The sequence below is a fragment of the Zalophus californianus genome, chromosome 6 (assembly GCF_009762305.2).
Source record: "Zalophus californianus isolate mZalCal1 chromosome 6, mZalCal1.pri.v2, whole genome shotgun sequence".
In the NCBI taxonomy this organism is placed as follows: domain Eukaryota; kingdom Metazoa; phylum Chordata; class Mammalia; order Carnivora; family Otariidae; genus Zalophus; species Zalophus californianus.
This window is the reverse complement of record NC_045600.1, coordinates 86,513,784-86,652,612: the sequence shown is the minus strand read 5'-3', so window position 1 is coordinate 86,652,612 and position 138,829 is coordinate 86,513,784. Positions and strand designations below refer to the sequence as shown.

The 138,829-nt window shown below is 50.0% G+C and overlaps 5 protein-coding genes, 2 long non-coding RNA genes, 4 other non-coding genes and 1 pseudogene across 20 annotated transcripts; 7 read left to right on the top strand and 5 right to left on the bottom strand.

Moving 5' to 3' along the window:
• Positions 1-305: 305 nt before the first annotated feature.
• LOC113909416 lies at positions 306-7,400 on the top strand. Its single transcript, XR_003515727.1, has 3 exons — positions 306-350; positions 2,226-2,327; positions 5,138-7,400. It is a non-coding gene; the product is annotated as an uncharacterized LOC113909416 (long non-coding RNA).
• Positions 7,401-10,419: 3,019 nt separating this feature from the next.
• LOC113909414 lies at positions 10,420-41,673 on the bottom strand. Of its 3 annotated transcripts, none has more exons than XR_003515724.1 (5): positions 41,536-41,673; positions 34,040-35,900; positions 29,516-29,712; positions 14,638-14,717; positions 10,420-11,065 (listed from the first exon to the last, which is right to left on the bottom strand). It is a non-coding gene; the product is annotated as an uncharacterized LOC113909414 (long non-coding RNA). The 3 variants fall into 3 exon arrangements; XR_003515723.1 differs by lacking the exon at positions 41,536-41,673 and adding an exon at positions 36,008-36,086; XR_003515725.1 differs by lacking the exon at positions 41,536-41,673 and adding an exon at positions 35,988-36,017.
• LOC113910635 lies at positions 25,639-25,742 on the bottom strand. Its single transcript, XR_003516145.1, has one exon. It is a non-coding gene; the product is annotated as a U6 spliceosomal RNA (small nuclear RNA).
• TRNAH-GUG lies at positions 33,985-34,056 on the bottom strand. Its single transcript has one exon. It is a non-coding gene; the product is annotated as a tRNA-His (tRNA).
• Positions 34,718-34,789, top strand: TRNAH-GUG. Its single transcript has one exon. It is a non-coding gene; the product is annotated as a tRNA-His (tRNA).
• TRNAH-GUG lies at positions 36,229-36,300 on the top strand. The gene has a single exon. It is a non-coding gene; the product is annotated as a tRNA-His (tRNA).
• Positions 41,674-41,762: 89 nt separating the features above from the next.
• Positions 41,763-61,130, top strand: SHF (Src homology 2 domain containing F). Of its 5 annotated transcripts, XM_027570493.1 has the most exons (7): positions 41,763-42,286; positions 50,981-51,122; positions 53,294-53,500; positions 55,030-55,170; positions 56,398-56,569; positions 56,717-56,836; positions 60,312-61,130. In XM_027570493.1, exons 1-7 carry the CDS (start codon positions 41,786-41,788, stop codon positions 60,496-60,498), a joined length of 1,470 nt encoding a protein of 489 aa, XP_027426294.1. In that variant the 5' UTR covers positions 41,763-41,785; the 3' UTR covers positions 60,499-61,130. The 5 variants fall into 5 exon arrangements, with proteins under 5 accessions (XP_027426294.1, XP_027426295.1, XP_027426298.1 ...); XM_027570494.1 differs by lacking the exon at positions 55,030-55,170; XM_027570497.1 differs by lacking the exons at positions 55,030-55,170; positions 56,398-56,569.
• A 2,137-nt stretch (positions 61,131-63,267) lies between these two features.
• Positions 63,268-92,604, bottom strand: DUOX1 (dual oxidase 1). Its single transcript, XM_035728087.1, has 33 exons — positions 92,494-92,604; positions 91,031-91,114; positions 90,677-90,841; positions 89,203-89,390; positions 88,851-89,052; positions 88,572-88,738; positions 88,097-88,157; positions 87,867-87,963; positions 86,215-86,305; positions 85,095-85,197; positions 84,668-84,840; positions 83,330-83,505; positions 83,000-83,118; positions 82,245-82,382; positions 81,476-81,589; positions 80,539-80,738; positions 79,734-79,919; positions 77,432-77,657; positions 77,068-77,161; positions 76,628-76,803; positions 74,661-74,730; positions 74,142-74,267; positions 73,517-73,695; positions 73,154-73,384; positions 72,516-72,615; positions 72,154-72,203; positions 70,646-70,773; positions 66,741-66,894; positions 66,091-66,323; positions 65,685-65,843; positions 64,464-64,619; positions 64,093-64,221; positions 63,268-63,428 (listed from the first exon to the last, which is right to left on the bottom strand). Exons 1-33 carry the CDS (start codon positions 92,549-92,551, stop codon positions 63,306-63,308), a joined length of 4,656 nt encoding a protein of 1,551 aa, XP_035583980.1. The 5' UTR covers positions 92,552-92,604; the 3' UTR covers positions 63,268-63,305.
• An 8,176-nt stretch (positions 92,605-100,780) lies between these two features.
• On the top strand, positions 100,781-103,662 carry DUOXA1 (dual oxidase maturation factor 1). Of its 2 annotated transcripts, XM_027571116.2 has the most exons (6): positions 100,781-100,927; positions 101,268-101,325; positions 101,666-101,800; positions 102,017-102,230; positions 102,478-102,695; positions 103,406-103,662. In XM_027571116.2, exons 1-6 carry the CDS (start codon positions 100,781-100,783, stop codon positions 103,660-103,662), a joined length of 1,029 nt encoding a protein of 342 aa, XP_027426917.1. The 2 variants fall into 2 exon arrangements, with proteins under 2 accessions (XP_027426917.1, XP_027426918.1); XM_027571117.2 differs by lacking the exon at positions 101,666-101,800.
• DUOXA2 (dual oxidase maturation factor 2) lies at positions 101,529-108,346 on the bottom strand. Of its 3 annotated transcripts, XR_003515784.2 has the most exons (7): positions 107,921-108,346; positions 106,773-106,830; positions 106,356-106,490; positions 105,890-106,103; positions 105,389-105,603; positions 104,663-105,037; positions 101,529-101,818 (listed from the first exon to the last, which is right to left on the bottom strand). XR_003515784.2 is itself a non-coding variant. In XM_027571114.1 (6 exons), the coding sequence occupies exons 1-6, from the start codon at positions 108,065-108,067 to the stop codon at positions 104,844-104,846; spliced, it is 963 nt and encodes a 320-aa protein (XP_027426915.1). In that variant the 5' UTR covers positions 108,068-108,346; the 3' UTR covers positions 104,624-104,843. The 3 variants fall into 3 exon arrangements, 2 of the variants coding, with proteins under 2 accessions (XP_027426915.1, XP_027426916.1); XM_027571114.1 differs by lacking the exon at positions 101,529-101,818 and having other exon boundaries at positions 104,624-105,037; XM_027571115.1 differs by lacking the exons at positions 101,529-101,818; positions 106,356-106,490 and having other exon boundaries at positions 104,624-105,037.
• Positions 108,347-108,538: 192 nt separating this feature from the next.
• DUOX2 (dual oxidase 2) lies at positions 108,539-129,376 on the top strand. The gene is made up of 34 exons (XM_027568721.2): positions 108,539-108,586; positions 109,238-109,321; positions 109,595-109,684; positions 109,947-110,111; positions 110,700-110,887; positions 111,038-111,239; positions 111,359-111,525; positions 111,941-112,001; positions 112,135-112,231; positions 112,659-112,749; positions 113,042-113,144; positions 114,010-114,173; positions 114,728-114,903; positions 115,125-115,243; positions 115,611-115,748; positions 115,971-116,084; positions 116,276-116,478; positions 116,796-116,981; positions 117,960-118,185; positions 118,265-118,358; positions 120,418-120,599; positions 121,129-121,198; positions 121,604-121,687; positions 122,217-122,395; positions 122,540-122,770; positions 122,952-123,051; positions 123,733-123,782; positions 124,051-124,178; positions 124,422-124,575; positions 126,250-126,482; positions 126,706-126,864; positions 127,201-127,356; positions 127,465-127,593; positions 127,899-129,376. The coding sequence occupies exons 2-34, from the start codon at positions 109,252-109,254 to the stop codon at positions 128,019-128,021; spliced, it is 4,632 nt and encodes a 1,543-aa protein (XP_027424522.2). The 5' UTR covers positions 108,539-108,586; positions 109,238-109,251; the 3' UTR covers positions 128,022-129,376.
• Positions 129,377-134,186: 4,810 nt separating this feature from the next.
• Positions 134,187-134,755, top strand: LOC113909611 (annotated as a pseudogene).
• Positions 134,756-138,829: the final 4,074 nt, after the last annotated feature.

Genomic DNA, 138,829 nt, shown 5'->3' with positions numbered 1-138,829 from the left:
CATTTTGTTTTTGCTGTTCTGATTTACAGCTTTTTATACTGTGTATCCATTAACAAATTATTGTAGCTATAGTTATTTTAAATACTTTTGTCTTTTATCCTTTATATTACAGTTATGAGTGATTTACCTGCCATCATTACAATATTAGTCTGAATTTAACTATATATGTACTTTTACCAGTGAGTTTTATACTTATGTGTCATGTTACTAATTAATATCTTTTTATTTCAGCTTAAAGAACTTCCTTTAACATTTCTTTTAAGACCAGTCTAGTGGTGATGAACTCCTTCAGATTTTGCTTGTCTGGGAAACTCCATCTCTCCTTCATTTCTGAAGGAAAACTTTGCCAGGTAAAGTATTCTTGGTTGGCAGTTGTTTCTTTTGAATATATCATCCAACTCTCTTGTGGACTGCAAGGTTTCTGCTGAAAAATCTTTTAGTAGTCTAATGGGGGTTCCCTTGCTTTTCTCTTGCTGTTTTTAAGAATCACTCTTTATATTTAACTTCTTTTTTAAAAAAGATTTTATTTATTCATTTGAGAGAGAGAGAGAGAGCAAGCACACAAGCAGGGGGAGAGGCAGAAAGAGGGAGAAGCAGACTCCCCGCTGAGCAGGGAGCCCAACGTGGGGCTCGATCCCAGGACCTGGAGATCATGACCTGAGCCAAAGACAGAGGCTTGACCGACTGAGCCACCTAGGCACCCCTATATTTAATTTCTGACAGCTTACAGGCTAATTAGAAGTTAGACCCTTAGGTACCAGGTGGGAGAGTATGCAGTTAAACCCCTCTGGGAAATAAGCATTTTTTGCCTGCTCCCTCTATGCTGAGCCTGGCTGGACACCTGTTGGGGGTTGCTTCTGCACCCATTTGAAAACTGTGTCTTTGTTTGCTATAGTCCTGTTGTACTCATGTATGCAAACACCATTTACTATCAGAGCTAGGTGACTTGGGGGCCCATCCCTTGGGTGGCAGCCATAAAAGTTGAGGGGCTAGATATGTATATAAGCTCTTCCAGAGAGATGCTGGCAACTTAAATTTATTGTTGGAGGAAGCCTGAGGGGAAAGTTGAACTCCAGGGGGGATCACAGTCATCCCCTAGATGCATGCTGATTAGAAGCTGGATCCTCAGGCAGTGGCTTGTAAAATATGCAGTCACACCTCTTCCAGTGAAAGACTGGGAGATGGGTGTTTTTGCCTGCTCCCTCTGCACTGAGCCCTGGGGGGATAGCCACAGTGAGTGCTCTTGCACAAGCCCATTAACAGCTTCTTTGTCTGCTTCAGTCCCGTGGGACTCATGAATGCAGCTCCTGTTGGCTATCAGATCCAGGCAATCCGGAAGCTTGTCCCTTGGGTGGCAGCCACAAAAGCTGTGGCACCAGACATGTATACAAGCTCCTTCCAGAGAGATGCCGATGACCTGGTTTTACCATTGGAGTGAGCCTGAGGGGAAGGTGGGGAAGTGCCTATCAGCTTGTTCAGGCTCCAGGAAGATGGTCAGCACTTGGATACATGCTAATTAGAAGCTGGACCCTCAGGCAGCAGCCTGTAAAGTATATAGTCAAACCCCTTCCAGAGAAAGACTAGGAAACGGGCATGTTTGCCAGTTCCTTCTGCACTGAGGCTTGGAGGCACAGCCACAGTGAGTAGTCATGTACTATTAAGAATGGCTTCTTAAAAAAAAAAAAAAAAAAGAATGGCTTCTTCTTTTTTTTTTAATTTTTTTATTGTTATGTTAATCACCATATATTACATAATTTGTTTTAAGAATGGCTTCTTTATTCGCTGTAGTTCTGTGGGACTCAGGAACCCCAGCCCTGTAGGCTTTCACAGCTAGGTGATTTGGGAGCCCATCGCTCAGGGTAGGGAGCCTTAAAAGTTGAGGCACTAGATGCTCAGTTCAAACTCTTTCCTTCTCAGGGAGAAGATGGGAGTTAGGAGTTCCCTTGGATTGTATGGTCCTGTATCAGGGGTATGGTTTATGGGGAGACTGTGTCAGGTTTCCCTACCCAATTAGATGTGTTTTCTCAGTTGCCTGATATGTAGGAGTCACTCAGCCACTAGTTTCTGGATTTCTCTCAGAGGGAATTACTCCATGTGTACCTGTACATTTGGCACATCTATGGGAGAAGGGAAATTCTGCACCCTTTTATGCGTCCGTCTTGGTCTGCAGTCACTCCAGACTTACTTAGTATAAATGAGTTGGACAAAAGCATTATCTCTTTCAGAATCCAAATCCTAATGATGCTCAGTAAGTGACTTTAGGCAAAAAGTCAGTTGCAGCTTTGAAGGCAGAAATGAGCAGGAAGAATATTTTATTAAATTTTAAGGTAAGTTTAGTGATGTAAAGACAACTCGTTAAACAAAAATTAGTAATTTTCACTGTGCCTACAATGACATCCACTGAACTGCCACAAGAACATAGGAATCAAAACTTTTGCCAGACCATGATCTTTCCAATTTATAATTCATCTTTAATAGTACATCAAAAGGATTATTTTCTCAGAGGATGATGGTTGCCCTCTCTGATGATAATCTCCAAACACAAGACGGTAACATCTGTTAATTTGGCATAGTAACCTGTTAAGCAGCTAGCACCTGAACATCTATCTGTATAGTGAATGAATCACTTGCTTAATGATAGATAACTTTCAAATCTATTTCCAGCTCTGATATTTCTCCTGAACCCCAGACCCCAGTTGGCTTGTGAATAGCTTCACATGCTGGTCCCCTAGGTACCTCCAAGTCAACATGTCCAACTGAATTAAGCCATAATCTCTCCTCTTTACTTCTATTCCTAAAACTAGTCCTGTTCTTCAGTGAATGAATGGCACCCCTTAGGCCCACTTGCCCAAACCAGAAAGAAGTCATTTATGAGTCCTTTCCCTTTCTCACCACCCTTCCCTCCTAGCAATGACCAATCCTATTGATTCTCCTTGGTCTAGTGCATCTCCACCCTCACAACCACCTAGTATCAGCTCTCATCATGTCTCACTTGGGCCATTACAGCAATGTGTTTACTGGTCTCCCTGACATCCAAGTGGCTACCAGAATGATTTTGGAAAAAACATCTTAACATGCCAGTGTTCAAAATTCTGACAGTCAAAATCTAAATTCCTAGCATTTCATACAAGGTTTTTAAAGATCTTTCAACCTCATCTCCCAAAACAACTGTCTTCATTTACCCATGTATCACTACTAATACACATATCTTTTGCTTTGGGAGAACCAAACATTCTAGTTCCTCAAATCTTTTTGTGTGTTCTGTAAATAGTTCTTTTAGCTTAATGATTATTTTTTTTCCCTGTTGCCTTCTTTCAGTATTTTGTCTTTTATTTTTGACTTTCTGTGATTTGAAATGATATGTCTAGGTGTAATTCTTGGGGGCATTTATCCTGTTTGGTGTCCTCTGAGCTTCCTGGATCTGTGATTTGGTGTCTGACATTAATTTAGGGAAATTCTCAGCCATTATTGTTTCAAATATTTCTTTTATTCCTTTTTTTCTTTCTGGTATTCCCATAATGTGTATGTTACACCTTTGGTAGTTGTCCCAAAGTCCTTGGATAGTCTATTCTGTTTTTTTTTTTTTCTTGTTTAGTCTTTGTTCCCTTTGCTTTCAGTTTTGAAGGTTTCTATTGATATATCTTCAAGCTCAGAAATTCTTTCCTCTTGTGTCTGTGTTCAGTCTACTAATAAGTTCATCAAAGGCATTCTTCATTTCTGTTATAGTGTTTTTTGATATATAGCATTTCTTTTTGTTTTTTTCTTGGGATTCCTATATCTCTGCTTACATTGCCCTTCTGTTCTTGCATACTATGTACTTTATCCATTAGTCCCCTTTGCATAATAACTGTAGTTGTTTAAAATTCCCAGTGTGATAATTCCAACATCCAGACATGGCAGGATGTCTTCAAGTTATGTTTTTTGACTTTTAGTGTGCCTTGTAATTTCTTCTTGATAGGCAAGAATGATGTACCCATAAAAGAACTGCTATAAATAGATCTTTAGTAATGTGGTAGTAAGGGGTAGGGGGAGAGAAGTGTGCTCTATTCCTATGATTAGGTCTCAGTCTTTTAGTGACCTATGCATCTAGACTGTAAACTTCACAAGTATTTCTTAGTTTTTTTTCTCCCTCCTTAGGTGGGACAGGGTGGCTACTGTAGACTGGAGTTGGGTATTTCCCTTCTCCTGGGTCAGGTAGGTCCTGATAATACCCAGAAGGTTAGGCTCTGGTTAACTAGTTTCCCCTGAGGGAAGTCCTTATTAAAAAGAACAGAGTGCTCTGGTTTCAAAATGGTTCCTTTCCCCTTTCCCTGCCAAAGCATTAGAGGATTTTTGTCCGATATGATTATGAGAACCTAGTCTAGCTACTGGAGGTAAAACTCACAAAAGTATGGGGAAGTCTTCTATGACTGGGTCCCCCCAGAGATCTTGGGGGCAGTGGTTTGCCTTATGTCCTCACCTCTCCTGTAGATCCAAGAAGTGTTGTTGTCTTTTCAGACTGTTCATTTTTTCAGTTGTTGTTAGGATGGAGTAGTGACGTCCAAACTCCTTACATTCTATTATAATAATATCCCAGAATTTGGTAAGCAAGTTCATGTTTGCAGTATCTAAATGCATCATGGTTTTAGCAAGACAACTTTTTTTTAAAGATTTTATTTATTTATTGGAGAGAGATAGACAGAGATAGCGAGGGAGAGCACAAGTGGGGAGGAGAAGGAGAAGCAGGCTCCCCACTGAGCAGGGAGCCAGAATGGGAACTCGATCCCCTGGGATCATGACCTGAGCCAAAGGCAGACGCTTAACCAACTGAGCCACTCAGGTGTACCTTATCAAGACAACTTTATCCTCTCTCAGTCTTCCTCATTTCTGTCAGAAGCAGTCCATAATTTTTTAGTCACTTAGGACCACTGCCAAACCTTTGCCAACAACATATCTATATTCCAATCACAATAAATACAGTACCTTCTTATCATGGGAACCACCCTTCCTTACTTCTTCCTCTACCCCTCCACTTCTCAGGAGCAGATGACCTGGGTGAAGCGAAGCGATATCCCAGGAAAAGGAGGCCAGGAGCCAAGGACTCTCTCTGGAGCCTTGACTCAGTCTCCACCCTTCTCCTATCCATGTTCTCTCTTAGCTCACGGTGGGTCAGGATATGCACAGTTCAAGGACTACTCACGGCACTCTAGAGGGATAGCCCAACCTTCCCTGAAAAGGGGGAATCCTGTATGTCTACCAATTCTTCTAACCAGCAGAGGGCAGCACTGATGAAGGACAACACAGCCAAAAAAGGTGATCAGGATGGCTGCTACATTATCAACAAGGACTACGGTGTCCATGGCTCCATTGCTGGCAGCTTCAAGAGGGTGCAGCTCCCCAGCTCCAGAGTGCCCACCCCAACCCCCAGGACACATCTCTTCAGTGTGAGTGCCCCTCCAGCACCCAGCTCTGCTCTCAGAGCATCCCAGTGTTCACCTCACTCCTTCTGGCACCTGCTCATATCCTGGCTGGCACTGTTCTGTCTGTTTTCACAGGAGTTTGTCTCATCCATTTAAATTTTAAAATGCTATAGAAAGGAAATGGTACATTTCTTTTGTATGTTCTCAGTGTCTGAAGCCATATACTTAATGAATGACCTTATGGAGTACATATTAATTGCTTGAAAAGTACTTATTAAATTAATTGCAAATAGATGATTAAAGCCCAGTGTTTATGACAGAATCAAAAGAAACCATGTTTGTTGTAACATTGAATGTCAACTATACTTCATTTCACAAAATAATGTTTGTGAAAATGTTATGAAATTACGAAGACCCAACTATGTAAACTGTATCTAGTATTGAGCTAAAATAATGTTATTTATCTTTTAATGATAGGGATATTAATATGAATAAGACAACCTTCTGCTGTTAGGAGTCTAGCAGAAGAAACTAAGCTGATAATGCATAATTTCAGCAAAATGTAGAGTGCTACAGTATAAGTGTGCAGAAGTACCCTAAGAATATTTCAGAAACAGTTAATCTGCCCAAGGCCTTGGGAGAGAAAGACCTCAATACTAACTCTGTGTCAATTTGACAAGCCACCGTCCCTATCATTGAGCTCTTCAGTCAATAGCACATATTGAGTACCTACTCCATACAGACAAATGTATCAAACAAGTATTATGAGAGACAGCCTTAGTGTTAGCCCTGATCAAGGCAAGCTGTTGTCTCCTTAGAAACCCTGGAAAACAGGGGTCACAGAGAGAAACCAGAATATAGAGCTAACATCCTGCATAGCCCCCCGAAGAAGGAGAATTTTTGGACCAGGACATTTCCATACATTCCTGTGTAAGAAGTTGGATCAGTGGTTAAGGATATCCAAATTAAGTATGCCCAGATAAGTATTATTAGGCATGAAGTGTGAAAGCAATAAGCAGAGTTTTCTTTGAGCTTCCGAGTTTTCTTTTATCAGTGATTGGCTGTCCATACCGTCCTCATATATTTGACTTATCAGAAAGAAAACATGCTTTCTCAACCTGCTTTCTGCCACACTTTGTGTTCCCCAAAGAAAAGAAGATCAAAAGGCCTAAGAGTGCTTACCAACCCCACAAGGATGCTTCCTGCCACAGCTTAGGGTGTCTGTGGCAGTGGTACCCATGGTGATTTGAAAAACCAGGTTACCTAAAGGGATATAATGACCTAAAGCATTAACATTAGCAGGAATCTTGGAGAGTATCCCACAAAACCCCGCCTCCATTTTACTGGTAAGGAAACGGAGGCCTAGAGAAGTAGAGTGACAAGCCTAAGGCCACAAAGCAAGTTACAAACAGAGCCTGGACCAGAACTCAGGACTCCTGGCTTCCAGAACAAGTAGACTAGAACTCATTTGAAATAGAGTTCAGCCTATTTTCTGTCTCTGCTCTGCCCCTCAGCCTACATAGGGCCTGCACCTGACCATCTGAAATCAGGCATGCTTGAAAGGGTTTGCCTTTTCACATTGGTTTTACTGCTCTACATCCCACACATACGCATTTTCCCAAAATAAGTGTCATTTTCAAGCCTCTTGACAGATCACGAGCTGAAAGCCCACCTCCTGACTGGTACAGGAGAATGACTCACCTTCTGAACCATCCACTGCACAAGGCCCAAGTAGTAGAGCATGGACATGACACATCCAAAGGAAAGGATGATTGGTAAGGTCTGTAGTGCGAATGGCAGGGCAACTGGTGAGATAAATGTGCTCATTTGTGCCATAAGCGAACTGTGTTTCAGGCCTCTGAATTAAGATGTTGGTGAGGCTGCGGAGAAAGGGGAACCCTCCTACACTATTGATGGGAATGCAAATTGGTACAGCCACTCTGGAAAACAGTATGGAGGTTCCTCAAAAAGGTGAAAATAGGGCTACCATATGACCCAGCAATTGCACTACTGGGTATTTACCCCAAAGATACAAATGCAGTGATCGAAGGGGTACGTGCACCCCAATGTTTATAGCAGCAATGTCCACAACAGCCAAACTGTGGAAAGAGCTTAGATGTCCATCAACAGATGAATGGATAAAGAAGATGTGGTGGGTAAACACACACACACACACACACACACACACACACACACACACACACACACACACACACAATGGAATATTATGCAGCCATCAAAAAAAAGAAATCTTGCCATTTGCAATGACGTGGATGGAACCAGAGGGTATTTTGCTAAACGAAAGAAGTCAGTCAGAGAAAGACAAGTATCATATGATCTCACTGATATGAGGAATTTGAAAAACAAGACAGAGGATCATAGGGGAAGGGAGGGAAAAACAAAACAAGAGAAAATCAAAGAGGGATACAAACCATAAGAGACTCTTAATCTCAGGAAACAAACTGAGGGTTGCTGGAGTGGAGGGGGGTGGGGGGGATGGGGTGGCTGGGTGATGGACACTGGGGAGGGTATGTACTATGGTGAGCACTGTGAATTGTTTAAGACTGGAGAGAGCCCTGAAACAAATAATATATTATATGTTAATTAAAAAAAGAAATCTGAATTTAAAAAAGGAAAAAAAATAAAAGAGTCCAATCTGAGGACACAAGTCGTGTGACTTCCTTTTCTTCAAGTTTCCATATCGGTAAGATGTGATATAAAGGTTTATTCTTGGGGTGCCTGGGTGGCTCAGTTGGTTAAGCATCTGCCTTCTTCTTGGATTGTGATCTCGGGGTCCTGGGATAGAGCCCCACATCAGGCTCCCTGCTCAGTGGGGAGCTTGCTTCTCCCTCTCCCTCTCCCTCTGTTCCTCCAACCACTTGTGCTCTCTCTCTTTAATAAATAAAATATTTTTAAAAATTTTTAAAAAAGGTTTATTTTTTAAGACTGTTCTAATGAATAACCAAAGTATTTTAAAAAAGATTTTATTTATCTATTTGACTCATAGAAAGCACAAGCAGGGGGAGCAGAAGAGGAAAAAGGGGCTCAATCCCAGGACCCTGAGATCATGACCTGAGCTGAAGGCAGACGCTTAATTGCTTAATCGACTGGGCCACCCAGGCGCCCGTAACCAAAGTATTTTTAAGAAGGAGGAAAAGTATTCTTGTTCCCCTATGGATCTCTACCCGATATCCAACTACTCCAAGGGCAAAAGTAAAGGCTAAGCCACAAATCAATTACTTATGGTCTTACGGTCCTTTGATGTACCAGACATATTTGATCAATACACAAACTGGTTTCCTCATGTCTGAGTATTGGACAAGGAAAAAAAATTAGAAGAGAGATCTCAAATGAAAAGAAGAGAAAACAAAAAGAACACGTTGTCCATTGAGATGCATCAGGAACACCAACAATGACAAAAGGCTTCACAGGTCAGAGCTGAATTTCAGAGCTGTTCTCATTGTGAACTCATCTCACTTAAAGTGAATAAAATCTGGCTTCCAAAATCCATCCTGTTAATGAGTAATGTCTTTTTAGCTCTATCTTCTCAGTGTCAAATAAATCAAGGATCGAAAATTAAGGTTGTAGTCTGGTGTGTTTCTCCAAATTATCACTGTTGTGAACATTCTTGTGTGTGTGTGCATGTGTGTGTGTGTGAACATTTTCTGTGCATCCACTGGAGAATAGGCAGAAAAGAGGAACTTCATAGAGAGTCTGAAAGTTATTCTCTCACCCCAGGCCTGCGATCAAAGGACACGTGCATGCCATAGTTAGATGAGCTGTGGCTGCTGTAGAATCCTGCTCAGTTTACACTGGACAGTAAATTTGCCCCTTAAACTCTAAGGAATTGTAAAAGATAGCAACGGACTCAAGAAGTCTGGAGGACTCGAGGGAAAAAAAGCATAAAGAGTCTCAGGGAAGTAAGGGAGACACATATGACCACCAAATCAATTCAATAGCTTAATGCAGCTGCAAGCCTCTTTGTTTTACTTCATTGAAAAGGAGCATGTTTTTTCTCATTTTTGACACCAGCCCTGACAATAAACAGACTGAAACTCTTCTCTGAAACAACCCCTCCTGCCCCCTAGCAATGTTGAGACACGAGGCTACAAGAACCCAAAGTCCAGTGCCCGGAGGCCTGTTGCTGTCTGCTCCCTGAGCCTTGGGTTTGTAAGTGTAGGGGAGTGGTTTGAGAGATGGCTCAGGAGCTGTCAACAGAGAAAAAGGGAAGATATTGAAATCTTACTCATCATTTCATCCAGAGCTTCAGGCAGGAGTTTTTAAAGGGCTTTAGACATCTTGTTAGTTTTTTACCAAAGAACCTTTTTCAGAAAGTGGTGAACCAGGACCAAGAGCACCAAACAGGTGAGGACAGACAAGGTCAGTGCCCTCTGGGAATCCACGATGCAGATGCCAGGAAGTAAGCAGCTTAAGCTAAAAAGAGAAGGTACGGAGTGAGGATCAGCAAACAGGGCTCCTTGGGGGCAGATGAAGTTCTGGTCATGAATGTCTGAGACTTAAAGCAAGAATAACCCTCCAGCGACCTTGCTACCCAGTCCTAAGTGCCAGGCTGAGCTGCAGTCCTCAAAGTCAGGATAGATGGCCGTTTTCTTCTTGAGGATTCCCAAGGAGAGTCCAGCTTAGTTTGAATACTACATTTTTTTCATTTATCTCTAATGAAATCTCACTTCTATTTTATCTGATAACCTCTTTCTGTCCCTTGAAGTAGATTTGATCAGCATCTACCATTGGACTCTTCAAAAGTCATCTGTCCTCAAAACCATATAACCTCAGTCATTTTAATCTTCCCTCTGGAGCAAAACCACGTAAGCAAGGCTACTAATAAGAAGTACAGCCATATGGTTCTCACTTCATGGCTCCATGACTCACCTCACAATAAGATTTTTGTTTTGGGGCGCCTGGGTGGCTCAGTCGTTAAGCGTCTGCCTTTGGCTCAGGTCATGATCCCAGGGTCCTGGGATCGAGCCCCGCATCGGGCTCCCTGCTCCACAGGAAGCCTGCTTCTCCCTCTCCCACTCCCCCTGCTTGTGTTCCTGCTCTAGCTATCTCTCTCTCTCTGTCAAATAAATAAATAAAATCTTTAACAAAAAAAGATTTTTGTTTTCACTATCCCACCTCTCTCTCATAATGGGATCAATGTCCCATACATCACTGACAGTATATTTTAAACAGATGTTTTCTCCCTTTTTAAGGTATTTTATATCATTGATCTTAATAATAAAGCTAGAAATAAGTAATACATACTAGGCTTCTCTTGTAAAGGCTACAAGAACCAGGCCCTGCTGTAAATCAAGAGCCAAACCCAGATTCTCTCAAATATTTAAGTCTATCAAATAGTACAGTTTTGAAAAATAGTTTATCCTCAGATTTTACCTATTCCTGGAAGTGCAACTCCAATAAATTATGGTTCACTTACAAGTAATTAAGATCTATACATCAAATAGCCCTTTAGATCAGTTTGTGAAGAGAGTTGCTTTCCATGTAGTAATTGTCTTGACACAAGGTCACATTCCTAAAATAATTGCGTCTCTTGCTTCCGTGAATTCTCAACACCTCACCCAAACAGGCTCAGCAGGATCTTCTTGAACAAGCCAGCATGTGTTTTGTAGGAACTTCTTGCTCTGATGAAAGGTTGTATGTTCCTCCTGATAAGCACCCAAAAACTAAGTTACAAAAATTACTGCATCCCATTTGTATCAATACCCAGAACTTAGATTACCTGGCCTGAGGAAGATTTTTCTATTAATCAATGAGGAAAGTATTCAGCCAGGGGACACTAGATAATGTGGCAACGGCAAAAAGGTCAGATCAAACCTTGCCAAGGAGGAGCAAGTCAGAATAGGCCTACCCAACCTGGACTAGTAATCAGTAATCTCCTACCACGGAAGTGGACACTTGTCACATCAGGAGAGACTCTTGAGACTTACTTCTCCCTTGTTCCTTAGGGACAAAGGATGGTTTAGCTTCCAGATTCAGAAAAGGGCCTATTCTCAGAGGTAGCCTTGACCATTCTTCCCTAAAAGCCACATGAACCCCTACCCCTGAGCAGTAAATCAGATGTGCACTGACAGGCTGGAAGGAAAACACCACCACCCTCAAGAATCCCTGGTGGGCAGGGCCTGAACCAAGAAGCCCAGCAATAGAGCTATTCCAGTTTGATTTAACATTGATATTGTGCTTTCTATGTGCTGGGCTCTTTGTCGGAACTTTACAAGGAGTAACTCACTGACTCCTCAGAATTCTTGAGGTGGTTACTATTCTCTTTTCCATTTTACAGAAAACAGAGAAGTTAAGTAACTTTCCCAAGGTCACAGAAGCTATAAGGAGCATAGACAGAATGCAAACTCAGGCAGCCTGGCTTCAGAATCTGAGCTCTCAACCGTCCTCCTATGCTGCATCTTACCTGGGCCAGGCTCACCCATCTCTGACCTTCCTAAGTATCCTCAGCACATTGAAGTCATAAGAGCAAAGATCTCCAATCTCCAAACTCTTGGAAGGTCCAAAGAAGGCGAGGCCAGCATGAAGGTCCCAGCTGGCCATCACGCTGAGGCAGGACAGGTTGGCCAGAGCTGGGACCAGTCACTAAGTTCAGATACCCAAGGGTCTTGGCTCACAGATTTCCATGACTCTTTCTCCACTGCTATCTCTCCCATCTGAGATGCTCCCTCTTCCTTATACATAGCCTTCCTTTTCACTCTTCCCTCCTCCTCATTTTCCCTTTGCAGGGAGCCCAAGCCTGTGTTAGCTGAGTAGAGTGTATATTACCAGATATAGGGAATCTGAGAAAAGAGAAAATAATCTTTATCACCACCTAACTGAATCAATTCAAGAGGATACTTTAGGATCTCAAGAACTCTGTTGCCTTTCCATGCTTGATAGAGAACGTAGTGAGTAAAAAGGATTGCTTAGAGGTGTCAGTGTGCCCAAGGGACATCATTATCTCTGGAACATCATTTGCAAAGTGTATCAAGGAACTAATTTAGTTTTAATCCTAGACTTCCTGTGTGTGTGTCAGGTACCTTTGGTTTGCCCCTCCAGATCTACTCTCTACCTGGCTCTGGACCCTAGGAGCCTGACCCTGTGGACTATGGGTTCCTATGCCCTCCAGCTCATCTAGTTGGGTTCTACCAGGGGGACCCAGAAAGAGATCAGAGAGTATGAAAAGGTTGAAGTCAGGGTATTGAGGAGGTCTTTATCTGACTCTCCTGGGTTCTCTTACATCTTATCCCTTCAGGCCTGGGAGTAGTAAGGGTTCACTGCTTACTGCCTCAGGTTCTTGCACGATTCTTTCTTGTGGCTCCGCTACATCTGGCACACATCTTTGTAATGGTCTCTTTGTAAACAAACCCTCCTATAATCTGAATTTAAATATTCCATCTGTTTCCTCTTGGGACCCAAACTGATACACTAGGTGAAGCTGATTTAAAATTATACCCAGTCAAATGCCAGTTCAGTAAAGCCACTGCAAAATTAGAGGGGGTGCACTAGTCCAAAAATAAATAAAAATCACATGCCTAGAAAAGATTTCTGTAATCACTTCGTAACCACATTTGCCTATTTCCTGGGAACTAAAGTTCAGTGGGTACCACCAGAAATCAGTTAAGAACAATCACTTCAGCAAAATCTATTAACAGCCTGATCCTAGAATATCAAGTTGAAACTGGACCTCTCTGGTAAAAAATTAAAATAAAAAGAAAGCCGTAAGAGGCATTGCAAAGGAAGAGAGAAAACAAACTCTCAAACCCTTTTAAACCAATTGAGAAGCAGGGCACAGAGGTGTGGGAGTTCATGGCCTTGGTATCCTACTTGGCCTGGGATCTTGTTAATACTACCAAGCTCTTTACTTTACATAACGGTACAATTTGAGGGTTAGTAACTGTGTTCTATCTGGAAGCTGAGTTGAGAAAAAAAATCTGTCTGATAAGTGGTGAAACGTAATACCTTGGCCATAGCTTGCTGTGAAGTATTTACCCACTGATAAATTCTCCAGGTATGTGTATGAGAGGCTTTTCAGATATGGACTAACAATAGCCCTGTCTCGTGCTTACTGCCTGTAGCCTCAACTGACAGAGCAAGAAAGAGTAGGGTAAAGGTGGTGGGTAGTGCTAGCTGAACAGAGCATTAGTGGACACTACAGGTCAGGCTCAGCAGCCAAGGTGTTTGTGCATTTTCTCAATGACCTTATCCACAGGATGCAGAAACTCCCAACTAAGAGGGACAAAGTTATAGAAACTCCTAGGGTCTGGGGTACTAGCACTTAGCAGTTAGAATGGAGAGCTTAGGATGACTTTCAGAAAATCCATCTCCAGTGCTGTTGACATTGTGACCCAGGCTGATTATTGTTGCTTTCGCTTAAAGTAAGAATGACTGAGTCTGAAAAGCAAAAAAGGTTATCAATAGGCCAAAGTGGAAAGCCAAATAGGAGGTGGAAAACCATGGGAGACAAGAGAAAGGTCTATCAGATGGAGGCCAGCAAACTTACAATGGAGGCAGAGACTCTGTGAACCTGGGGATGACCAGTTCTGAGAGCCATCAGCCCAGGCTGAGTGAGAAGGCAACCTAAACTGAACAATTAAGCCAGGTGCTTAATTGCTGAGTTATGATGGATGTATTACCTTAGAAAAGAATGCTTTCTCCACAGAGTACCCAAATCTGTTTCATGTGCCCATTTCAGAAACAGAAAACATCAGATCTTCTTCACACTAAGGGTGGAGATCCAACCCCAAAGGTCCAGGAAGGCAGTAAAGTGAGATATCCAAATGGCCCTTCAACCCACCCTCAACTTCTTCCTTCCAGAACTCTTATCTCTCAGAGTTAGAGATAACACTGGTTCTGACAGGCAGTAAAGTCTTCCCAGATAAGAATCCTTCTCTCATTGGGGAGAATCACGACTCTATCTCCAGTGACCTTTTCAAGCCAAGTCCTAGGTTCTGTTGTTAGCAAAAGTTTCTCCTGGTTTCTAGTATCCAGTTAATGCTGATCAGAGACTTCCTATGCTGATACAATTTGCTCCTATTTATACATTCTTTTAATAATTTCATTAGGAATTTGAGGACACAAAAGCTCTAGCTTCTTCAGCTGCAGATAGCAGATTCAGGCCCTAATGAGAGAAAAAATGTGGAGGATGGGAAGGAGCCCCTACCAAGGACCTGGGAACCTGTACAGCTCATACCCACCCACCTATCTTGCTATGCCCACCAATCCCTGCCAGGCTTACCATCCTCCCAGGAAGTCAGAACAGTTGCTCTGATAGGACAGCCAGAAGAGACAGCAGACTTGGTAGAAGCAGTTGGTGAGCTAGGAGGAAAAGTGAAAAAGAGATATAATCTGTAAGAAGGGGGAGAAATCAATGATTTTCAGTGATGTATAAAATCAGGTAGCATGGCAAATGAGAAGAATATGCTAGATTTGGCAGTGAAAAGGTGACTGGTTCTTATGAGAGAGCTGTTTACAGGACAGCTAAGGACCATACCAAGTACTAACGGGCTTTCAGAGCAACTGGACTTCTCATACATTGATGGTGGGGATGATTTCCACAAGAATATGCAAAAACAAAATACAAAAATCAACTGTGTTTCTGTGTACCAAGAAATGAAGTTTAATGAAAGACACTTTAAGATATAATTTTTAGGGGCACCTGGGTGGCTCAGTCAGTTAAGCGTCTGCCTTTGGCTCAGGTCGTGATCCCAGGGTCCCTCTCCCTCTGCCCCCTATTCGTGCTTGCTCTCTCTTTCTCTCTCAAAAAAATAAATAGAATCTTTTTTAAAAAGGTATAATTTTTAAAATAGTGTATCTTCAAATATTTTTTTCTGTCTCTCCCATCTAACCCCTCTTTCTAGGACTCCAATTATATGTATATTAGGCCACTTGATAATATCCCAGGGATCTCTAATACTGTTCTCTCTCTCTTTCAGTCTTTCCCCCACTGTGTTTTATTTTGGATAGTTTCTATTGCTATGTCTTCAAGTTTACTAATCTTTTCTTCCGCAATGTCTAAGCTGCTATTAATCCCATTCAGTGTACTTTCATTCCAGATGTTGTGTTTTCATTTCTAGAAGTTCAATTTAAAACATTTTGTTTATGGTTGTTTAAACTGTCTGCAGGTTATATGACACACAGAAGGCCTTTCTGCTCCTATCTCACCCCCAGAAAAATTCCATTCTCTTCTGTGATTTCCGCAGCCATCTGTCACACAGACAGAAAGCCTCTCCAGCAGACCAGTAACCCAGTTGAAACAAACACACAAACCAACCAACCAAAACACTCACCACTTACAACTCAAATGCACAGTGCTTCCTAGGCTGTTATGCAGCAGGCACCTGATAGATACTTGTTGGATAGTTACTAATGAAGAACAACTCAACAACCCCCGCCAAAAAAAATCCAAATAAAAAATGGGCAGAGGACCTGAATAGACATTTTTCCAAAGAAGATATACAGATGGCCAACAAACACATGAAAAGATGCACAACATGACTAATCATCAGGGGAATGCAAATCAGAACCACAATGAGATATCACCTCACACATGTCAGAATGGCTAGAATCAAAAAAGACAAGAAAGAACAAGTATTGATGAGGAGATGGAGAAAAAGGAACCCTCACGCATTTCTGGTGGGAATGTAAATTGGTACAGCCACTGTGGAAAATAGTATGGAGTTTCCTCAAAAAATTCAAAATAGAACTACCATATGATCCAGTAACTTCACTACTGAGTATTTACCCAAAGAATACAAAAACACTAATTCAAAGAGATACATGCACCCCTATGTTTACTGCAGTATTATTTACAATAGCCAAGATATGGAAGCAGCCCAAGTGTTCATCCATCGACGAATGGATAAAGATGATGTGTATATACATATACATTCTTCCACATATGCATATATACACATATACATATATACACATATATATGTGTGTATATACCTACAATGGCATATTACTCAGCCATTAAAAAGAATGAGATCTTGCCATTTGTGACAACATGGATGGACCTAAAGTGAAATAAGTCAGAGAAAGACAAATACCATATGATCTCACTTACATGTGGAATATAAAAAACAAAACAAATGAGGAAACGAAGCAGAAACAGACCCATAAATACAGAGAACAAATTGATGGTTCACAGAGGAAGGAGATGGAAGGGATAGGCAAAATGAATGAAGGGGAGTGGGAGGTGCAGGCTTCTCATTATGGAATGAATAAGTCATAGAGGTGAAAGGTACAGCATAGGGAATATTATCTGTTGTATTATAATAGTGTTGTATGGTGACAGATGAGAGCCTCACTTGTGATGAACATAGCATAACATATGGAGTTGCTCAATCACTGTGTTGTACACCTGAAACTAACATTGTGTGTCAACTATACTTCAATTTTTAAAAAAGGGAACATTTTTTTTAAATAATGAAGACAGAAGAAACCATGCTGTAAGGAAAGGAGCTAGATAACTTTGAACACCAGGATCTTTTAGGCACTCCTGAAATCCTCCCCTGTGGGTGATCCCTTCTTGAGCTCTATGGTTGGGTCTACCAGTGTTAACACAATGCTGATGTCATTTAGCCACCTCTGGGGAAAATGCTGAAAATTTGTTTAAAAGTTATATTAAGAGGGAAAGGTCAAGAGACTGAAAATTTCAAGAGACTGAAAATTCCAACTTTCTAATCATTGGCTAAGCTAAGGCTGAGTGGTTATATTATCTTGCTATCAGCTAAGGAAGAGAACAGATCTAGAAATTATCCTGTTTCCAAGAGAATGACTGAAGAAATCAAGTACCAAGGAGGAGTATTTGGATGCCCTCCTGTTCCTCTCTTACTCAATTCCATCTTAAGTCCTTGGCGCCAGCCAGGGTCATAAAATAGCTATTATCTGGGGGCTTAGAGCAGATTATCTTGTAGAGTCATATAGATTTTTAGAGCAAAATAAAGATCTTCCTGCTAACCACAACTGCACTGATTGTAGATAATCCAAATCATCAAGCCATAGGCAGTCACCTGATGGGCATGGCATAAGGACTCTATACTCTGTTGGCTCTGCATTCAGGCCCTCAGTGAACTCAACAGCCTATTACACCTCCCACTTCCTGGAGAGGACATCCAGTTCCTCTCTCTAACCTGACCTTAAGAAGTCTCCTTCCATGCTCCTGTCTTCCCAAAACCCTGAAGGTCATTTCCATCAGACCCACTGATGTCCAGCACCGTTATGTTCTACACAAGAACTTCCTATATCAGGGCACTTGAGTGGCTCAGTTGGTTAAGCATCTGCCTTTGGCTCACATCATGATTCCAGGGTTCTGGGATCGAGTCCCACGTCGGGCTCCATGTCCAGCTTGAGATTCTTTTTCTCCCTCTGCTCCTCCTACTTGGGCTCGTGTGCTCTCTCTCTCAAATAAATAAATAAAAACCTTAAAAAAAAAAAAAAAGAACTTCCTGTACCTTCTCAGATGCCACCTCCTCCCAGTTCCCCTCTGTTACCCCCTGGGTAAAGCACTCCTTATACTTGCTGCTTCCTCCTATACCAGCCCTCCCAACCCCCACCATTGGCACTTTCCCCCACTAGGCCTTGTGTTGGAGCAGAGCTTATGTTAGAGCTAGGGCCTTTATGCCCTCTCACCAGAGGGCAAGTTCCTTGAGTGAAGAGCTTGTGAGGTAGAAAAAGAGATAGGGAGTAGGGTGCAGAGGGAAGCATTTAAAGATATATTTCTTCAACATCACAATTTTGGATAGTGTGGACCCTGAATACCAGGCTATTTGAATTACTGCAGGCAGTTAAAATGGCAGGTTTAAAGGGGAGGTGACAACAAGTGTTTTGCAAGGATCCCGTTATTTTTATAATCCCATTATTTTTGTATCCAGTTATAGTTTATTTTTTGAAATGCTTGCCATTTCTCATGGAATTCTGATGCTTTTTGAATTTTGCTGGCAAGAACGGTAACGTCTTTTTCTCTCTAGCTTTATCCCACACACAGGTTCCTGCGACAGTGAGACACCAGATGTGTGAAGGCTGTGGAAAGAGAGGAAGGACATGATAAATGCCCCTCCATGCTGCAGCGCTGGGCTTGGCCATACCAGATCACCTGCTCTTTCAGGAAAGAGTTTCTAAAAATACCTAACTGAAAGATCAACCACACGTTATCCGACCACAATAGGGAGGTTGGGAATATGGTAAATACTAAGGGCTTATAACCTCTCTGCCCTGGCATTGGGGATTTCTGTCTTCCCTCCCGTCCTCTGCTTCTCCATCCTGTTTGTACTTTCTCTATCTCTCTGACTCTCCTTCCCTCTCTCTCCCTCAAAGCCCCTCCTTCCTTTCTCCTGTCTCTCCAAGCACACTTTGCAGTGCTCTTCCTGAGAATGCTGTGATGGAGACAGCTCTGAGAAAACAGCCTGCGGAATGCCTGTGGGGCCACCGCAGTCCTTGCAGAGTGGAGCTGGTGACCGAGGCAGATGGTGCTGTGTGTGTGCTCTGTGTGTCAGAGAGCAGGTGGGTGAGCAGTCATGGCCTTGTGATGGGGATGGACGAGGCTTGGGGAGAACCCAGGGAGGCCTGTGAGTGTGCTCGTGCTATAGACATTCAGCATCAACAACCTTCTACAATTAGTCTTATAAGGATGTGGATTCAAATCTTTACTTTCTGTTTGCTAAACTTCATGGGAGACTTTTGGTTGGGTTCTGGTTAGAAAATCCTGACCTCCAGTATCTCTTATTGATTTATGATTGGCTAATTATTTCCATGGCTAAATTGTGAGGTGGATAAAGTCTAAAACAGTCGGTGTTGGTCTCCCAACACCAATGCTCTAATGCTGATGAAAGTCTATCCTTGTCTGGAAAATAAGTTAAAAGGAAGTAATCCTTGGCCTATTTGTTATTAAGCATTTCAGGGTTTATCTCTCTTGGGGTTTTTTACTTTTAATGCAGGATTAGAAATATTTGGAGTCAGAGGCTCTATGGGCAAAGTGACCTCATGACCTTGGGGAAAGTACAGTATTTAATTTCCTTGAACCTCAGTTTCCACTTCTGCAAAATGGAAGTGGTGATAAGCATATCTGCCTACAAGATTGGGAATGATTAAATTAGAACCAAAGTGAAAGGGGGAAAAAAGACATTTGTATAAATGGCAAAGTGCTCCAAGAAGTGCAAAGCACTTAGCATAGTGCCTGGTACAAAGTAAATGTTTGCTTGGTGCTAGCAACCATCTAGATAGAGCTACACTCATGCAACAGTCTGTGTCCTCTCTAGCCCCACAGAGGAATTTGTCTGCCCCCCTCAAATCTCACATTTACCACCTAGGGCAAAACCTTTAGATGAGCTATTTGCTATTTAGAAGGCTAATGCCAATGGCATCTTCACAGAACTATGGAATTAAATGAAATAGTTAAAGTCTTTGACATGTTGCCTGGTACATAGAGATGTTCAATAAGTTTTCTCTCCCTTCTCTCTCCTCCCTTCTTTCTCTATCACTAAATTTTTTAAAAAAGATTTTTTATTTATTTATGAGAGGAGGGGCAGAGGGAGAGGAAGCAGGCTCCCCACTGAGCAGGGAGCTCAATGTGGAACTAGAACCCTGTACTGTGGACTTGATCCCAGGACCCTGGGATCATGATCTGAGCTGAAGACAGATGCTTAACTGACTGAGCCACCCACGTGCCCTCTATTGCTAAATTTAGGTTCAATGTTCATTCTACCATGCCCTGTTCCTTATGTTTCATTGTACCTTCAACAGCCCCTGTCACATGACCGATCATCTGACCCTTCACCTGGGGGTAACCCAGCAGGATGGGACCAGGGGCTGGGCTGGGCTGGCTTTGGGCTTGGGCTAGAGAGCCAGAAAGAAAGCCCCAGGCCATGTTTGAGGTACAAGGACAGAGATCCAAAGTGGTAGAGCCACATTTGTTCTCAGGTCCAAGAGGTGACCTCAGAGCCAGATTATGGGATAATTTCAACACAGATACTAGTCCATGTGAAAAGATCTGTCTTTTCACAAAACAGAACCATAGTCTGAAAAGTTTACTAGTGTAAACAGGCAAGCCTGTTTGGGTTGCCATAGCAAAATACCATAGACTATAATAAATTTATTTCTCACAGTTCTGGAGGGTGAAGTCCAACATCAGGGTGCAGCATGGCTGGGTTCTGGTCAGAGTTCTCTTCCTGGCTTGCAGATGGCTGCCTTCTTGCTATGTCCTCACATGGCAGACAGCAAATGAGCTTTCTGGTTTCTCCATGAGGGCCCCACTGTCATAACCTCATCTAACCTAATTACCTCCCAAAGGGCTCAACTCCAAATACCATCATATTGGCAGTTAGGGCTTCAACATTTGGGGAGGACACAAACTTGCAGTCCATAACAGTTGGCAATGACCACAGTACAGCTTTCATTTACTTTAGTCTGTGCAATTTTGACCATTAAAAAAAAAGATCTTTCAGAAACTTGGCTTTGTTTCTAAACAAGCAAAATGTACACTTTTGAAAGCACAAGTTCATTTTTTTACAGACACAAGGCTCAAGGAGACTTCACTCATTAGTTTACAGATTTCCTGTGACTATAAATTGAGTCTGATTTTTAATAAATTTGGAGCAGCAAGTTCTTTGCTGAAACCTTATTTCTTCTTACCAAAAGTCATTGTTTCCTTAAGGCGAGTGAACATTATGTCTGCAACATTGACAGCCTTATGAGGACAGATGTCCTTACAAGAGAAAGGCAGAGGAAGACTGGAGACACAGAAGAGACAAAGCAATATGAGGATTGAGGCAGAAATGGAATTAGGCAAGCCACAGTTCAAGGAATGCCTCGAGTCACCAAAAGCTGAAAGAGGCAAGGAAGGATTTTCCCTTAGAGTCTTTGGAAAGAGTGCAATTCTGAAAACACTTTGATTTAGGGCTTCTGGCCACCAGAACTGTGAGAGAACAAAATTCTGTTTTAAACCACTTGTTTATGGTCATTTGCTACAGCAGCCTAGGAAGCAAATACAGTGCCCAAAGGGCAGAACTAAGCTGGAACCCAAATCTCCGGACTCCCTCAGTCTTACGTTTATTTCCCTGCCACCATTTCACATCCCCTAAGCTCTGATTTTGTCAGAGACATGAAAAAATTCACACTCTTTACCACTGAAAAGATGACTTATGAGATGGGGGCGATGAAGAGCACTGCAGGTGCTGCTTCTTCTAGCAGTTGATGCTTAGTCCATCCAACAACTAAGCTTTTGGGTGTCAAAGTAACATATCTGACTAAGACTGGTATTAGGCATTAGGGAATCATTCTAAGATCTAGAGGAGAGAACTGATAAAATACAGCCAGAAAGGTAAGCCAGTTGACTCCAACAAAATACATAGACAGCAGATAACAATACGTAACTCACAAAGTCTGTATGCAATCAACAGGATTTACTGGGCATACAGTATGTGCCAGGCATTTTTCTAGACTTCTTGATCTCAATGGGAATAATGGGATCTCAGGGTGGCAGGAGCTATACAGCAACATATAAATGCCTGAGACAGTATAGTCATGGTTATGGAAATGGGATGCAGCACGTCTTGTATAGTAATCAGGATGGTTTGAACTATAGGCATCCTTGTCATTTGCTAGTTGTTCATGATCTCCCTAGAAGTAAGACAAGTGTCTACAAAAGCCTTAATTGGTAAAAAAAAAAAAAAAAGTTGGGAGGCCTGGCTGGCTCAGTCGGTAGAGCATGTGACTCTTGATCTTGGGGTCATGAGTTCAAGCCCCATGTTGGGTATAGAGTTTATTTTAAAATAGTAGTAGTAGGGTATTTACCCCAAAGTTACAAATGTAGGGACCCAAAGGGGTACGTGCACCCCAATGTTTATAGCAGCAATGTCCACAATAGCCAAACTGTGGAAAGAGCCAAGATGTCCATCGACAGATGAATGGATAAAGAAGATGTGGTATAGATACACAATGGAATATTATGCAGCCATCAAAAGGAATGAGATCTTGCCATTTGCAACGACGTGGATGGAACTGGAGGGTGTTATGCTGAGTGAAATAAGTCAATCAGAGAAAGACGTGTATCATATGACCTCACTGATATGAGGAATTCTTAATCTCAGGAACAAACTGAGGGTTGCTGGAGTGGTCGGGGGTGGGAGGGATGGGGTGGCCGGGTGATGGACATTGGGGAAGATATGTGCTACGGTGAGCGCTGTGAATTGTGTAAGACTGTTGAATCACAGATCTGTACTTCTGAAACAAATAACGCAACATATTTTAAGAAAAAAGAAAAAGAAGAAGATAGCAGGAGAGGAAGAATGAAGGGGAGTAAGTCAGAGGGGGAGACGAACCAGGAGAGATGATGGACTCTGAAAAACAAACTGAGGGTTCTAGAGGGGAGGGGCTGGGGGGATGGGTTAGCCTGGTGATGGGTATTGAGGAGGGCACATTCTGCATGGAGCACTGGGTGTTATGAACAAACAATGAATCATAGAACAGTACACCAAAACAAATTATGTAATATATGGTGATTAACATAACAATAAAAAATTAAAAAAAAATAAAATAAAATAGTAGTAGTAGTAATAATAATAATAAAAACATGTCCATAAATCCTTTAAAAAAGAAAAGAAAATGTCTAGATCTGGTAAGCAGAGATCTTACTTGAGGCACCACAATGGAGAATACACCATATAGGTTTTGTTTCCTCCTCCAGATTCCCTTTCCATTTTCTCATCCTGCTCTGACTAGTGTGAGCTACATCATCAAGCTGCCTCAGTCTCTGGTTTCTGGTTGGGTTTAGCCATTGGGAACCACTGACAGGAGACTGGATATCTTTCAGTCTACTTCATCAACTACCCTAGTGCTTGTTCAATGGACTCATAAACAAAATGGCCATGGTGGCAGAGATGGAAGTTATGCATAGGCTCTACAACAGGGACTTCTCACCAAGGCAAATCTGGCCTCTCCTGCTGGTGATCCTGCTGGTGATTGCTGAATCTACAAGAACAGAGTCCAGTGCTAACTAAGTCCATAGTACGGCATCATTCTTCAGGGACACTAGCCAGTCACCTGATAACAGGTTGATTATGTTGTCCCATCATGGATCGGGTAGCAATTCCTCAAAGAACTTAACACTTATTCTGGATATGGTGTCCCCTAATACTTTGATGTTGCATAGTAAAAGTTAAGGGAAGACTATAGCAATACCATTCAGTCAGGACCACTAAGAGTTCACACACCTAAGAGTAAAGGTTTGAGTCATCAGATAAAGAACCAACTGATCACCAGTTAAGAAAAAAGATCTCAAGGGAACATGGGTGGCTCAGTTGTTAAGCGTCTGCCTTCGTCTGAGGTCATGATCCCAGGATCCCAGGATCGAGCCCTGCATCAGGCTCCCTGCTCAGAGGGAAGCCTGCTTCTCCCTCTCCCATTCCCCCTGCTTGTGTTCCCTCTCTCGCTGTGTCTCCTTCTGTCAAATAAATAAATAAAATCTTTTTAAAAAGAAAAAAGATCTTAGTAGCTAGGCATATTTTTTCCTTGGTTTATTCAGTATATATGTATACTTGTTAATTTCTTTCTTCTCCTTCTCTTTTCCCTTCCTGTGCTCTTCCATATAGGATGAGTTGATGATAGTTAACCTTATATTTTGTTTTTAGATTACAGGACATCAAGGGGGGGATCGTGACTGAAAAAGAAAAAGGATGACCATCATAAAGACAAGAAAAATGACTGATAAAACTTTGGGTCTCCTCTTTTGAGGGGAGATGGTAAGGCATCTTTGTAAGAGAGGTAGTCACAGAACATTAGGTACAAGCATTATATTGTCATTATCATCGTTTGGAAACTAAATGTGAGTAAAATGGTATGTATGGATCCTGAGTACCTAAAATAATGAACTGCACTGGACTGTCTACTGGCAACTCAGCATCTCACTTCTGTACTCCCCCAAGAGTTAGGCATTCTGGAAAATATTTCTTAGAATCCTTTGACAACTGTTTTCCATGTTAGGTTCCACAAATGAGAGGCACTTGCATGAAACTTAAGAGAACAGAAGAGAGGCAGCTTCTTCAAGACTATTCAGACTTTGGGACAACATCTATTCATGATAAAAACCCACTCCAGAGTAGTCAACATAATAAAGGCCTTATAAGACAAACCCACAGGTAACATCATGCTCAAGGGTGAAAAACTGAGAGCTTTTCCCCTCAGTTCAGGAATAAGACAAGGAATGTCCACTCTCACCATGTTTATTCAACATAGTACTGAAGTCCTAGCCACAGAAATCAGACAACATAAAGAAATAAAATGTATCAAATTGGTAAGGAAGAAGTAAAACTCTATTTACAAATGACTATGTAGCCATAGAAAACCCTAAAGACGCCATCAAAAACCTACCAGAACTGATAAATGAATTCAGTAAGGTCACTGGATACAAAATCAATGTACAGAAATTAGTTGCATTCCTATACACTAATAATGAAGCAGCAGAAAGTGAAATTCAGAAAACAATCCCATTTATAATTGTGCCAAAAACAATAAAATATCTAGGAATAAACTTAACCAAAGAGGTGAAAGATCTGTACTCTAAAAACTATAAAACACTGATGAAAGAAATTCAAGACAATACAAAGAAATGGAAAGACATCCCATGCTCATGGGATGGAAGAACGAATATTGTTAAAATGTCTATACTACCCAAAGCAATCTACAGATTTAATTCAATTCCTATCAAATTACCAACAGCATTCTTCACAGAACTAGAACAAACAATCCTAAAATTTGTATGGAACCACAAGACCTCGAATAGCCAAAGCAATCTTGAAAAAAAAAAACAAAACAAAACTGGAGTTATCACATTTCAGACTTCAAGTTATATTACAAAGTGGTAGTAATTAAAATAGTATGGTGTCAGCATGAAAATAGACACATAGATCAATAGAATAGAATAGAAAACCAGAAATAAACTACAATTATAGGGTCAATTAATCTTCAACAAAGGAGGAAAGAATATACAATGGGAAAAAGACAGTCTCTTCAACAAATAGTGTTGGGAAAACTGGGTGGCTACCTGCAAAAAAAACCCAAAAAAACCCCCAAAAAACAAAAACTGGACTATACCAAAATAAACTCAAAATGGATTAAAGACCTAAATGTGAGATCTGAAATCATAAAAACCCTTGAAGAGAGCACAGGCAGTAATTTCTCTGACATTGGCTGTAGCAACACTTCTCTAGATATGTCTCCTGGGGCAAGAGAAAGCAAAAATAAACTATTGGGACTATACATTAATTTGCGTGTCATTCTTGCACAGGGACCATGCTAATCTCTGCATTGTTCCAATTTTAGTATATGTGCTGCCAAAGTAAGCCCTCTATTGGGACTATATCAAAATAAAGTTTCTTGAACAGTGAAGGAAACAACAAAACTAAAAAGCACCCTAAAGAATAGGAGAAGATATTTGCAAATGACATATCCAAAAAAGGATTAGTATCCAAAATATATAAAGAACTGATACAACATCCAAAAAACAAATAATCTGTTTAAATGGGCAAAACACATGAACAGATATTCTCCAAAGAAGATATCCAGATGGCCAACAGACACATGAAAAGATGCTCAACATCATTCATTAACAGGGAAATGTAAATCAAAAGTACAAAGAGATATCACCTCATACCTGTCAAAATGGCTAAAATCAAAAACACAAGAAACAACAAGTATTGGTGAGGATATGAAGAAGAAGGACCCCTCATGCACTCCTGGTGGGAATGCAAACTGGTACAGCCACTGTGGAAGACAATATGGAGGTTCCTCAAAAAGTTAAAAATAGAACTACCCTATGATCCAGTAATCACACTACTTGGTATTTACCAAAAAAATACAAAAACACTAATTCAAAGAGATACATGCACCCCTATGTTTATTGCAGCATTATTTACAACAGCTAAACTATGGAAGCAGCCCACGTGTCCACTGATAGATGAATGGATAAAGAAGATGTGGTATACATATACAATGGTATATTATTCAGCCATAAAAAAAGAATGAAATCCTGCCATTTGCAACAACATGGATAGAGCTAGAGAGGATAATGCTAAATGAAATAAGTCAGTCAGAGAAAGACAAATACCCTATGATTTCACTCATGTGTGGAATTTAAGAAACAAAACAAATGACCAAAGGAAAAAGAGAGAGATAGAGAAACCAAGAAACAGACCGAAATATAGAGAACAAACTGGTGGTTACCAGAAGGGAGGTGGGTGGGTGGGGGATGGGTGAAATAGGTGATGGGGATTAAAGAGTACACTTAACCATAATGAAAAAAAAAACTATTCAAACTTTCCCTAACACTCTCCTCAAAGTTCTTCTACTGTCTGCCCAGTTCCAAAGCCACTTTCATATTTAGGTGTTTATATTATGGCAGTGCCCCACTTCTAGTAATAAAATCTATATTAATTATCTATTACAGTGTAACAAATTACCTGAAATTTTAGCAGCTTAAACTGATGAACACTGATTATCTCACGGTTTCTAAACTCAGGAATTTGGAAGTGACTTAGCTGAGTGATTTGGGTTCAGAATCTCTCGTGAAATTGCAGTCAAAATATCAGCCAGAGTATAGGCATCCGGAGGTTGACTGAGGCTGGAGGATTTGCTTTCAAGATGGCTCACTCACATAACTACTGGTCAAAGATCTCATTTTCTTGATGACTGTTAGCAGGACCCCTCAGTTCCTCAACTCATGGATATCTCCATGGGTTGCTTGAGTGTCCTCATGACATAGCAGCTAGCTTCTTCTGGAGCTAGTGATCTGTAGGTGCCAAGGGGAGGCGGCCCTAAGATGGGCCACTCTGGCACAAACATCATTTTGAGTTAAAAACAATCAAAACCCAGTAGAATCAGGAAAAGCTCTTTACATCCCCCTCAACGCAGCTTGGCTTGTACTAGGAAGAGAGCTATTAACAGATTCTTCTTTACCTAAGTAAGTAATCTACATAATAGGGCAACCTTTGTTTTCCAGACATCTCCTCTCACCTTCTTGCTACTGGTCTTTCTCCCCCTTGTATCCGCAGGTTCCTATCCCTCCCCTTAGCTCATACAAGCCTCCTGTTGCCTCACTGTCTGGAATTTTCATGTCTGTGTGGATTCTCTGTACAAACACTATTAAATGTGATTTTCTCCTGTTAATCTGTCTCATGTCAATTTAATTCTTAGTCCAAATAGAAGGACGCTGTAGGGTAAATTATTCCTATCTGACAGACCCAAGAGAGAGAGCAAAGAGGAAGCCACAAGGCACTTTATGACCTCATCTCAGAAATGACACACCATCACTTCTACTTTATTCATTTGAAGATGTCACTAAGTCTAGTCCTCAGTCCAGGGAGAGAAATGAATCTCTACTTCTGGAAGGGAGGAGCATCAAAAAATTTGTGAATATATTTTAAAACCACAAGTTCTCTTGAAGCATTTGATCTAAAGAGACTTAGGGAGGAAAGGAGTTCTTAGCAGTTTTGATGATATAGTAAGAAAGAAAGTCATCCAGACTCAGGATGAGGCCAGTGAACCAAAGGGTAGTCATGACACGGAAGTATTTTGACTCTGAAATTTAGGAGAAATTGGGAAAAGAGTCAAGTCACTTTTTTGCAATTTTTACATGTGTCTCTCCCTTTTAACTTAAAATTACACTTGAAAATTGCATATTCTGTCATCATGTCAGATTCTCAATACCACAGGGTAACACAGATACATCTATTTTCATACTATTTTAATTACCATGACTCCAAAAAGTTTTCCATCCTTGATATTAGAGCTTCCTCTCAAACCTCACATCCATTTCCTTCATCCAACATGTCCATCCCCTCTACCTCTAAGCTAAAGAGCCTCTGAACTTACTGCCCTCTGATCACACATCTAGAGTCCCTCCTTCACCCCCAGATTAGTCCCCAAGCCCCAACCTCAACAACCAGAAGCTAAAATTCTCTTCTGTCTCTCCTCTGAATTAAGACTTTGTCAATAATTACCCACTTATACCTCATCTTTCTAAAATACAGATATAATTATGTCCTCTTCTGTTTAAAAATAGAGACTTAAGGGATGCCTGGGTGGCTCAGTTGGTTAAGTGTGTCTGCCTTTGGCTTGGGTCATGATCCCAGGGTCCTGGGATCCAGTCCCGCATCAGGTTCTCTGCTCAGTGGGGAGCCTGCTTGCTCCCCCTGCTTGTGCTCTCTCTCTGGCAAATAAATAAGTAAAATCCTTTAAAAAATGGAGACTTAAATGGTCCCCCAATATCTATAACAAAGTCTATAAATGGCCTTCAGGAAATCTGTGAATTCTTGACATTTTTGTCATAGGTACATCATTTGGGGAACAAGCCAATGGCTTTAAATGGATCCCCCAAACAGTAAGTTACCACAAAATGTCAAGAACCACCAGCTTCCAGGAAAAAGGCCTGACTCAACAAGGGGCAAGAGAATCATCAGAATTTGACTCCACCCTTCCTTTTCCTTCCATATCTTATGTCACAGTTATGACTTGTCTTTCCCTAGTCTACCTGTATGTTCATGCTTCCTTGCCTTTGTTTCTGCCTTTCTCTCTGCCTAGAATACCTTGCCTTCTTTTCTGCTAGGAAAATTAGTATGCATGCCTTGGAACCCAGCTCAAATGTCAGATCCTGGGGGAATGAATGATCTAAGCTTAATGCGTTTTGTATATACTTCTAACATAATTGTAATTGTTTCTTCACTCTTCTGATTAACCCTGGACTGAAATGATCATCTCAGAGTTAAAATGAGTCTTATTCAAATTTATATCTCCAAAGCCCAACATAGATCATACTAGGACCTACTGTTTGTTGGGTGGGTGGATGGGTGTTAGCTTTGACCACTGCCTGACAGAACAGGGATAACCTCCCTATGAGCATTCCCCTGCAGACCCCCTATAAACTGAGGACCATTTCTTCTCCCCCTAGTGCTTTGCTCTGTAGTGAGCTTTGTACTTTTAGATCTTACTGACCAGTAAAATTTCAAAAATAATTTCGGAGATCCACATAGGATCGCCAATTTTTAATTTTCCAAGTAAAGACTTTAGAAGATAGTCCTTTGAATTAAATACATTTAGCCTTTTGAAAAGCTTACCACATTTACCTTATTTTTTCTCATTCCATGATGAAAAATTCCTGTTTATCAGTTCAGAATAATGTTTGGAAACCATTGATTTAGACCTTTGCTTCTGAAAGGTGACTCCTGCATTCTTCCTCAGGAATGAGTTTTTGGCCTCATGACAGGAACAGTCCTGCAGGATCTCCCCATGGGTTTCTTGTTGCAGGAACAGAAAGAAGTACCTGAAAATAAGAGACCAACTAATGCATATTGAGCACTTACCATCACAGTTAAAAGCTCAAGAATGCAAGAAATGCAACTTTATCTCTTTTTCTTACTGAATTTATTTTCTATTTGAATACGTCCCACTGGGTGACAAATATCATCTTAACTCAGGGTCCCTCTCCCTTTCTTTCATCTTTGATCCAGGGGACTGATTTAGTGCACAGGCAGGGCTAGATGAAACCTTGCGAGGTCTTAAGCACTGATGAGATTATGATGTCTCATATGTAATTGAAAAAATTTTACATACGTATAGCTCATTATTTCCCAACAAAGTTCCCTTTTTTTTTTCCTCCCTCTCTCTCTCCTGAAATCATCACTTCAGTGCTTTTTATTCTTTCAAAACCTGTCTTACATTTTGGGGTAGATGCTTTGTTTCCCTGGTGTCCTTGGTAATTTCTAAGCCTACCAGTGGGGTCATCTGGTTCTGCTCATTGGTCCTTAGCATCCACTTGGATATATTTGATTTTTTTGTGGGTCCATACAGATCACCAGAGAGTCATTCTCACACACAAGACTGCCTCAGATCTGAAGGCTCTTTATGCCACATTTGAGCCATTCAGGGTTAGAATTTCTTTCTTCAGTGTAAAACTTTGATCCCTTTTAAAATGCAACCCTTATTATTATATCAGTCATCATACCTTGTACAGACAAAGGAGCTGAGGGAATAGTAGGGTGGACAATAGGCAGAGAACAGGAGGACACTGTATTATATTATTTTCCATTGGCTCAAATTCTCTTATTTTTTTTTTAGCTTTCCTTTCTGATTCCTGCACTAGATTATAGGGCTCCGAGAACACATCTATCTTATTTATGACTATGGCCCCAGAACCTAGAACAGTGCCTGCCACGTAGGAGGCCCTCAATAAATATTGTTGATCTAATGAATGAGAATGATGAGATAAGAACAACACAAAGAGGTAGAAGAGTGTCAGAGGGAGGGGGCTGGAATTGCTAAAAATAAACTTCAATTCTTTTACAGTTCTGGTGGAAGTTTGTATCAGTTTTCTCTTGGAAAGTTTCGTTCCACTGAAGCAAGAAATGCCTCTTCCTTCTACCATTCTGTGTGTGTGTGTGTGTGTGTGTGTGTGTGTGTGTGTGTGTGTGTGTGTGTGTTTAGGGTGGGGAGGGGCAGAAGAAAGAGAGAATGTTAAGCAGCCTCCATGTGGGGGTAGGGGCTCGATCTCAGGACCCTGAGATCATGTCCTGAGCCAAAATGAAGAGTCCAACGCTTAACCAACTGAGTCACCCAGGCTCCCCTCTTGTGTTTGTTTATTTGTTTTTTTTTCTGATTGTTGCCTCTGGGCTGTTTCTCTTAGCTGGAAAACTAAACTATTTTGGGCAAGCAGTATTAGTATATACCTTTGCAGCTCCCCAGGATACAAAGCACTTTGAGAGCTAAAAGATCCTAGTTTATGGAATGAATGAATGAAACTTGAGTCTGAATATCCAGAGAATCTTTGAGGAATGGGCTCCCTCTTGGGGGTTAAGTCCAAAGTGGTATCTCCCAGACTGAGTCTTATCCAGCCTCAGCATTCCACATCCACTTCCTAGGAGGGGCAGCACCTCCTAGTGGAAGTCCAGGGGTGCTGCCTCCTCCTTAGATGCCCCAAATAGGGCCTCTTGGTGACTCCCTCCCAGAGCTCCATCTTGTCATCCTCAAAACCGTAATGTTACTCCTCTAGATGAGGTCCAGTAGACTCTAGCAGGTCCCTTCTAGTAACTCCAAGTACCAACAAGGTGAACAAGGGCTCCATTCCAGCCGAGTGTTCTAAACAGCAGCACTTCTCAAACTTGAATGTGCAGATGAATCACCTGGGAAGATCTTGTTAAAATGAAGATTCTGATCTAGTAGTTCTGGGTTGTGAACCAAGATTCTGAATTTTGAACCACCTTCCAGGAGCTACCAAGGCTGTTGGTCCAGTCTGTACTGCACCTCTGCGGTGACCAGCCCCCAGATGCACCAGGTGTGACCCGGAAGCCATGGGGTTGGCTGTTTATGCAAACACTGAAGCTGATAAATTACAGTTGTCCCCTTCAAGGTCTGCCCCTTAGAAGTCAACACACTGGGGGCACCTGGGTGGCTCAGTCCGTTAAGCCTCTGCCTTTGGCTCAGGTCATGATCCTGGGGTCCTGGGATCCCCTGCTTGGCAAGCTCCTCCCTCTCCCCTCACCCCATGCTCATGCTTTCTCTCTCTCTCTCTCTCTCTCTCAAATAAATAAATAAAATCTTTTTTAAAAAATAGAATGCTGTGTGTTAAGTATACTGGAATTAAAATTAAAAACTTAATAAAAATAATGTTTTAAAAAAAAGTCAACACACTGATACCGAAAAATATTTTGCTGGAATGTTGCCTAAAACATTTTTGGAATGGTCGTTGAAGCCTGTTGCACCTTTAAAACTCAGTTTTTCTTTTTCTTTGAAGGTGGATTTAAAAGCAGTCAAAAAACATTTCAAAATAAAATGTGACTATAAATATTGAGATGGATTTCCTTATATGACTTATAAATTAGGCCTGAAGGTAATCCCCAAACAAGAGTTCCAAAAATATTTGGGGTAGCTGATTGGAGAAAGTGGAATGTCTACTCTGAAACACAACACTCATTTAGCTGCTTAGTACCATTGCGGTCCTTTTTAAGTTGTTGATTTTATTATGTCCTTTTAAAGGAGTTGATTTCATTACTAGTTTATTTAAGCAAAACTTAAATAGGGCTTAGTGAGTAGCAGGCACTGTTGCTTTACAAATATTAACTCATTTAATTTTCATAATAAGCCTGCTTTTATTTCCATTTTACAAATGAGAAAACTGAGGCACAGAGACAATTATGTGGCTTACCTAAAGTTACCCCGCTAATTAAAGCAAGAGTCGGGATTCAAACCCTAGGGAGCCTGCTTCCAGGCGTCACTGGCTTAATTATTAAGCTATGCTAACCTTAATTAGAGTTAGGACCAGCCTAAAGAGTGTCAGCTACTACAGAGTCCATCAGAAGGAAAAGAAAAAAATTAAGTGACTTACAATGGAGACAGGAAGCCTACAAAAAATAACAAATCCAACCCAAACAGAAACAGCTGGAGCTGGAATGTGTGACTAGAGAGGTCTTAAACCTCCCTGTCTCCTTCCTGGTTCTGATACCTAGGAAAGACCTCAAGGTGGAAGGGATGGCAAGTTCTCAGGTCGACCTTCTGCTATTCTATTCTCTCATGCTCTGAGCTGTCTGTTTTGTGGCTTTAAACTCATCAAATTTAGGGAACCTGGATCTGGGAGACCCTAGGAAATTACAGCCCGCAGTAGTGTCTTGCTTTTTACATGCTGTTCAAGTGAGTCCTTGCTGATGGATTGTGGGTAAAAGGGGCACAGCCCCAGCGAAACGTCCATCTCTTCCAGGAATGCGTCCTGACTTGCCCTGCCACCTCCAGGTCCCCTGAGAGGAGCTGGAGAAGCTCATTCCTCACTCAGTCCTACCTCATTCCCTCCCTGACAGTGACACAGCCGCCAGCAGCCACCTGAGAGCCAAATCCAAAACTCACTTCCATTTTGCCTAATGCCATTCGGGTCCACAGACCCGAATCTGTGGAGCTCGGATTTTTTAAGCGCACATAAAACCAACTAACAAATGAAATTTGCTTTTAAAACTGAGGTAGAATGGGAAAAAAAAAATTCTCCAGGAGAAAACAGCCTCTCACCTAGGAGGCTGTGGAAGCGGAGGCCACAAGCCCCTCATTAGCACCCCTCACAGTGGCTATGGGAAACGGTGCCTCTAGTGTGGTCATGTTTTTCACTGGTCACAGGATCTGCACCAGAAATGGTTCACCGTATTGTCTAACCTGCATTCTTAGTCTAACCCTTAAGAAATGTTTGCCCCTTGTTCCTATAACCCCTACACTCAAAAGTATTGAAGTTGTAGCAGGGTGAGGCTTTTCTGAGGATCTGGTGTACGGTTTGACCACGGACAGCGGCCAAATGAGGAAAGGGAAAGTACCACACAGAACGACGTCCTAAAACAATCACACAGCGGGGAGGATGGAGATGGGCCGCTTCACTCGCTCTTAAGAGAACTAGACAGCGGAAGTAAAGTCCCAGGAATCCGCAGAACTTGTCCGTTTTTGCCACATTCCAATTTCGGCCCAAACCTAACCGACTATCAAAGGGGTCAGTCGGGGCACAGCCATGGAAGGCAATGTGGCTTCCCAAATCTAAAAAGGCGCCCTTGCCGTGCCATTGTTCCCACAATGCCGTGACTCGGATTCGAACCGAGGTTGCTGCGGCCACAACGCAGAGTACTAACCACTATACGATCACGGCGAGCTACCGGGACGCCACGAAACGTTCGCCTCCGAGTGTGGGCCTTCAGGTCTGGCCGGCCGCCTCCTTAGCCTTCCAACGTCGCCCGCGGTCTGCCAGGCTTGCCTGGCCCTCTCGCTGACCCCGAAGCGAAGTAGGGGCGCCGTGGTCTCCCCCGCCGGTGTCCGCCGGTCGTGCGCACCGATCGTAAAAGAAAGGACGGGAAAGTGCTTTGCAAACGTAAGGATTCCTAGGAGGCCGGGACGCTCCCGTAGCCTGTAAGGATGTGATGCCCCGGTGTCGCCCGAATGCCCCGGGGTCGTCCCTCTCACACCCACCAGGCCCCGGCGCTCACGCTATGTGAGCGGATTCTGGCTGGGAATGGTCTCTCGAATTCTACAAGAAGGAAAAATCAGTTCCGACCCACCCACACAACTTCCTTCGAGGCGCGGGGTCAAGGGAAAGCTCGAGCGCAGCCTCCAAACTGGTGAAGCGGCGGGATCTGGCCCGCGCCGAGCGCGGATCGAACTCAAGAAAGCAGGAAGACCAGTGCGTCTGCGCTCGCGCGAGGCGAGGCGAAGCCCCAGCTCAGCGGGAACAAATAATGACGTGATGAGGGGGCGGGGCTTTCAACACAGAAGAACTCAGGCGAGGAAACCGAAGGCCGAATCCCCAGTAGCTCGCCGTGATCGTATAGTGGTTAGTACTCTGCGTTGTGGCCGCAGCAACCTCGGTTCGAATCCGAGTCACGGCATTGCGAAAGCAATGGCACGGCAGGGGTTTCGCTTTTTATCGCCGTCCTCCATTTTTATTTCGAATTTGTAACAACATTCTCGAAAATGGATCCCAATCCCCTTGTGACAGTTGGAAACGACGTTTACGTCACGCCGGCTCTGGCTAAATTGGACTTCCAAAGAATATAGGCTTCGGGTTACTCGGCCTACCCGCGGTGCCGTTCAGGGCGGACAAAGCACAGAGCACTCACAAGGCTAATTGTTGTCATAGGCATATGTACGAATTTCTATGGCAGCACTGGAAAAGGACTCCCAATCATAATAGAAAGAGAAGGCTTCGCAGAGGAGGTGACTTTTGAAGTAGCTTTTAAAGGCGGAGAAGGAATTTGCCGAGCAGCCAGGATAATCTTGTGTGCAAAGGTATGAAGGAGGTCTCAAGAAGGAACTATCGGCAATTCTTTATAAATCTTCCCCCTTCCCCTCCTCTAAAGGACCTGTTGAGTGAATGTATGCAAGTTAATTCAGGAATGGGAAACGACACTGAGGCAAGGCCAAGGGCTGGAAAAGGTGGACGAATTTCCTGCAGTCTGTGGGTGGGGGTGAGGGGTGGAGGAGTGAAAGGATTCAATTCGTGTTTAGTAACACCCCTCCGGTGACGCTGCAGGGGGTGGGGGTGATGATTAGAGCAGACAGATGGTCACCGTGGATTCTCTTGTTAGAACCAGTGGCACGTTCTCAGTTTAGCAAAAAGCGTCTGCCTACTGTGGACTCGGCCTGGTTCTAAACGTCGTGGGGGCGGGAGCAGTGATGGACAAGAAGAAAAACCGGACTGGTGCCTGCTGCCGCCCGGGGCACAACCAAGGTGGGCACCGGTTCCTGCGGCGGCAGTACTGTGAGGGAGGAGTCAGGGCCGTCGGGGCAGGAACAGAAGCTGCAAGGAAGTTGGTGGGGAGGGGATCAGCAGGGTGAGATGCATTCATTGAGCCCCTTCTACGTGGCCAACCGGTCCTGCGGGCGTCCACATCCTCCACCGAGGCGATGTTGGGTCACTTCTGGGGAAATCAGCAGGGACGAGAACCCCTTACGAGCGTCCCCTGCAGACCCTCCCAGGCACAGGAGATGGGCATCTTCCTAGGAATGGGAATCACACAACTTGTGAACACTGAGTTCCGGCCAGTCCCGTCCCTGGATGCCCAAGTGCCCCCCCCAAACTCCCACCTTATTCACATAGAACCCACCCTTCCCCACCGCAACGTCGCCGCTTCTATGGCTAAGGGACCAAAACCTGAGAGAACCCGAGCAACTGGCCAGAGCGCAATGCGCCTGCGCATTCTCAGATTCAGCGTTGGGCTGGAACTCCGCCCCATAGGTGGGTCCCTCCGTGACGTGCACACTGCGAAGGCCTATGACTATTGAAGAGAACAATCAGAAGGCCATCCTTACAGGTCCCCGGTAGCTCGCCGTGATCGTATAGTGGTTAGTACTCTGCGTTGTGGCCGCAGCAACCTCGGTTCGAATCCGAGTCACGGCATTGTGGGAACAATGGCACGGCAAGGGGGTTTGTCTTTTTAAATTTTTCTTCTTGCAGTCGATAATGTTTTATAGAGATCACAATTCGCTTTCTTGAAATGAACCACCGCGTCTTTCTACCTTGAAGAGTGAGCCACCCCTAAGATCGCCACCTCCAGTAATTCTCACTTAATGCTGTGAATTCAGTTTCGCAGCAGTTATAATCCCTTCCCTCCCGAAGAAATTGAAAATCGGTGTCTAAGTCATTCCACAGCAGCAAAACAGCGCCCCCGTGACCTTACGATATTTTCCTTTTTATGAATTTTTAAAAATTGAGTTGTTTATGTTTAAATAGAGAATACATGCGCACAAGTCCAAGGAAAAGTAAGTCTCCCTCTCATTCTTCAGGTCATCCACCACTTATTGTAGTTTCCTTCATATCTTTCCATGACAGTCCTTGTATAAACAAACATTTACATAACATATATGTATAAAAATATGTCCCCCCCTTCTTGCATAATACAAATGACTTCTTCCCTTCCTTGCCCTCACCCGCAGAAGTCAGGCAGAACTTGAGGTGATATATTTGCACTAATAGGCAATCTCCCTTTGCAAGGAAGAGTACACATTCCGGGAGGGCATAGCTCCCCACCGATCCTGTCTTTTTTCTCCCTAGGCCCTGGATCCTGGCTGGGGCAGGTGAGGGATGGCTGGGTTGGTGAGATAGAGGAAACAGATTCCTTATTGTGCTGATAAAAACCTTTGGATGGGAGCCTGGGCTCTGTTGAGAAGCAGTCCTATTTTGATTTCACATTGGAAGGGCAGGGTAGCATCCTAGGTTTGGGGTTGGGAAGAGGGACTTGACCTGGTAGTCCATTTGGAGACCCTTCACTTCCATCTCTCTGATAACTTATTATGAGGATCAAACTTAAATTACAGGCCACTAGAGTTAGAAAATTCAAGTTAATCAAAGGCAGAACTGAATCTTCCTATGTATATTTTCCAAGCATACAACCTCTCCATAAATATTTGAAGAGAGGTTTCTTATGGAGTCCATAAATGAGTGAAGTGGGCCAGTTTACTTCATGATTGTACCTTACGTTGTATTCTTTCAAATACATGTTATCTTCATATCAGACAAATAGAAAACTTGGCCCAAATGAAACTCCATCTCTATCTAGAATCTCAAAGAACAGAGAGCATGTGTGAGTGTACTAAGATATGTTTGCCCTCTCAAGTTTGTGAACAGAGATGGGCCTGAGGCAAGGCTGGAGACAGAAGACAAGGACCAGTCTTAGAAGAAGGCAAAACCCAGAAGGGATCAGAACTCAGGAGAGGACTGGGCATCCAAATTTAGACAAACAGAAGTGAGGACACCCCACTTAGTACCCACTAAGAAAAGTAAGGGCTAAGGACTAGGCCTTGGGACAAGCACAAATGTAGGAGGTTAAAGGAGGAAGAGGGTGTGGCCTGAAAGAAAGGAGGAGAATCATAATAGTGTCATTTAAGGAAAGTGTGGGAGAAGGAGGTTTCAGGGATAGAGGTCAGAAGATTCAGGTGCTGCAAAAAAGAAAGAGGAATAAGATAAAATCATTGGGTTTGACACTTAGAAGTCATTGTTCACTTTAAAAACCTTCTATGAGAGCAACTAGACAATGTGTATCAAGAGTCAGAAAAAAAAATGTACACCCTTTGCCCCAGTAATTCCATTTCTGGGGATCTTGCTAAAGGAAATAATCCTAAACTTGGAAAAGGTATCTGCATAAAGATGTTTATTACAGGGTTATTTAGAAGGGAAGAGAGTGCAAATATCCTGAATGCTCAACAAATAAAGTAAGATTGAACCAAAATAAAATATGTTCATTTGATGATATATTGAATAGTTTTTTTTTAAGTATCAAAAGTACATAAATGAAGTATTAAGTCAACTTTTAAATACCTATTTCTAACCAAAAGGAGTAAGGTTCCCTTAAAAAAAAAAAAAAGCCTGATTATAGGTCTATAGCAGGGGAAGCGTAAGTCTGAAATATTTTCTGTAAGAAAGTTAACTGCTCAAAGATTGATGGGACCAAGTCAAAAGGACACAGAAGCCTCTTTAAAGGCCTCCTGTTGGCCAAATTTGGGACAATTTGAGCATCAAAAAATAATGAGTAATAATAGTAACGGATTATATCACACTGAATAGGTAGATAGAGAAATAATTTTTGAGACCATGGAGAGGAGAGAGAGAAACAGAGAGGCAGAGAGAGAAGCAGCAGCAGCTCTTCTTTACAAGAAAATGCCAGATAATAAATGCAAAAGAAATGACAGAATTAGAGTCACCATTTTGCAACCCCCAGCATCATGACCAATAGAAGGAGAGATCATCAATGGAAGCTGAAAACCAGTGGGCAAAACACTGTTGGGAGCAAATAATCAAGGATATCTCAGGATATCCCACCGCAGCTTACTTTAAACTGTAAAGGAAAGATCTGATGGACTCCAAATTAACCAAGTGATCGAGCCCAGCATCACCAATGAAGGGACAAATATGTGCTCCCAGCCTGCCAGTGTAATATAGTGGGAAGTCCACAACATCCTCTATGTAGTGGTCCTTTCCAAAATATCTAATCTGAATCAAATCAGGAGGAGACTGGAAAAACCCAGAATGCGGGACATTCTACATGACAACTGACCTGGACGCTTCATAGTAATCAATGTCATGAAAAACAAATAACGATAAAATGGGGGAACTGGTCAAGATTTCAAAAGACTAAAGAAACTTAACAAACAAATGTAATGGGAGAGCCCTGGTTAAATCCTGAATCAGGACAAAAAAAATATGTATATAAAAGACATTTTGGCAAAATGGAAAAAATTTAATACGGACTGCATAATAAACAACACTATTGTGGACGTGTTCGAATGGCCCTATAGAAGAATTCTTTATTTTTATGAAATGGCTGCTGAATTATTTACAGCAAAAGTGTCATGATATTTGCAACTTGCTTCAAACGGTCAAGGAAAAAAGAGAAAGGGATAGAGTGAATATGGCAAAATGTTAAAAAGTAGTGAATTTAGGTGAAGAGTATACAGATTTCCACTGTACTTTCTTTGAGCTTGTCTGTAGGTTTGACATTTTTTTAAAAAATTGGAAGAAAATAAAGCTTACATAATAAAAATGGGGGGAAACTCTGCGACGTTAAGTGAAAAAAAATAAGGACATAAAATTGTGTATACCACAATTATAGCTATATAAAAATAAGAACAAGAGAAATGATCTTTATTCATTTCAACATTTGTTAAGCTCCTGCCACACGACAGGCTCTACGCTAAGAGATGGGAGGACCCTGCTCCCCTACAGAATCCTGATTTTATGGTGTACTGCTTAAAAGGGATGACTTTGGATCTGGCAAACCTCACCCAAGTCTCAGAGAGCCTTGCTGTGATGACCTCACCTCTAGACCCCGGGTTCCTAGCAAGCTGCTTGGCCCCTCTGAGGTGCTCAACAGCCTGTTTCCAGGAGTGCACACTCTGGTGAGGGAAGAAAGTACATTAACAGATAATTTAAAACAGGAAGTGCAAGGTGTACACAGGGTATTAATTTTAAAATTATCATTTAAATTCTACTTTTATGATATCCACCTCCCTCCTCATCTAACATTTTTTTCTATTCTTTTCTACCAGGTATCCTCCCCTTCTTTATGCTACTTCCTACCTCATTGCCTTGGCTCAGCTCATGCTGACCTCATAGCTTGGAGTGACCTTTTGCTCTTTTGCTTTTTCTGCCCAAATCCTACCCAGCTCAGGTCTACCTGCCCCATGAAGCCTGCCATCTTTTGTGTAGACTTGATTGATTCCGTTCCTCTGAGCTGTCCGCAGCTTAACTCCCTACTTCTTAAGCAAACGTGGCTTCATTTGACACCTACCATTGTAAGCATTTTACAGGTTTCAGAGCCTGTTCATTGTCCATCATCTCCCCTAATCTTCCCACAACAGTTTATTATGCCCTCCGCAGATATCAGGAAAGTGAGGATCGGTTGCACTGAGTACCTTGCCCAGAGATCAGGCTAGAGCCTGCAACTGTTGGACTCCTATGTTTCCTACAACCCTACTACTCCAAGCGTGTGTGTATGTTTGGGGGTGGGAGTGGGGACCAGCAGCGTCTGTATAACCTGTGAGCCTGTTAGAACTACAGTCCGGGACCCCACCCCAGCTAGATGTACAGAATCAGAAACGGCAGTGTAACAAGTTCCCTAGGTGATTGTGTTCACATTAAAGTTTGAGAAGCACTGTCCTATGATGCCAACTAGAAGAGGCACAAAGCAGAAACCCAACAAACATTTGGAGACCGGGGCTCTGGGATTCCTAGGGGATTCACAGTTTTGCCATCACATCTTTCTCTTACTCCCCCCCACCTCTGAGCCCCCTTCCCTTTGGGGCCTAATGTGGCTCTTTGCTCCCTCCCATGGCAGATGTGAGCCCAAGGGTGAGAGAGACTCTGAGGCAGTGCCCAGGGGGATGATGAGGACGTGAAGCTGCTACCTCCCCAGCAGAGCCAAAAGCAAATGTTGGCGTTTGCTTCGGGTCTACACTATTTCTGTGGGGAAACTGGCTTTATTTCTAAGACAAAAATGCCTGTCGCTTGAGCATCCGAGCCTCGAGAGGATAAGGGTTTTGTGATAGACAACATTGGAACTGTTTCTAGACTTGATTTATTGACTTGTCTGTTTCTATTCTGTCACTAACCTGATTGACAATGAAACCTGGGATTTGACTCGAAGGGATTTCTGCGTGTGTGCACGCTGCCGTCAGGGCCGGGTGGGCCTGCTCCTAGCGGCTGCGCCGGTGGGTGCGAGGCGTTCGTGTGAGGGCTGTTTGCATGGAAGGAGGGCGTGTGTGGAAACGATACGGGAGAAGTGGGTATCACTAGAGAGTTGATTATCTGTGATGTGAGACATGCCTGCCTGGACTGGGAAGCAATGCAGTGGGAGCAGTTGGATGGGAGGAGGTAGGTGGGGCTCCCACGGTACACAGAAGAGAGGGGATTGTTACAGACACATCTTATGGAACAGCCCCTTCCCTCGCCCTCCCTAGCTTTTCCTCTTGGGATATTTCCCAGTTAGGAAGCCTTGGGGGAAGGGAGGGGAGGGACGGTAGGCGTCCAAGGACTGGGAAACCAGGATTGTGAGGCGCCGCGCGTGAGCTGGGGAGGGGGAACAGATGGAGACAGGTGCGCCCCCACAGGGGCACGTGTGGGGACACGTGGAGGATTCACCTTCAGTCCAGGATTCGCATCCCCTGCCTTGGGGTCGCCCACTTACTTCTCGTGCGTCCACCCCGGCTGGAAACCAGCACCCCGTCTTCTCTTCCCTGGCAGGGGGAGGTAGACCCCGATAGGGAGCGGAACCCCGCCCCTCCCTTGTTACTGACGAACCCCGCCCCCTCCCGCCGTCCGGCGGAGCTCCGCCCCCGCCCCCGCCCCCCGCCGGGCCACAGAGCTCCCCTCGCTCAGTCTGGCTGGCCCCATGTTACTGAGCGGAGCTCCTCCAGCGGGCTCCGGCCCGGGGCAGCGGGCACAGGGGAGCGCGGGGAGCGGCCCGGGGGGGTCGCGCCGGGGCGCCGGGGGAGCGGGAGCCGGCCCTGGAGGGGGCGGCAGTGGCGGAGTGGCCAAGTGGCTCCGGGAGCACCTGGGCTTCCGCGGGGGGGGCGGCGGCGGAGGTGGGGGCAAGCCGGCGCCCCCGGAGCCGGACTACCGTCCCCCCGCACCCTCCCCGGCCGCGCCCCCTGCGCCACCCCCGGACATCCTGGCCGCCTACCGGCTGCAGAGGGAGCGCGACTTCGAAGACCCCTACTCTGGGGGGCCGTCCAGCTCCGCTGCTGCCCCAGCCACCGCCGCGGTTCCCGGCCCCACACCGCCCCCGCGCCACGGCTCGCCTCCCCACCGCCTTATTCGGGTCGAGACCCCTGGCCCCCCAGCGCCCCCTCCCGAGGAGCGGATCTCTGGACCCCCCGCCAGTAGCGACCGGGTGAGTGCTGCGCCGGGGCGGGGGTGGCCGGGAGGAGAGGTGGTAGGAGGTCTGGGGCTTTCAAGAGGGACAAAGGTGGTCTGGCCGGGGCCCGGCCTGGGCCCCTCAATGTCACGGTTCCTGGCGGACAAGATTTTAATCCTTGACCCGGGGGCTCGGAGCCTTCAACCACCTTTGTTCAAATTCTCGACTAATCTGCGACGTGCGCCCCAAACTCTGCTTCTGTCCCTGTTATCGCCCCGGGACCAGTGGCCCTCTTCCTCACGGGCTCTGCCCTCCCCATCTCAGTCCTCCGCCTCCTCCCGGGGCCTAATCAGCGAGCTTTATTCTAACGGAATTTGAGCACCCCCCCCCCCCATCCTACGCTACGGCAGTTTATGGCCTCCCTGCCCTTTGATCTCTGACCCCTCCCCCCGGGGCAGAGGCAGCACAGAGCTCCATTCCTCCTCCTCAGGGAGCCCAAGCCTCCCTGCAGGTGCTGGAGCCCCAGGAAGGGGGGGGGGGCGCTGGGGTTTCTCCCTGTGGCTACCGCAAGAGCTGGCCTTTGCCTTACCCAGTGTGGTACTGGAGCCAGGTGGACTGTTGTTCTCAGGAAGCCAGAACAAGCGGAATGTAGCTCTTCACCAAGGATACTGACCACTGAGGTCCAGGCAGGCCCACTCCTGCACTCCTTCCCTTGTCCCCCCAGGTGAGGGGGCAGTCAGTGCTTAGAACCTGTTGCCCAGAAGGGGCTGAGCAGCTGAGCCCACTTGTCTCCTCCTGGCCTCCCCTTTCCCGGGCCCATTCTGAGGGAGGCCAGAGCCTTTGGGGTACCTGCAGGCATGGGATGAAGGGAAAGCTGGGCATTCACTGTTCTGGAGAACATCCACGGTGCCTCAGAGGCTCTGGTGGAGAAGCCATCCCTTGCCCAACCCCAATTCAGCCTTCTCCCTCCTTGATAGCTGAAAGCCATCTCCAGGTCCCTCTAGCCCTAAGTTCCACGACAGTGACTCTGTGGGCTGCCCTGGCTCTGTTGTCCCTTCCTCACGCAACCCTGGAAGCTCAGCTCGGGGGCCTAATCCCTTTCTTCAGTGGAGAACACAGTTTTATTTGATTGGAGAGCAAAGTTGCTGTCTGAATCCATTGGCTCCCGTGTTAAGCCTTTGGAGAGAGCGCCGTTCTGCCCGATTTCCTGGATAAGAAAGATGTGTCGGGGTCAGAGCAGAAGCCTCAGGAATGTGAATTATTTTTCCCCTAGTTCCTGCCATGGGGCATGACTGCCCATCCTGGGCCAGGATCCTTAGCCTGCGGAAGGAGGCTGTGCTTTCATCGCGTCCTTCAGCTCCTCTCCTTCCTCATTGTCGCCCACTGTTGGGCGATGTGAGGTGGTGGTGGCAGTGAGGCACAGGGAGCGTTAGGCCTTGTTCTCACTATTGACCAGTTAGTGTCCTTCTCCCTGACCACTGCCCGTTGGCACATGGGCCTGAGCTGTCCCTGGCCTTCCTCTCTGCAGTCTTGGAATAGCCTAACAGGCTGCCCCCCAAGCCATGGGCTCCTCATGTCTGTATCTCCCAAGTGCCTGACATGCTTGGCATAAAAAGGGGTGAATGAAATATGCCCATTGCTAGGGTGACCTGAAGGTCAGAGACTCCCTTAACAACAGCTCCCTTTTGTACATTTCCCCACAGAGACCCGCAAGGAAGGGGCTGCATCCACACAACCGTGGATGATCCATAGCCTCTTCTCACCGAGGGCATCCATTCCTCAACCTGGGTCGGCCCTGTGATCTGTGGGCTGTTCAGACCCTAGGGCCCAAGAGGTGTCTGACTCCTTTGTCAGCTGTAGGGGCAGGAATGAAATCCAGCAGGATCTCCCAGGAGCTACACAATCTGTGGTTTCTTTAGTGGGTGTGATGAGAAGGATCCAGGATGCCATCCAAACTGGCTCAGGGGCAGGGACATTGTCTCTGCGGGCCCTGACCTGGAGCCTCCCACCATTGAGAGAGAGCAGCTCCACTCGTTTAAGAGCAGAGTTGGGGGGATCCCAGAGTTTTCCCTTAGGACGAATACAGGCTAGGTCCCTGGGCCCCTTATCCTAAACCCAGGTTGCTGTCCCTGAACAGTGAGCCGGCCTGTTCATCTGGAGTTTCTGTTCTGTGAGGTGTTTTGTCTTGATTCTCTGTTCCTCTCCTCTCAGCCAGGCAGGTCTTCTTGGCCCTTTGCTTTGGGGTCACTTTCTGAGGCGAGGTAGGGACTGTAGACCAGGATGTGCCATAGGCTGGCCCCCTTTTCTTCTTCTCCTGGAGCCCAGTGGCTGGTGCCGGGAGGACCCGAACCCTGTGAGAGGGCCTGGGTTGTGAGGTTTGACGAAATGGGTGGAAATACTTCCGTGATGAGAAGATTGAGGGGAAACGAGCCCCGTGGAAAGTGAATGTGGGGGGGCAGGAGAGAATGGGGATTTAGGCAGGACCCTGAGAGGCCCAGGGAGCTTAAGACCGTTAGTGTCTCCCCATGCAGGGCTCTGGCTGCTGGCCCTCCCTGAGGCCCACTGCCACATTTGGCAAGGGGGCAAGGGTGCCATCTGGGCAGGCCTGGCAGGGCAGGTGTGGGAGCAGTGGGAGCCGCACCCTGGACCAGGCAGGCAGGGCCTCACCGTCTGGCCATAGGAAGAATTCCCTCATCGTGCTGGGCCCTGTCTGGCCTCCAGGCCACACTTGGGCAGAGGGGTGAGAAAACTGGGCCTTCCTTGCTTTGCTCCCTTTTCTCAGATCTGCAACAGGAAAAACCTGGTCTAATTAGGAAAGGGGGATGGGGATGGGAAAGGGGGCCTAATTGGATGAAGCTTTGAGCTGCCTGTGACCATCTGCACATTGTCCTTTGCCTCCATCCTGCCAAGATGTGTGTGTGTGTGTGTGTGTGTGTGTGTGTGTGTGTGTGTGACAGAGAGACAGTGAAAGAGATGATGTGAACAATAAGACAGGCACCCTGGATGCATTGAAACCAGGGCTCTTGTTCTTAGCTCATGGAGAAGCTTCTGGGGTTCATGAACCTCCAGAAATTGTGTGCAAATATTTGGGTGCATTAGCATTTTTCTGGGAAAAGGCTTACAGCTCCCAGATTCTCACAGGAGTTCATAGGGCCCAAAATATCAAGAACTTTAAAAAATAGATACACCTCATACGTGGTGTCCATGTGGACTTGGATCTTCCAGGCCCAAATTTAGAAACAAGTGAGAAGACAGGTAGAAAGAGGAAAGGGAAGGAGACTTTGAGGGTGTCCGAAGTCAAACAAGACATCCCTGCCCTGGGATCAGGAGGGCGGGTAGGGGCTGCTGCAGGATAGTGCCTTAGCCATTGTTCACTGAGGATTTCTATAGCATTAAGTGACACTGGCCTGGGCGCTGAAGGGACTCACCACCTACAAAACCTGGTCCTTGCCTTTTTTGAGTTTGTTTGGTCTTGCTTTAATTTTCCTTCTTATGACTTCCACAGAGTCTGGAGTTCTGATCTATTTATCTTGCACATGTCCTCCGGTGGAGGCAGGGGGAGGAAAAGAGAAGGGTCCAGGTGAAGGGACCTTTGTGGACTGGTTAGAGCTCTTAACCCTTTGGGGCCTGGGCGGGCCATCTTTGCTGCCACTGGTGCTCAGCTTTACTGCTGAGGCCTTGCTGGCTACTGGCGCATTTTATGGCGGGCCCATCCACTCTTCCCACTGCCGCCTCCTCACGTTGCGGCACTCACTCTTTCGGGAAGGCATCTGCAGCTTGTTGGCTTGGCCAGTGACTCAGTGACACCTCAGTCAGCCCTGGCACTCCACCTGTTGGGAGCTGGGAACAGCCAGGGCGCTGCGGACCAGTGGGACACTATGCGAGAGCAGCAGGGGAGCCCAGTCCCCGCGCGCAGTGAGCCTGCGGTACCTCCAGAGCCTGGGGCGCAGCCACGGGGCTTCACAGCACCTCGAGGTGCCGCACTCTTGGAGCTCCCTTTGTGGCTTTCACTGTGAGCTCCTGGAGGACCCGGAAATTTGGTCTTTTCATCTTTAATCATATAATGGCAGACAGTTACCTAGTTAGTACCTACCGTGTGCCTGGTACCAATTTGAAGCAGCTGATGTGTTTTAGACCAGTTGCTTCTGACAGCGACCCTACGAAGAAGATTCTGTTATTATCCCCAGGTTAAATATAGGGAGACTGAAGCACAGGAGTGTTGAGTCACATTTGCATGGTTTCACAGCTGGTAAGTAGGAGAGCTGAGGTGCACAGCCAGGCAGCCTGACGGCAGGCTGGCTGCCAACACCATACCGTGGGACCGTGGCACCTCTGGGGAGCCCTGCAGACAGGAGACGGGAGGTGTTCACCGAGCATTTGCTGAGGAACAAGGGGAAGGAGACTCAGAGAAGGAATGGAGAGTGCATCCCGTGCTGAGTTCACCATTTCCCGAACCTGAAGGCCAGCACTTGCCACCCAGTCCTCAGGTGGCCCCAGACACACCTTAAAAGGGTTGTCGACATCCATTGTGTGTCTGTGATGTTTGAACGTCTTATAAGCATGACATTTCTTTGTAATTAGAAAAAGATGAGAACAAATTTGTTTCATGCGAAGGAGTTTCCATGGCAGATAAAATTGGGAAAGGCATTCTAATAAGTGGCAAGAGGGTGCAGAAAGTTTGATCTTGGGAAAGGTAAATAGTATACCATTTCCAAAACTGACAGACTTGCAGCGGAAAACGGATTTCACGGTTAAATACTTTGGAGAAATGCCGAGTTAAACAAAATTAGACAGCTCTCTGCTACACGATTTCTCAGAGCCTTTAACGTGCTAAGAGTGTATTTTAAATCTACAAGGAGAGGAGAGAAGATGCTACATTTCTCAAGTTGTCTGGAAAATCTGCAGCAAGGCACTGAGAGTCAGGAGACCTGGGTCCTAGCCTTGTCTCTATGGCCACCATCTGTGTACCCTGTCAGGCACCTAAACTCTGGGCTTTAGTGTCTGAATAGAAGAGATCACAGCAGCAGGGCTAACATCTATTGAGCACCGACTGCATTCCAGCCTCTGAACTAAGGACTTTGACGCTCATTGTCCTCTTGAGGTAGGTACTAATACCATCCCCATTCTACAGGTGAAAAACCAGAGGCTTCCAGACATTAAATGTCAACTGAAGACATGGAGGAAAGGGGCAGGGATAGACTTTGGGGACCTTGCAGAGCCCAAATCCTGTGACTTGTGCCCCCTCCTAGCTCCCCCCTGGACTGGCAAGCCCCATGGGTGGGGTCAGGAACTCCTAGCAGGGCCCAGCTGTAGAGCGGAGGGTCACACCAGATGGTGGGCCTGCCAGCTATCTCAGGAGAGGCGTGGGCAGGAAGGAGACTCAAAGCCGGACAGCTGCTCTGGGAGGGGCACTGCCCAGTAGGAACAGGCACAAGAGCCGGGTCTGGAGCCTGCTGGATGGCAGGAGGGAGCGGATCTGGTTGGCAGGAGGCATGGGGATAAGGGGGCGTCTGAGCAGCAGCTACTTGCCTACTAGTTTGGAATTATTTCAGCCTTTCAGTAGCATTCTGTCTACTAGAGGGTTTGCCTAAATATTAGCCCTGGTTTTAGGTACCTTCCCTGCCAGTTCTTCCCTTCTGCCCTTGAACTTTGATCCCCATTAAATGTTGGTTCTCCAGACAGCCTGCTCCTACAGTGGCTACTGGCCTGTGAGAGTGGTCAGAGTTGGGGTGAATGGGGATCTGAGAGCCTGTGTCGCTCCAGAAGATAGAGTCTGAGAGAGGGAGGCCTTTTGAACATCCAGGAAATGTGCACTGAGCACCTACCTCGTGCCAGGCCCCGTGATGGATGCGGTATACAACAGTGAGTACAGTAGTCAGGTAAAGGTCCCATAAGCAAAATAAATCATGATAGAGCAAAGGTGTCAGAAGCCTGCGGAGGCAGCTCCCTCTCCCCCCCCCACTGAGCAGTTTTGCTTCCTCACATGACCTAGAAACCACTGGGAAGGCAGGCCTGGCCTCTGACAGGGATCCTATGTGCCCAGGGTGGGTGCCCATCTTGCCAACCTTCCCAGCAGGTGTTTCTGCTTCTGCTCCTGACTCCCAGCCCTGTGGGTGGCTTCTCTGGGTGACGTGCCCAGGGCGGGGGGCTAGGGTTTCCTGGAGCAGGGTGTGGAGTTAGGGATGGAACAGAGGAGCCATTGAGCTGCCCACAGAGGTGCCACCTGGGTGCCCGCAGGCATCGTGGGCTGGCCCTCAGGAGGCCCATGCTGGGCCTGGGAGGGGTCACAGCTCAAGTCCAGCCCAGGACTCCAGTGGGAAGGACTGTTGGGGGGAGCTCTGTAGAGTTGGGGGTACTGGAGCTTAGGCCAGGCACTTCTCACTGAGCAGCTCCGGGACTCAGTGCCCCGCCACCTCCCCGCTGGATTCATGATGCCTTTCTCTTCTGAATAAACAAGGAAAAGTGCTTCCTTTGTCCATTCTTCCTGTTTTATGTGAACTAACTTAACAAATATCTACTGAGCACTTTTAGGCACTGGGTATTTAGCAGTAAACATGGTTCCTACCCTCAGGAAGCTCACGGTCTACAGGAAGACAGATGATAAAACAAGTATTTACTACACAGTGTAATAATAGCCTAGCACAGAGGCACCTAACCATACCTGGGGGGAGAATGGAAAGGCTTTCTGAAGAAAGAAAATCATCTAATGCAGGCAGAGGGAAAGCTTTTTTTGGTAAGAAACAAAGCCCAGAACTTTCAGGTAACAGAATGATCCAAGGTGGGTAGGGAGAAACCGAGGAGAAAAGTAGAATCTTTAAATCCCTTTAACTTTGGACTTTTTCTTGTGGGCATTACACTGTTTAAGGATGGCACGTCCAGTGACTCAGTTACTGTTAAGTAGCTGCCACATAGGAGCGTGAGGCTGGGTGCCCGCTGCCAACTCCAGAGCCCCCTTAGTCAGGTGGGTGCGGCTGTGGGTGCTAGTAGGCCTGGGAGGAAGCAGCTTGGGGTGGGAGTGGATTTCTTTTCTCTGCTTCCTGGAGGAAAGAGGACTGGGGGTGGAGAGCGCCAAGGGGAGATAGGCAGTGATCTAGTAGCAACATTTTTCTAGTACCTGCTGTGAGCCAGGTGCTTCTTAGAGCTTGAGACACAGAAACAACAAAGAACTGTAGGCTAGTGGATGAGCTGATGGTGGGGATGGTATGACCTGAGATGGTGGTCTTCTCAGAAGCAGGTAGAGATTTGAGGGAGGTGAAGGAACTGGGGGGCTTGGGTGGAACAAGGTGGAACATGGTAGGGGCTGAAGAACTGAAGGGGGAGATGGTAGGAGTCGTTGGGATGTGCTTCAGAGACCCCTAGAGGGGCTCATGGGGGGGGCCCAAGGAACATGCATGAGAGGTCTGTCAGGGGGGCAATTTCCTTTCTCCATCTCTGCTTTGCTAGGGGTCCCAGATCCACTGACCCTGGGCGGGCAGTCACCCCACAGCCTCCCTGCTCAGCTGGCTCCCGCAATCCTGATCTGGCCCAGACCCAAAGCCTACACCAAGAATGGAGGAGGGGCAGGAGTGGCCCCTCCTCGTGCCGCGGGCCCCAGAGCCACTTCTTGTCAATGCCTGTCAACTCAGTGTGCAGTGCTTCCCCTCAGGTGCTGGCAGCCCTGGGTGGGCTGGGCTCCGTCTCCGCCTCGGCCTCCCCCCTTCAAGGAGCCTGTGCCCAGCTTGGAGAAAGGCTCTATTGTCCTCCACTGCACCCCGCCCTGAGCACCTTGAGCTCTTCCTCAGGGTGTGTGGCTTACAGTTCGCTCTGCCTTGACTGGAGCAGGGACAGAGGGTTGGTCATGAGCCACCTGGGAGGAGAAAGGGGCAGTGTGGGATGTGGAGGGTCAAGGCTATGCCTTTCCTGTTCCTGGCCCCCAGGAACCAGGGGATTTCAGCAGAGTGCAAACCCTGGCTTTCCTCAGTGCTGTCCTTAGGTGGTCTCTCTCCCGGGATGGCCAACATGCCTACTCGTGGCTGGTTGACAGCATAATTTTGCACAAAGGGCACAGTTTCCAATTGGGTTCCTCCACTTAGGCAGGATGGTCTTGGGCATATTGTTCCCTACCTGCCCTGAGCCTCCATTTCCTTAAAATGAGTATAATAATACGCACATGACATGGTGATGAATGTTCTGAGGATAGCCCAGCAGAATTGTGCCATAAAAGGAGTATTTGGCTTTTCTTTTCTTGATGGTCAGCAAATTTTTCTTTGTTCAGCATCTGGGATTGAATTTGTAGGCATCGTGGACCAAGTTAATCTCTGAGTTGCCTGCTATTCCCTACTTGTTCTTTGAACTCCAACCCCTTTGTAACCAGCTCTCTGAATTAATTCCCTCTGTTGAACCATCTGGTTTTGAACACCTCTATCGCCCTGCCTGGACCTGGACTGAGGCAGGCCTTAATGAAGCCTCCCTAGAGCCTCATCCTGGCCATTTAACCTAAGGGATGGCCCAGAGGCACAAAATTAACAGAAAAGAGAGATCTGCCACTCTGCTGGCAATCTAGTAGGGGAACTCTGCAGAGAAAGAGCCAGAGCTTGTGTCCGTTCGAGCTCAGAGCCTGCCCTTGGATACCTTGGGCTCTGGGTCTAAGACATTCTGTTTGGGACTCACTCCCATGGACAGAGCATCTGGGGAGTAGCAGAGCTATCTCTCAGATGTCTGAAGCCTGCTCTCCTCACTGTCTTCCCACAGTTGGCAATCCTTGAAGACTACGCGGACCCGTTTGATGTTCAGGAGACTGGTGAAGGCTCAGCAGGAGCTTTGGGAGCCCCAGAGAAGGTCCTTGAAAATGACGGCTACATGGAGCCCTATGAGGCCCAAAAGATGATGGCTGGTGCGTGATGGAGTCAGGGGTAGGGGAATTGCTCTCTGAAGCCTTGGTATTTGCACAACAGGCTCTGGGACCCACAAGACTAAGGACTGATTCCATGATCCCTTCACTGGGTCCTTGGAGACCATGGGTCCACCATGGACCACCTTGGGTCCTTGGCCACTGCCTTCAAGAGAGACATTTTGGAGAAAGAGCAATGACTTGTGGTACCTGATATGTGAGGTGGTAGAGAAGGCCACACAACCAAAGGTCAGGCAGATAGAGTTAGGATAGTCAGGAGGGCAGGATAGTGGTGTGGGCTGGGGGTCATGGAACCCAAAAAGAGAATCACTAGCTTTAGGGAAGGTGGTGACCTTGAGATGATGTGATGCCAGAGTGAAACATCTTTATGGCAATGTCAAGGAGTGGGGGCAGAGAGCAATGAATAAGACCTGGTCCTGGGGAGCAGAGCAGAGGTCAAGAGAGGATCCAGGGAAAGAGAACAAATGGGGGTGATCTGAGAGGAGGACAGGGGTGAGTCAGTCCAAGCCAAGGCCCCAAGGCAGGATGGAAGGAAGGTTTGCTCAGGGGCAGACAGTTTTAGTGTTGGGCATACCAAGGAGCCCAAATGAGAGAGGCCACGAGGGGCAGTGAAGGGCCTTGAAGGCTGGAATGAGGCATTTGGACTTGCTCTCGAAGAGGAGGGAAACCAATGTAGATTCTTGAGCAAGACAGAAACAGGGCAAATAGGGCATTTTAAGGGGATTACTGAGGCTTCGGTGTACAGAACAGACCAGAAGAACTGGGCATCAGAAAGATGAGTTAGCAGTTGTGGAAATTACTGAGGCTCTAAGGGAGCAATAATTAGCACCGCTTTCTTCCCCTCCTGAGCGTGGAGATCATTGAGAAGTAAGAATAAGGAAACAGACAGATGAAGATAAGATTATGTCAGCTTTATTACTGACAAAGTAGATTGGAGAACATTACTTAGCTATGTCTCCACAATGGGCTGCTTAATACTTCACAGAATTAAACTTGCCCACTCAGGCTTGGGCCATGCAGCACAGCTATAAGCCCCTTCACGGGGGGCAGGAGGAGAAAGAGCCAGAAGGCAGAGCTGAGAAAGAGAGCGAGCATCCGCTGGTGATCAGATAAGCTGCTCTCCCTCCTTCGGAGAGGGGTGAGGGGGCAGAGAGCGGTCAGGAGTGTTCTTCCATGGGGCTCATGGAAACGTGAGCCAGTAGAGTGGAGGAATCTAGATGCGGAGAGACGAGGCTGAGAGTCATCAGGTACTGGTGGTGAATAGATGGGATTTGGAGAATGAAGGAGGGCCAGGACCGAGGAGAGCAGTATAGTGGACAGAAAGGGAGAAGGTGGGAGGGTGACTACCGAATTTAGACCAGAGGGGTGTGTCCCCCTCGGAGGTCCGTAAATGACCTGCAGTTGTATGTGAAAATTGGCACATTTTTTCTGGGGAGTAGCTCCATAGCTTTTATTAGATTTTCACTGGGGTCAACGATCCCAAAAAGAATCACAGAACAGACTAGAAGAACTTCTGGGGAAAGTGGCAAGTTTGAAACGTTCAAGTGAAAGATCTTGATGGCAACTGGAAGTGTATAGGGTGCCATGAGACTGGGCAAGGAGTGAGGGCGAATCAGACCTGGTTCTGGGGAACAGAGACCGAGAGAGGGGCCAGGGAAAGAGTCCAAATAGGGGTGTTCAGAGAGGACGACCATGAACATGACTTGTCAGAGGGGACAGTTTCACGGAGGGAGTGACCAGCAGTATCTGAGCAACAAAGAAGGATTTTCTGTTTGTCAAGTGATATTACTTGAGATGCAAGGAAAAAAATTGGAGCTAAGTAGCCAAGAGGAGGTGGATTAGGAGAGGACCCTGCCTCAGTTTCCAAAATGCGTAAGCCTCATTTCCCAAGTCCTTGCTGGCCATCTAAAGATCTTTTTTCTGTCTTTCGCGCTGGTGCTTTTATGCCCCTGCCTCCATTGGATTCCATTGCTTTTTGGAACCCCAGAGGTGTTTTGAGGGCAAGGGACCCCGGATGTGTGGCCACTGGGCCCCCAAAGCCAGTGGCATCTCCTCTGAAGGAGGCTTGGTGTGTTGCTGAGGGCGCTGCCGGAGGAGCTGAGCTGGGCAGCCAGGGCTGCTCTCACACCTCCCCTCCTGCCTTGCCCTGGCAGAGATCCGGAGTTCCAAGGAGACAGCAGCTCAGCCCCTGCCTCTGTATGACACACCCTATGAACCAGAGGAGGAGGGGGCCACCCCAGAGGGTGAGGGGGCCCCCTGGCCCCGGGAGTCCCGGCTGCCAGAGGATGACGAGAGGCCCCCTGAGGAGTATGACCAGCCCTGGGAGTGGAAGAAGGAGCGGATTTCCAAAGCTTTTGCAGGTAAGCCCTGGGCGGAGAGGGTGGGTCTGCTGGGGCCTCTAAACAGCTCTCCGGGCCCAGGGGAGTGGAAGGAGTGGACCCCAGGGGCTCGGGGAGTCCCCGAAGCTGGGCTCAAGGGAAGCATAGTTGAGTGCATCCCAGAGATTGGTGAATTGGGCAGGGTGGGTGCAGGGTCAGGGAACGGGCACGAGAGGATGAAGGGTCTCCCCTGCATCACCACCTCTCAGAGGCCAAGAGGCTTAGGCCACTTCCGTCTTTTGGGAGACAGGGCATATTTTAAAATAAAGAAATTCCCAAACAAAATGATAAAACTTGCGACATGTTAAATACTTACACTTAACAAAGGAAGGTATTTAAGCCCCCAGACAATGAAAACGGCCGTGTGTAACCTTTAGAGATCCCAGCCCTGAATCAGAGAGCTGTGCACCGCGCCCCGCCCCCCCCAGCAGGCTGTGCCAGACCAGGGGCACCTGTGCCCCAGGGGGATTTCTGACGAGCAGGAACTGGTGGGGGAGAGTGAGGTTGTGAGAAATCCCCTTTGTTGAATGAGGGTTAGGTTTCTCCTGTCCCAGGCCTGGAGTCCAGCCTGGGGAGGTGTGTGTTGGTGGTCTGAGTGGGTGCTGTTCCAGTCTGGAGAGCCTGGAGATTGCTTTAGCCCCGGATTCTTGATACAGTGGAACACAAAGGGTGGAAATGCCATTCAACTTCACCCGGACTCCCATGGCCCCCTCACCCCTCCTGGAGCTGGACTCAGCTCTCTGCCCTGTCCTCCCCACCCTGGCAGCCAGACTGGGAAACCACAGGTTTCTAATTTGTTTCCTGTAAAGCATGCACCATTGAGGATGAACCGTTTATCTCCAGAAGTCTCCTTGGAGAATCAATACTGTTTGGATTGCTTAATGGGAAAATCTATGCTCGTCATTAGGAAACCTCGTTAGCAGTCCTGCAGCCGCCAGCGGCATCCCTGTCTTAATTGTCAAGGCTCAGGATTGAGGGTGTGGGGGGTAAATTTCAATAAAACATCTGCCCCCACATCGGAGTATTCCTGACAGCCTGGAGCTGGGCTGTCAGTCTTGCTGCTCATGACTTCCCAGGCCGTGGGGAAAAGGTGGCAAGTCTGAGGGTGCCAGGAGGCTGTGGGAGCCTGGGTGTGGGTGCTGGGAGGCAAGGGCAGCTTGTTGTCTCTCCCTCCCTCCTCTCCTGGTCCCTTTGGGCCCAGAAGGCTTATGAGGGTTCAAATGAAGGGGGCCCACGTGGCTGGCAGTGCAAGACTGTGCATCCTGCTATTTGCTACCTGTGCCTCCCACCCTTTGACTAAGCCACCCGGGTGTGGGCACTGTGGCTCCATCCAACCCTCTGAGAGTCCTGCTCCCCCCTCAGAAGCCACCCCTGCCTCTGCTCTGACCATCCTCCTTTCTAGGCTGTCCTGTGTCCTGGCTCTGGGTTTTGGTGTCTCAACCTCTCCCTCTCTCTGTCTCTCTGTCTCTGTCCCTGTCTGTGCCTCTTCTCCCTGCTGCTACTGGTTCCAGTTGACATTAAGGTCATCAAAGACCTACCTTGGCCTCCGCCGGTGGGACAGCTGGACAGCAGCCCCTCCCTGCCTGACGGGGACAGGGACATCTCCGGTCCAGCCTCACCCCTCCCCGAGCCCAGCCTGGAGGACGGCAGCGGTGGGTCTTGTGGGAGCTTCTGGCCAGGGTGACATGTCCTCTCACGCCTCAGGCCCTGTCAGCTTGGGTTGGAGGAGCTGAAGTGGGGCAGGGTTTGGAGAACCCAGGAAGAATCCCCCTCGTCCTGGAGGGAAGAGAGAAGGGACAAAGCACACATTCCTCCTTCCTCCCAAAGGTGTGGGGAAGGTGTCTTCTAAAGGAGTCCCTTTCCAAATGTCTTTCCTACCATGCCACAAAAATCCACTATTTTAAATTCACTTCTTTGCATAGGATTTTGCCTGCCCCAGTCCTTTGGCAATGCAGATAACTCTTGAGGTGGGGGTGATGCTAGCATAGGAAGTGTCTGACTCCTTCGAGTAAGGGAAGGGTCTGATCCTTGCATCTGGTGACTGAGAGACAATAAGGTCCTGAAAGTGCTCCAAGGAGAGAAAAAGCCCAGATGAGAAAGGAAGCACTGAACGCTTCATCTCTGTTCAGTTTTGTACAGAATGTTTGTACATTTGGGCCTGAGTGTGAGGGGTATTTTGTAAATACAGGATGAAGGAGGGTCTCCGTCGCCTGCCCGCGTGTGCCTGCGCTCATGTAGACCACTGGCTTCCTCCCTGCCCTGTGCTGGCTCAGTGGTCAGGCCTGCCCTGGTCTGGGAGGGCAGAGCCGCCTCAGCCGGGCTCCTCGGGGTGGGGGCAGGGAGCCTGTGGGCAGCAACCCTGGGGGCGGGGGAGGGGCGGGCCGGCTGGCGGCTTTGGGCAGGATTAGCCTGTCAGGATGGCACCAAGGGGAATCGGATAATTGTTCTCAAATCGATAAGTCATTTCTACAGAATGGCTTGGCAGGGTGATATGGAGAACGGTAATGAACTCTGAGGAGGAGAAAGAAACAATATTATCAGCGCTGAAGCCACCCCGAGGGGGAATGGCATAGGGGAAGGCAGGCCGCTGCTCCAGAGGGAGAAGTTTAAGTGGTTTCTCATGTTGCTCCTCTCCCCTCTCCTCCCACAGCGTGGAGACTGGTAGGCACAGTGTGGCATGGGAGGGCTGAGCCCCACCCCCAACGAGGGAGTGGACCCAGGATTCTGTCCCCTGAGCCAGTCAAGCCCAGGGGCATGTCCCACACTTCCAGAACATTCCTTTGACCCCTTCTGGCAGAAAATGGGGGTGGGGCCCCAGTTATTCTACAGGGCTCTATCTCTAAGGTCCTCAGAGTCTATGACTGGTATATTCCCCACAGCCCAGTTTGAAGGATCTGAGAAGAGCTGCCTGTCACCCGGCCGGGAGGAGAAGGGGCGGCTACCTCCCCGACTCTCTGCAGGGAACCCCAAGTCAGCCAAGCCCCTAAGCATGGAGCCCAGCAGCCCCCTTGGGGAGTGGACAGACCCAGCACTGCCTCTGGAAAACCAGGTGTGAGTGTCTGTGTCCAGCTGGGGACTCTCTCCCCTCCTCCCTTCCCCTCCTGCCACTGGCTTGCCTGCAGGGGACACCCAGAATGGGTGGGCCAGGACGGCGAGGGACCCAGCAGAGATGCCCCCCTTCCTCTCTCTTGTCCTCAGCTGGTACCATGGGGCCATCAGTCGAACAGATGCCGAGAACCTGCTCCGACTGTGCAAAGAGGCCAGCTACCTGGTGCGCAACAGTGAGACCAGCAAGAATGATTTCTCTCTGTCCCTCAAGTGAGTAGGGGTGGGCCAACTACCAGCGTTAGGCAGGATTAGCTTGTCACCATGGCACCAAGGAGAATCCCTGGGAAGACAACCAGCAGGACAGGAGGAGACTCCAACATTCTCCCCGTGCCCAGCCAAGCTGGGGAGAACTCCATCCCCATGAACATTTGCTGACTCTGGGCCAGGCCCTGGGGATTCGGAGCGGTCTGAGGCTCAGCCCTAGATCGCAAGGGGCTCAGAGTCCATTAGAGGAAACAGTCAAGCTACAGTGTCCATCTCAGAAAGTTTCTGTCACTTACTAGCTGTGTGGCCTGGGGCCCCCTTAACCTCTCTGGGCCTCAGTTTTCTTACTTATAAAATGGGGGAATAATAATATCTACCTTATAGGGAAGGATCAAATGAAATAATATATGGGAGGCACTTAACATGGTGCTAAGTGCTAAATAAATTATCGCCATCATCTTTATTAATGGAAGTCCAAATGTTCTTCAAGCACAGGCAAAGAGATGGGAACTTTGCCTGCAGAGGCTGGGTCCTGGGGGGAGGGTGGGGCAGTGGACACGAAGCTGTTGTTCACTCTGAAGAAAGAAGTGGGCAGGAGGTCTGGGTACTAGTGGCTGATAACTGCATTTTAAAGGATCCAGGAAGAGGAGGGGGAGGCAGGACCCTCCCTTCCCTTCAACCTTCCTCCTAGGGAGCAGATATACACAGAACGAGCACTGGCCTCCGAGGCCATCCTGGTAGAATGGCCAGCCCTCCCCTCGGGACCCAGGAGTTCTGCCTGGTAGAGCCTGCACCCCACATGGCAGCCTGTCAGATGGTGTGTCCATTCACATCCCCCCATCACTACTGGGACATCTGTACTACCTCCTACCACATTTCCCAGGGATATTAGAATACAGGTATATCCCCACTTCAAACAAATGCAATATACAGAAATTTGGGACTATTAAACAGATCCATTTGAGGATAATTATTCAACTTCAACTAAAAGATAATGGGAAGATGCCAGTCTATAGTCAAATAACTTGAATTTTATTCTTGGGCTTAATAAAACTAGCTATGTGATCGTAGGCAAATCATGTAACCTCTCTGGCCTTGGTCTCTCCCATTGCAAAATGCATCAATGGGTACCTCTTAGGTTTCTTGCAGCTCTCATACTCTGCAAATTATCATAAAATCAAAGGAGCATTTAGGAAAAGTTCATCTGTCAAAAATCTGATATAACACTAGGATGTGTATTGCTTTAATAGTTAAGAGTCATAGAGCATCTACTATGTGCCAAGCAGCGTATATACCCTCTCCAAACCAACTACCAACCTGCAAGATGAATCTCTTTTTTATAGCCAGAAAGAAATACAAAGAGGTATGTGACTTGCTCAAGGCCACCAGGTAGTAAAGTGCCAAAAGCAGCATTTGGACCCAGCTCAGTTCAGTCTGACTACAAGAACAGCACTATTCCATTGCATAGCTCCACCCGTCCTCAAGTCTGGAACAGTCCAAGGCTGGGTTAGATAGCAAGGGTCTGGCTCCCTAAACCGAGCAGGGCAGGGCTCCGCCTTAGCCTGGGGAGTAAGAGGGGAGGCAGGCCTGGATGCTGCTTCAGCCCTGGCTGATCTGGCCCCACCAGCATCTGTCTGCCAGAGCCTCGTTTGCATATAAATGGATTCTCTGAAATACAATTATGGTTTCTCTGTTCTCTGTAATGGAAGGGCTTTCACTGGTAATTAAACAGCTTCCTCCCAAAGCCATGTCAGCTCTGGCCCTGCGGCCCAGCTAGTCCCACCCAGGCTCCTGAGGGTTGGGCAAGGACTCAGCTTGGGACTTTATCCCGGGAGGTCAGTTATCCAGATGGAGGCTTGTTGCCACTTTATTGCCCTTTTTGGCCAAATCTGTCCCTCAAGGAGAAGATATAATGCAGTTTTGTGGAGAGGTGATCATCCCAAGTGGACTGTGGGTAGGGGTTGTCCCCAAACTGTGAGAGGGTGAGGGAAAGCAAGGGCCAAGCTGCTGCCCACAGCTTTGGGCCTGGGCCATGGCATAGGGCAGACGGGGGGGCGGGGAGACTGCTCACTGCCTCCCTTCTCTCCCGCCCCCAGGGACTGCACATTTTCCTCGGGCCCATAGCTCCCTTCCCCAGGGCCTGTGTCGTCACTGTCAGCCTCAGCTGTTATCTCAGGCCTCCAGAAGAAGGATGCCCGTGCCGCCCCCCCCCCCCCCCCCCCCCGCCCTACACACATACACCCAGCCTGGGGCCCGCAGCAGGCTTTAGGGCACTGGATCCTGGCGCAGGGAGAAGAAATTGGGAGGGTGGGTGATAAAGGACTGTTTTTTCCTGTCATCACTTTCCTCTCTTCAGTCATCCACTCTCCATCTCCACTTGTGGGCCCAGTGAAATGGGTCCAGTCAGAGCCTTCTTTGTACCCAGGCAGGGGAGGGAAATAAGGTTTGCCAGCCTCACCTCTTTTGAGGGCCCCCCCTCACCAGTCCTACCTCCTATACTAGTTTCTGAGCCCTCACTTGTCTCCACGTAGGCTCTGGCCTGGAGAGACAAGTATTCAGGCTTCAGGGCTCCCCCATGCACTGCTTCCTCCTTGCCTGTGGACGGGGCCTGTGGTAGCTTGGGCAGGTGCCGTTCTTGCTCTGGCCCCACCCCCATGCTTTCTCTCTAAGACAGGGTGCCAGGGCAGCTGGGAGCTAGCCAGAGCTCTGAGCAGCAGGGTCCTTGTCTGTGGGCAGGGCCGGGCACTAATGTCAATTTCCTGGATTGTGTCAGGGAGCTGGGAGAGGCAGTGGAGCCTTTCCTCTCCGAGGGAGGGAATGGAGTTATAGCCTCATCGATGATGTCATCCCGGGCTGAAGGGATAGAGGAGCTGGGGGCTTGGCCCAAGGCCCAGTTAGCAGGAGGGTAAAGGGATATCCCCGGGACAAGACAGTGGAGCCTTCCCGATTTGGGAGGGACCTCCAGAGCAGCTAGCTAGCTCGCCCCCTCCCCTGGTTTCTGCAAGAGAGAGCCTCAACCAAGATTCACTTGGTTGTCACATCTGTCCACACACTGTCCTGCCAAGGATGTTTGTGTCTCCACATCAGTCACTAGGAGCCCCCCACAGGTGTCGTCCCCCACAGCTCAGAGATGGGGAGGGTAGACCAGCCTTGGCCATACAGGCTGGAGGGCGCTGGTGCCTGGGTCCGAGAGTTTGGGGCAGGGAGAGTGGTCGCTCCAGTTTCCACCTGCACACGCCCTCTACACTCACTACACACACATTCTTGGCATGCCTAGTGCCCTCACCACAAAGCCAATGCCTACTGTTACCCATTCACAAAATCCCCTCTGCCTCCTCCCTGTTTTCTGGACTGACCTCCACCTTCCCTCCTCACCTCCACAACAGCTGGCTCGGAACAACCACATTTGCTGCAGGGGTGGGGGAGGGGAGGGCGACCGGAGAGGGCCCCTACTCACCAGGGTCTCCTCTCCTCTTCCCAGGAGCAGTCAGGGCTTCATGCACATGAAGCTGTCCCGGACCAAGGAACACAAGTACGTGCTGGGCCAGAACAGCCCACCCTTCAGCAGCGTCCCTGAAATCGTGCACCACTACGCCAGCCGCAAGCTGCCCATTAAGGGGGCCGAGCACATGTCCCTGCTTTACCCCGTGGCCATTCGGACTCTGTAGATGGGTGGCCCGGGCACTGTGACAGATCTGGACCCAGCCCTGTGCCCATCCCCTGGCTGAGGGCTGTGGCCCCTCCCAGGGACCTGTTCTGTCAAACCTTTCTTCCCCTCTCCCTGAGATCGAGTGGAAGCTGGAGATTCCTTAATTTATTCTAAACGGGAAGGCCTACTGGGGCCTCGGAGTAAAAGGAGTAAAAGGTGGTCTGGAGCCGAGGACAGAGGAATCCCTGGGGAGAAAGGATAGCCCCTGGAGGAAGGGGGCTTCAGAGCCGCTGGTCTCCAGAGGAGTTTAAGATCCGCAGCTCCCCGCCTTTTCCGCCCCTAGGGCACAGGTGGCGACCCCCTTCCCCACCGACTCCTTCCCCCTGGGTCAATGCGGGGTGGGGCAGGACGCGGGCCTGCGGGGCGCCCTGGCCGCCTCCACCCCTAAAGCGCCGGCGGGCTCCGTCCAGAGTCCGGTGCGGGGCTTTGGGAAGGCAGACCCCCCAAGGATGGAGCTGGCCGTGGGGGTGGGGAGACGAGGGGAAGGGCTCGGGCCAGAGGGAACTTGCGCAGTCCCCGGGCCGCTCCGGCTCCCGGCCAGATGCAATAAATAAACCCAGTCCTGCCAGGCACAGCCGCGTCCGCGCCTCCAGCGCCGCCCCTCCCCCCCCCCCCCCCGGGCTGTCGGAGGAGGGAGAGGCGAAGCAAGCGCAGATTCTGTTTATAAATCAGTTCTGGAGCAGACACAAGCCGGCTGTGAAAAGCACTTTCGAAGCATCAAGTTCCTTCCCTTGACGAGATGTCAAAACATCCCCTGCCACCCCCGCCCCGGCTGGGGGCACCCGGAGCCGACCGGCCGCGTGGCGCCCCCTCCCCGCCGCGCGGAGGAGCGCGGCTCCCCAAGAGCGCGTCCAATTTCCTGCCAACAGCCGTTCGTCTGGGAGGAGGGGAGCCGCGGAGAGACAAAGAGACAGCGCGCCAGACGAGGTGGAGAGGGCGGCCCTGCCACGCGGAAGCCGCGCACCCGCGGAGGCGGGAAAGCTGGCGCGGCCGACTGCGTCTTCTTTCCGGAGGAAGCGGGGCCTGCCGCGCCTCCCCCGTTCTCCGACCGTGAGTCCGGCCCCTGGAGACTTGCAGCCCGCAGGTCTGGGCTCGGAGCTCCCTTGGGGCTGGGCCTTCGGGCTGGCAGCCGAGCGTGGCGGGGCAGTCCGCGCGTGCCCCCTGCTGGCCGTGCCTCTAACCGCGGGTCGCGGGCGCCGGGCCACACCAGACCCCGGCCCTGGAGACGCCCCAGCCCGCGCCCACAGCTGGACCCGGCCGAGGCCTGTGGGGCCAGCCCCCGGAAATACCCACCGGGCCGCCTGTCGGAGCTGCTGTTGACCCACTCCAGGCCCGCCCTCCTGCTCCCACGGGGCTCCCCGAGGGGCCGAACAAACATCCGCTGGCCTGGGAGCGCAGTCTGAGGGCCTCCTTACAGAACCTAAACCTGCATCACCCAAATGTAGTGTCAATCATGGAATTTTGGATTTTCTAATCCCCTGGCTATTTTATCGAAATCGAGGACATGTGACCTGACAAATGTAAGAATTCTGTGGGGACCATCCAAAGTCTCACTTGAAATTGGGCCCTGCTTTAGAAATTCCCTCAGAGGGTTGCCCTCTATCTTGGAGGGTATTGAGTCACTTTGCAGATGAGGAAACAGGCTCTGAGTGTTTAGGTGATGTGCTCATCCGTCTCCTTGCTTTCATCTCTTTACCTGGAAGACCCATGTAGGCACAGGGGGTCAACTCCTGTTGCCCAGAGGTCCTGGAGCCAGGCCAGGCAATCACTGGCTCCCTGTGGGCTCCTGCTCTGTCCTGCCACACACACCTGCACTTTGCGCCTGGCCCACCTTCTCCAGAACCCCTTTCTCTCTCCCTTCCCTTCCTGATCAGGCTTCAGAAGCCCCACACTAGCCACCCTGAGAGGTCCTCGGTCAGGAAGCGTGCCCCTGAGCTGGGAAAGGGGTCTCCAGCTAAAGCACTCGGCCTTGAGCTGGTTCCTTTATTCAGTAGATGCTGGGAAGTTCAGAGGACTGTCTGCACCAGCCTCGGTGAGCTGGCTGGTTGAGTAGCTTTCTCTGCCAGTGCCTATCCCCATCCCAGGGCAGAATAAAGAAACCCAGAGTGCAGAAAAGTGGTTTATTTGTAAAGAAGACTACTGCAGTAGGAAGAAGAGACAAGGCCTGAGGAGCACTACACAGATATTGGGCCAGATTCTGACTACAGTACATATTTAAAAACTGGGGAGAAAAGATCAGTTGTGCTGTTACACTAGGATGCTTGAGGGGGTTCCTGTAGACTTCTCTCTGAGGGCCCCAGCCTCTACCCCCACCCCAAGGCATTTGCCAGCCCTTTTGACAGTAGGGAGCCTAGAGGAGGGGGAGGTTGTGGGGGGGAAGTTCCAAGATGCCAGCATCTGTGCTCCCACTTTGTCCTTAGGCTCACAGCCCCCTAATGCACATACACACGGCTTTTTAGCTCCAGTCTTTTGAGGCTTTTTCTTAGTTTGGAAGAAGAGGTGTCACTTTGCCCCAAAGTAATAATAGCTCTCCTACCTGCCAACCTCTGTTGCCCAGACAGGGCCTCCCACTTCTCCAGGCTGAGACATTCTGGACTTGGGGGTCTATGAACCCATAGGGGGTGACTGACCATGACCACCTGGGCCAAGGTTGGGGGGTAGGAATGAGGAGGAGGCAGAAGGAGTCAGAAATAGGAAGTACAGAGCGTGGTGGGGGCCCAAACCTCTGCTCAGCTGGGCAGTGGGAAGAGCCCCTGGGCAGGAGGCCTAGAAGTTCTCATAATGGTGGGAGAAGTGAGTCCGATCCTGCTTGTTGATGAGCTGACAGGCCTTTTCCACATTCTTGGTCATGCCAGGCGGGCCACAGCTAAACACCCCAATCTTCCGGACCTGTTGGGGGAGGGAAACGTGAAGGCTACCTCGGTGTTCGTGTCAAAGACAGGCAAGAGTCCTTGGTGAGGACTCCTTCTATGTTTCTGATAAAGGTGTGCTTCACACCATGTGTGGTGAGGTGTGGCTCAGTGTGTTTACATCAGCTCAGTTTTGGTAGACTTGCTCTGTGTGGGTCCAACCTCCACCCCCTCCAAGGCATCTGTCAGCTTCAGGTACATGATCAGTGTTTCTGATAGGGGCTGGGTTAATCAATGTTCCAGTTAAAGGCTAGCTTACTGTCTCTTTGAGGGCCAGGCCATTATTTATGAGAGTAGTGGCTAGCCCAGTGTTCATGGTAAAGATCAGTGTCTAGGGTGAGGACTGGCTCAGTATTCATGGTAAGAGTAGCTCTTGAGTTTATGGTAAGGACGAGCTCAATCACTGAGCTGTTCCTTCTGGACAGGCATCATGGCTTTAGAAGTGGCAAGTCCCTGTGGCTGCTTCCCCCCTTCACTCCTCAGAGTGACCCCTACTGTTTTTCTATTCCATTATCCCCACTTATCTCCTGGGTGATGAGTTCTCCTCAGCAGTCAGTTCCTTCCCTCATGGAGCTGGGTCGGGAGGTTTGCTCAGACCTCAGGTGATAAATGCCAGGAGAACCTTGATGTGGGGTGGGACTGACCTGCGGGTGGACCTCCTGCAGGGACTTGAAGAAGGGCTCGAAGGGGGGGCGGCCAAAGTGGGTGATGGAGCGCAGGCCCGTGAACAGACTCCGGTTCAGCACCTTCTGGAAGTGCCGCTCACAGATGTACTGGGGGCACAGGGGCAGGTCAGGCCAAGGACAGTCAGGGTCCATGCCTAGCCCAAGCTAGCCTGCAGCTCAGGAGACAGAGAACGGGGTGGCGAGGGAGCTGGAGGCTGAGGATCGGGACCGCCATCTCTGTACCTCCTGCCGTCTGGACCTGGCTGTCCACCCACCTGCCCTGGTCATCTGCCTCCCTCCACCAACCCATATCCCCACCTAGCCACCCCGGCCGGCCGGCCCTGACCTACCAGCATGGTGGTCCTGAGGTCAAACTTCTCAGCCAGCTGGGTGATGTAGATGTGCACGGACACCAGGTCCTGGCGGTCATTCTCCTCCACCTCCCGGATGATGTCAGCCAGCCACTCAAACTGCCGCTGGGTGCGCGTCACCCAGATGAAGTAGATCTGGGGACACATGGCGAGAGCTCAGGACCTGGCTCAGCTCGGGCTCCCTGTATCCCAGGGATCTCCACAGGAATAGACCGTGGTCAGCTTGTGCCTCTCCCCAGACACCCTGCGGAGATGGAGTGCTGCGGGGCCCACAGAGCCAGGCTCTGGGGCGGGAGATGGGGGTTACCCCAGGGCATGGAGAGGGAGAAGGGAGTGATAACCTGAGGTGATGAAAAAGGACACTTGTCAAGTGAGCTGAAGGTCTGATGGGGTGGGAAGCAGCTTTTTCACACGGAGCCTGCCCTGCCGCTCCCTCCAATGGGCCCTCCTCAGGCTGCTAGGCTCCCAAGCAACCCTAGCCCAGAGGGATAGGGTTCCACTAAGGGGCAGTCACAGAACAGCCTTAGGGAAGACCCCGCTGGCTGCCTGGAGCAGATGGGAATGGGCTCCAGGGGACGGAAGTTGCCACAGAGGGAGCCACCTCCAACTTCTGAAGAGGATGAAGCAGGGGCCATGTGGGTTAAGAAGCAGAGGCAGAGTTGGCACAGATGGAGGAGCAGGGGAGCTGCCTGGCACCCTCCGAAAGCTGACAGCACATGGGCTGGGCCTCTGCCGCCGCATTCCTGTGCCCCTGACTCAACTGCCGGGCCCAGGGAGACAAGCAGGGGCCTGCTACCAGGTCCACGCTGGGGTGAAGGGACCCGGGATGGAGGGGGCCTGAGGGCCTGGGCTGTGTTCCTGGAACCAGCCCAGCCCACCAGCCCTGACTGGCCACCTCCCCTCTTCTTCCTCTTGAAAGCAGAGCCAGTTTCACTTCTGCCCCACCCCAAGTGTTCCTTTCCTTCTCCCAAGCTGATAATGCTCCCTTCAGGGGCTGGCCTCCTCTGTAAGACAGAGTGGGTTTCTTTACCCCTCTCCAACTCTGTTCTTTAGGGTCTGAGGATATCCTGACCCCTCTGGTGTCAGGCCAACTGGGCCTTGCCCGGATCAGGCCAAGAACAGAGGCAGGAGAGACAGGCAGAGATGGACACAGTGATAGGGAACAGGGACCATGGGTCAGCAGGAGGAGAGGGCACTCACCTTCTTACAGAACACTTGGCAGCTGACTGATGACTTGAAGACCAGGTCTTTGAGGATGGAGGCAAAGGGGGTGACCCCAATGCCCCCTCCCACCAGCACTGACACCTCAAACTTATGCCATTCCTGGTGGCCCTCTCCAAATGGTCCATCAAGGTAGAGCTGCAAGAGGAGGAGTGGGTTTGAGTTAAGCTCCACCACCACAATAGTTCTGAAGCTAGAAATGGGAGGCAGGGAAAGGCAGGTATGTTTATGGGGTGAGGAGAAAGGGGGTACCATGGCATTATTTGGAAAGACCAGTCTCTAAATTGGGAGAGGGGAGGAACAAGTGGGGAGCCTGGGGATGCAGGGCCAAGGCCTGCTAAGGGGATGTGGGGGCGGGTAGCTCATCTGGCCTGGGTCTGGTCACCTTCGGGTATTTAGCACAGCCATCTCCCGTTGGAGGTGAGTAGATCTCCCTGAGCCGAGTGGTCCAGGGGCCTGCTGCCCGGATGTGCAGGCTGAGTGTATCCTCATGGGGTGCAGAAGTCAGTGTGAACGGGTGGTACTCAGTGGTCCCCAGAGCCAAGCAGGCGATCTGCACCCACTGTCCCGACTTGTACTCAAAGCCTTGGGGCCGCTGAAACTGCAGGTGGGTGACTCCTGAGGGAAGGAAGTGGGCAGGAGGCTGCTATCCAGGACCCAGCAGCACTGTGGCCTCCAGAAGGTTCCCCCACCTGCAGCCTCAGCTCTCCTTCTGGAATATGCCAAGGCCTCCACCCATCAGAAGGCATTACTCCCCTTGGGCCATGTCCACCCTGAGGAGGGGCAATGCAGCACTGGTGCTGGTGGTCAGCAGGGAAAGGAGCAGCCTGGCCCAGGCTCCTCCTCTCTGTTGTGAGAGAGGCTCAGGTCCCCTGGCCTTGGCTTCTCTTGCCAGCTCCCTTATCGCTGCCACCTCAAGGCCCCTGCCAACTCCACTGGGCCAGGCCAGGGGACTGCAAGGTCCGGGATCTGGCACTGCCCTGTGGGCTTTCTCAGAACTACCCAGCTGGCCCCCGACAGCCTAGAGGCTGGTACCTGAAGGCAGCAGCTCCGCCTTCACCACGCTGATCTCCACCTTCTTCCGGCTCAGGCTCACCAGCTTGTCCCCCACATAGATTAGTGCCGGGACCAGGAAGAAGATGTGGAAACGGGGCAGCTGGATCAGGCCGAAGCTGCCGTGGATGATGAGCTAGATAGAGTGAAGAATTCGGCTCTGACCAAGCCATACCCACAATAATGTCTGTGGCCGGCTCAGGCCTTAGTCCCTTGCATCCTCCACACACCCCACCCCACCCCACAGGCACCCTCCATCCCCACCTATCCGTGTACCATACTCCCTCCAGGTGCCCAAATCTAACCAGTCCCAACCCCAACCCCATCCTATGGAGCACCCATGACCAGTGAGACTATTTGTGCCTTCCCGGCACCATCTAAACCAGCCACGTTGACTCTCACCTGGTCTCCTGCAGTAGCTTCCTAGCTGGTCTTCTACGGGGTTGCCCACTGTGACCCATTCTTTTCAAGGCAGCCAGTGTGACTTTTTAAAGTTCGTTTTATCATGCCATCCCAGCTTAACACGTCTTAGTGGACTTCCCATTACACCACAAGGTCTTGAGATGCTCTGGCCTCTAACGTGCCAAGTCCTCTCTGCTTTAGGACCTTGGCACCCACTGTTCCCTCTCCCAGGAAAGCCCTCTCCCTGGTTCTTTCCCTGGCTACCTCTGTCTCATTTAAAAAAAAAAAATTGTTTATTTGAGAGAGAGAGCAAGAGCATGAGTGGTGGGGGGGGGAAGGAACAGAGGGAGAGGGAGAAGCAGGCTCCCCGCTGAGCAGGGAGCATGATGAGGGGCTCAATCCCAGGACCCTGAGATCATGACCTGAGCCACCCAGGCGTACCCCTCTATGTCATTTGTCAGGGCTCAGCAGAAACGGCACCTCCTCAGGCCTTCCCTCGGTCCTCTGTTATATCTCCCAGTTAACTCCCGTCAGAGCACTTGTCATCATCCACACTGTTTCATCATTCATTTACATGTTTCTGTTGTTTTCCCCGGTGGAGGGTGGGTGTCCCTTTTTTTTGCTACCATACTCTCAGCTCTTAGCAGTTACTGCCTGGCACCATACCAGGTACTTAAAAACTGTTGAGTTAATAAAAGAAGTTTCCCCAATTATCCGCTCCCTTTGGAGACTAAGAACACCTAACTAGTCCTCCCTTTTCCTTGAAATACCTGACAGGTATTGTCTAGCTCTGGTCATTTCCCCAACAAGCTGGTCTAACATGGTCAAACACGACGTGCCCCCATGCTTCCCATTTGCTTGCTCCTAAGTCTGGTCAGTCTGGCTCCTGTTTCCACCTCTTCTCAGGACCTGCTCGCTGGGGCTCACCTGCCCCACGAGTGTCTAGACCCCAAGATCCCCTTTCATTTGCTCCCACGGCTAGCCCTCTGTGGCACCAGCAACCGCCCACTCCTTGCCACATCTGCTGCTTCTCTGGGGCCACTCACTTTCCATCTCCTCCACTGGCTCCCTGTTCCTTCTCCCAGCCCTGATCCTTCATGTTGCTCAAACCTGATTTTCTCACTCTCTGCTCTCCTCTGTCTATGCTGTCCCATGTGACACGGCCCCTCTGCTGAGCCACAGCCCCTCAGTGGCCACCGCAGCCCACACAGGTCCTGCCACCACCTAATGCCCTGGGGCCATCCACAGCCTGTCCCCTCTGTGCCCTGAATCATTATTTCCACCTCTGTACCAGTGCTCATGCCCTTTCTTCTACCTGGAATGCTTTTCAGATTCCACCCTGCCTTGTCAAATCTTAGCTTACCTCTCCTTAAGGCTTGGCTCAAGTCCCATCTTCTCCCCAAAGTCTTCCCTAACCAGTTTGGCCCAAATGAAACTCCCTTCAGTGAGCTACTATAACTCACTGTTTGGAACACTCAGCTCAGCAGTTAATCCTATATTGTCTGCTCATTCTGATCATTTCAAGTTAATGGCACTTATCTCTGCAGCAAATCCTAAGTTCCTGAGGGCAGAGCTTTGAGTGCCCACCGCCCCGCCCCTCCACTGAACAAGTGCATACTAGACCCTTTGACAGATAACTGTTAAACTGAACTCTGGCTCCTCTTTCAGCTCTCCTTTTCCCCAGCTTAGTGTTCCTTTGCCCACAGGACTAACTTAAACCTCTCTGGGCTCTTCCCTGAACTGGCTCCGGTTTCCCCAAGTTCCTCTTTCATTATGGAGCCCACACCCACCGCCAAGGCTTCCTGAGCATCAAACCAGGCTGAGAACAATGTCGGGGTGACCTCATACTGCTCTGTTTATACATCCCATTTGGTGTTGGCTCTACTTTTAAACCACAAAACTACTGCAGATTCATGGTTGGCTGAGGGCTGGGGAAGCTATCCCTGCCCTCTTCTGCTTGGATCAGGAGCCTGGACATCCTTCTGCAGGGTCGACTCCACACTGGGGTCCTTTACTTGTAGCTTCTCTTTCTGCCCCAAGTCAAGTGGCCACACCAGGGATAAATGGGAAGGAAGTGGGTGTTTCAGCCCGGATATCCCCCCCAGGTGAGACTCTCCTAGCGGCCAGGGCTAGGACTGCCCAGCAGAGGGTCCTGCACCTTTCTGAGCTGCTGACTTCCCTGCTGGCAGGAAGGGTGGCTCTGAACTCCACTGATCCCCAAAACCCAGGAATAAGTCAGAAAGGGGTCTTGGTCTCAGGGAGCCAGTCTGGCCACTCTTCTGGGTCTCCCATCGAGTTAAAAGAAGCTGCTTTTTCACCAGGAACATCATCTCCAGCCCCTAACAGAAACAGTAACCCAGGATGCTAGGGCTCCACCCTAGCAAGGGTGGGTAGGGAGGGATAAATTAGCCACAGCTTCCAAAGAAGGCAGAGATTTCTTTGGAAACAAACATCAGTTCTAGGAAACAACCTAAGCCAAGGCTGGGTAGTCATCTTCAGAACCGTGAAGTGCTGAGCCTCGGGCAATAGGGAAACAGACTCTCTGATCAGTGAGGACAGAACTGCACCTGGGAGGAGGCAGGGCAGCCCCCCGGGTGCCAGCCTGACCCAGGCCATGATGGACTGTCTCCCTCTGTCTCAGGACTCTGTGCAGTTCTGCCTGGAGCCAGGTGACAGATGGCAACCATCTGGGCTCTGCGCTTCTGTATGCTGGCAGCCAAGCTATCATTGGTGGGGATGCTGGGGCCTTGGGACTTAGTTTAGCTTCTCAGCAGGCCCTCAGGTGCTCTTTAGGGAACTGCCTGTGTCCGTGAGGAAGGCAGGCCAAGCAGAGCCAAGACACAGGCACAGATCGGAGTCAGCTCTGGATCTAATTAGCTGACGCAGCTGATGGCAAACTCAGGGAAGGTAAAGGGAAAGGACAAGAGAAGGGAGGGAATGTGAAGGAAGGGAGGCAGGAGCCCGGGTTAAGAGAAGGAAAGGGAACAGGTAGTCTTAAAAATCCATCTTACCAACAGTCCAAGTGAAGACATTTTGAGCAAGCTCGTTAACTCTACAAGTGGCATTTCACTGGGGAGGGTGCTGACACCCCAGAAAACAGGATCAGAACAAAAGTGGCAGAACCAAATTAAGATACGTTTCTCTCAACAAAAGGGTGATGCTCCTGTGAAGGTGGGCAGTCCACCCAGGAGCTCACACCAGCCACCGGAACTGGGGAATGACTGGCTGGGCAGAAACAATGTGGGGGTATCTGCAAGGAATGAGTCCAGCCTGGTAGGGTTGTCACTGCCAGACCCATGCCAGGGCATCCGTCTCCCAGGCACTGCATCCCCGGGTCCGTCTGCTTGACAGCCCCCCACTATACTCTCCAGCTTTGAAGTGAGAAGTGGAGGGGATCCCTGAAATGCCTAAGGGGATGGAGAACTGATGTCTCAGCCCTCATGGCCTCCCTGGGATCATCCTGCCAAGACCCCAGTAGCCCTCACCAGCACATAGAGCAGGATGTAGAGGTGGTGGGTCAGCCAGAAGCCCCGGAAGCTGTGGCGCCGGAAGTGGTGGGAGGCAAAGACATACATGATGGCCAGGACCAGGAGCAGCAGGACCCCTGTGAGGCCTGCAAAATGAACATGGGTTGAAGGGCAGAGGAGCGGGGCTGTTCTGAGGCTGCCATGGGTCAGGGTCCCCGTCCCACTTCATTGCTCCAGGTGGGGGCCGTGGAAGCCCAGGCTCCTCCTCTGTTCTCGCACACCACTGATCATAGGTGCCTTTATTTCAACAGACTCTGCTTACCCCTCCAAGGCCTTGTCCCGATTGTTATTTTTCAAGTACCGGTATCATTTGTTTTGTCTGTCACTTCCCTGACTGTCAGGCCCACAATAACAGGGACCAGGCTGCTGCTGGTTCAGCACAGAATCCTAGCGCCTCCTGGGGGCCTCATATAAACGTGTACTGACTGAATGAACGCACGGGGCATCTACTCTGGGCCCTCTGGGTCAGACTTTGGACATTGCAGGCCCCGCCCCCATGGAGTCAAGACTCAGTCTATGATCCCGTAGCCGCGACGTGGCTACCACAGCATGAGCTGGGGCCATTAGTGAGCAAGCGCGACCACCTGAGCCCCCTGGGTTCAGCCCAGTGTTGGTGGGAGGCCCCTCCTCTCACAGGGGATCCCAGACCCGGGGTACACAAGAGAGCAATACTAGATTCAGGACGGGAGTGTGGGGCCAGAGAACGGCCCCTCAAGCGATCAAGGAGGAGCGAGGCAGAGATTACGAAGATTCGAGCCCTGCAGTATGGAAAAGCAGAGGTGAAGAAGGGATCTAACCAAAGCCGGTAAAGGCCTGAGCAGAGAGGAGGGCATAATGACAGCCTTATCCACACTAAATCCCAGTGTGCAGGTATTAGCAAGCACTCTGAAGTTCAAAGCAGATTGTTTTAGGATTAAAAAAAAAAATGCTGTGTTTCACAGAGAGGAGTGTAGAAAATGTGTTACCCCAAGGAGGAAACAGACTGAAAATATAAATAGGTTCAAGAAGCTTTTGAATAGATTCACAGCTAATAGTTCTAAAATGGGTGATTATGGGGAGTTAGGAATTTGTCCCTAAACAGCTCTTGTCAAGACAGACTACAAGAGGTGGGGGGCTCTGCCTAGTTGGGACAAACCAGGTCCCTCCACCATGCAGCTGGGGCACAGCTATTCCTCAAAGCCACTGTCATGGGAGGTGTGTATGTTCGGGTGGGGGGAGAGGGGGTCCACTCCCATTCCACAGAAGGAGGATGTTCAGAGTTGGGGCAGGAGCCCAACCAAGCTTCCAAGAGAATGACTGGAGAGCTGAAGCTCCTACTGCCCAGGGGAGTCCTCAGGACCAGAGGGCAGAGCCTGGCCCACCATGAGAGCTGAGTGAGTGCTAGTGGGCTTGCCTCATGGCAGATCGAACCCAGAGCCCAGAGCTCAGAGCCAGACCCAGAAATTTAGAGCAGGGAGGGCTCTCACCTGGCACAGTCTGGAAGAACCACCAGTAATACTTCTGGGGAAACTCAGACCTGTGGAGAAGGAAAAGCAAGGAAGGATGCTGAGAAGAGATGTCTGGGACTTCCAGAAAGAATCCTCCAGAGGAAATACCCCAACCCAGCCACCAGTCTCCCTTTCTGCCCAGTTGGGCACAGGGCTCTGGCTGGTCATTGTCTGTCCTATAGCCTGGAAGGTGATTGTCCTCTGAGCCAAGAGAATTTCCCCCACCTTGACACACACACACACACACACACACACACACACACACACACACACACACACACACACACACACACACACACACACACACACACACACACACACACTGTTGCCCACTCACTCACCCGTCGTCATGGAAGAGTCCAGGGAAGAGGCAGGAAAGGACGCTGAGTGGGCTGATGGAGAACAGGTACACATTCACCACATGGCCCGCACTGTGCAAGACTAAGGAAGACCAGACAGGGTGGGAGTGAGCCAGGGGGCAGCCTGGTGGGGGCGTTCAACCCACTTAGCCCAAGTTGGAGGACTCCAGCCACCCAGCCTTGGGGGCCTGAAGGACCCTAGGGGCCTGCACCTCTGATCGCTCATCATCTTCCTGTCCCTCCCCGTCCCCACCGTGCCCCCATATATACCATCGATGAGCACAGTCAGAGGAGTCTGAAATTATACCATTAGAAGTTCATTCTTTGGGTTTCTCTCACAGATAATGTTTTACAACACAAAAGCTGGGAGAGATTGCACATGATGTGCCCTCGTTCTGGGGTGTGGGTAACTTGTCAGCTGGAGGCTGGTGAGGTGGCCCTGAAAGCATGGGAAGGGGCCCGGGGGGGCGGGGGGTTGCTCCTGGGCTCACTCCACACCACTGCAGGGCCAGCTCCATCCTTCTGAGAAGGACATCTAGGGCTTACACGGAAGCACAAAAGAGGAGGGGCAGGCAGCAAGGGAGGATATGGACAGAACCCCTGGGGCTCCGGGGCCTTGCCTGTGAGGACGATGGCCGTGGAGGCAATGAGCCGATGGAAGTCCACGGCGGCGTCGAAGGGCACGTAGCGGTTGAGGAAGGTCTCTCGCAGGAAGGTGATGAGGTTGCGGCACATGGTGAGCAGGATGTAGGAGAACATGAAAGAGATGCTGGCGGCCGTGCCCCGGGACAGGATGATGCCCACATGGGTGGTGTCCGTGATGCCCGTATGGTGAGCCCCAAAGGCGTAGTCTGTTGGGGAGCCCAGGCGGGTAAGAGGGGAGCAGTGTGGAGGAGAGAGTGCTGCTGAGAGGCACCACCCCTCCGTTCAGGCAGGCCCCTTGCACCCACAGGAGCCCCGACCCCAGAGCTGCCCACACTCACAGTAGGCCCGCTCCAGGAAGAGGCCCCCGGTGATGGCGTAGAACACGGCCACGCAGCCGATGTGGCGGCGGTAATTCTCGATGAAGCGCTTGAACTGCTGCAAGGTCTGGTGGCGCCGGCCCCGTTGAAACTTCTCCCGGTGAGCCTCCGTGAACAGCAGGGGCTGGAATGATGTTACCCTGGGGGACGGGAAGTCTTGGCTCTGGCTATGCACCCCTGCATAGGGACAGCCTTGCAAGTGCTCACTTGGTCAGTTCGTCCCAGGGGACGCACTCCCTCTAGCCCAGTTCCCACTCACACTCAGCCAGCCCTCTCCCCTCCCAGTCTGCAGCTCCGTGTTCTTACCCTGCTCCATTCTCACCCTTTACTGGAAGCTCAGAAGACACCCCCTTCCAGGAAGCCTGCCTTGACTTCCCAGGCTGAGGTGAGCACTTCCTTGAGCTCTGAAGCCCTTTGCTCTGAGCACTATTGCAACGTTCATCAGTGGGACACTGTAATTATCAATGTGCCAGACCATCTTGTCAGACTGTGATCTTCCTGGGCATGAACTATACATCCGGCCTGCACCCCGGCATGCTAAAGGGATGGATGAACCGCCTGGGCTTAAGGAGAAGAGCAGGCGTACTTCTTGCCAAACCTCCGTCGAGTCTCCTGGGGAGGGTCTGTGTCCATGGGGCACTGCAGTCTCTGTGCTGCCCACTCCACATCAGCACTGCTGTGGGGACAGCGAGCACTCACGCTGGGGAAGGGACTAACAGGAACGAGAGAGAGAGGATTTTGGCCACCTGAGCCACTCGATCCTCTGCTGCCCCTGGTCTGTCCTCAGACGGATTCTGTCGAGGAAGGGTCAGAGCTCTCAGGCAGGGGACAGCAGGATTCCCACTGAGACCTAGACAGAGAATGAGTTAGATCCTGGGGATACACATACAGCTGAGCCCTTCACAAGGGCATCTGACCCTGGCAGCAGGCTCTCTGCTCTTCCTGGTGCAGGGCTGGGTCTGCCTAGAGCAAGGAGCCCTTTCTTCTAATTTGCATGAAGCCACTACGTAGGCTGGTAGAGCCGCTGATCCCAGGCCTTCTGGGGAGAGAAAAGGCAATGCCCCCACCCGAGCCCTCCCTCCGACATTCCCGGAGGAGGACTCACCAGATCCTTTCCTGGCTGATGTAGGAGGCTCTCCGGCAGAGGTCCTTGATGACTTCCGGCACCTCCACTCCTGTAACACAGAGCAACAGCTCAGGGCCCAGAGCCCAGGAAGACCTGGCACTCACCCCATGCCCATACTGTAGAGGGTCCTTGGCCAGTACCCTTGGCTTTGGGTGTCCCAGCCTCAGCCTGTGCCACCAGTGGGAGCCAGACCCAGCCATGAGCGGGCAGGGAGAGGGCCTGAAACAAAGCTGGCCCGGCAGTGTCCCCTGGATGCGTGTCCACCTTCAGCCCCACTCCCGGGACTGGTATCAGGCTTATGCGGTAGAGTTCAGGAACTGTGTGCAACCTGCCCGCTGAGACCATCCTGCCACAAAAACCCTGCTAAACCCTTCAGCTTAAAACCTCCTGGGAATTAAATGTAGCTCTGGGTGGTGCATATATGGAGATCACCAAAAAATTCTTGCCACCTTCCTGTGTCTAAAAAAATGTTCATAATAAAATGTTGTGGGGAAAATACTCTGCCATGAGCCACCCATTCCTCTCTGTCTGGGTTGAGCACTGAGGGGCAGGGCAGGACTGAGCTGCAAAGCCATGTTCTCACAGGAGGCCTGAGAATCTCCAAGTCACTTCCAAGTGCTAAACCAGTCTTGAAGATTACCCTGGTCTACAGCCCAGAGGGCAAAAGTGATTAAGCTGAATTTCATGAAATCAGAATGTTTACAACAAAGTACAGGTATTTATCCCTCAAATTTTAGCAAACAGCAAGTGTGGCAAAATGGTAACAAAAGGCAAATCTAGGTGAAAAGGGTAAAGGGACGCTCCTTGTGCTATTCTTGTAACTTTTCTGTAGGTATATTTAAAATGTTTCATAGTAAAATCTGAAGGAAACAACAAGGCACAACAACAATTAAAAACAAAACAAAATAGGACTCAATGCTACCCTTCTACATAATCCTCACTCCCCCAGCCTGGTCTTCCACCCCAGGGGCTGGATGGATGTTCCTGGGACTCTGGCCTGGGCTTACCTCCAGGCACCTGCCCCTGCTCTGCCCTCAGGCCCCGGTGCCTACTGCCCTCATTGCCTGGGAAAAGTGAGAGGCTGAATAATCAGGAGTGCTGGGTCTGCACTCCACCAGCTCCCCTCCAGCCCTGGGCTGTGTGAGCTATGTCCTGCCCAGCTCACCCCTCTCCCCCATCTGGGCTGCTCAGCTCCCCTGGGAGGGGCTGGGTTTGGTCTCAACATGCCCCAGTGAGAAACTGTGAAGGTACCATAACAGCTCAGAGTAGGCCACAGAGAGTCCTGCTACCTGCCCCTTCCTCACCCTGGCTCTAGCCCCCACCCACCTGAGTCAGACACAGGTGGGACAGGAAGTAGGGGGATGGACAACAGAAGTGGGTCTCTCCATGCACCCAAGCAAACGTTAACCGAGCACTCAGCCAAGGGATATAAAGGCAAACAAGCCCCCCAGGCCCCCACCCCCTGCCACCAGACACCCTGGCTCAGGCGAATATGGCCTGGTTAGGGCTGTAACAAGGAGACACTGTTTGCCTGGACCTGGGCACCCGGCACAGGGGCCTTTGACAGAGAGCTGGGAGAAGCAGATTTCTATCTGCTGTCCCACACCCCATCCTGACCCTGCCCACCCTGGGAGCAAAGCTGCATTAGGACTTTTGCGGGCCCTAGGCACTGTCACCTTCCTAAACCACTTCCGCCCTTAAAAAAAAAAGTATATACATATATTTATAAAAGATAAATATTTTTTACAACTGTGTCGGTATATTAAAGGATATAATCCAGGCTGGATATATTATCACCTATTCATTATTATTATATTCATTCATTCTTCTGATTTTAAAAGAGATTAAAACATTTCTGTAGGCTCCTAAAAGTAGGTGGGCCCGATGCACTGTGCCTGCTGTGTCTAATGGTTATGTCAGTCAGCCCCAAGGCCAGGCCGCCCCACCTTTGACGCAGAGCTGAGTGAATCGGAGCTCGCTGTCATGGTCCCGCAGCATGAAGTGGAAGTCCTCCCACGTCAGCTCCTCCTTATCCTGGAAGCCAGACTCCCGGAACATGGACTCCACCACCTCTGTTAGCTGGGCCTTGGACAGGCAGTTGTTGGAGATCTCAATGAAGGACCTGGGGTCAGGGGAGGGAAGCCATCAGGCCCTGAAAAGAAGCCTGAAGCCTAGACAGGAGGGCCTACTGGCCATCCCACCAGGCCTTCAGAGTCCACATGGAAGGGCCCCAACTGGTCAAATCCCAAGCCCCCTCCTAGTTATAACAGTCTTCGGCTATATGGCCCCAGCTCTTTACCCTCCTGCTCCCACCTTCATGCCCCTTCTTCTTTCCACCAGCAGTCCCTGTCCTGGCCCACTCTTCTGGCCATGCCACAGGACCAACCTCAGCATCCTGATGAACTCGTCCTTGGAAATGAGACCATTCCCATCAAAGTCATACATGCGGAACATAAGGCGAGACTTCTCCTCAGGAGAGCCTGGGAGGAGGAGGACCCCGTGAGAGCCCCAACCTACCTGCCTAAACCCCAGGCTGGCCAGAAGGGGCCTCACATGAGTGTGACCCACTGCTGAACACAACAAGGGGTCATTGTGCTTCCTGAGCTCTACCTGGGTGCTCCCAAATGTCGGCCGCGGCTGGAGACCTGATCTGGCACCTTCCCATCTCCAATGGGTCAGCTACCCTTCAGCTTCAGTCTCTAGCCCCTTCCATCTTCTCCTACCTGGACAATCACTCCCTTCTCCCCTACCTTTCATGAAGACCACAAGGATGTCCAGAAACTCCCGGAAGGACAGGTAGCCATTGCCATCTTTGTCAGCCAGGGAGAACATGGACTCCACAAACATGTCCTGGGGCTTGAGGCCCAGGGACTCGGCAAACTCAGCTCTGCTCAGCTCGCAAGTCAGGGCCTCCTGTACCTTCTGTGATGAGTCCAGGGGCAGGGTCCCTGCATCTGCCTGGTCGATGTCCAGCACCTGCACTCGGGCAGCAGCAGAGGGAGACAAGGTTTCCTTGATTTGAAGTCTGGCTGAGGCTTGTAGGAGCCACCTTTTCCAGGTTTCTGCCCAGCACCCTGTCTCCTGAGCATCTACCGCGTGCCCAGCAGGTAGTCCCTGGGGCCATTTCTTCTACAGAGCCCTGGCCCTCTGTGTTAGCTCACTGGACCAGACATGCACACTTGACCCAAGCAGACGATCTGGAATTGGGACTAAGAGGTCCCAGGTCTGTCTTGACCTGAGCACAAGAAAACTCAAAAGTGGTGGACCACCATGTTCTTCCAAGTGCTCAGGGACACACACAGAGGGAAGTAAACACACAGAGAAAACGAGGCAGGCCAAGAGAGAGAAGCGAGTGACCTTGTTTGCTGGCAACTCTCCCTTTCCTCGCCCCTTCCAGGCCAGGTCACAGTCCTCCCTTTGGAATTCCTGAGACATCACCATAGCCTCAGAGTCAACTGACCCTTTGTCAGTGCTAGCTTGCTCTTACACCCAAAGGTGTTTTGATTGAGAAAAAGCCTCAGCTGAGTTGAGAAAAAGTTGTGCTTGGGAAAGGGGAATTCTCACGGTAGGCTATCTTCAGCCCACCCAGGGGCTGCCCCAGCATCAGAACAGGCGGTGAGGGAAGCAGGCAGGCCTCAGGCCACAGCACCTATTTCTCCCGCCTGTCAGCCGGGGGCCCCCAGTCCCAACCTGGCTGTGGTTTCACGAGGCAAACCTTGTTGCTTCAAACAAGGAGCTTTAGTGGAAAGAGCCTGGGGCTGGAGGCAAAAGACTGGGCTCCTGTCTCAGCTCTGCCACCCACTTGCTGTGTGACTTCAGGCAAGTCTCTCCAGTTGTCTGGCATTCAATTTTTCTTACATGCCTTACTTATCTCACAGGGCTATTGTGAGAATCAACAAGAGACGTTGTATGGAAAACATCTTGAAACCTGGAAGTACTGTGCAGACAGAGAGGGTTGGCAGCTATCCCCCAGACACAGTAACACACCCTCACACCCCCCGCACAAGGAGTCCCCATAGCCCTGATGGGTCCCGAACTGAGTAGATGTGCCCCAGCCCTACTTGGGCCCTGGCAATGAGTCTCCCCGCCTGGGGGTCCCTCCATTCTAGTGCATACTCAAGTTCAACAGGCTTGGGGAGTAAATGACAAAAGCCATGTGCCTGGCACATCGTAAATGACCATTAAATGGTCGCTTCCCTCACGAATCCTCTCCCAGGCCAGCCAACCCTGCTCCTTCTCCTCAAACATTAATTTTTTTGGCCTTCTACTGGGCACCTCTGCTCAGTACCCCCTGCTCCTTTCCTCTGAGCCAAAAATTTTTCACCTCTTTTTAAGTCCTCGCCAAATCTGACTCGAACCATGAGCGTCCACCACCTTTTCTGAACTCCTGCACTGCTTAGCTCCCGGCTCAGTTTTGTAGCCATTATTCTGAAGTGCTGGTTATCTTCCTTCCTGTGTCTGTTCTTTTTTCCCAGAGGGATGACGAACTCTTTGAGTGGGGCCTAGGCTGGATGGATCTTATCTCTTACCAAGTGTCTCCTCTCCACCCTTTTGGACCCAGGAGGCTTTATTTATGTGCCAGATATGGATGCAAGTTCCTTGCATTTCTCTTCCTGGCTTGTTTCCCCACACCCTCTCAGTAGTTCATGGAAGTCTGCAAGGTGGGCACCAATGCCCCATGGAGGCCTCTGGCAGATGCACTCCACCAAGGATGGGGGACCAAGGGTCCTCACTGCCCCCACACTGACCCTGGGTTTCTGCGGGCTTTTGGCCAGGATGAGTTAAGTGAGGGCAGAAAAGCTGGACAGCCCTGAGGAGCACGCTGAGCGACACAGGCAGATAAGCTCCTGACATGGCCTCCCTGGAGTCCCACAGGTAGGCGCTGTGGAGCATCTCCTTACAGAAAGGCCAGGTGGTTGGGCCCAAAACGCAGCAGACCTGATGAGTAGTGTCAGGGCTCCTGACTTCCCTGGAGTCACCCCGCGGCCACCCTCAGGTAAGGGCACCGCCATAGGCGGACATGCAGGGACAGACCTGAGCCTAGCTACACACCTGGGAGAAAAGGTGCCTGAAAAAGGTCTCCAGGAGGTGGCTCCTCTGCTCTCGCGTCACAGCCGCCCTCATCAGCTCCTGCTCCCGCAGCTCCCACTCCTGGAACCTCAGCCCGCTCTCCTTCAGGGCCCCCCGAAGGTTTTCCACCAGCACCTGCCGTTCTGCCTCCAGGTTAAATAGCAGCACCTACAGAGTGGCAACAGGGAGAGCAATCATTTGTCAGGGCCCCCTGGGGCCAGGGGCTTTGCGTGGGTTTTGTCAGGGGCCACTGGGAAGAGCGCCCTTGTAAAAGGGATTTACTGTTATGTCCTGGGCTCGACGGGGTTCTGGGCTCCATTATAGGCACAGAGACTGCATTCAGAGACACATGTCTGCAGCCATCCTTCCCTCTCTGTTCACACTGGAGAAGAGAAGGGAAGGTGGGGAGGACAGATGACGGAGGGGACTGGGAGCCAGACAGAGCTGAAAATCAGCCTCTGGTTGAGTTCCCCTCCAAAATCTCTTAACAATTCACTAGATCCTAAAATCAGGCGGCAGGAAAGAGGGCCTGGCTTCTTCCAAGGACTCCCAGCTAGGACCCACCGAAGCATCCTTAGATGGGGGGAGGAAGACTAAGCAGGAAGAAGGCACTGTGGAGATCATGTCACCCTACAGGCCCAGAGCAGGATGAATGTGTTCACGTTTCTCTATCAGGTACTACAGCTGGGAACTAGAAGCCAGAAACCCTGCCTGATTCAGTGCTCCTTCCCCTCCACCTGGCTGCCTCCCTGGCTATGGACCAGGAATAGGACCAACTGGGCCATACCAGGTCATACTCCTTGGGGATCTTGAGCAGGAGGGCGCGGCGTCTGCGGTTGCCGGACAGGATGAGGCTGACCTGCTGCAGGGGCCGCAGCTGGATGGTGCGGAGCACAGAGAGCCTGCCGTCCACCACGCAGATCTGCCCGGGCTGCAGGTGCACCAGCACAGGCCGGGAGGGCTCCTTGTGGCCCTGCCATTCCAATGCTGGAGAGACAGGGCTCAGGGTCAGCTGGGGCCAGGACAAAGGAGGCTAGCTTAGGGCTGGAGTTAGGTCAGGGCCTCCGTAGTTCCTGGCCCCTTCTTGAGTACTGAGGGTCGTCCGCTCCCCAGTAGTCCTGCTGTGCCTCTAGCCCACGTGAAGAATAACTACCATTTCCTGAGTGTTTACTGTGTGCCCAATACTGTACCAAGTACTTGGCATGAACTAGTTAATACAATCTTCATAAACTTTCATGAGGTAAGTGCTGTTATTATTCCTGTTTTACAGATTAAAAAATAGGTTTAGAGAGATTAAAAAAATCTGCCTAAGGCCCAAAAGCTCAAGTGGTGGAATCAAGATTCCAATCCTCCACCAGTGTGACTCTGGACCTTCATTAATTACTTCTCTGTTGCCTGAAATTCCAGTGTAAGATGCCACAAAGCATCTGTTGCTGAGGATTCTAGAGAGTCATGGTAAGCCTATGAAATGTAGTCAAGGCCCTGTGACTCCTCCCCATGAGTCTATCACATCCCCTTTATGTGGGACCACGGGGAGGATCTATGGAGGGTGGAGGACTCCAGGTCCAATTTCCACCTGATGCCTCCATGGCTCTTCCCACCTGCCCTGACCTGCTTGGAGGCCTAGAAAAGTGAGGCCTTTTCCTTAGGCTGCTGAGGTGGGAGCGGTCTGCAGCCCTGAGTCATGTCCTCCCCCGCAGCACCCTGGCCAGCTCCAGGCCTACCTTCCATGCCCCCCACGAACTTCTCAGACATGATGCTCTGGCGGTTCTGGCCCTGGAGCCTCTTGAAATTTCTCCTTCGGAGCCGGGCAACAATCCAGGCACTAAGCAGGCTCACTGAGAGGGCAGAGGCAGGAGGATGCTCAGAGGAATGGTAGGAGTCTGAGGAGATCAGTGGCCCCTTTCCTTGGCAAGGCCCCCTGCTCTCCCCACCTCCTAGGTCGGCTCATTCATTGTCTCAAACTGTGAAGCTCCCCGGTGGGGAGTGGGGTAGGGGTGGGGAAGGAGCTTTGGGTAAGATGCCAACACAGCCTCTGCTGCTTCCATCACTCAGTTCCCTTCCCAGCCAGAGACTAAGGCCAGAGTCCTTGTGCCAGAGACTGGACCCACTCTGCCATGCAGCTGGTGGACTCACACATAGCCATGCCGAACTCTAAGTCTCAAGCTAGTTCTCAACTGGCTCTCAAGCAGGGTTTGCCTTGGACAGTTTCCCAGGCCCAGGCTCCTGCAAATAACTGTGAAATACAGATTCCTTGTGACTCCTGACCAACCTAGGCCCTGGAGGGACCCCAGGAGAACAGGAAGGCAAATTTCGCTGGAGCTGACTTATCTGCAGGTCAGACACTTCTCATGTCCCCTCCTGCTCTGATGTTTTCGTCATGTGCCCAAAGAAACAGTACTCCGCATGGTCAGTTGTTAGAGATGAAACCACCCCACTGCCACCCCTTAGCTTATGCATTTCACCCAACACCACCCTGCCCATCACTTTTACCCAGGGGGAAGCAGCAGAGAGTCCCGATTGTGACGCCAAAGCCAAATCCACTGCCTTCAAAATAGTCCCACATGATGGAGGGACCACAGGCTGGCAGGCCCTCAGTGCTGAGTTGTCTTGGCTGCGGGCAGGGGTCTCCTGGGGAGACAGAGGAAGCTAGAGTCCTGGGACGTGCCGGGCCAGAGGCTCCGGCACAGAATCACCGAAGAGGTCAGAGTGGCAGAAAGGGTAGAGTAGGGGGGCCTCTGGGTAGCAGAGGGGTGAGAGCTGCTTACCCCTGTCAGTATACCAAAAATGTGGTGTTTGCCTAGTGGGGTAACATGTGGGGTCAAAAATGAACCTCAGCCCTCTCTCTCCCTCACACGCACATATGTACACACACACACACACACACACACACACACACACAGCCCTTCCCTTGTCACTGCTGTGGGATTAGGCTATCCTCACTGCACTGGACCTTCCTGATACCACACCCACCCCAGGCTCAGCCCAGCTGATGGGAGCCTTCCTCCCTAGGTCTCTCTGAGTCTCAGTCTTGCCCCCACTTGGGTACCCTCTGAAGTTGTGCAGAAGGGGACCTATACAGCCACATGTGGCCACCTTGGTGCCCAGAACCAAAGTTCTCAAGGGCAGAAACATGGCTCACTGCCTCCTTGGAGTCTACTGCCCAACTGCACCTGAACCAGGCCCACGGATGAGGAGGGATGAGACACCAGACCCCAGGCCCCTCCAAGCACCCCCTGGTCACTCACCCATATGCCAGAAGAAGACATTGGGCTGCAGGGCACTGGGGTTCCTGTTGGTGACAGCCACTAGAACATCCCGTAGGGAAGTGTTTCTGATCTCTGCAATTTCTTCCTCAGAGAATAGCCTGGGGGTGGGAGAAGTGGTGAGCTGCTGTATTGGGAGAGAATTGCCTGCTCTGGCCCAGGAACCCAGATGAGGAAAGAAACCCAGAGGGGCCGAGGAGTGTGGGAGGCCGGCTGGGAATCAAGGGCCCATGGGGCTGCTGACATTACTTGCAGAGGGCCTGGGGCCCAGGCCAAGGTGAAGTCTGAGGAAGGGACCCAGGCAGGCCTTACCCATTCCTGGTGTTCTCAAACCAGTAGCGGTCGCCATCCCGCAGCCTCACAAACTGGTTAAGGACGATGGTGCTGAAGAGGGGCCCGGGGTCCCCATGGCTCTCCAGGAGCCCCCCGGGGAGCAGCTCCAGCTGGGACAGGTCCTGGTTGTACAGGGCAGCTGTGGCCTCCAGCAGCTGGGCCAAGAAGGGACATGAGTGAGTGCAAGGACCTGGCACCTACCCTGGGGCAAAGAGGTAGTGCGCAGGGATCAGCCCCTGGGGTGATAATGATAAATGACAGTGACAATCACTCACTTATTATGCCCCAGGCACCGCTCCAAATGCTTTACACAAGTTAACTCATTTATGGGAACTCGCTCACAGATTCAGCTACCTATTTTAGAAAGTTGAACAAAACGGGCAGCCAGTTCCCTATGTGGCTTGTGCTCAAAATGGTATGAAATTTGAGGGTCAAAACCAGTACAAAAGTTGGAAAGGTAGAATGATGTATTAGAAAAGGTTTCTATTCTTAGAGCTAAAAAAGTTTTTAAAAATCAAATCCCTGCATATACATTGCTTTTTGGAGACAGACTTCAACATTATATGAGCAGCATTTTCTACCTGACCTTTACTTTGTTCTTTTCTCTGCAATGTAAACAAACATTTGCCCAGCTTAATTCCAGTGAGGCCCAGGTAAGCTAAAGATTTGCTACTTTCGGTATGCCTGGTGATTCCTATCTTTATACTGATTTTATAAAGTTTACAAGCCCCATGTGTGTATTGCTTCTTCATCAGCCTTTCAATTCTCCACTTTCCAACAATCTTATAAAATGGTAAGGACGAAAGCAATAAAACAAGCATGCAATTGTAGAAATGCTACTATGCCAAGATGCTAAGGCCACCAAAACTAGTCTGTTGGCTGGCAGGCAATACCACTTTCCCAGGCGATAGCTCACGGTGTGACAGTTGACTCTCCAAAGGCAGCTTGAGTATCAGTGTATAAAAAAGTATAGCTTGTTCCTGGGTTGAGGACCTTCTACACCTGCTCAGATGGTTGTTGGGAAGAGCAAATGAGATAATGCCTATTAAGTGTCTAGCATGCAAGAGATGCTCAACAAACATTTGCTAGATCTGCAGAGTCACAAGATATACTGCCAAATCCTGCTGGTCTGGTAACTTCCATCCTGGTGTATGATACTGGGAAAAGCCACCTGGGTGAGTCCCATCCTTCTCCCCAGGGACTTGTCTCTAGTGTTTGTGTCTCACTGCCTCCCTTCCATGTCTTGGGCCAATGTGACTTGGGCCAATGTGCCTTGGGCCCTCCCACCCTGCCTTCTGTGTCCCAACCCCTCCTTACGGTATGGTTGCTCTGGGAGAGTGCAGGGTTGATGTCCTGCCATCTGGTAATGGGAGGAAGACCCAGGGCTGCCCTGGCCTTGGTATAAGAGGGCAAGCCCAGATCCCGGCCCCTTTGCAGGCAGCCAGCCAGGTGGTCTGTACGAGAGAACTTCAGGGGCCCAGGCCAGAAATCTGGGGATGAAATAGCAGAGAGTTTGAGGGAGCTCAGGGCCACCACAGCTCCACTATCCCAGGACCCAGGCTCCAACCAGCCCCAGGTGGGACCAGAATGACACAGAGGGAACCATGGTCAACACATCTCTCAGCAGTGAAAGAGTACAGACTCCCAGGCACAGACACTCCTCCTGGCCTGACACTGGAGCTCCAACAGAATCCCCACCCAGGGGCCAGCAGGGCACAGCCTTCAGGGACAGCCTCAGCCTCACCTAGTACATCCTCAACCACGACATGGTCCTCTCGCTCAGCGATCTGGGAGGCCATGCCCAGCAGTAGCGCTTCCACATCTTCAGCTCTTTGTAGGTTTGGATGCTTTGGGAATGGGGAGAGAAGATGGGGCTGGAGGTTGAGCAGCCAGGCTCTCCCCACACCACAATCCATGTCCTGGGCCCACCCAGTGCTGATGTTTGCTCTGAAACCAGCAGGCCATTCCTCCTCCATAGGTTGATTCCCCACTCAGGGTGAGTGATGTCCCCATCCAAAGCTCATGCTGCTGGGAGACAGGTCCCCACAAACACAAGGGATCTAAAACTTTACTTCTATTTTAGGAGACTTGACAGTATGATCAACAAAGACACTAGAACATCTAGGTCTTGGTCCTTGCTCTGTTAGTGAGCAGCTGTGTGACCATGGGCAAATCACAGGACCTTTCTGAACTCGGTGCCTTTTCCTTAATAAAAAGGGCATTAGGGATAAATTAAATTAAGTTAAATTAAATTAAAACAATTAGGAGGATACTGAGGTCTTCTTCAATTCAGCTTTATGACTCTGATTCTGTTCTTCCCTCTTCTCCCTTTTCCTTCTACCTCTCTTCTCCTCTTGTGAATGCTCCACACAAAGTATCAGATTTTGCTTTAAATTATTCGTCAATGCTCTTTACCCACACTGGCCTGGTTTGGATGGGACAGATTATCCCTGATAATCTCAGAACTCTTCCTTCCTCCTTGTTCCCCCCTCAACACACACATTCACACATTGCCTTAGGTATGTCTAATCGGGACATTTCCTTGGGGGGGGTGGGATGGCTGGGGTACTCCAAGGCCTATGGGGGACTTAGAACTGTCAAGGGAGGAAAAAAAAACCTACAAGGAAGGAATGAATGTAGAGCCACACCTTCATAGGCCTCGCTGTCCCTCACACAGGCCTGAGGTGGAGGTGGAGGATTGACTTTCGAGCATGTAAAGCTGGCTGCCTAGGCCCTACTGCCCCCCTTCATCATACACCTCATACACCTCAGACACACACACACACACACACACACACACACACACACACACACACACACACTACACACATACATCCACCCATATATGTGCCCCCAGCCCTGACCTTTCGGCTCCAGTAGCTATTGCAGACCCGGAGAGCTCTGGAGGTACTTGAGTTCCTATTGATGACCTCCTGGAAGTGACAACTGGCATTTCTGAAATGCAAGGAGCAGGGGAATGATGACTGAGGCCATGGGGTCCTAAAGTCAGGCATCAGCTCTGGTCTCCAAGACTGTACATAGCCAGGGGCCCAGGTCACTGTAAACATTTAAAAACATGGGGCGCCTGAGTGGCTCAGTCATTAAGTGTCTGCCTTCAGCTCAGGTCATGATCCCAGGGTCCTGGGATCAAGCCCTGCATTGGGCTCCCTGCTGTAGGGAGCCTGCCTCTCCCTCTCATACTCCCTCTGCTTGTGTTCCCTCTCTCCCTGTCTCTCTGTCAAAAAAATAAATAAAGTCTTAAAAAAAAACCATTTAAAAATGTGCCTAAAGCATGCACATGCTTCCCTTCCCCCATCTCTTTCTCCATCTCTCTATGTATATATTACTAAATAGCATGGGGCTCTGTTTAGAGCACCTCTTCTCTCCTGATTCCCAAAGAGTGAGTGTGTATATATATATGTGTGTGTGTGTATATATATGTATATATATACATACATATATATGTTAAAACATTTTTTTAAAGAGTTATTTATTTATTTGAGAGAGCGAGAAAGTACATGAGAGCAGGGAGGGTTAGAGGGAGAAGCAGGCTCCCCGCTGAGCAGGGAGCCCGACACGGGACTCGATCCCGGGATTCCAGGATCATGACCTGAGCCCAAGGCAGTTGCTTAACCAACTGAGCCACCCAGGCGCCCCTATGTTAAAACATTTTAAAAGGATTTTTAATTGTTCTTTTGAAATTACTTGTCTATGGATAAGTCAAATGCTATGATTTCTTGGCTATGATTAGGCATATCCAAAAATTGTTCCAGAGTAAGAAAATCTAACCTATGAATTAGTTTTTTTTTTAAGATTTTATTAATTTATTTGACAAAGAGCGCGCATGCGCACGCAAACGAGCAGGGGGAAGGGGTAGAGGGAGAGGGAGAAGCAGACTCCCCACTGAGCAGAAAGCTGGAGGTAGGGCTCAATCCCAGGACCCTGGGATCAAGACCTGAGCTCAGGGCAGCTGTTTAACAGACTGAGCCAACCAGGTGCCCCTAACCTACAAATTGTTTTAAATTATAATGCAATTATAAAAATAAACTGACATGTTTTGTTCCATATACATTTAATTAAATATGTATATTTTTAGTTTAAATTTCCCTTTTCCTTATTTTGGAGTCAAAATTTCTCTTCAGCTCTCACGCTTTTTTAATTATAATTCTCTAGAAAGGCTTGCAAGATCCAGGTCCTGTGCTTATAGTTAAAAATGCCCCCAGTGTAGCGTCAAGACCTAAGATTCAGACCAGCAGGCTTTGTGACTCACCCTCTGAGCCTCAATTAGCCTGTGTTTAACTGGAGGATTAATATATACACCAGCTGTAGGAAAATGGACATAAAGTGCTTCAAAACCACAATGATGTCTTTTTAAACAGTTGTTCTTCCCCCTCCAAATTCATTGTTCTCTGGGGAAATTAGCATTTCAGACTGATAATCCTTTCCTGAGGGCAGATTTTTCTCAAATGACATCCCCATTCCTCCCAACACACAAATGTTTACGCTTTGCCCTCACCTCATGTAGACCCCAGGAGGCACCATGGTGGAGAAGAACTGCTCAGAGGCCACCAGGAACTCTGGGGAGATGCTGGGGTCCAGGAAAGGGTTGTATCCTGGGGGAAGGGGAGAAGAGAGAGGATAGTAACATTTAGCCCTTAAACCACCCACCCTCCCTCCCCACCCTTTCTCCCCCCACCTCCAAAAAACTCCTGCTAGCTCTCCCATTCTCCCTCCCCATCCCCTTACCTGCATACTTCGGGGGTGTTTTCTGCAGGAAGCTGGGCAGCCACTCATACAAAACGATGTTCTGAGGGTCAACAGAGGGCAAAAGGGAGGCAAGCGCTGGAGCAGCCACGCTGGGAGGGTCTGAGCCCCAGGAAGGCTTAGGTGGGAGGTGAGGGCCAGGCAGGGGCAGTCAGCAGGGAGGCAACTCCAACAGGACAGGTACGGACGCCTGTCCCCCACTAGGAACACGGGATGGGCGTGGGCTAATGACTAATAACCACGGCCAAGTCTCGTGTGTGAGGGTCCTTTGCCTGCTCCTCATCTTCGGGGTCCATTCCTAGACGCTAGCTCCAGTTCTGGGGAGCAGTGTCCTCCCGGAAAAGGGTGTTTCTGGGGACTGCTTGCGCGAGGATGGAGGGCTCTGCGGGGCAGCGGAGTCTCCCACGCAGCAGTCGGGGTGGGGACGGGGGGGGCGGGGAGAGGGCGCGTGACTGACCTGGTAGGTGGCGATGACCCTCTTGCGCGCGTGCTGGAACAGCTCCTCTTCCCCCCATTGCGGGTGCTCGCGGGCCAGCCGCTGCGCCCACAGGTTGTGGTAGCGGAACCACAGCAGGCCCAGCGCCTGCAGGAACGGGTCGCGGTTCCCTCGCTCCGCCCCGAAGGCTGCAGGCGACGCGGGGCCGCAGGGCAGGAGAGGAGCGGCGGTGTGACCACCAACTTTGCCGCCCGCAGCCCGCACGCCGCCCGCAGCCCGCACCCCGCCCCGCGGCCTCACCGTACAGCCCCCGGGGCCCGCGCTGTCCGGTGGTGGGGTCGGGCGCCATCCACATGAGCAGGGGGCTTTGCGCGTTCCGGGGGAAGGCGGGGTCGGGCCCCGACGCCAGCTCTCCCCCGGAGAAGCTCCGCAGCGCGTCGCTCCACGAGTGCGAGGAGCCATAGATGGCGCTGCCGTCCAGCCAGCCCGTCACCTCGTTGGTCTGCAGGGGGCACCGCGAGGGTGAGCCGGGGGTGAGCCGGGGGTCGGGTAGCGGAGGCGGGTGTCAGTGCGCGAGGGGGTGGGAGCCTCTCCCCGCCCCGCCCTGCGCTGGCCTGGCCGCGAACCCGGGACCCCGCCCGCCTCGTCTCACCAGGTCCCGGGGATTACTGGGGCTCTGTCCGGTCTCGGGGTCCCAGCGGCTCCTCTGGAAGGGGAGGACCACGTCCCCGCGCCGGTCGGGATCGAACACCGGGTCCCCGGGCGGGATGTGGATGTTGAGGAACTCGGCTGGGCAGCCGGGGGTCTCCACGCTCACCAGGTCCGAGAGCACGTGGTAGCCTGTCCACAGTGGGGAGGGCGTGCAAGGACCTGCCTAAGGACCATTCTCCCTTCTGCATCAGGTATCTAGCCCTCCCTTACTCCCCTTGAAGCTTCAAAAGACTCCTCAGCCGTTTTTGGCAAGTCCAAGTCTTGACCTCCCCCACCCTTCCCAATCCTTTGTTACACCCTGGTCCAAAGTGTTTTCATTGCCAGTTTGGTCTTCTCCTTGGTAACTGGGAGGTGCCGGGTGAGTGTGCCTAGGCAGTCAGGCTGGGAACACCTGCTCCAACATGCAGCTGGGAGCAGCCTGCCTAGAGAACCTGCCAGTCTCACTACAACACTGGACACTGGGAATCAAATGTAGGCACCCTGGGTGGCCAGCAGGAGCCTGGCATTCCTGCTGGGAGCCAACAACCCACAGTCACTGGGGTCCGGCCACCCACCCTAGCACCCCCATTTCGACACCCACGCCCACCAGCCCTCTTGTCAAAATCAGAATCCTGCCCTGAGACTGTCCTAGGAGTCACAGTGGGCAAAGAGTAAGAACAGGGTCCCACCAAAAGTCCCTACCAGATTATTGTCATGCTCCTGCCTCTACCTGCAGTCCCATCAACAGCTCAATGTGGGGCAAATTTATGCCTCCCCCAACCAGACTTTCTCCCTCTACTTTTTCTTCCCCAGAAAAAGAAATACAAGACATAGCTTTCTTGACTTAAGCAAAGTCATTTTAGGCCCCAGACATCTTGTGATTTATGCCTACTTGCACAAAGCACATTCTTGAGTTATCGTTGCGGGATTCAAACCCCTTTGAGCACTGAGATATCAGAGCAATTAAAAGGCAGAAAATTGATGCCAACCCTTGCCGGCCCATGTGACTTCCATCAATTAAGACCTGGACTCTGTCACTCCGAGATGACTTTTGCCTAAATTCTAGGCTTATCCCCCATTGGACAAGTGCCTTCATGAATGCACTTAAGGTAAGGTACCCTTACCTTAAAACTTCCCCAGTTTTATTATTTGGGAAGACACTGCTTTAGGAAATATTCACCATGTTTTCCTTTACTTGTTCTAAATAAAACTCTTCCTATTCTTGTCTTGGTTTTGTCTTTTGGTTCAATATCCACCGAGAGGCAAATCCAGTTTTGGGTAAGAATACCCCATCCCATTGCCTCCCCCTCCATCTCTCACACGCATCTCTAAGATCCTCCATCACTTCTCTCCCTCACTCCCTGACTCCCCCCTCAGACACAGAGGTGTCCAGCTGACCCTACTGGCCTCCCTCCCCCAGAGGTTGAGGGCCTCACCGAAGAAGACTCCTAGCACTGTTCGGTTTCGCAGGGAGGCCTGCCCTGCAGGGCCCCTCATGGCAGTGTTGCTAAGGTTTCTCGGGTTGGGCAGGTGGGGTTCTCTCAAGGGCTGGTACACACCATCCGCGTAGCTGGCCGGGACCAGGCGCTGCAGCCGAGAGCCTGGGGTAGGAGGGGTAGGGACAAAGATAAATCCCCAGTGGGGCTCCCTTACCTCCTCTCTCCCAGGCTTCCCTCCAAACCACAGATCCTAAAACCTTAAGAATGGATGAGCCTTTGCTGGTACCTGCCAGGCCTTGCCCCTTCGGGCACCCCTGCCCCTGGGGTTGTCTCTATTTGGCCCTCACCTACCTTTGCTGCCCCATCTGTGCTCCATTAGGTTGTTGTACCACCCATCAAATCGCTGTACCTCCCAGGAAATGGGGTTCTGAGCTCCTGTGTGAGAACAGAGGGAAGGGGCAGCTGGGCGAGTCCTGGCATGAAAGGACAGGCAAGCCTGAAGGATATGGCTCTTGGGAGCACTCAGTTGTCAAGGGAAGAACTCAGGCAGTGAGGGCAGAGGAAGGGTCCAGAATCAGAGGTGGAATGGGGGTCCTTCTGGTCAGTAGATCAGATGACCAGTTAGATTCCTTTCCCCAAACTAGAAGGTTATAGGGCTAAAGCTCCCTCTCTGCTCACTTCATAGAACAGAACAAAGAAAAGGACCCTCATCAGCCAGCGAGACCCATTCCTGATTGTCTTTCCACTCAGACCAAGAACAAGATCTCGGAGCTCCCCTCCTGCCCCACACTCCCACGTGCATGTGCACACCCATGTGTGCACACTCGCTCACCAGCAGGTCAGAGAAGGAAAATGACTCAGGCCCTGGTGTTTGAGCAGAGAACTCAGCTAAGGATCCAGGACTTGGGGCAGGAACTAGCACACCTATATACGTGTGATCTCTAAAATAAGATGAACTGGTGGCAGAACAAGGGGGAGGAGGGCCTTTGGGAGGGAGCATAAGGGAGAATGCCTTCTGGGAATAAGTGGCAAGAGCTGACTAGAAAAGGAAAATCCAAGGTCAAGGCAAAGAGAGAGCTGGAAGGAATGGGAATGGGAACAGCTCTGTCCTGGGAGAAGCTGCAGGGATCTTATTGCCCAGTCAGAATAGATCATTCCAAAGGTCTTCTCCGCTTCCTTTTCCTGTATCCTCCCACCCTTGATGATAAGGAACTGGCTATTTAAAAAAAAATTATTTATTTCAGAGAGAGAGCATGATCAGGGGGAGCAGCAGAGGGAGAGGGAGGAGCAGACTCCCTGCTGAACAGCTGGGCTCGATCCCAGGACCCTGGGATCATGACCCAAGCCAAAGGCAGACACTTAACCAACTGAGCCACCCAGGCGCCCCAGGAACTGGCTCTTTTTAACCTAACTTGTAGCACCTTAAACCTACTTCCCTTCTCAGAGACCCAGACTTCGGAGAATGGCCTCAGATTCTAGTAAGAGACTGTCCAAAGCTGACAGAAACAAGACAAAATCGAATGGACCGACCTTATTAGTGGTGGTGGTTGGTTGTGTTGTTCTTTTTTTTCCATATTGTTTTAAAACACTGGCGACTTCCCTCCAGCTTTGGGTCTAGTCTGACCACAAGATCCTTTATTATCTTGTATGCCTCATCAGTCTTTTCCCACTTGGGATCAGGGGTCCTTACATTATGAAGAAAGAGCGAAGACAGGGGAGAGAGAAAGGGCCTCCAGACGGTAAGGAATGAAGAGGAAATGCTGACACAGCAGGGTTCCTCTGTTCCTAGTTATACTTCTTCAATCTATACTTACCCATGGATGTCCATGACCCAACCAGGAGTGTCCATGCCAGAGCCAGGCAGAAGCCCATGATGAATATGATAATAGGGCTTAGGTATTAGAACACCCTAAAATGGAGACCCTAGAAAAAGAGAACAGGAAGAATGAGTCCCAGCAATTCAGAAGAGTCAGGCCAGGGCCTCTGCAGGCCCCTGTGAATCTAGGTGTGGCCTGGGCCAACACCACAGTGAGGAGCAGAGAGCAGGAGACACACTGTCTCCCAAGAATCTTTCATTCATTCAACAAACACTTGACAAGCACCCACTATGTATCAGGCACTGACCTAGGAACTGGAGGTTAAGTGATGAACAAAGCAGACAGAAACCTCTGCCTTCCTGGACTTACCTTCTTAGATTAACTGAAAAACCTTGCTTTGGCCCAGCTTCCCAAAGTGTATGTTCCTTGGACAGAGCCTTGCTTGGGGGCCAGGACACTGAGCTGCTGCTAGTCCACGAGTGTGGTCTTAGGCAGGTCACTTATCTGATCTGGACCTTGGTTACCTCTTCCAGCGATGGGAGTAAACATGCCTGAACTGTCTATCTCCTAGCATGGTTGTTGGAATCAAACATCAAACGTGAGAATGAGGTTGAATTCAAAGCAAGAAAGGCCACAGGTGTTATGTAAATGTGATGTAGGGAGAGCGTGGCTCCTCTCGGTGGAATCAAAGAATGGAGCGCCAGGCACTCCTGTGCTTGGTGCCAACTTTCTGCTCTCTCTCCCCAGGCCAACAGATCACCCAGGGGCAACAGGGAAACAGAGGCAGCAGGGGACTCAGGCTGGGACTCCTGACTGGCACAGGGAGTGCCTCAGGCCAGTAAAGATTTTCTAAAGGCGGCATAGAAACTGGGGGGTGGGGGTGGGGGTGGGGAACTATCTAGTGGAAGAAAGGGGGAGCTCAGAGAAAGCCTTATCTCAAACCAAACCCTCAGGACTCCTGAACAGGTTGTCTAGTCCCAGAGGAGGAGCCCCAGAGGGTGATCTCAACCCCACTTGCCATCTCCCATTAAACAAGTGAAAAACCTTAGGCCCTGTCATAACTCAAAAGCTCAGCCACTCTACCCACTCCATCCCAGAGACTGTCCAGATGGTGACCTTTGATAGTGTGTGAAGAGCAGGGTCCTGAATGGTTGAAGCCATAAGGATGGATGTGCTTATGTGGCCACAGTGGTCCTTCCCTGATCTCGGATGCCTTGCCCCTTCCCCCGTACCACTGTGTCTTCAGGATCCTGGGCCTCAGAGACCACTCAGCCCACAAAAAAAATGTAGTGAGCTTTCAGGCCAGGCTGTGCAGATAAACCTGAAGAGGAATGTGGGTATGCTTAATAACCACTCCTTTCGGGTAGGTAACCACAATGATTTATACAACATTGGTTCAGTAACTTTTTAACAGCCTTGGGTGGAAAGCATAACCTTATGACAGGGCAGTGAAGCCCCAGGCAGCGGCAGAACCAGGGAGAGAACACAGGCCTACCTTGTTCTTGCCCCACATGGCTACTTTTCCAGCCTGAAGTCCTTCAGTGATGACCCTGGGGTGGGGGAAATATAAGCCAAGGCCATAGGGATTCCAACCTGGTCCCAAGGGAAGGTTGAGGGGAGGGGCAGCCTGGAGTCTAAAAGCCCAAAGTTCCCTCCCTGGCGTCATGTGCTTGTGTCAGAAGAACTCCAGAGAGATCCTTTAGGCCCAAGCAAACTAGGTCACCCAACACTCCCAGTTCTCCAAGAACCTGAAAATTTGGTGGTGGGGTGGGGGAGGAATAGGCCTGAACCGGCTCCATTTTAGCGTCAGGCTAATAACGGAGGCGCATGGGGGCCAGGGCTAGAATTCCCCTTCCCTCAGAAAGCGTGGCCGAGCTGGGGCACACTCCACCGAAGCCACGCGAGTGGAGCTCCCTCCCTCCCCCGGAGCGCCTAGGTCCGCGGGCCGGAGAAGCCCTTCTGGGTCTGACCTGTGGCCGCGGCGTCCCTCGACCCCGGAGAGCGGATTGGCTCCCTCCCGGCTCGCAGCGGGTCCGCGACGCCCGCTCCCGGCCGGCTTCCTCCGCGGCTGTGCGCGGGGCGGGCGGGGCTGGCGGTGAAGAAGAGACCGCACCGCCGGGTTCTAAGGCGGGGCGGGGCGGGGCGGAGTGGGGCGGGATACCCGCGGGCGCGCCGGGGACCCGCCGAGGTGCTCCGAGGGGACCGGGACGCGCCAGGTGAGACGGCGCCGGCTCGCAGGGCTCAGGTCGGGGATCTGTCCGGTCCCTGGCGAGGGTTCGGCTAGTGCGGCCACTTGGACAGCGAAAAGGGCAAGTCTGCCGGGGCTGGGGTGTGGGCGGGAGGCCGAGCGGGTGCGGGGGGACCGGGGAGGACCCCCAAACTCTCCACACCTTCGGAGCTGGGCTCCAAGACCAAGAGGATAGATCAATGCCGGCAGACCAGGCCAGGCGTCCAAGCGAGGTCCTCGTCCTAAGACCCTGAAAGAGTCTGTGGCACCACCCCTCCCCGCGCAGGGTTCCTCGTGAGCTCTCGGGGTCTCCCGCGCTCGAGGCCCGCTCGAGGCCCGCCCGCGCCCCGCCGGTCCCCGGACTGCATCGCTAGGTTTGTGCCGGAGCCGCCCGGGGTTCTGGGCAGGGGGCAGGGGGCAGGAGGAATGGGGGTCGGGGGGATGGCTGCGGAGGGGACGGCTCTTGCGCGCCGTCCTTCCTCTGTCCCAGGCCGAGGACGGGAGGCAGCGCCTCGGAGCCTCGGGTGCGGTCTGAGAAGGTTGAGAGCGACTTGCAGGGGTGGGCGGGGAAGCACCCGGGACCCGGTTTGTCCGGTCGAAGCCGGGTCCTTCAGTGCATTAGGAGAAGAGTGGGGTGGGAAGCGGGCTCTGCCGAGAGAAAGGCAGTGCGCTTTCGGGGACAGAACGTCTGGACCCGGTTCCCGCCCTAATCCCACCCCCAGGAGCGCTGCTTGTGAGGTTCCACAAGGACGAGGCGAGCTGCGAGGGCTGCCACGCACGCGTCGTTTGCGAGACGCGAAGGTAGGAAATGGTGGTCCGGGTGTGAGTGGCGGGGATGAGGCTGCTGGGGTCGGTGCGGTCGGAGGGTTTTGAAGGGGACGTTAGAGTGCCGCCACTGCCCCGCGGGTTCCCGCGTCCACCCAGGGCAAGTTTAGATCAAGTGGGAGTTCCTCAAAGGGAGCTTGATAAGAAATTAAGAGGAGGGCATCCATAAATGCCACTAGGTTTACAGACACGGACTCCTTATCTCGACTTACCTGGAGCCTAGATAGTTTGACTTGCATGATTCAGCACCCCGGGGCTCCTTACTCACCCCAGCCCTTACTGGGTACTCCTGCCTCAACCCACTCCTCAGATCTTCTATTTCTTCAACCCTTAATTCTTTCCTCGGTGCAACAACACACATACACATGTCCACACGCCTTCTTGATGAGAAGAGGCTGGGACAGGAGTGCCTGACAGGGTCCCTGTAGCCAGCCAGAGCTGTAAACTTTGAATGGGATCAACCCCAACCAAAGAAACAAAATATTACATTCTAGTAGCTGTGTATCATCAATCAGAGCTCGTGGCAACTCCAGCCATGTCACCCATTCCCCCTCCTTTGTAGAGAATTAGGAGTCTTTCTGGGTTCCAGAAGATGGGGGAGGTGGGCAGAGGGAGGCTACAAGAGGGGCCACAGAGCACTAAGAAAGCATGTGACAACTTTGAATGCTGAAGACCCTGTACTAGGCTGAATTTTCTTAAAGATGTGTAACTTTATTTCTTGCCCACCCCTCATACACACACAGGAACCCCACTTCAACCTGAGATAGGTAAGGGTTAGGTAACTGTGTCTGAAACACAACTGAGCATTAGAAATGCTTCAGTATTTTAAGGGAGTTCAGAAAGGGAAAAGAGTGGCCCTCCCTTCTCCAGGCCAGGGAGAAAGCGTGGGGATTGACCCAACCCATTGAGAAAGCACTTCAGTTTTGTCACTGGGGCCTCTGACTGAGGGCTTGTGTATCTAGGTCTTTATGTTACTGAGAGCTACTTTCTTTTTGTGTCAATATTTATGTTTACGTGAAATTGTAGGTGTATGTCTGACTGTATCTTGTCTTATTTATATGAGTGTCCGTTGTGTATATCCGTCAGTCGTGGTGGTGAGCTAGGGGAGAAGTGAGTGAAGACTGACAAGAGATTTTTCTCAGATTGGAAGAAATTCCACTGTCAGAACCTCCTTGGCAAGCCAAGGAGGAAGATGTTCCCGAGGGAAACTACAAGCTTTGTAGGAAAAGCAGGATGGCTGGGCAAAAAGACTTTCATTTCAGTCCCACCACTTCATGCAGGAGGCCTGTTACCTTAATAATTAAAACTAATTTTGGATCAGGGTCATCCAAAATTAACTTTAGATTAGGCGATGTAGATTAAGGAAAACCGAATTCATTAAGTTAAGCAAGAAGAAATTAAAGAAGATGAATTTTATTCCCAACTATCTTTTTTCTTTAGTCATCTTAAATAAATATTCTGGAGAATTGGAAATAAGTTAACATTGTTCTTTTGTACTTAGAGAGCCTTTTGTTAGTGTTTCTTTGAAGCACTGTGTTAATAGAGATGAGCCATTCTTGTAAAATATTTTATAACCTCCCATTAAAATATATGTAGGAATAATGCTAACATCTAACGCTAACCCAAATACATTACATTATTATCTGCTTATATTGCAAATATTTGTTTTTGAAATTTTAGCATATAACATGTATTCATAGTATCAGTAAACCTGCTTTATCTTCCTACCTTATTACCCAAGATATTCTACATTTTATAGCCTTTTCTAAAAAATATAGCCTTCCATCACAATTGTAATGGCTTCAGTCTAGGTGTCATTGATAAAAAGTTGTTAGGCCAATAAATAAAATAAATATCATATCACATATTATAAAAGATAACTTAATCCACACGTTCTTATTTATCTTTAGCTAGAGTTGAAATACATGTTTCAGATTCAGTTAAACATGAACACTCATGCTTTGGATTCCAACTATTGGAAGAGGCCCTCTGAAAATTTTGTGAAAGCACTAAAAATGAGCAGGGTTGGTCAAATCCTTTCCTGCCCAATCCTTAGCCCTATATTTGTGACAATTAATGTTGAATGAGAGTTTAATACTGTCTAGAGCACAGAGGGAGCATAGCTCCCTCTTGTGTGTGAAATAGAAGATGCTACCGGCAGGGAGAGGAACTCATTCATATATTCGTTCATTCAACCCATAGACTATTAGTATATGCTACATGCAGGGGATTCAAAGATGGAGATTAGAAGCTAATGGGGAGATTGATATTCAAATAATTATAATACAGTGTAATTATTGTGATCGTGGAGGTATATTCAAAACGCAATCAGAATATTAGAGGTGGGAACATCCACACTGGCCCAATGGTTTCAGAGGAAAATTCACAGAGGGGGTAACATGAGCTGAGACTTGAAGGGTGAAAAGGTGTTTGCTAAGGGGTAAGAGCATTCCAGGCAGAGGAAATAGCCTGTACAGAGGCATGAAGACTTGAAAGAGCATGTCAGATTCAGGGAGAAGTCAATAATTGAGTATGGCTGGAGATTAGGCTGGGCCAAAGATAGAGATGCAATGGTAGATGAGATCAGATTATAGGGGATTTTGTATGTGATTGTGAGGTTAGACTTTACCTAGAGCAAAGAAGTAAAATGATTATATTTGCTTGTTAGAAAAAAAAATGTTCTGCCACCAGGCAAGATAGAATGAGGCTGAACTAGGGCAGTAGGGAAGGAAATGCATGGATGGCTTCAAGAAATGTTTAGGAGGTCAGATGGTCTAGCTTTCTGATTTATTTTATTGGTACAATGGTGATGCCACCAAAGAGACAAAGAAAACAGAATAAAAAGCAGAGCAGAGACAGTGAATTCAGTGTGGGACCTGTTAAATCCGAGACATCCATGTGAAAGCCAAGTGAAAATGTCAGTGCGGTAATTGGACCTTTTGTGTTTGGAGCCCAGGTAAGAGGTCTACCTGGAAACATAGATTTGAGATGCATCAGCCATGGGAATAGATGAGTTTACCTAGGGAATCAGGAAGAGTGCTAGAAGAAAAAAGCCAAGACAGGCTCCTGGGAAACAGAAATATGTCAGAAGGAGGAAGGACTAGCAAAGGAGCCACAAAAGGAATGGCCAAAGGCAGGAGACCCAGGAGAGCATAGTATCATGGAGGCCCAAGGAGGACAAGAAAGAGGGAAACTTCCACAATGCCAAATACCACAGGGAGGTCAAGAAAGATGAGAAGTGAAAACTTCTCTTTGGATTTAGCATGTGGTAATCTAATGGAGAAGTCAGAGACTTTTCAGAGAGAGAGAAGCCAGATTGCAATGGGTTGAGGAGATAAAACAGTGAAAACACCAACATAGTCTATTCTTCCAGAAAGCCTGGCTGTGAAGAGGGGAGAGTGGGATAAGGCAGGAGCTGGAAGGAAGTAAGAAGTTCAAGGGAGAGAGTCCCTTCTCTTTGTGTTCCTAAGATGGGAGAAATTAACACATATCCTTGGAAGAAGGAGCCAGCAGAGAAAGAGAAGCTGAAAAGTTGTAAAAAAGAAAGGGGATGACTAATGAGAAAGGTGGTAGTGAAGGCAGACAGGATTGGAGTGAGAGTCCAGGAGGAAAAGAGATACCCGTTCCTCTGGAATGGAAGAATTGAAGAGTTAAGAAAAAAAGCAAAACTCCACATGAAAACTGAGACTCAGAGGTTATGTGATTTGTCCAAAAGACAGGATTAAAAGTTCAAACTGTCTGTCTTCACACTATGCTACCCCCAGAGATAGCATAGGAGGTGGCCCGGCCTAGGAGAAGAGTGGAAGGCTGGGAGTCTTCCACAAGGTATTATAGAAGAATCACAGAATTTAGAGCTAGAGGGGACCTGGAGATCATCATATCCAATTGCAGATGAGGAAACCAAGGGCCAGGGAGGTTGTCATTTGACTGCCCAATGTTTTAAAATTAGTGAAGAACTAGAACTGGACCCAGAACTGATTCTAGCCCAGGGTTCCCTCCAAGAAGGATTGGACAGAGAGATAAGTGGAGTAATAAAATGTCCCCTGTTTCCCATCTATTGATGTCACTCTGTTTCAGGTATTATTCTTAGCACTTTACACACACAATCTTGTTTCATACTCACAATGACCCCGCAAGGTAGACATTATCATTCCTATTTTGTAATAAAACCAAGTCTCTGTAGGGGCCAAATAACTTGCAAGAGGCAGAGGCAGAATTCAGACACAGAGCTGCACAACTCCAAACTTATTGTTTCACTGCATCGCTTAACAAGACACTACCAGGTCAGACTGTAAATAATGGAGCCTCCCAGGCAAACCAAGGCCCCAGTGCAGATCGCACACAGGGATATTGGTAGAGCTGGGTTCATCGACTGTAAGATGAAGTGAACTCAATTTTGTTTATTCTAGAGTTGCCAGAGCAGGAGCCAGGGTGCCTGAGAAAGCTGGACAGACCGGTGCGAGGAGTGCCAGGACTGGGAATGTAGTTGGATTAGATACTTAGCAGAGCTGTCTGGCTTTTGTTCCTTTGGGGACTGAGAAGGAAAGCCAACTTGTTGTAATCTGTACCATCTTTCACCCTTATGCCTTCACTTGATAGTAAACATAGGTCTTTTTATGTCCTGTGATCTGTCTGATTGTGCTGGAGGCCTGAGAAAGATAAAAGAGAATTATATTTCCTAAGACAGTCCCAGAGGAAGCAGAGAAGCCTCGAGGGTGGTTGTGGCCCTGATTTAGGGGACCTACGGGTTAGGAAAGGAGCACGGGGCAACAGAGACTGATTGCCAAGACCCTCGTTCCCTCACAGTCAAAACGTATGGAGATGAGGGCTCCTGGGTGGCTCAGTCATTAAGCGTCTGCCTTCGGCTCAGGTCATGATCCCAGAGTCCTGGGATCGAGTCCCTCATCGGGCTCCCTTCTCGGCAGGAAGCCTGCTTCTCCCTCTCCCACTCTCCCTGCCTGTGTTCCCTCTCTTGCTGTCTCCCTCTCTGTGTTAACAAATAAAAAAAAATCTTTAAAACAACAACTACAACAACAACAAAAAACGTATAGAGATGAATGGCAGAGGGGCAGCCGAATGGCAGGAGCGGTATCATCTGGTGAGATCCAGAGATGAGGGACGCGGTCTGGTTTATGCTCTGCTGTATCTTCAGCACTAAGAACAGTGCCTGGCACCTAGACATACACATCTATTGTCCTACAGCATACGCCTCCCCTGCACAACCCCAGCAAAATGGCTACTTTGGGACACACATTCCCCTTCTATGTGGGCCACAAGCCGATCTTCCCAGTGGACACCACCTTGGCCGTCGTCATTGCCATCTTTGTGACCGCACTGGTCACCTTCATCATCATCCTGCCTGGCATTCGGGGCAAGATGGTGAGAAACAAGCCCAGCCCTGGAGACCCCAGCCCCAGAGAGATCTTGGCCTCAAGGTGAGGGGGCCAGACTCTCTGGCTACAACCAGATTCAGGAAAGAGACTCCAATCCTGAGAAAGTGTCACCCACTCGCACCCCCAGGAGGGAGTTCCCTACTCATTGATTCAATGGATAATAATTGAGCACCTATTACATGCCAGACACTTTGGTCACAACTGACCAAGTGACCTCAGTTTTAGAACACCCCCCTACCACCACCACACACACCCAAGTCTGGAAAGACTAAGGGTGGATTTGGAAGGAGGATGTTCCTTCTAAACCCACCCACCCTGTGACTCAGAGGCTGTTCTGGCTGTTGCGGGTGGTGACCAGCTTATTCATCGGGGCTGTGATCCTGGGTGAGTATAATCCTGGTCAACTGCCTCTGTCCTATCTGGTTCCCTCAGCAGTCAGCCTGTCCTCTCTGTGTTTCCTCATGGCATCTTCTGCTTCGGGAGAGGGACGGGAGGAAGGGGCATAAGCAGACTCTCACCAAAGGAAATCTTGGATTCTGACCACTTTATTCATCTTGGGCAAACATACTGTTGCCAAACTAACCATGAGCCAGACCCTGAGCTAGTTAACAGATACACAGTTATGAGCAAAACAGACCTAGACCCCGTGTAGCTTTCCTTCTGACTCTAACCCAGGAATGCCTGGACCTTCCTGAGTTCCCATATGTCCAACTCCCCACCCCAGCTGTGAATTTCAGTTCTGAGTGGTTCGTGGGCCAGGTCAGCACCAAGACATCATACAAAGCCTTCAGTTCCGAACGGATCAGCGCTGATGTGGGGCTGCGGGTTGGTCTGGGAGGAGTCAACATTACACTCAAAGGTGAGGGATGGCTCTTACCTGTGAGGGAGGAGAAGATTCTGCTGTGTCTTTGGGATCTAATTGGGATCTACAGGATGGGGGGGGGTGGTAGGAAGGGATATTTCCGGAGACTGAGACCAGCTCCTGTCCCTCTGCCCAATGTGATGAGCCCCTACCCAGGCAAATGCCCACTCTGGTCCTTGGGTTCCTGCTGAGCACAACTGCCCTATTCCCCAGGAACCCCAGTGCAGCAGCTGAATGAGACCATCAATTACAATGAGGAGTTCACCTGGCGCCTAGGCAAGAACTATGCTGAGGAGTATGCAAAGGCAATGGAGAAGGGGCTGCCAGACCCCGTGCTCTACCTGGCTGAGAAGTTCACCCCGAACAGTCCATGTGGTCTGCATGGCCAGTACCGCCTGGCGGGACACTACACCTCAGCCATGCTCTGGTGAGGGTGGGATGGAGGCCCTGCTGGCCTAGACCCAGGAATGGAGTTTCTACCCATCTTTCCTCCACCTATGTGGAAATCCCTGGTGGGACAGGGTGGCACCAGTCCCACGGTGCTTGGTTGGGAAACCTATAGGCAAAAATCCCTATCTCACATCTTTGGGGTATTCTTGGGTCCCTGAGCCTCCACCTGGGCCCTTCCAAGTAGAGGTGTCCAGGCCAGCCTTCACTGGGTCCTGGCTCTCCAGGGTGGCATTCCTCTGCTGGCTGCTGGCCAATGTGATGCTGTCCATGCCTGTGCTGGTCTATGGTGGCCACATGCTGCTGGCCACAGGCCTCTTCCAGCTGTTGGGACTGCTCTTGTTCTCCACGGCCACATCACTCACACCACCCTGTGCCCTGCACCTGGGTACTGCTACGCTGCACACTCACCATGGGCCTGCCTTCTGGATCACATTGACCACAGGTGAGGTGCAGCCCTGAAGACAGACACCGGAAGGCTTAGGGCCAGGGACCACCATATTAGTGGGGGTTAAGGATCTGCCTCTGGGGACCAGGATGCCTTTCCTCTCATTAAAGCCCCATCCCTCTTACATCACTCATCTCTGGGTTTTATCTCCCCAGTTCCACCTGCCTCCCCTCCATAGATGCCCACTCCCCGTGTCTTCTGTCTCTGTCATTTCCCTCATCCCCTAACTCTCTCTTCACCCAGCTCTTTCCTAAATCTTCCAGTCTTATGTTCCTGCCCACTTCCCCCAAACACTCTTCTCTGTGCCCCCCATTCCTTCTCTTTCCCTGCCTCACATAGCCTTAAATTGTCCTGCAATTTCTTCTCCTCTTCTCTCATGCCCTTTCTCATGCCTCCTCCTCTGTGCTCTGCCCTTCCCCCAGGTTCTCTGTTTTCAGAGTTCTCTTTTCTCTCTCTCTCTCTCTCTCTCTCTCTCTCTCTCTCTTCTGAGATGTAATGCAAAGAGCACTGGGCTTAGAGTCCAAACCTCAGGACAACAGAGCCACACCAGCCATATGACCCTAAGTCCGTCACTGCTCTGAGCCTAAGTTGCCCTGAAACAGGGATACCAGCGATTCTCTTTGAGTTGTTCTGATGCTCTTGGGAGAAGATGTCCTTGGGAGGACATTACTATCACCAAGGCGGAACACCTGCTGTCTCATTCCCAGGACTGCTTTGTATGCTGCTCGGCCTGGCCATGGCAGTGGCCCACAGGATGCAGCCCCAAAGGCTGAAGGCCTTCTTCAACCAGAGTACGGGGAAGGATCCTTCACTGGAGTGGAATCCTGAGGAAGGGGGACTCCTGAGCCCCAGATACCGGTCCACAGCTGAGGGTCCTGAGCCTCAGGACATTCCTCTGTCAGAGGCTTCTTCTGAGGCATGGTGTAAGGAGGAGCATCACAGAGAGCCTGACTGTGCCCTATAAGGTTCTTCTCCCTGGTGGACACCTGGACTTCTAATCTGGTTGCAGGTCTCACTGGAGCCCCATAAACCTGCCAGAACTGACTGCAGCATGGGTTGAATCCAATCTGTCCCCAGCCCCAATCTGCAGGTGGAGTAGGAAAAACAGCCTCTTTCTATTGATGTAAAAACAAAAACAAAAAGCCCTAATATGCTAAACAGACATTGGGGCTGCCTATCAACCCTGTCTCCATGTTAAGACCAAGCAGGTGCTGCCCATTTCTGCCCAGCAACCCTGCCTTCCCTTGATGCCTCGCCTCTTTGAGGGGCCATTTATTGAAACTCAGCTTCATCTATATATTGTGTGTGTGTGGGGGGGTTACTGTGTGATTCCCATGGAGTCCCCCTCATCCCTCTGTACCTCTTATTTTCCTTTTTCCTGGGTCCCTTTTGTTCTTCTTTTACTTGTGTGATCTCCTGATACAATGAAAGCCCTGGGCAGCAGAAGAAACCAAACTTCTTGTCCCAGGTCTAATATTAACAAAGTGTGCTACATTATCTTTAAGCTTAAGCTTCAATTCTCAAATTTGCCCAATAAGATTGTAGGTCTTGCCAAGGACCTAAAAAAAAAAAATCCCAGGATTTACATTTTTATGCCTTGCTGACAACTACCTTGGCCCTTGGACACTACCTCTTAGTTAGTGAATAAACTGGAGTTAGTAAATGACCTCAGGAATGCCATTCCCTCCCACTCAGCTGAGCCAATGGGAGGTTGACCTGTCTGGTCACTGCTACCTGCCATCTGCCTGGGGCAACTCAGGAAGATGCTGGCTCCGGAGGGTTCTCCTTTGGGCTCACTAGAGGGCGCCCCTCTCCCAGAGCTTTGTGGCAAGACAGAGCAAATGCTTCCAACCCAGGGAAGTCGGCCGAGGACTCATATTCCCCAAGCTTGGAAAAGCCATTGAATGTAATAGAAACAAGTTTAAGAAAAAAAGAAAAAGAAAAAGGATTTATTTACAGCTCACCTTGGGAGACCCTTTTTCCCCGGGCGCAGGCGTGTGGCACGTCTGAGGCCGCCTGCTTTTCCCTGCGCCCGCGGCGTAGTGACCCTCCTGGAGCTAGCTCTCCTGGCCTGAGCCCAGCAGGTATTGCTACCCGGCCTGCAGGGGGCCGAGGCGGGGTTAGGAGTCCGAGGTTGAATAACCCTCAAAGGTTAGTACTAGTCGTTAAGTCCAGGGCTCCGAACTGCTTATGCAGTGGGTTGTTCAGGATGAGAGACAAGTTCCTTTTCGCCTGGCTACCACAGTCCTTGACACTTCCGTCCAAGAAGGTGCGGAGAGCGCTGGGTCGAGAGTAGTGGAGACTCACCACCGCCACTCCGAGGAGGAGGCACAGGATGCCTGCGGCGGCGCGGACAGAAAGAAACAGGGTAGTCAGGGCTCCAAGCCAGAACCTGGCCTGCCCCCCTCCATCTCCTGGGGGCTACCCCTAGCATTTCCTCCCCCAACCCACACGGCAGAAAGACCTCTAATATGGATTACGTGATACATGAGTTCATGCGCTAACTGGGGCAAGCCACCGAACCCTTCAGAAGCCCCTGGCCTCATCTGTAAAATGGGCATAACTGCCTGCTTCTAGGAACTATTAAGAGGAGCAAATTAGATAATATATGTGAACTCATTTTGCAAACGGGAAAAACACACATCAGCTCCCACGCCCAGCCTCCCAGAATCCGCCCCCTTGGTCCTCACCGGTGGCCAGGGTGACCCAAAAAGCGGCGCCGTAGTGAGTGACGAGCGTGGAGGAGCCGAGGCGGAGCGGGCAGAGCGGCACGCGGGAGATGGAGGCGAAGGCGAAGATGGAGAAGAGCGTGAAGGTGCCGGTGGTCATGAGCGCCAGGCCTCCGTAGAGCGGGACCGGCATGGAGAGCAGCGCGTTGGAGAGGAGCCAGAAGCAGAACGCCACCCTGCGGAGGGGACCCGCCGCACTGTGAGCTGGCTTTCCCCAGCCTCGCTTGCTCTGTGTCCCTACCCCAGAACGAAAGCCGGCGCTGGGACGGCGAAGGCGCAAGGGAACCTTCCAGCCGAGTAGCCGACTCCCAGGCTTTGCTGGGGCTCTCTGGGTTCCGACCGTCTGAGCAGTAATTCTCACTCCCCGCACCATAGGGCTGTAACTATACCTCATATCCTCTGGCTCACACGCCCCCGCCCCGACACTCCCTCACTCACAGGTGCCTTCCCTCCAGCGCTCACCACAGCGTGGCGGACGCGTAGTGTCCCGCCAGGCGGTACTGGCGGTAGAGCCCGCAGGGGCTGCTCGGGGTGAACTTCTCCGCCAAGTAGAGAACTGGATCCGGCAGCCCCTTTTCCAGGGCCTCCGAGTACTCCTCGGCATAGTTCTCACCCAGACGCCAGTTGAAGTGCTCGTTGTAGTCTATGGTCTCGTTCAGCTGCTGCACCGGGGTCCCTGCGAAGGGAGGGCGGCCGGGGTCGTGGAGCTGCGCACAACCCGGGACACCGAAACTAAGCTAGCGCGCGTAGGAAAGGAGAGGTGTGAGAGACATGAGGTTTGGCAGCGGTTGCGGAAAACACGGATCCGTGAGAAATAAAAACTCTTCGAGCCCGTGGGGTCGGAGATTTCCTCCAGCTGCCCCTGCCACACACCCCCCAGCCATGGGGTCTGCCAATCCAGAAGTTCACTTTGCCCCAGCCCCCTCACCTGTGAGTGTAATATTAATTCCCCCCAGGCCGACGTGGAGACCAACGTGAGCGCTGACCCTTGCTGCACTGAAGGCCTTGTAGGATGTGTTGGTGTTCATCCCACCCACTGACCATTGTGCGCTAAAGTGCACGGCTGTGGGGAGAGACACAGTGTGGGGGGAGGGTTAGGGAGAGCATTGGGGAGATGGAATGAGGAGAGTGGTGATGGCAGGTAGGACACTGTGCGGAGAGATGGAGGGTCTATAGGTCCAAGGTGGTATATACGGTAAGGGTGGAAGAGTGGGCACTAGAAAGAGCTGAAGAATGGGAAGAAAGAGCAGGAAACAACCCCCAAATCTCCATTTTCCCAGGTGCCCTCTGCCCACCTCCATCCTCACCCCAGGTCCTTTCCCCATCTGCAGCATCACACACTCACCCACAATTTCCGCGCCTATGAACAGACTGAGAAGAACTCTCACCAGCCAGAACCAGCGCTGCAGGAACAAGCACCTGGGTCAGGTCTGAAAACTGCCCAACTAGAGTCCCCAAGACCTCCCTTGACCCCATGCCACCTAGATCTTTAGTGCCCCTGCAACTGTACCCTCTTGCCCCACACCCTTTTCCGAGTTACATTCCTGACGTTTTAAAGCTAAAGTCTGTCTTGCTTTTTGTGCAAATCCCTCTGAGCCACTGGCATTTCTGATGTTTTCTAGCCATGCACTTCTGCCTCCCTAGCCCCATTTCCCAGTCCACCCTGCAACCTGGCTCCCTGCCTGGTGTTGTCATATCACCTTCACTCCCCCAGCTATCTGGCTCCTGGTCCTGGTCTTGCCAACTACTCAAGTCACTACTATGATGAGGCTCAGTGAGTCCAGAAGTACCAGGCTGGGGTCACCACCCCTAGGAGAGCGCAGCCCCAGGGTCCTGTCATAGAGGAGGTAGGAATGCAGCCTCTCAGATATTCCTAGGTGCACCAGTTTCCCAAGGCAACCGACACAGATGGAGACTCAGGGAGGCCAGGTACTCCTAGACTGGAAAAACAACTTAGGTTCTGGGAGAAGGGGGGGTGGTCCAAGGACAAGTACCCAGTCTGTTACAACTTCGAATCATTTGTGGGAGTCCCCGAGTCCTTAGGATGGGAGCACCCATACACATGCATCTCAACCCAGCACACTAGTGAAACACAGCATTCTCAGCTCTTGGTCCACTGGTCATCACCTGAAGGCTAAGATTGGAGTGCAGCCACAGTCTGAGGAGAGCAGGGAGACTCTAGCAGCATGTGAAGACTAGAATTAGCCCCAGGATTACTGGACTGGGCACCCACTCGCCGCAGCAGCCTCCTGGATGATTCAGGTGGGTTCAGTCTCTAGAATGTCTTATACGGGGCCTACCTCTCTCCCAGTCCCCGGGCAGGGAGCGGTGCTGGCTGCCCCCAGACTTCTGGGTCTGCTCCACCTATGCTCCTCTGGTTCAGCGTTTCGTCTGACTATTCGTGGAAGCCCTTGTTACAGTATTACCTGTCCTAGGTCTTCCAGAGACAAGCTGCCCATGACCCTCAAGCCCTAGCATCTAGCACCCCCTTACCGAGTGACCACGGATCCCAGGCAAGATGAGCAGGAAGCTGGCGGCCAGGGCCAAGAACACCAGAATGACGATGAGCAATGGGACGCTGTAGCCCGGGGCATGCCAGGGCTGGGGGTAGAAAGGCAGCTCGCCGTTCCACAGAGTCATGCTGCAACTGTGCCAAGCTGGGTCCGCTGGAGAGGGAAAAGTGTGAACCTGGCAACCGAGCCCAGGTCCCACTTCTCCTTAGCCGGTCCCCTGTGTTCTTGGACAGGACTTAATGGGCTGGTCAAGTCTGAGTTGCTCAACTCGCCCCTAAGGAAGCGCAGCGGCTGGCTGCCTTCAAGTGCTCTGGGTTGGCCCAGGCAGGGTTGGGTAGGCGGGAGAGAGAAATTATTTCTCACTGGCTATAGCCAGTTACTTTTACGGCTCTGTGTTTGGAAGTGTGCAGGACCTGGAGCCCTTTTATAGCAGCCTGGGTAGGTCGTTGGGTGGATGTCAGGGCTTGGCAGCTGGGTGCGGTTGGGAAGAGATCTTGCAAATGGAAGGTGGAGGCTACTATGCAAATGAGGAAAGCCCAGCCTCCACAGTAAGAGGGCTAGCCTCCCGTCAGGAGGTGGACACTTGGCACCGGTCTGACCTCAGCAGACACCAGGGCAGCTGGCCTTAGAGGATCCAGAGAAGAGGGTGAGAGTGCTGCTGGGGAGGATCTTCAGAGCTCGGAGGGGTTGGGGGGTGGGAGTGGTGCTGTGTTGGGAAGATGGAGGCTGGGAGGAGGGCAGAAAAGCAAAGATTCCAAGAGGAAAGACTTCTGACCCCAGACAGGGGCCCAAAACCAGAGGTTGGAGGGAGTTTGGGGCCTCATCGTTCCATCCCTCCTGTCCATGCACAGGCATTCACAGTAGAGTAGGAGGGGCTGCAGGTCCCGGTTGCCAGCTCACTAACTGCTTTCCCTTCCCTGCCTCCTCTAGGAGAAGCAGTTACTGAGGGCTTGGGGATGGAGATTGGAGGTTGGGAGTTGGGGGGGGAGGGGAGGTGCTGCCTTGGACTGGTAAACCCCAGAAGATTAGTGCTGCGGCAGGTGGAGGGGTTCTTTGGCCAGTGTTAGTTCTTCCACCAGGTGGACAGTGGGGACCAATGTCAGTACCTACCAGGTGTCCTGAAAAGAGTGGCATGCAGCTGGTGTCCCCCATGCCTACAGCAAGCCCTGGGTCCTCAGTGATGCTTCTAAAAGCTTTGCTCCAGAAGTGAAAACAGCAGACACCTCCTCCCCATGCTTGCTGTAGGCATGGGGGACACCAGCTCCTTGTCACTCACTTTTCACCTCCCACCTCCCAGGCGGCAGGGTAAACATGCTCTGCGCAAGGCCAGAGGCAGTGGTGCTCCTGGGAGCTCTGCTGACTGCATCCCTGGATCCAGCGGGTAAGTATCCGGTGCCCCTAGCTTCGGATGTCACCCTGTGCCTCCTGAGGCTGGGGAAAGAAACAGATGCAGCCCAGCTACAAGATCGGTCAAATCGCAGCGCCGCTCAGTGGGATGGGAAACTTCCCAGGGCAGCCGCAACGCCGCTCAGGGGTTGCCTCTCGGGTAGGGTTGGGGGCGCTCAGTGAGCGGGAGAAGCGCGGGCGGAAGCCGTCGCGTCCCGGAGCGGTCGCAGGGAGACCAGCGCTGAGGGGACCGTTCTCTGACCGGCAGGCGGCCAGGACTCACTCCCACTGTCCTGGGAAGTGCAGCGCTATGACGGCTGGTTCAACAACCTGAGGCATCACGAGCGTGGCGCAGCGGGTGCGTCCTGTGGTCCTGGGTGGGAGGGGGGCGGGAGGGTTTAGGGAGATGGATTAGGGGGCCGGGCCGCGGGAGACCCGGCGCGCAGAAGCCGGGCTGTCTCCACATCCACAGCGAACTCCTACGCACTCCTGGGGCCAGGAGACCCTGGAGAAGAGGGGTCTCGCCATTGAGGATGGGGATTTGAGGTAGGCGTAGGGAGAAGCTTGTGGGCTTATTGGGGACGGGGTTCTCTGACACCCCAGCTCCCTGCTTCCCACAGGCTTCCGACTGCAGCGCCTCGTGCCAGCCAGTTACGCGGATGGCGTTTACCAGGCTCTGGGGGAGCCGCTGCTGCCCAACCCGCGCCTACTCAGCGACGCCGCCATGCGGGGCACAGCCGGGCAGCCATCCCGCCGCAACCGCACAGTGCTGGGGGTCTTCTTTGGTGAGAGCAAAGTGGGAGGACGCCGGGGGTGAGCAGTCACTTAGCTCAGCGCCTGGGGAGAGGGGCCCTGCGGCCGTCTGCAAGAGCAGGGGAGGCGGACCCAAGACTCCCAGACACCTCCTCCTCCGCACTAAGCAACACTTCCAACCCTTCTTTATCTCGAGGGATTTGGGAGTGTCGAGTCAGGGATATTCGCTCCTCTAATCTTTCTCTTACCCTGTAGGCCAAACCTAGGAGTGTCATTGTACCTCCATTATAGCTCTAGGAGCTGAGTCCCCTGCCACCGCTCTCCTACCGAATGATTATATCCTCTTTCCTCCGAAGAGAAAGGGGGGGGGCAAGATCTGCTGGGAGATGGGAATTGGGGTGGGGGAGCCCTTACGTTAATTATATTATTTTGATTCTTACAACAATGTTATGAGGTGGGTGGAGAGGGTACTATATCCCCACTTTGAAAATTAGAAAAAAGACCCGGAGCCGGTGGCAGAGCTTGCACTCCAACATGCCTTTTGACTCTTGAGAAACCTAGAGAAACTCCCTGCCCACGGGGAGTGGCGATTCTCATCAGTTTGGCCTCCATGGCCGCAGGCTACCACGTGCTTTCGGACCTGGTGAGCGTGGAGACCCCCGGCTGCCCAGCCGAGTTCCTCAACATCCACATCCCACCCGGGGACCCGGTGTTCGATCCCGACCGGCGCGGGGACGTGGTCCTCCCCTTCCAGAGGAGCCGCTGGGACCCCGAGACCGGACAGAGCCCCAGTAATCCCCGGGACCTGGTGAGACGAGGCGGGCGGGGTCCCGGGTTCGCGGCCAGGCCAGCGCAGGGCGGGGCGGGGAGAGGCTCCCACCCCCTCGCGCACTGACACCCGCCTCCGCTACCCGACCCCCGGCTCACCCCCGGCTCACCCTCGCGGTGCCCCCTGCAGACCAACGAGGTGACGGGCTGGCTGGACGGCAGCGCCATCTATGGCTCCTCGCACTCGTGGAGCGACGCGCTGCGGAGCTTCTCCGGGGGAGAGCTGGCGTCGGGGCCCGACCCCGCCTTCCCCCGGAACGCGCAAAGCCCCCTGCTCATGTGGACGGCGCCCGACCCCGCCACCGGACAGCGCGGGCCCCGGGGGCTGTACGGTGAGGCCGCGGGGCGGGCTGCGGCGGCCGGGCGCGGGGCGGGGCGCGGGCTGCGGACGGCAAAGTTGGTGGTCACACCGCCGCTCCTCTCCTGCCCTGCGGCCCCGCGTCGCCTGCAGCCTTCGGGGCGGAGCGAGGGAACCGCGACCCGTTCCTGCAGGCGCTGGGCCTGCTGTGGTTCCGCTACCACAACCTGTGCGCGCAGCGGCTGGCCCGCGAGCACCCGCAATGGGGGGACGAGGAGCTGTTCCAGCACGCGCGCAAGAGGGTCATCGCCACCTACCAGGTCAGTCACGCGCCCTCCCCCCGCCCCCCCCCGTCCCCACCCCGACTGCTGCGTGGGAGACTCCGCTGCCCCGCAGAGCCCTCCATCCTCGCGCAAGCAGCCCCCAGAAACGCCCTTTTCCGGGAGGACACTGCTCCCCAGAACTGGAGCTAGCGTCTAGGAATGGACCCCGAAGATGAGGAGCAGGCAAAGGACCCTCACACACGAGACTTGGCCGTGGTTATTAGTCATTAGCCCACGCCCATCCCGTGTTCCTAGTGGGGGATAGGCGTCCGCACCTGTCCTGTTGGAGTTGCCTCCCTGCTGACTGCCCCTGCCTGACCCTCACCTCCCACCTAAGCCTTCCTGGGGCTCAGACCCTCCCAGCGTGGCTGCTCCAGCGCTTGCCTCCCTTTTGCCCTCTGTTGACCCTCAGAACATCGTTTTGTATGAGTGGCTGCCCAGCTTCCTGCAGAAAACACCCCCGAAGTATGCAGGTAAGGGGATGGGGAGGGAGAATGGGAGAGCTAGCAGGAGTTTTTTGGAGGTGGGGGGAGAAAGGGTGGGGAGGGAGGGTGGGTGGTTTAAGGGCTAAATGTTACTATCCTCTCTCTTCTCCCCTTCCCCCAGGATACAACCCTTTCCTGGACCCCAGCATCTCCCCAGAGTTCCTGGTGGCCTCTGAGCAGTTCTTCTCCACCATGGTGCCTCCTGGGGTCTACATGAGGTGAGGGATGGGCTGGCAGTGGGAGAGGCTTAGCACACTGACAGAGGTGAAGGGTCAAGGACCTTGGGGGCCTGGAGCCTCTTATACACCTCCAAGGTTTAATGGGGAAGAGAAGCAGATTTGGAACACTAAATAGGACCCTGCGGTAGGAGTTTGAACCTTAACAACCCCTCCTAATGGCTGAACTTTAGTTGCTGAGAGCAGGATTTGTCCAGCAGCTGGGTACTCTCGTCCCTCCTTCCCTTCCCACTCTAGGTGGACAAAGAGCAACCCATACCTTCAGTCCACGCATGTTGCCACATCCCTGCTGTGTTCAAAGAAGCTCAGTCCTCGGTCTTGGCCAAACTCCTCTGAGTCCCTCACCCCACTCAACCTCATCTCAGCTTTTTCCCTGAGTTCTCATCCCGTCGTTGATTCCCCATTTCAGGAATGCCAGCTGTCATTTCCAGATGGTCCTGAACGAGGGTTTTGGCAGCTCCCCAGCTCTCAGGGTCTGCAACAGCTACTGGCGTCGGGAGGTCAGCCTGGGGTCAGCCTGGGGTCCGGGTCAGGGGAAGGTGGGTCAATGTCAGACTTGACACACAGGCTGGGAAAAGCAACCATTCTAGTTCTTGTGTGTTACTGCTCCAGCTAATAGGAGATGAAGGGGAGAATGATCAGAAAATTAGGTGGAGACAACGGCTCAAAAGAGTCTAGGACGGGCCAAGGGCCCATTGTCCTGAGGTACTGCAGTGCTTTAGGGTGACAGGGACCAGGCTTTGGGAAGAGGCCCAAGAGCCTACCCTGAATGCATTGTTTTTTTTTTTCCAGAACGCCACCGTGAACAGTGCCCAGGCAGTGGACCAGCTGCTACTGGGGATGGCCTCCCAGATCGCAGAGCTGGAGGACAGGACAGTGGTGGAAGATTTGAGAGGTGAGCTTGGGAGCCAGAGGGGTGAAGGCCCAGGGGCCAGGGAGCCTGGGGACCCTCCTGGGTGAATCAACAGGCAGACCCTAGGTACCTGCAATGCAGAAGCACAGACACACACCACTGCAAATAGCCATTAGAAGAAAAAAGCTTTTGCAGGAGATGAAGAATGAAGGGGAGTAAGTCAGAGGGGGAGACGAACCAGGAGAGATGATGGACTCTGAAAAACAAACTGAGGTTTCTAGAGGGGAGGAGGGTAGGGGGATGAGTTAGCCTGGTGATGGGTATTAAAGAGGGCACATTCTGCATGGAGCACTGGGTGTTATGAACAAACAACGAATCATGGAACACTACACCAAAACAAATGATGTAATATATGGTGATTAACATAACAATAAAAAATTAAAAAAAGGAAAAAACCATAATAAAGATTTTTAAAGAGATAACTCAAAAAAAAAGAAGAAAAAAGCTTTTAACTTTTTTTTTGCTTAATTCGGGTTTAGTGTGGTTTTTATTCTAAATTACCTGTGTCTGAATATGTGGGCGGAGGGGTGACAGCATGATCTCCTTGGTGCTTAGGTCTCTAAAGATTTTTATCCAGTCCTGTCTTGAGGTTAAGGAGGTAAAGAACAGGGAATACAGTACTTGGTGACTAGAATAGTCTTGAGTCCCAGGGGAAGATTCTTGCCAGAAAAATTGCCCCCAATCACACATGGTAACATTGCCCCCCCATGGAGGCAAAGTTGATATGGGCACAGGTCACATGTTGGGAGTGCTGGGGACGGGTAGTGCCAATAGCCTAATGTAAGGCTGCTGGGCAAAGCAGGGTCGGAAGGATTCGGCCTATAGCCTGGTCCTCTCTCCTTCTCAGACTACTGGCCCGGCCCTGGCAAGTTCTCCCGCACAGACTACGTGGCCAGCAGTATCCAACGTGGCCGAGATATGGGGCTGCCCAGCTATACCCAAGCCCTGATGGCTTTGGGGTTGGACACCCCACGGAACTGGAGTCACATCAACCCCCATGTGGAGCCCCAGGTGAGAAATAGTAATGATGGCAATAGGGGCTAAAACTTTCTTGTTTTAAGCCCGGTACACATGTAACTCATTTAATCTACATCAAGAATGTTATAGGGTAGATACTCTCATCATCCTTATCTTACCAATGACATAGTTGGTAAGTCAGTCCTAGAGACAGGATTTAAATTCAGCCAGCCGACTCCAGAGTATGTTCCTCACCACTACATTGTACCATTCCTACAGGCTCCCTCCTCATGAATTGGGTGACCCTGAAGCTGCTAATCATTGGGGCCAGATAGTCTGGGTAGTGGTGGTTACAGGATATGGTCCTCAGGCACCTCACAGTGGCCTCAGCATGGGAGGGACACATTGGTCCTCCCATCAGACTTGCCACTCCTGAGGGGGACTGCCTAGGAAGAGGAGACTCCCTCAGGCCTGAGGAGCAAGCCAGGCAGCTGACGGAGTCCTGTGTTTGAAGGATAGAGCCACAGTGGCTGCCCTCCCTCACACGCACATGCGCGTGTGCACACACACGGGCACACACAAACTCCTCACCTCCCGTGGTGCCACAGGTGCTGGAGGCCACAGCTGCCCTGTACAACCAGGACCTGTCCCGGCTGGAGCTGCTCCCCGGGGGGCTCCTGGAGAGCCATGGGGACCCCGGGCCCCTCTTCAGCACCATCGTCCTTAACCAGTTTGTGAGGCTGCGGGATGGCGACCGCTACTGGTTTGAGAACACCAGGAATGGGTAAGGCCTGCCTGGGTCCCTTCCTCAGACTTCACCTTGGCCTGGGCCCCAGGCCCTCTGCAGGTGCTGTCAACAGCCCCATGGGCCCTTGATTCCCAGCTGGCCTCCCGTGCTCCTCAGCCCCTCTGGGTCTCTTCCCTCATCTGGGTCTATGGGTCCGAGAATGCTGGAGGCTGGCAGCCCCTTCCCATCCCAAAATTTCCTGGCTTTCTCCAACTTAGGCTGTTCTCCAAAAAGGAAATCGCAGAAATCAGAAACACTACTCTTTGGGATGTGCTGGTGGCTGTTATCAACGTGGATCCCAGTGCCCTGCAGCCCAATGTCTTTATCTGGCATGCAGGTGGGTGGCCTGGGAGAACATAGTGAATGGCAACCAGAGAAAGGACCAAGGATGGGGGAGCAGCGAATCACTTGGTCCTATCCAGGGAAGCAGATGCCAGGCAGCCCCTTCGCTGTGGTGCTGGGAAGCCTGCAATAGGCTGCCTCTCCTAGTAGGGACTGGACTAGTTCGCAGGCTGCACTCTGTGCTCAAGCTGGGGTGGGTGATGAGAACAGGATATGGAAGGGAACTTACTGAGGGGAACAAGCTCCAGAGAGGTGGGCCTGGAAGGAGAATGGTACCTACTCCTTTACCGGAGAGAGAGGAGGAGTGCCTGGCCATGAGTGAGGTGCTCAGACTTTGAGGCCTTCTGTGTCCTTTCCCTCAGATGCCCCGTGCCCTCAGCCTCGGCAGCTCACAACCCAAGGCTTGCCCCACTGTGTGCCCCTGACCATGTTGGACTACTTTGAGGGCAGCGGTCCTGGGTTTGGCATTACCATTGTGGCTCTCTGCTGTCTTCCGCTCGGTGAGCTCTTCACACCCACACCCACCCCTTTTTCCCTGGCCGTTCCCCTGCCCGCCAACTGTCCCTGCTCCTCGTAACCTGCTGGTCTGTGGGACGAGCTCCTTGCTACCATCAAAGCCCGGCTCAGGGGACCCTTGTGAAGAGAGGGGCAACAGCAGAGCCCTCAGTGAAGCTGCAGGTGAGGGGCTCCCCTCTCCACTGGCTCCTTCTGATCCCTTTCAGTGAGTCTGCTTATCTCTGGGGTGGTGGCCTATTTCCGGAGCCGAGAGTGCAAGAGGCTACAGAAGAAAGGCAAAGAGAGTGTGAAGAAAGAAGCAGTCAAAGATGGTGTGCCAGGTGAGAGGGGTGGGGCGGGGGGAGGGAGCTGGGGGCCGGATAGGAAGCCCTGGGAGAAAAACCAGAGTACAGATATGGGGAGAAGGCCAGGCTTTGGGGTGGCCTGCTCAGACTGGTAGAGTGGAATTGGCTTGAGGTCAGGGGCCTGGGTACCTCTGCTGAACTGCTCTGCCCAATCGTCCCTTGCCCAGCGATGGAGTGGCCGGGCCCCAGGGAGAAGAGCTACCCCATCACCATCCAGCTGCTCCCAGACAGGCGTCTGCAGGTCCTGGACAGGCGGCTCTCTGTGCTTCGCACCATCCAGCTGCAGCCCCCGCAGCAGGTCAACCTCATCCTGTCCAGCAACCGCAGACGCTGGACCCTGCTGCTCAAGATCCCCAAGGAGTATGACCTGGTATGGCCATCCTGCCTGCCCTACCTGGAAGGCTCCTCTGTCTCCCTTCTCTGAGCAAGTCCTGTCAGCTCACCCTCTCCTCAGCTGCAGAGCTCCCCTGTGAAGGCAATGCTGGGCAGAGGCACCCTTTCAGCAGACCTTACATTCCACGTGACCCTCCCTCTGACCCCCCCCTTTGGGCCACTCATCTGGTTCCAGCCTGGATGGTTTGGAGGGGGGGCAGCTTTTCTCCCCTTCCCTAAACTCAAGGTCTTTTTGAGGGGAGGCTGCGCCAGAGCTGAAGCTCCGAGCACCGGCACAGGCTTCCTTCCACCCAGGTACTACTGTTTAACTCTGAGGAGGAGCGGGGCACCTTCGTGCAGCATCTGCAGGACTTCTGTGTGCAGTGGGCTCTGGGCCTTGATGTGGCTGAGATGAGCGAGAACGAGCTGTTCAGGAGGGCTGTGACCAAGCAGCAGCGGGGCCGCATCCTGGAGATCTTCTTCAGACACCTGTTTGCCCAGGTGCCATGGCTGTGTCTTGGAGACAGGACCTGGCCCAGGGGCTGGAGGGAACCTGGGCTGGACAGGATCCTACACGGGGTGAACTAAGCTTCTGGTCTGTGGGCTGGAGACAGACAGCCTTGAATGAATCATAGCTTTGCCACTCCCTCCTTGCCTGACCTTGGGCAAGTCACATCTCTGCTCTGTATCTCCATTTCCTCATCTATTCAACAATGATTAAAATAGGATCCACCACCTTGAGTTGCTGTGACGATTCAGTGAGATAGTCCATATCAGTGGTTCTCAAAGCGTGGCCCCTGGACCAGCAGTAGCCACCTCACCTCACCTCACCTGGGGATTTGTTAGAAATATAAAGCCTCAGCACTCCCCACCGAACTTAGTAAATCCGAAACTCTGCTGTTGGGGCCCACAAGCCCTCCAGGGGATTCTGATACGCTTTCAAGTTTGAAAAACACTGTTCTATGTATAGTGTTTAGACCAGGTGCTTGGTACATTGTAGGCATTTAACAAATGGTAGTTACATGTATAGGACTTTTAAAATCTTTGCACAATGGGCAGAGACCACATCAGTCATGTGGTAGCCCCGTCTAAATTGACGAAAGAACATATCCCTAGCCTCTTTCTGCCTTTCCACCCCTGTCTACTTCATCTTCTGTCCCCAGGATAGGCTCTTTCATTTTGCATCCCCATCTTTGCCCTTTCTCATTCCCACCCGCCCCCCTTGAGACCATTCCTACTCTATAAAGCTCCTGGATCTTGGGTCTGGGGAGAAAATGGACTGGCTGCTAGAGATTTGAGTCACTGCCTCAACAGGAGAGCAGAAGCCCAAGTCAGAAGTATATATAAGGACCGGGAGTGTCCACTGGGGCTCACCCTTTCTGAACTGGACTTTGGGGAGATGGGAAGGATCACTGAACTGTATCCAGCCCAGGCCTCACCTCCTTCTCTCTCTCTCCCTCTGCTGCTGCCCGGGTGCAGGTGCTGAACATCGACCAGGCGGACGCAGGGACCCTGCCCCTGGACTCATCACAGAAGGTACGGGAGGCCCTGACTTGTGAGCTGAGCAGAGCTGAGTTTGCCGAGTCCCTGGGCCTCAAGCCCCAGGACATGTTTGTGGAGTCCATGTTCTCCCTGGCTGACAAAGATGGCAATGGCTACCTGTCCTTCCGGGAGTTTCTGGACATCCTGGTGGTCTTCATGAAAGGTAGGGGGAGGGTGGGCCATTCCAGGAACCAGCAATCTTTCAGCACAGAGGTGACCTGCATCCTTCTTTCTCTTCCTAGGCTCCCCAGAGGACAAGTCCCGCCTGATGTTCACCATGTATGACCTTGATGCAAATGGCTTCCTCTCCAAGGATGAGTTCTTCACCATGATGCGGTATGGTATGGGCCCTTCTAGTTCTGAGACTCCCTGTTGTTTGAAACAGGGAAAGTCAAATCAGAGGGTGGGCAAGGAGGCTGTGTGACCATCTGTATTGAAAGGTGGCTTAGCTACTGCTTCCTAGACTCTCAGAGGCTCCAGCTTCTTAAGTTTATCTGGCCAGGCCCCTGCCTCCAGGAGGGTCTATTATCTGCACTGTCTATACCAGCCAGAAAATTCTCCCTCCCTAGTTAAAACAAACAAATAACAAACCAATATAACTAATAACAGAAAAGTCTACTAGCCCCTTTTGGATGCTTTGGACCTTTGTAAACTCTTGTTACCATACATAACACTGTGCTTTGCACTGTGAAATAATGGATGGAGGACAGATGACCTTGATCACTCTTCCTGTATTAATCACCATGACATGTGGGAGGAGAAACATGGGAAGTTCCTCTATACTCCAACCCTTCCTTTTTTCCTGCTGTGTAAGCTATTTCTGGTTATGGTGTGCTGATAAAGACTAGTTTTGAGGGCACCTGGGTGGCTCAGTTGGTTAAGCATCTGCCTTCAGCTCAGGTCGTGGTCCCAGGGTTCTGGGATCGAGCCCCACATTGGGCTCCCGGCTCAGCGGGGAGCCTGCTTCTCCTTCTGACCCTCTCCCCTCTCATGCTGTTTCTCTCTCTCTCTCTCAAATAAATAAATAAATAAAATCCTAAAAAAAAAAAAAAGACCAGTTTTTAGTGCATAGACTTCTTATTCCTGAAGACACTGTTCCGGTAACACAGTCCTCTTCAGCTCCATAACGCCAGGGGTCTTATTTCTCTTTTGTTTCCCACCGGATCCACCTCTTCTGTGCTGTGATTGGCACACAGCAGGTATTCAATACAAACTTACCTGAATCAGATGGAATAAATGAGCAAATGAATAAATAGAACGCATAAAATGGTGCGAGGTCTTTTACCTTTCCTACCTCAAGCCTTTCCATTGCTTTCAGCATTCCCCCTAACTGCCGCATCCCTCTTGCAGCCCAGATCCCACAACTGGGCATGGGCATCTGAAAGGCTGGGGTGGAGCTGCCTGAGTGGCTCAGTTGGTTAAGTGTCTGACTCTTGATTTCAGTTCAGGTCATGATCTCAGGGTTGGGGGATCAAACCCTGCATTGGGTCCATGCTCAGCGTGGAGCCTGCTTGAGATTCTCTCCCTCCATTCTTCCCCCTAATCTCTCTCTCAAATCAATCAATCAATCAATCAATCAATCAATCTTTAAAAGGCGAGGGTGAAGCCGATTGCTGTCCATCCCTCACTGGGTGTGCCATTGCAGGGCCAGGCCTGGGTGAGGCTCTAGGGAATCCAGGAGAGGGTCCTTGTCCCCCAGGGCTGAGCAACCACCGTCTCCTCCTTTACCCAGTTGTGACTCTTGCTCAGTCTCACTTGGATGATGCCTTTTTTAAATGTGTTTGCTGTGCCATGCACACAAAGGTCTTTTTCTGTTGGACTCACACAAATGTGCATGGTTGGTTGGTTTGTGTCCCAAAGCACAGCCCAAGAAAAAAGTATGGCCACTTCATCCGCCAGTCTGGGTGCTATCAGATGGGGTGTGGAGACGCTCCTGCATGTACCCTGGGGTGTTGACACAAGGAAGTAGCAGCCTTGTAGCTACATCTCCTCCCCCTACACCCGGGCTATCTGTGACCCTACTGGACTGTGAAAGGGGGAGGCCAGCGGTGGCGTGGGATGTGTCAACACGAGAGAGTGGGCAGAGAGCCTGCCACGCGAGAAGCCCATGGCCCATCTGGACGTGTCCCTACACTAAATGGACATTCATCCCACCTCTCAATGGCCCCTTGTTTGAGGGCTGCTTTCTCTAATTGGTCAAGGTCACTTTCAATTTCAAACCCTTGGCCACCCCACCCAGCCTCACGTCAGCTGCAGTCTCGATGAACACCTTCTCAGTGATATTTCCCGGGTCACTGGTAACCACATTAGATAATCTGGGGCCTGCCCCACCCTGCGCCTGCCTGAACCTGACCTTGCCGGATGACAGGCGGCTCTGTCTCTCCTCCTCCCCCAGGTCCTTCATCGAGATCTCCAACAACTGCCTGTCCAAGGCCCAGCTAACAGAGGTGGTGGAGTCCATGTTCCGGGAGTCTGGCTTCCAGGATAAGGAGGAGCTGACGTGGGAGGACTTCCACTTCATGCTGCGGGACCATGACAGCGAGCTCCGATTCACGCAGCTCTGCGTCAAAGGTGGAGGTGTGTGAGTATGTTAGAAGTGGTAGGAATCAGGGAGGGGTGTTCCTTCAAAATGAGAGTTACTGGTGGATAGGACCCAGGTTTTATTTCTCCCCAAGTCTTCTGTGCCTAGTATAGAGCCAGGCGCTTAGCATGTCACATACAGCTGTGCAATTTGCGCACTGCACAAAGATGCCTCCTGAGCGGTCAGGGGGTGGGCTGAAATCCAGCCTACATGCCACTCACTAAGCTAGTGCACACTGGCCTGGGGCATATCTAGTCAGAGGAAGAGGCATTATTTTGTTTATACAAAGGATGCAGGGTTGCATCTGCCTGTAGCAGTTCCCTTTCCTAATTGTGCCAAGTCACCACCTCGTCTAGCAGTGGCTGCCCTGTGTACAATGGGTACTCAGTGTGGGCAGTGAGGGGAACAAGGCAGGAACAAGAGATGAGAACGTGACAAAGTCACTAGCAAGTGCAGTGGCAGCCTTCCTAGAGAAGTGGGTGGGAGCAGTCTCTCACGCTTCCAGACTCTCATTCTTCACTTCAGGTGTTGAAGACATCTTTAAACCAAACATCAGCTGTCGAGTCTCATTCATCACTCGGACTCGGGGGGAACGGTGAGCAAGAATGGGGTATCGGCAGGCCCCCTGAAGAGAATGAAGGAAGTAGGGCTGGCTGAGTCAGTCCCTGGGACCAGATATTTGCCCTCTGAAAGTAGCTCTTAGTCCATGATTGATCCTGGCCCAAATTCCAGTGCTTCCCCCACCCCATGTGGCTCAGGAGGCTGGCTCTCTCCCTGCCACTCCAGGACAGAATCCTTCACTAAAACAGATGACCGGATCATATTCATTCCTTCTGCCCTGCCTCTCCTGCCTGACTTCTCTCTGACCAGTTTTATGGGCAGGTTCTCTGGGCAGGGATGGGTCCCAGGATCCATCCCCATCTCCTGAAGTTCTGATCTGGGGGTTCTTCTCCTGGCTGCAAAGACAAGGGGAGAACAAGCCCCCTTTTCCATTTCTCAGCTCCTGCTCCCAGAAACTGGAGCTCCCTGCCTCAGAAGCCCCAGAGCTGGGAGGCCCTGGGCTGAAGAAGAGATTTGGCAAAAAGTGAGTATTTTCCAGAACCTCGGGCCCAAGGAAACATGGGGAGAAGTCTCAGAGTCTCTGGCCCTGCCCACCCCTCCTGGACACACAAGGTCATGTGTCTCATTCCTTGACTGGTGGGCCACAGAGTCAAAGGATTCTTCAACATCTTCCAACCTCTGCACCCTCATCATCAGGCAGGGGCTTGGCACTCAGAGGCAATACTGAGATGGCAGTAAGGGGTCTCCTGGCTCCTGCCTTCTTTGGGCACAGCAGCAAGGCCTGTGTAGGGAGCAGCAAGAGGGAAGGACAGACGGACAGAGGAAGATGAAGTGGAGTAGTGGGGAGACAGAAGAGTGGGGGTAGATGGAGCAAATAAAGATGAGAGGTAAAAGTTGGGGTGGGGAGAGGAGTCTACTCCCCAGATGCTGTTTCCTTCATCTGTTCTGGCCCCTCCTGACCCTGCCAGGTCACCAGGTCTCCTTCATGGGGTGGCATTCAGGGGAGACTGGGGCGCCCTGATCTAACGGCCACCTGCCTCCCATGGCTGCAGGGCGGTGGGACCCGCTCCCCAGCTGTACACAGAGGCGCTGAAGGAGAAGATGCAACGGGGCCTCCTGGCCCAAAAGCTTCGGCAGTACAAGCGCTTCGTGGAGAACTACCGGCGGCACATCGTGTGCGTTGCCATCTTCTCGGCCATCTGTGCGGGCCTGTTTGCAGAGCGGGCCTACTGTAAGAGCTCCGGGTTGCGGGCAGCGGGAAGGGAGACATGGAGAGCCTTCTGGTGGCTCTTCCCACTGGAGCCCAGTTGTGTCGACTCAGGCCCAGGCCCCCAGCCTCTGTGCCATGCTGATCCACCCCTCGCCCCCTCCCCAGATTATGCCTTTGCCTCGCCACCCTCGGGCATCGCAGAGACCACCTTTGTGGGCATCATCCTGTCCCGGGGCACGGCCGCCAGCATCTCTTTCATGTTCTCCTACATCCTGCTCACCATGTGCCGCAACCTCATCACCTTCCTGCGAGAGACCTTCCTCAACCGCTATGTGCCCTTCGACGCCGCCGTGGACTTCCATCGCTGGATCGCCATGGCTGCTGTTGTCCTGGCCAGTGCGTGGCTCCTGGGCGCCCTCCTCCGCACTGTTGCAGCCCCCTGGGTCTAGCTGTGGGAGAAACAGTGAGGAGACCGGAGCTACTTATACTCCCCTCTCTCCTCCCTGGGCCTCCTCTGTCCCTCAGGGTGGGAGGTACCATCGGCCCTGGGTGGCATCTCTAACGGGGTCTCTCTCAGTTTTGCACAGTGCTGGCCACGCTGTCAATGTCTTCATCTTCTCAGTCAGTCCCCTCAGCCTGCTGGCCTGCATCTTCCCCAACGTCTTTGTGAATGATGGGTCAGTTCTGGGGAGGGCTCCCCGTTGGGACACTTGGGGCAGGCCGAAGGGCATAATGGAAAAGAAATAGATGGCCCTAGACACCCTACTCTCTCTTTGAATGAGAGTGAGAAGCCTGCTGGGGAAGCTGAAAGGTGACTTCCTTGCCCTGGAAGGAAGCTGGCCATGATTAGCCAGGAAAGATGTTCTGGAGATGAATTGGAGACCCTTTCCCACATGTACCCAGCAAAGAGCATGGCATCTTAGCCTATCGTCCGTTCACTGGGCAAACATCTATGGAGCACATCTTATGTGTCCATCCAGGTGCCAGAGAACAGGCAGGCCAAATTCACACAACCATTTAGCAAATACTGAGTATCTACTGCGTGCCTGGCATTGTTTGAGCATAGGGATTAGAGCAATGAGCAGAGCAGAGCCACACCCTTGCCCCCACGGAGCTTACGAAGCAAATGTCAGCTGCAGTAGGCGAGTTCAAGATAACACAGGAGGAAGAACGACCGAGAGAGCCGAGGGTAGATCTGTGGGAGGCTAGGTGCCCTGTTCCTGGAACGGACCCCTGGCCTTCTAAGTGGAGGCCCAGTAAGCTCAGTAGTCAGGGCCGGCGGGAGCAGCGTCACATTGTGACCAATGGGGGAGCCAAACCTGCCCCAGCCAGAAGCTCCATATACCTTTGCCCTACAGGTCCCAGCTTCCACAAAAGTTCTACTGGTGGTTCTTCCAGACGGTCCCAGGTAGGGAGTGGGGCTGTGTGTGGGGTCTGGGGGTTCTATCTGAGAATCTCTGCTTGTCCTCATCTTCCCATAAGTACATCCTTGTTTGTCGTGGTCATGGTTTCTTTCTAGTCTCCAGGACAAGCCCCAGCTGCAGCCCCTGCAGGCAAGCTGTTCTGGGGGCCAGGGAGGTCGGAGAAGGAGGGCAGAGTGGGGGAAGGCTCTGTTGTATTGTCAGCCCACGCGGAGGTCCCGAGAGTATTCTCCCACCTTGTCCCCCTGCGCCCAGGTATGACAGGGGTGCTCCTGCTCCTGGTCCTGGCCATCATGTATGTCTTCGCCTCCCACCACTTCCGGCGCCGCAGCTTCCGGGGCTTCTGGCTGACCCACCACCTCTACATCCTGCTCTACGTGCTGGTGAGGGCTTCCTCTGGGCAGGGCCAAGCCATGGGGCAGGGATGAGCAGGGTAGGGAGCAGGCTGAATTGGGCCTAAGATCTCAGAGTGAGACCCTGAGGTGGGAGACCCCAGTCTCTGAAGTCTATACCAGCTTCATCTACCCAGCCCAGGCTGAGGGCCCAGGCAGGAAGTGTCTGGACAAGGGGAGTGCACGAAGGGGGCCTGGCTGGGCCTGAGCTGTACTAACTGGCCGTGTCTCCAGCTCATCATCCACGGCAGCTTCGGCCTGATCCAGCTGCCCCGTTTCCACATCTTCTTCCTGGTCCCAGCACTAATCTATGTGGGGGACAAGCTGGTGAGCCTGAGCCGGAAGAAGGTGGAGATCAGCGTGGTGAACGCGGAGCTGCTGCCTTCAGGTACCAGGCCCAGCCTGACCCCAGGGAGAGGAGCCTTGGAAGCCAACTCATGGGATGTGTGGAGACAGCTCCCCAGGCCTCCAGACCACCACTGAGGTTTCTGATAGCCCCTTGGGGAACCCATGCAACTTTCCTGATGCGAACAGAGCCCCAGCTATGCTTGCCCCCAGGACAACTTGCAAACAATGAGAAATGACCATGAGAAGAGGCAGTTGGAAGTGCATACAGAGAGGTGTTTTTTGTTTTGTGTTTTTTTTTTTTTTTAAGATGTGATTTATTTACTTGACAGAGAGAGACAGCGAAAGCAGGAACACAAGCAGGGGGAGCAGGAGAGAGAGAAGCAGGCTTCCTGTTGAGCAGGGAGCCGGATGGGGGGCTCGATCCCAGGACCCTGGGATCATGACCTGAGCTGAAGGCAAAAGCTCAACGACTGAGCCACCCAGGCCTCATACAGAGAGGTTTAAGGACAACACAGACGCCCCCTGGTGTGCGGCCTGGGTGCAGCTTGGGGAACCATATATACCCCTCCCTTCTCCTAGAATAAGCCCCCTTCAGAGATGGGCAATTGGCCCACATTTCGAGAGCCTGTTTTTGACAGTCCCTGTTGACCAGAGTGGGGGTTCACATCACTGTGGAGGCTGACAGATGATTTTAGCTGTTGTGGGGCCATTTAATCTTCAGGACTAAGTAAGAAAATGAACCTCATTTCAATTTTATGTCAGTTAAGATTACTCAAGGACAAAGCCTCAGCATGGTGTTAGTACACCCTTTGCACTCTGCAGTATTCACAAATCAACTTTTTTTTTTTCCTTTTAATCAACTTTTTTAACAAAGAGAGAACAGGCCTGAAGCTCAGCTGTGGTCAGGTACCAAACAGTATCCAGTTAAAATCTGATAAAATGTGGTGCCTTCTATTTAGAACACATGATACTGTTTTTCCACCCATCTTAGTGATCTAAAGTTTGTCAAGGTAAATCAAATTGAAAAGTAAGTCAATTTAAAGAAAAACATTAGGTAAACAATAATGCAGAGGTGTCCAGAAGTGGCCCATCACAAAGGTAATTCTCAAATGGTGGAGGTTTGGTAAACACTGAGATGGTCCTCGGGGAACCTGAGGTCCCCTGACTTGTAGGCTGATATTCAGGACAGTGGTATGGGGCCTGGGCCTTTCGTGGGAATAAGGAGTGGAGGGGAAGAGAGAGCTGGAACCAGGAGCAGAGAAACCCAGCTCTTGGGTTACCCAGGAAAGAGAGAAGGGGATCCTCCAACTTCCACCCCCAGGAACCCCACTTGCTCAGACCATATGCCCACTCCCTGTGCCTGCCCCTGTCCCCCAGCTCCCACGTATTTTAGCTGTTGTGGGACCATCTAATCTTCAGGACTAAGTAAGAAAATGAACCTCATTTCAACTTTATGTCAGTTAAGATTACTCAAGGACAAAGCCTCAGCATGGTGTTAGTACACCCTTTGCACTCTGTGGTACTCACAAATCAACTTCTTTTTTTCTTTTAATCAACTTTTTTAACAAAGAGAGAACAGGCCTGAAGCTCAGCTGTGGTCAGGGTGGGAGTTGGAGGGTGCCTCAGGTGTGTGGAGAAGACAGGGTGTCTGCCAGTCCTCAGGTACTAGGAGCAAGGCTTCTGATCCCTGCCCTTGCCTGCCCATGACCTCCAGGAGTGACCCACCTGCAGTTCCAGCGGCCCCATGGCTTTGAGTACAAGTCGGGACAGTGGGTGCGGATCGCCTGCCTGGCTCTGGGGACCAACGAGTACCACCCGTTCACACTGACTTCTGCACCCCATGAGGATACACTCAGCCTGCACATCCGGGCAGCAGGCCCCTGGACCACTCGGCTCAGGGAGATCTACTCACCTCCAACGGGAGATGGCTGTGCCAGATACCCGAAGGTGTCAACCACTGGGAATCACTTTTGGGGCTCCAGCATTGGCAAAGGGTTCCCACCCTCCCCAACGCTGAGACTAGAAGCTCCAGCCAGCGCAAGTCCAGGCTGGGGTACCTCAGAAGAGGCTGGGATGTTGCCATATCCTTCCTCTCCCTGCCCCACGCCCATTTCTAACCTGAGAGCTGAGGCCAGACCAGGCTCATCTCTTCTCTCCCTTTGGTTGGCAGCTCTACCTTGATGGACCATTTGGAGAGGGCCACCAGGAGTGGCATAAGTTTGAGGTGTCAGTGCTGGTGGGAGGGGGCATTGGGGTCACCCCCTTTGCCTCCATCCTCAAAGACCTGGTCTTCAAGTCATCCTTGGGCAGCCAAATGCTCTGTAAAAAGGTGAGTGTCTCTCTCCCATTCTTTGAAGGAATGGGGACAGACTGCCTGATTGTGTCCCCATGTCACAGCAGAGTAATATGAGGAAAAGCCCTAAGCTCCTAGACGCTGAGTCTAGGGGTCATTCGTACGCAGTTGTCCACGTGCCCAACATTGGAGGGAGGGTAGGAGGTATAGACAGAAGGGCCTCTACTGGGGTCTGTTGGTTAAAAGATGTGGGGCTGCCGAGGTTTGGTGTCTGTGGGTGGTCAGAGGCTTTCCGGCCTCTCAGGTGAAGGCATCTGGAGTGGAGGAACCTTGAGCTGAGCCAGGTCCTGAGCTCTCGCCATGTGTCCCCAGATCTACTTCATCTGGGTGACGCGCACCCAGCGGCAGTTTGAGTGGCTGGCTGACATCATCCGGGAGGTGGAGGAGAATGACCGCCAGGACCTGGTGTCCGTGCACATCTACATCACCCAGCTGGCTGAGAAGTTTGACCTCAGGACCACCATGCTGGTAGGTCAGGGCCGGCCGGCCGGGGCGGCTAGGTGGGTCACCATCTAGACCAAGAACTGACCCTGACTCTGCTTGGTTGTGACCCTCCTCCTCTACTTCCTCTCCTAGTACATCTGTGAGCGGCACTTCCAGAAGGTGCTGAACCGGAGTCTGTTCACGGGCCTGCGCTCCATCACCCACTTTGGCCGCCCCCCCTTCGAGCCCTTCTTCAAGTCCCTGCAGGAGGTCCACCCGCAGGTCAGTCCCACCCCACCTGTCCTGGGACCCTGACTTTCCCCTTCCAGGATATCCTGCCCTCAAGCACCCTGCAGATGTAGTCTGAGGGGAGGAACACCCCATGCCAACCCCAGGATAGGGTCAAGTGTGGAGGAAGGCTTCAAGCCCGACCCCCTGCTGCCCCCAGCTCAAGCCTCCTCCTTAGGGCCAGGGTCAATGCCTTGGTCATTCCAGCAGGCTTGAGAAGCAGCTTCCTCCCAGAGGTGAGCATCTTAAGCCTTCAGGCCTCTCCTTTCTGCAACCGTTCCCCTCAACACACTTGACAGGTACCGAAGATTGGGGTGTTCAGCTGTGGCCCTCCAGGAATGACCAAGAATGTAGAGAAGGCTTGTCAGCTCATCAATAGGCAGGACCAGGCCCACTTCGTGCACCACTACGAGAACTTCTGAGAACCTCTGAGAACTTCCTGGTTCCTGTTTCCCCTCTGTGGGCAGCCCTGCCAACAGTTTCTCTGTCAGAATCCACCTCAGGCCTCAGCTAGAAAGCTGGAAGAGCCCCTCCCTCATGGCCCCATCTGTCCTATGCTCTGAGAAGGTAGAGAAGGCCCCTCTGGTTCAAGTCACAGCAGGTTATGGCAAACAAGAGCAGGGTGGGGACAGCCCCTGCCTTGTGACATCCGTAGAGGTGAAGAGATACAACAGCAGTTGCCTCTGATAGGTCCCCATGTCTCTGTTTTCCTTGCACAAAAATCAACGTGTTGCTTTGGTATTTTCTTGGCTAAGGCACTTGAGGGATGATGGGGTGGGGATATCTGATGTGAAGAGAGAGCTAAGTGGGACTCACCTCAGAGCCTACCTCAGAAGCCATGATGCTTCGAACCTGGACAGTCACGCCCTATTCAGTCTCTGAGGCCTTGTCCCTCCAGCTCTGCTCCCGACCCCTTCTTGCTCCTAAAGGGAGCTCAGAGAACAAGCATGGTTCCCTAGTACTGATGTTCCGGTGGTCAACCAGCAATGCCTACTGCTGTGACAGTAGGCATTGCTGGTTGGTCCCTTTTTGTGGTCCCTTTCTGAGCCTGTGGAGCAGCCCCTGGGGTCTGAGACCAAGGGAATCCAGCCTGTCTGCCAGACATCCAAAACTCCCTCTCAGTTCCCTATTCCCACAGGAGTGGGGTGACGAGCTGTCCTGGTTTGCCCAGGACTCTCTCCATACAACCACTGAAAGTCTCCTGTCCTCGGAAACGCCTCAATCCCAGGCAACTCAGACAAAGTTGGTCACCCCACAGAGGAGGCAGCCTGGGATGTCCCCTCCATACTCGGCTCTTTGAGACACTTCCTTTTCCTTCTGTAACTGACCCTTTCCTAAAAAGTTGAACTTTAGTTTTTTAAATATAAATTTAAGTATAATTTGTATACAGCAAAGTGTACAAATCTTAAAGTTACGTGTACATGTGTTAACACTACCCAAGTCAAGATATAGAACATTTCCATCACCCTCAGAAACTTCCTTGTACCCCTTCCAGTCAGTCTCCCTCAATCAGTAGAAGCAACCACTGAGGTGATTTCTGTCACTCCAGATTAGTTTTGGTCATACTGAATGCATCCTTTGGAAACTGGCTTTTTTCACTCAGCACAATGTCTTTGTGATTCATCCATATTGTTGTATGTATCAGTAGTATATTCATTTTCATTGCTGAGTTGTATTCCATTATAGAGATGTGCCAGAATGTTTATCCATTCTTCTATTGATGGACATTTGGGTTGTTTCTAGTTTTTGATAATTCTCAATAAAACATCAATGAACATTCTCGCACCTGTCTTTGGTGGACATAATGCATTCATTCCTCTTGGGTATGTATCTAGGAGTGGAATTGCTGGGTCACAAAGTTCGCCAGCCAACCTGTGGCAGGGAGAGTTTCTGCCCATCTCCATAAGCCTGCCCCAGGCTCCTCTCCTCATTGGTCCCACCCAACCTCTTCCTACAGGCCAAATGCCTTTGGCTCCCAACCCTCTATATTGAAGGAATCTCTCTGACAGAAGTGAAAGAACGCTGGATCAGAGAACAGAATTCTGGTGCCAACTTTACCCCTAAGTAGCTACAAAGGAAAAACCCTTAACTTCTCTGAGTCTGTTTCCTCATATATTAAAATGTCTATGTGGGTATTAGGAAGTCAGATAGCAATACTGGCCCAGAAAATAATTCAGATGAGAAAATGTATGTGTTGTGTGCCAGTCTCAGCCTACTGATAATCAGTGTTGTAGCTGGACCAGCCCTTGGGGTTCTCCTTATGATTGCAAGACGCCCTCAGGAATAACCATCAGGAGACTTTGAAAGAGATGAGGTTTATTACTTGTAAGTGTTGGAAATTACATGGCACACCTGGGGCCACACAGTGAAGTCATAGTTCGGGCCTGGGATTCTGCTTCTACTGGGGTAGAGGGTGGGTGCTTAGGGTTTTGCAAGCTCACTCTTTATTGGTGAATTTAAAACAAGAGTGGAGGGGCACTGGCTAGCTGGGTTGGTAGGTGGAGCATGCGACTCTTGATCTCAGGGTTGTGAGTTTGAGCCCCATGTTAGGTGGAGAGTATTTAAAAATAAAACCTTTTTTAAAAAAAACCCATAAGAGGGGAGCCTGTGTGGCTCAGTCAGTTAAGCATCCAACTCCTGGATTTTGGCTCAGGTCATGATCTCAGGGCTGTGAGATTGAGCCCCAGCATGGAGCCTGCTTACGATTCTCTTTCTGCCCCTCACCACCTCTAAAAAAAATTTAAAAACCCCATAACAGTGGGAATTGAAAGTACAGGAGGAGAAAAAACAAGCAGCTCAAATAGTTATCAAATAAACTCAACATAGATTTCTAAGACAATGGAGGTTTGAGTGGTGAGGTGGGAGGGATCGCAGCCCGGCTCTTTATCTAGTCGTGTGGCTGGCAATGTGTTTATTCAAGATAGCCATCTCTTAAATGACTGCCTCTTTTTTTCTGTATTTATTGAGAAATAATTAACCCGTATCACTCTATTACTGTTTAAGTTTAAGGAGTACAGCGTAATGGTTTGATTTACATATATTGTGAAATGATCACCACAATAGCTTCAGCTAACATTCATCATCTCATACAACTACCATAAAAAGAAAAAAAGAAAAGAAAAAATCATTTCTTTTCTCCTTGTGATGAGAACTCTTGGGATTTACTCTCTCTCTTTTTTTAAGATTTTATTTATTTATTTGAGAGATAGAGAGCACGTGAGAGGGGGGAGGGGCAGAGGGAGAAGCAGATTCCCCGCTGAGCAGGGAGCCCGATGTGGGACTCGATCCCGGGACTCCAGGATCATGACCTGAGCCAAAGGCAGTCACTTAACTGACTGAGCCACCCAGGTGCCCCGGGACTTACTCTCTTAACATCTTTCCTATATATCACACAGCAGTGTTAGCTAATGTAATGTTGTGCGTCACATCCCTAGTACTTCTTTATCTTACACCTGGACGTTTGTACCTTTTGATCCCCTTTTTCCACTTGCCCCTCCCTGCCCCCACCTCTGGTAACCACAAACTGATCTCTTTTTCTATGAGTTCGGAGGCTTTTGTTGTTGTTTTTCCATATATAGGTGAGGTGATACAGTATTTATCTTTCTCTGTGTGACTTGTTTCACTTGGCATAATGCCTTCAAGCTCCATCCATGTTACCACAAAGGTAGAATTTCCCCATTTTTTATGCCTGAATAATATTCCATATATATACTGACATACCACAACTTCTCTATCCATTTATCCACTGATGGACACTCAAGTTATTTCTGTGTCTTGGCTAACATGAATAATGCTTCTATGAATATGGCAGTACAAATACCTTTTCAAGTTAGTGTTTCTGTTTCCTTTAGACATATCCACCATATGTCTAGAGGTGGAATTGCTGGATCACATGGTAGCTCTGTGTTTTCTTTTTAGAGGATCTTCCATACTGTTTATTTTTTTAAATTTTTTATTGTTATGTTAATCACCATACATTACATCATTAGTTTTTGATGTAGTGTTCCATGATTCATTCTTTGTGCATAACACCCAGTGTTCCACGCAGAACGTGCCCTCTTTAATACCCATCACCAGGCTAACCCATCCCCCCACCCCCTCCCCTCTAGAACCCTCAGTTTGTTTCTCAGAGTCCATCCTCTCTCACGGTTCGTCTTCCCCTCCGATTTCCCTCCCTTCATTCTTCCCCTCCTGCTATCTTCTTCTTTTTTTTTTCTTAACATATATTGCATTATTTGTTTCAGAGGTACAGATCTGTGATTCAACAGTCTTGCACAATTCACAGCGCTCACCATAGCACATACCCTCCCCAATGTCTATCACCCAGCCACCCCATCCCTCCCACCCCCCACTACTCCAGCAACCCTCAGTTTGTTCATATGACCTCACTGATATGAGGAATTCTTAATCTCAGGAAACAAACTGAGGGTTCCATACTGTTTTTCACAGTGGCTGCACCAAATTACCATCCTCCTAACAGAACAGTACACAAGGGTCCCTTTTCTTTGCAGCCACGCCAGCATTTGTTATCTCTTATCTTTTTGATGATGGCTATTCTAACAGGTGCAAGGTTTTAGTTTGCATTTCCCTAATGACTAGTGATAGTGAGCACCTTTTCCCGTATCTGTTGATCTTTTGTATGTCTTCTTTGGTACTTTGACCATTTTTTTTTAAAGACTTTATTCACTTATGAGAGAGAAAGAGAGCAGGGGGAGGAGCAGAGGGAGAGGGACAAGCAGACTCTGCACTGAGCATGGAGCCCAAGGCAGGGCTCTATCCCAGGACCCTGAGATCATGACATGAGCCAAAACCAAGAGTCAGATGCTCAACTGACGAGCCAATGCCTCAGCAACCAAAAGTTAAGCTAGTCACTTGCATTTAAAAAAAAAATAGAAAAGGAAGGAAGGAAGAAAGAAAAGAAGGAAGGAAAATAAAGAATAAGAAAGAAAGGAAGGAAAGAAGAAAGAAAAAATTATCAAGGCTTGCACTTTAGTATAAGAATGTATTATACAGTTGCAATTTGTGATGATTATTAATCTACCTATTTATTAACACCATCAAGCCTATGAGCTTCCAGCCCTCCTGCTCCTCACTGGTGCACAACCAGTGATTAATCCTAAACTCTAGTCCCTTAAGTCTCGACCTTAGCTTATTCCCAAATCTGGCCCATCAGTGCCTTCCTTATTCCTTTCTAAAGACTACTCAAAGTATTTACCTGCCCCATCTTAACTCACCTCTCCTTGCCAGACTAGAGAATGTTGTTGATATGTCTGCCATGATTATCCATGACACTCTACTCAGCCCTACCCTCCCTGCCATGCTAGGGCCTGAGGATCTCCTGAAGACACCATGATCATGCTTGACCAGACACCACACAATGTCAAGTGCATGTCCAACTCAACAAAGGGACGTGCCATCATGATCTTGAATAGCCTCAGGTGGCCTGGCCTCAGTTCTGACTCCCTACTCCAGCCAGGTTCTAGATGTCAACACTAGGTATATATTCTTGTGACCTGGTCGCTCAGTCTAACCTTGCCCAGATTTCTAGTAAGCCATTTGTTGTTGAGATAAGAGTAAGGGCCCCTGGGGTAAGCCAGGAACAGGCAGCCATCACATAATGTGCTTTTGGGTTGAGAAAATGAGGTCATCGACTACACAAGTGGGTGTAGGGGAGAGGACAGACTCTGGAAAATTACGTAAACAAGGGAAGGCACAAAAATACCTCGGGGAAAGAGGACTGGGGAGGTGCACTTACAGGAAATTCATGGAAACGTTCATACTAACAGCGTAAAAGGGAACAAACCTCTACCTCAGGTCACAGATGTTGATCTCAGGCCTTGGGACAAAGCCCAATCCGAATTCTGCCTCGAAGGGCTAAGCATAAGGATGAAAATGGAACAGGGATGAAGAAGGAATCAGGTGGGATTGGGTGGCAATGGGAATGAGGATGGAGGATATGAGGATGACGATGGAATTGGATGGAAGAGCTTTGGGGTCAAGCAGGGAGTACATGAGGGCGGGGAGGTGTTGAGGCTGAGCTCCACAGGAAAGGAATGAAGGCTAGCTCTTTGCCTCTTTTTCCAACTTTCCAGACTGACTTTCTACCCCACCTGAGAAGAGAGGAAGTTGACAAGATGTGGAAACCTTCCCACTCAACTTGCTAAGAGTTTTTGAGTAAGTGGAGCCAGTCTAGCAAAGCAGTTGAGAGTAAGGGCTCTTTTTTTTTTTAAGGTTTAGAGAAAGCTTTGCGCATGCGCATATGTGAGCCTGGGGCTGGGGCAGAGGGAGAAGATTTTTTTAAGATTTTATTTATTTATTTGTCAGAGAGAGAGAGCGCACACAAGCACAAGCCGGGGGAGCGGCAGGCAGAGGGAGAAGCAGACCCCCTCGCTGAGCAAGGAGCCCCATGTGGGACTTGATCCCAGGACCCTGGGATTGTGACTTGAGTCCAGGGCAGACACCTAACCGACTGAGCCACCCAGATGTCCCAAGAGTAAGGGGATCTTGAGTCAAACTGGGTTTAAGACCCAGCTGGGTGGCCTCCACGGGAAAGAAGTCGAAAGCGCCGGGAGGTAGCAGTCACCACCATGCCAAAGAATAAAGGTAAAGGCGGTAAAAACAGGCGTAGGGGTAAGAATGAAAATGAATCTGGAAAAAAGAGAATTGGTGTTTAAAGAGGATGGACAAGAGTATGCTCAGGTAATTAAAATGTTGGGAAATGGACGATTAGAAGCTATATGTTTTGATGGTATAAAGAGATTATGTCATATCAGAGGAAAATTGAGAGAAAAGGTTTGGATAAATACCTCCGACATTATATTGGTTGGTCTTTGAGACTACCAGGATAACAAAGCTGGTGTAATTTGAAAGTACAATGCTGATGAAGCTAGAAGTCTGAAGGCATATGGCGAGATTCCAGAACATGCTAAAATCAATGAAACAGATGCATTTGGTCCTGGAGATGATCATGAAGTCCAGTCTGATGATATTGGAGATGATGACAAAGACATTGATGATATCTAAATTGAACTCAGAGTTTGTGAGGATTATTCCACAATTTCAGTTTTGGCCAACACCTGTTAAGAAGACTAAAACTTCATTTATGAATTTGGTTTGTTAAGACACACTGATTTATTTTCTTTGTTTTGAAGTATTATATTTCTCTAAAAACCGATGAAACTGAATTACTTTAAGTGAAATTTTAACACTGTTCTTTTGATGTAATTGAATTTAGGAATAAAAGACTACAATATCTGCTGTTAAATAATAGAAACAAGTCATTCCCACTGTGACTACTTTATTCTAGTTAATAGGTGTTTTGAATAAATTGTCTTATCATTATAGATTTTGATAAAGCCTTATTCCAGCTAGTCTGTTTACAGTCTTTCTGTATATTCTAGTTAACTAGATGTTTTCGAAGATTTTTGATGTAATTTAAGAAAGGTATAAGTCTACACTTAAAGTCAAGAAATGGGGCTTTTTTTCATATTTATGTAGTCATATGTATTTTTATACTAAGTTTGATAACTTAAATATTCTTTTCATCATTATATGTTGCCACCATCATAAAAAAAAAGCATTTCCAAAATGCAGTTTTTAGAACATGGGTTTGAAAAGCAATTTTCAATTTGTAAGATTAGTAGTTGCAAAAATTAGTGCTAGGTAACCCAATTATTTTTACACCGGAAGTATTAACATATTAGTTTAGTATTTTTACTTAATGTGTATAGAAAATTTCTCAAGATAGCTTTTGATGGTAAAATAAGTACAATATTTTTTTATTATACAGAATAGGTTGTGTTAAATATGTCATTTATTGTCAAAAGTAATATGCATTGTAACCCATATTTTTGGGCTTTATGAACAACTAAATTACAATGTATAAATGAAAAACTAATTGTATGGTAAGTACTATTAAACTAAGCCTTTCTTAAAGCCTTGGCTGGGTTTTATAAAAGGGGAAGAAAGGAACCACCACTGAGAAATATAATAAAATATGTTGTTGAGTATAAAAAAAAAAATCCAACTGGGTGACCTTGAGCAAACAAAGGAAACTCTCAGTGCCTCATTTTGTAGGTTACAAGTGTTCAGGCAAAGATAATGTGTGGAGAGCCCTTTACTGTGCCTGGCATCTAGTACTATTGGTTTCATTATTACTTTCATTAAGAGAAGTTGAGGATCCAGAAGGCAGAGCTCTATATTCTGAGGAGTTTGGAGGGTTTGGGTCTTTTTTTTTTTTAAGATTTTATTTATTTATTAGTCAGAGAGAGAGTGAGAGAGATCACAAGCAGGGGGAGCGGCAGGCAGAGGGAGGCGGAGAAGCAGGCTCCCGCTGAGCAAGGAGCCGGATGCGGGGCTCAATCCCAGGACCCTGGGATCATGACCTGAGCTGAAAGTAGATGCTTAACCAACTGAGCCACCCAGGCGTCCCTCGAGTGTTTGGGTCTTGAGTGATGTCAAGTGACTTGTTTCCAGTCCAGGCTTGTCCTGTGCAACCACTCCGCCAATTTTTCATCTCCCCAAGAAAAGAGAGGAGGCTTGCCCTACCCTCTAGGGATACCTAGCCCCCAAATCATCTGGAAGTCACTCCATCCTGGTCTTGCCTGAAATGGAATGTGACAAAGTGAGCTGATCACCTCCTGACCCAGGCTCCAAGAATTCTATAAAGGGTGTGAGAATCTCTCCAGCCAATTTCATAGGAAATCTCGTCCCTGGAGAGTGACCTCAGATGAACCGTAATGTGAAGGCACTTCCTTTTCTGAGAGTGAGAGGCTGGCTGTGAGATTCTAGAAGAGACTGCCCAAAACTCATTGGATGCTGGAATCGAAACCTGGATTCTGTCTCCAGCCATCCTACTAAAATCACTGCGTGACCTTAGGGAAGTCACCTAAGTTCTCTGGGCCTCAATTTCCTCACCAAGAAAATAAAGGGATTAAGCTAAGACCCCTTCCAGACCTAAAATTTCACTATTCCCTTCTACACTTGTTATCTCAAATGAATGGAAACCCCCATATTAGGAAGAAGCCTTCCGAGGCTTCTCATTCAAGGTTCAATTGGCTAGGGGAAGGGCACTGACATTTAAGATTCTATATCGCATTTATATAAGTTTCCTCATTTAATCCTCATACTAACCCTTTGGGGGAGATATTGTTACCCCTATATTACAGAGGAGGCGCCTGAAGCTCAGGGAGCAAATTGCCCACAAATACCCAGCTGGTAACAGGCAAAATCAGGATTTGAACCCAGGTCCCATGAAATCTCAGAATCCCTGCTCTTTCCAAAGTAATGGAGTTGCCCTCTCAGTCAGGCCCAGGGCTGGGTTCCCTACTATGCTCTCTCATTTAATTTTCTCAGCAGGCTGTGAGACAACCATAACATCTGGACATCCAGCAGTAAGAGAATAGTTAAGTAAACTACAGAATCAAACAATATTACGTAACCACTTACAGTGAAAATGATTAGATGGGTTATCTCATACTTAGGAGATTTAGGATAGGAAATATCTCCAGAGTCTTAAAATATTTAAGCCCTCTCCTCCCAGATTCCTCTTGTAGGAACTTATCCCAGGAAAATGATAAAAAATCTGGACAAAGATTTACATTTATAGTATATATAGTATATCCCCTTGCTTGAGTTCCCTCTCTCGCTGTCTCTCTCTCTCTGTCAAATAAATAAATAAAATCTTTAAAAAAAAAATCTTTACAAAAAAATAGATTCCAGTCCAAACAAAAGTCTTTTGGGAGAAACTGTAATTACAAAGATTTTGTAAACATATAAAAATGGCTAATATTTATTACTGGGTAAAAATAAATCATATCTATGTTTTGATGGTAACTAAAAAAATATTTATAAATTGTTAATAGTGTTTATCTTTGGGGGTGGAGTAGAACTGAGAGTGACTTTCATTTTCTAATTACACATTTCTGTGATTTTTTTTATAGTAAGTATATATCACTTTCATAGTCATAAAAATTAGAGATATCTTAAAATTATAATTATGTATAAACAAGGATTGGCAACAGAGAAAAGTTAAAAGTTGACATGTTACAGTGATGGTTGTCAAATCAAAAGTTGTACTACAGTTGTGTCAAAAAAAATTTTTTTTAATCAGTGTTTCTGTATTAACCCATTTGATGTGTGTTGGTTTTTTGTGCAGCAATAGAAAACTGTAGCATCCTTCAATACATCATCCTGTATATTTTACTTTATATAATGTCTCAACCCACAAGGGTCATGTTTATCATCTCTTTCCTTTCAGTCACCACCCTCAATTAAACGTCAGCTCCATGTGCCTCTTAGCCATTTCTATGAATGGTCTCTGGCATAGAATAAATGCCTGGAAATTTTTTTTTTTAAATCAATGTTTCACCTTCACAAGGGAAAAGGTGGTTAAAAGGAACCTAAAGAAGGAAGAAACAGTAGGAGAAATGCTGAAGAATTGCAAATATCCAATTGATTAGATAGCATTTATTCTTAAAGAAAGAAAAGAGGAAAATATTTTTGCCTCCCCAACAGAGCAGATGGGTGACCCTTGAAAATTGCATTAATATCCTTCAGCACATGGGCACCTGGGTGGCTCAGTCCATTAAGCAGTCGACTTTTGATTTCGGCTCAGGTCATGATCTCAGGGTTGTGAGATGGAGCCCTCTATACCGGGCTCCACGCTCTGCAGGGAGTCTGCTTAAGGATTCTGTCTCTCTTTCCCCCCTGCCCCTCCCCTGGCCTGTGCTCTCTTTCGCTCTCAAAAAAAAAAAAAAAAAAAAAAATCCTTCAGCATAGAAATCCTACTTCTAACAATCCTACAGAAATATTTTACGTATTTATGTGAAAAGATATATGTACAGAAAATTCATTGTATTTATAAGGGCAACATATTGGAAGAAACCTACACACCCACCTACAGGATAATGATAAAAGATATATGATGATATATGGTACATTCATTCAATGGAATAATTTTAGCATTAAAAAGAATGAATATAGTCTACGTGGACTATCATGTAAATATATGTAATGAGGACATGATCCCATTTTGTACAATTAAATCTGTGTATGTATGATATGGATATATGGATATAGTGTATGTATAGCGTTTGGGGTATATCTGCAAGTACATACTCCAAATTATTAACTATGTAGGGTTCTACGAAAATGGGGATTGAGGTAAGGTAGGGACATTTTGTTTCTCAGTTGAGTTAAATCTCCATTTTACAGGAGAGCAAATAGTTAG

Coding starts and splice junctions, on each gene's coding strand:
- SHF (XM_027570493.1), top strand. CDS start 41,786: ATGTTACTGAGCGGAGCTCCTCCAGCGGGCTCCGGCCCGGGGCAGCGG. Junction 53,501..55,029: donor GATTTCCAAAGCTTTTGCAG/GTAAGCCCTGGG, acceptor TACTGGTTCCAG/TTGACATTAAGGTCATCAAA. Junction 56,570..56,716: donor CTGCCTCTGGAAAACCAGGT/GTGAGTGTCTGT, acceptor TCTTGTCCTCAG/CTGGTACCATGGGGCCATCA.
- DUOX1 (XM_035728087.1), bottom strand. CDS start 92,551: ATGGGCTTCTGCCTGGCTCTGGCATGGACACTCCTGGTTGGGTCATGG. Junction 64,222..64,463: donor ACCTCAGGACCACCATGCTG/GTAGGTCAGGGC, acceptor CTGTGCCCCCAG/TACATCTGTGAGCGGCACTT. Junction 63,429..64,092: donor TGCAGGAGGTCCACCCGCAG/GTCAGTCCCACC, acceptor CTCCCCCAACAG/GTCCGGAAGATTGGGGTGTT.
- DUOXA1 (XM_027571116.2), top strand. CDS start 100,781: ATGGCTACTTTGGGACACACATTCCCCTTCTATGTGGGCCACAAGCCG. Junction 101,801..102,016: donor AGTCAACATTACACTCAAAG/GTGAGGGATGGC, acceptor CCTATTCCCCAG/GAACCCCAGTGCAGCAGCTG. Junction 102,231..102,477: donor TACACCTCAGCCATGCTCTG/GTGAGGGTGGGA, acceptor CTGGCTCTCCAG/GGTGGCATTCCTCTGCTGGC.
- DUOXA2 (XM_027571114.1), bottom strand. CDS start 108,067: ATGACTCTGTGGAACGGCGAGCTGCCTTTCTACCCCCAGCCCTGGCAT. Junction 106,491..106,772: donor CATAGGCGCGGAAATTGTGG/GTGAGTGTGTGA, acceptor CTCTCCCCACAG/CCGTGCACTTTAGCGCACAA. Junction 105,604..105,889: donor TACGCGTCCGCCACGCTGTG/GTGAGCGCTGGA, acceptor TCCCCTCCGCAG/GGTGGCGTTCTGCTTCTGGC.
- DUOX2 (XM_027568721.2), top strand. CDS start 109,252: ATGCTCTGCGCAAGGCCAGAGGCAGTGGTGCTCCTGGGAGCTCTGCTG. Junction 113,145..114,009: donor AGTGGTGGAAGATTTGAGAG/GTGAGCTTGGGA, acceptor TCTCCTTCTCAG/ACTACTGGCCCGGCCCTGGC. Junction 126,483..126,705: donor GCTGTGCCAGATACCCGAAG/GTGTCAACCACT, acceptor TTTGGTTGGCAG/CTCTACCTTGATGGACCATT.